The 123,675-nt window shown below is 36.2% G+C and overlaps 2 protein-coding genes and 1 long non-coding RNA gene across 3 annotated transcripts; 1 reads left to right on the top strand and 2 right to left on the bottom strand.

Annotated features, from left to right (window-relative positions):
• The first annotated feature begins 22,263 nt into the window (after positions 1 to 22,263).
• Positions 22,264 to 32,248, top strand: olfml3a (olfactomedin-like 3a). Its single transcript, XM_048177672.1, has 3 exons — positions 22,264 to 22,623; positions 23,719 to 24,001; positions 30,166 to 32,248. Exons 1-3 carry the CDS (start codon positions 22,513 to 22,515, stop codon positions 30,954 to 30,956), a joined length of 1,185 nt encoding a protein of 394 aa, XP_048033629.1. The 5' UTR covers positions 22,264 to 22,512; the 3' UTR covers positions 30,957 to 32,248.
• On the bottom strand, positions 26,442 to 28,562 carry LOC125259758. The gene is made up of 3 exons (XR_007182905.1): positions 27,911 to 28,562; positions 26,879 to 26,917; positions 26,442 to 26,785 (listed from the first exon to the last, which is right to left on the bottom strand). It is a non-coding gene; the product is annotated as an uncharacterized LOC125259758 (long non-coding RNA).
• Positions 32,249 to 33,635: 1,387 nt separating the features above from the next.
• Positions 33,636 to 110,667, bottom strand: syt6a (synaptotagmin VIa). Its single transcript, XM_048177671.1, has 9 exons — positions 110,215 to 110,667; positions 109,709 to 109,796; positions 95,546 to 96,485; positions 58,104 to 58,488; positions 51,069 to 51,627; positions 45,349 to 45,469; positions 43,824 to 43,995; positions 37,890 to 38,040; positions 33,636 to 35,989 (listed from the first exon to the last, which is right to left on the bottom strand). Exons 3-9 carry the CDS (start codon positions 95,700 to 95,702, stop codon positions 35,918 to 35,920), a joined length of 1,617 nt encoding a protein of 538 aa, XP_048033628.1. The 5' UTR covers positions 95,703 to 96,485; positions 109,709 to 109,796; positions 110,215 to 110,667; the 3' UTR covers positions 33,636 to 35,917.
• Positions 110,668 to 123,675: the final 13,008 nt, after the last annotated feature.

Here is a 123,675-nt window from a genome sequence, read left to right as displayed (position 1 = left end):
GCTAGCAGCGGCACTGCATACATTGTATACAATGTCTTGCGAATTGATAGCTGTCGTTCAGTTATGGCCATAGGCGTGCTGTGCGCGCAGTAGACCAATCACAAAAGACTGGGCCATCTGACCAATCAGAGCAGTGTAGTTCACAGAAAGGCATAATAGGGGCACTTTAAAACCCTTTTTGGGGGGTGAAAATACTGACATGTACAAATACAGACTTTTGCAAAGTACTATATATAAATATATATATATAAATTTTATATATAATAATATATATAATATAATTTAATTTAATTTAATTTAATTTAATTTAATTTTGTGCTTTTGTCATTTTTTTGTTTTCAAATAAAAATAAATGAAAACAAAAAATGACAAAAGTACAAAATTAAATTAATATATATATAAATATATATATAAATTGTATATATATAATTATATATATAAATATATAATAAAATATTTCATTTATTTTTAATTTAATTTTGTGCTTTTGTCATTTTTTTGTTTTCATTTATTTCAGTTTTATTTTTATTTAATTTAGTAATTTTAGTACATCAAATGCCTCATTCTTTATCTCTGTTAAAAAATTTCAAAATTTTAAGTAACAAATTCATTTTTTATTTTATTTTATTTTATTTTATTTTATTTTATTTTATTTTACCAGAATGTTTTTAGGTTAAACACCCGCTTTGGTGAAAATCAAGTATTTAATGTTGTTTATATGTCTATGTGTTTATTTTAAACATGATTTAAGACAAACCATGTGCAAATTCATAAGTCAACACCATTGCTGAGTATTTTCTCCTTAAAACTGCAGTGAAAAAAAATTGCTGTTTGAAATCGCTGGTGTTTCTGACGTCACAAACTACCTTGTAACCAATCACATCAACATGCCGGCGGGCTTTAGCATATCATTAACAGAGAACTAGCAGGGAGAAGCCAGGTTATCCCCGTATATATTTTTCTGTTGATATGAAAAATCTTGTAGATTTAGCAATATAGCAAGTGTATGATGCATATTACAATGTTATGATGAACTGTATGCCTGTCTTCACTAACGTTCTGAGTTGTTCAAAGCGTTTGTAAGGATACTGATTGATAGAAGGCAGCTGTCTGACTCTGACAAGGCGAGCGGGAACATGATTTGTGTAACATTAGCAACACATTTGATAACATAGTCAAGCAAAAGACTATGACTAATGACTATGACAAAAGACTAATATTAATTACCGTTATGTGTCCGATGTTGTAAAGAGCGATATAATTGTTCAGCGTTTACCTCAGTAAGTTGACCGAGTGGATCTCTGAGCTTGCGTGAGCGAGTGGAGGCGGGGCTAATTTGCATATTCATTGATCTGCGTATATTAAATGAGGCAAGGGTGTAGAGTTACATTCACGCTATTTAAGGCATTCACGCTTTTTTTTTTTTTAACAGGAAAAAAATGTTTAAATATGTCATTTTGATGATGAAAGATGAGTTTTAAGGGACAAAATGATAGACTACAGTAGGACTTTAAGGATATCAACACTGGTCTGATGTAACGATTTAGTGACTATTAGTTTTCTATGGTGAGAATTATGTATAATACAACAGCCAAACTATAGGTTCATCATTGGGGTATAATGGTCTTTTGGACGTATCACCCAAAATGCACCTCTCACTTTGTGCACACATGACTGTCTATACAGCTTCAAAAAGCACGTTTTAGTATCATGGTAATTAATAAACAGCAGATTTTCCATGATGCTTGGCCAAAAAACAAAAACAAGTAAGTGATGATGATTCAGTCTATTTTTGTGTCCAGGTCTGTAAAAGTTTTGCAACAGCTTGACTAAATTAAGCTCTTATTATGTGAAAAATTTACACATAAAAGACTCCCAACACTTGTGACAATTTTGCACCACTTTTCTTTGCACTTAGGGATAATAATTGAAACCTGAGTGCTAGTTACACAGTGTCTGCAGGTAATCTCTTTCAGCTGTTATCATTATCAGCATGGACCCGCACAGTAGCTGCGGCACATCTGAACCTTCCCTCATTGACTTCAACACGGTTACTAAACAGAAACAGACCATTTTGCAAAATTACCTTCATTTATCATTATTTGGAGGAGAAAATCATTTTTCCATTATACAAATTTCAAGGACTTCATCTGCCATTATGATATATTGATTGATTATCATTTCACAATGGGCTCAAAACAACAATGAGCTGAAGATGAATCAGATCAGTTGAGGTTTGGAAAAGTGCCTAATACGTTATGTTGCTGTTTGGGTGGTCCATATATTTACAAAGATATGGGTAAGGTGTGTAGAGAGCAGTTTGGTGTATTTTAACGGGGCTGTATTATTCAACACAGGCTCACACATCTATAAAAACCCATGCTACAAAAGTCTGTTTGTGAAAAGTGCAGCTTTTTTATTTTCATTCTTGAACAAGACTGTTTAATATGTACTTACACATATTTATGTTCTAGACGAGACTTCTAGACATGACTTTTTCAGTCAAATGTTTGAAAACAGACAGCTAAGCTCCTTCACAATTTAGTTGTAGATTTATACTGCGGTTATTGGAACATGTGCTTTTAAAAACTAACTATGCTTTGCCTGGCATAAAAACTCTTGGCTGAAGGGTTAGTGGCCATTTTCTTAGAATAACATTAATTGGAGCACTGAAACATGTGGTTAAGGACACTAATGTTGCACATTTAAAGAGAACTAATCAACTCTTTTAACTCTTTTATAAGCTGTTGGAATCGACTGAGATAAAACAGGAGAATTTAGTTTGGGAATGCAAGTGCACACTAAAACTGAATATTAACAATAGACAAGTACTGTATTTCTTCAACACTTTTATGTTTCAAGGTTTGATTTTTAATCAATCATAACATATTTTAGCTTCTTTCCTTTTGTTAAATGAGGGTCACAGTGAAGTTTCCTTTGAAACTTTCCTTTTTTACTACTTTTCAAATGTTTTTTGTATGTATTTTATTTTTTACCCAGACTGCCAATCTTAAACTATGAAAATCCAAAATGACATTAATATTACATATTTAATATTACATGTTTAAGACAATAATCATTGAAATAAAATATTACACATAAAACATTACAATATTTATTTTATTTATTTATTTATATATTATTTATTTATTTATTTATTTATATTTATATATATATAAATTATTTTCACTATATACAGTACAGTTCAAAAGTTTGGAACCACTAAGATTTTTAATGTTTTTAAAAGACATACGTCTGCTCACCAAGGCTACATTTATTTAATTAAAAATACAGTAAAAACAGTAATATTGTGAAATATTATTACAACTTAAAATAACTGTTTTCTATTTGAATATATTTCACAAAGTAATTTATTCCTGTGATTGCAAAGCTGAATTTTCAGCATCGTTACTCCAGTCTTCAGTGTCATATGATCCTTCAGAAATCATTCTAATATGCTGATCTGCTGCTCAAGAAACATTTAATGTGTACAATTGTACAAAATATTTGTGTACAATATTTTTTTTAGGATTATTTGATGAATAGAACGTTCAAAAGAACAGTGTTTATCTGAAATCTAATCTTTTGTAACATTATAAATGTCTTTACTGCCACTTTTGATTGATTTAATGCATCCTTGCTGAATAAAAGTATTCATTTCTTTAATTTCTTTTCAAAAAAATAAAAATAAAAATTCTTACTGACCCCAAACTTTTGAACGGTAGTGTATAATGCTACAGAAGCTTTGTATTTCAGAAAAATGCTGTTCTTTTGAACTTTCTATTCATCAAGGAATCCTGAAAAAAAAAAGTACACAACTGTTTTCAACATTGAAAATAATCATAAATGTTTATTGAGCAGCAAATCAGCATATTAGAATGATTTCTGAAGGATCATGTGACACTGAAGACTGGAGTAACGATGCTGAAAATTCAGCTTTGCATCACAGGAATAAATTACTTTGTCAAATATATTTAAATAGTACACAGTTATTTTAAATTGTAATAATATTTCACAATATTACTGTTTTTTACTGTATTTTTAATTAAATAAATGTAGCCTTGGTGAGCAGACGAAACTTCTTTTAAAAACATTTTCACAAATAAATATTGTAATGGTTTATGTGTAATATTTTATTTCAATGATTATGTAATAATGTGATAATTCTGTGATGAAATGTAATATTTTCATCACAGAATATTGTCAAACATAATGTATCAATTGAGATGGAAATGTTATACATGGTTAGAAAAAAAATTATTAAATTTTATAGCCATGAAATAACTGCATATTAGCCAAAAGCATTGATTGTTCTAATTGTTTAAATTGTCTAATTTAAACTTCAGTTTAAATTTGTCTAATTGTTACTTGTTCCATAGTTTAAATCTTTGTCTTTGCATCCAACATTGTATTAATGTGTAATCTGGCAGTGGTCCTTCTTCTTCTTTTTTCTTCTTCTTTTTTAAATAAATAATTTCTTTCACACAGTTTGTTCTTGCATATTGCTATTAATAATTCTCAAATGCTATAGGATGGCTATCACTGCAAAGCACTTTGTCTTTTTTGCTGTTATGTTGTTGTTTTAAATATGTTTAATGACAGCTATGCGAGCATGCTTCAACTCATACACCGTATAGTGTGGAGCGCTCAGAGCCTGCCAAGGCAGTTGCGAAACCACCTTGCACCACAAACTCTCTGACAGGAATTTCCCATTGCCCCATTATCAGCATCAGACAAGCTGAGTGATCCCAATTACCTCTTGCCCAAATGCTAAGAGCAACTCTTTTTTTTTTTTTTTTTTTTTTTTTTTTTTAGAGAGAGGAGAGTGAACGTTTATGAATGGTTCCATTGTGAATGTGAAGTTTCCTTGTTCGCTGAGCACTGTATAAACAATCACAGCATATGGCTGTAGCCTATAGGTTTTAATTAATAGATTCCTCATCCTCAACAAGAGGACAGGTAGGAAGATAACAGCACAGACTCACAGGGATTGACTCCAGAGATAAAATGAGGCACCGTTAGATGCTTAACAGGCTTCCTCTTCACAAATCTATGCCTTCATTGTTGTACTGTAAAAAGCAAAAAATGTTCCTTGATAAGATGTTAACAGCAAGTTTTTCCAAATCCATTCAGAAAATATCACAGCTAGGCATTTAAAAAATTCTAACTTTTAATATATATTAAAGTTCCGACTTTAATAATCTCTGACTATAAAACATAATTGTAATATATTTCTATTTTAATGTATTTTCATATATTTTATTCCTGTGTTGTGCTGCTAAATATCTTTGTGGAAACTGTGATTCTTTGATGAATCAAAAGAACAGCATTTATTTGAAAAAGAAATAATGTCCTTACTGTCACTTTTAGTCAATTTAATGAATTCTTGCTGAATAAGTATTTATTTCTTCAAAATAAAGTCATACATTTTTGAATGATTGTTTCAAATTAAACAGAATTTAAAGAAAAAAACGTACTTGGAAGATTAGTCTTTACTGATACCAATGTAAGAGGTATGAAATATGAAATCGTAAGCATATAGCCATCTTCCACAACACATCTGTATGTAAAATATATTTAATTAGCCTACCTTTTTTCCATAAAATTATTATGAAACAGCAAAAATTGGAAAAAGTAGCCTAATCAAAATCTACAAACCATAATGTAACTTTTTTGTTTAAAAGTACCTACATTTAAATAATGAGTTAATCATCATCCTTCTTCCAAAACGTGTTTTTTTTTTTCTCTCTCTCTCTCTTTTTTTTTTTTTTTTTTGTCTGATTCACTACCACTTGTGGTGGTAGCCAGGTAAAAAATTCTATTACCCACGGCACAAAAATGGTCTACTACATTACAGTCTATGCATGTAACAAACAACAAATAATGTGTGATTTTTAACGTATTTTTATTTATTGAAATTAATTTTAATTACATAGCATACTATTACATTTAATTACATTGTAAATTGTAATTGCATTGCAAAATTACAGCATTTAAATGGTTCTTCTTTTCCTATGTTCTCCTTGCTATGTCATATAGTGTCTCTCTCAGTGAATGGGACACAGATTTTACTAGTAAAATTTATATAATGAGTAATATATGTCAAATAATGTTCTTAGTCTTTTCTTCCTGTGGGGGAGACTACAATAAATGAATATGAAATAATTGGAAATCAAATTAAATACAATTTATTGTATAACCAAAATATCAATAATGCCCAGAAGAAGAAAAACTTAGCGTGTGACTTTTAAATATAAACAAGCCCGAAATACACAGAGACTCTTATTTTGAAATGTCTACCAAATTGCGGGCTGATTCTTCAGATTCTTACAACTGTCTAAAACATATTATATAAAGGCCATAAAGTAGACATTGTCATAATTCATCAACTTGAGTTCATTAGTAATCGCTTGGCCTAAAACGCTTTGGGAGAGGGTACATTTTCCACTAGTTAATCGATTGCGGATGGTTTCATTATCTTGGGCGGATACAAAAATATAAGAGGATAAAAATAAAAGCATAAATGTGTCTCCAAATATACTTGGGCGGCTGTTAATAAAACTGGGCGGCCCGCCCATGTAAAGTCTATGGGAAGCACTAAAAGTGTTTAAATTTAAGACCTGTTGAGATGGTTTTAGTGGAAAAATGTTTACCTCACTGGTCCGTGTCTCTCGTCATATCTGTAAATAGAGAAAAGTTTCTCTGGCTACTTTGACGCGTGTATGGTGTGGGAGTATAGCTACAGTAGCCTAGCGTCTTCAGCTAGTCAGCTTGAGATCCTTTCCATAAACTGGTTATATCACTTAAGCCTAGTAGTGAGTGTTTCACAAGCAGTAGGGTAATCTCTCTCCTTTTTTAGTTATGAAAAAGTACAATTTGCTTACTCTTAAAGGATTAGTTCACTTTCAAATAAAAATTTCCTGATAATTTACTCACCCCCATGTCATCCAAGATGTTTATTTCTTTCTTACTTCAGTCGAAAAGAAATTAAGGTTTTTGATGAAAACATTCCAGGATTATTCTCCTTATAGTGGACTTCAATGGAGCCCAAACGGTTGAAGGTCAAAATTACAGTTTACAGCGATCCCAGATGAGAAATAAAGGTCTTATCTAGAGAAACCATTGCTCATTTTCAAAAAAAAATTAAAAATTTTATAAGTTTTAACCATAAATGCTCATCTTGAACTAGCTCTCTTCTTCTTCTCTATTTGAATTCCAGCAGTGTAGACGCTGCTAAGTGTAATACTGCCCTCCACAGGTCAAAGTTTGAACTAATTGTCATATTCAATATGCTAGTGCAAGTATAACAATTAATTCAAACTTTAACCTGTGGAGGGCAGTAATACACTTAGCAGTGTCTACACTGCTGGAATTCAAATAGAGAAGAAGAAGAGAGCTAGTTCAAGATGAGCATTTATTGTTAAAACGTATAGAAGTTTTTTTGTTTTGTTTTTTTGTTTTTTTTTTAGAAAATGAGTGATGGTTTCTCTAGATAAGACTCTTATTCCTCGTCTGGGATCGTGTAGAACGCTTTGAAGCTGCACTGAAACTGTCATTTTGACCTTCAACCATTTGGAGGCCATTGAAGTCCACTATAAGGAGAATAATCCTGGAATGTTTTCATCAAAAACCTTAATTTCTTTTCGACTGAAGAAAGAAAGACATGAACATCTTGGATGACATGGGGGTGAGTAAATTATCAGGAAATTTTAATTTGAAAGTGAACTAATCCTTTAAAGCAAAACACATCTACCTCCTCTTCCACCATTACCTTACATTGGAGCTGACCATATTCATCCGCACAAGGACGCTAAGCCGAAGCACAACCAACACAATTTTCCTCCGCAAAATTCTTGCAGTTTTGTTTTTAACCGCTAGAGGGCAAAAAAGTGTACATTTAAGCAAATTAAAACATCATAACTGACGTGATAATGTAAAAATAGCAATTGTTTATAATTACTATATATAAAACACATGTGACAGATTATAAAACGTATGAAGAAAAAATACCCTTGTTCTAACGTACATAATTTTCTGCTGAACCACCATGTCCTAGTGTGGTTTTATTATTCATTTCTTTGCCCAACAGCTATTACAAATACATTTTTTATTTTTTTGTGCTTGGAGGATTGAATTCACAAAAAAAAAAAAAAAAAAAAACTTTTAAGATAGTTGTGAAACCAACTCCCCAAAGAAAACAAGCATTTATGCTTAGACTGACTCCAAACCTTATCCAGTACACTAAGATATACTGTAGCCCAAGTGACAACTAGCCCCGGTGTCCTACCATACAGCATATATACACTATATACTGTTCTATATGAGACTATAAATCCTGAAGACACAAAAATGGTTTCTTTAAGAGACCAGGACATTGCACAAGACCATCACAGTGGACGTTTGGAATGAGCCATAGTACTCGACTATTGCTCCAAATTTCCTATTTGTCAGCATTTCCAAACAAGGCCACCTGTAGAGAGCAGAGCAGACAGAGAGACTCTCTCCCTGGGCGACGCTGAGTCCCTGTATATTATGTTTTGTGCATGCTTCAGATTTTTTCATGGCAACCCGAGTTACTCTAAACAGCTCTGCGCAGCCCCAGCCCCACTGATACCAGTCGCCACCAAACACAACGGTTGCTATGGCAGCGGCTCGATCCTGTCTCGTTTCTGTCTATTGGGTGAAAGATTGGATGAGCTCAAAGTGAAATGTCTAAAACTGTCTCAGACCTTTTATTTGTGGGATATTTTAAGTAGCACATTGTACTATTTGTCTGAAAAATGCAGTTTATTATCGTCATTATTATTTGTCCGCCTGTTATAAGTCCCCACCTGGCAACTTAGTTTTCTTTTCTGTTCTTTTATCCCACTGTCTTTTTAACCCCACTTGTATTTGTGGTGTTCTGGATTATAAATGAGCCTGACAAGTCTCTCCAAGCTTATGTTACAATGTGCAGCACTGTAAAGCTTTGGAATGAGCAAAGTACACAGACAGTGAGCAACGATTGATTTTCCTATAAATTGTGAGCGGGAGCTATTGCTCAGACAAGGAGGCTCCGGTAAGACACAGAAGGCCTTGCCAGGAATGAGAACGATGCTCCTGTCTCTGTCTATTCCTCTGTCTCATTCTCCATGCAAAGAGAGGATAGAAAGGTGTGCCTACAATTATGGGCAGTATTTATTAATATATTCACGTTCATTATAAAGAATAACTTGATTTTTGTGCTTTCTATTATTTTTATTTTTAATATATATATTTTTTAATAAAACATATTTTTTATTTAGTAAGATGAATATGAATTATGAATTTTCCAAGATGGCATCAATTGTATCTCAAAACACACATACACACATTATCAGTGCTACACTAATAGTCCCTTTCAAGGAAAGTCTGTTCACTTGGCGGCCATATTTCCAATGCCTCCGGGCCGCTATTTCCAAGACCAAGTCCTATCTATTTGAATAGGGGAATCATGAAATCTTAAAAACATGCTTGGCGAACTCACAATTAAATAACATATTTCAAATCGGCAACAAAATCTGACATAAATCTGACACAAAAACTGTCCCATAAATGTTGTTTCTTATGCTCAAATACCGTTAAAAAAGCTTATTTTTCAGGCTAGACAAGCCAATGCGCATGTGTACTCCTAAGCACGAGTCTCAGGTTTCTATGGGAACCAGAGCTTCTAACGGCAGTTGCAGTGATGCAATGACTTTATCAATCAGCGATTGGCTCTTTTACTTAGAAGGCGGGACGTATTCTGCCATATTGTGCTTTGCAGTTTCTCCCATTCATAACTAATAGGAGTGAACCGTCTTTCTATATCTATAGTCTTTGCTAGTATGCAGTAGATTGAAATCTGTGCTACCTGACTATAGAGAAAATAGAGAAAAAGGTTGTTGTTTTCCCTTTTGCCAAATAGGTTGGAAAACTTCAACACCCATAATGCACTGGGCATGTTGCCATCTAATGCCACTCCCAGTCTGCTATGGTTATGCTTGACCAAAGTCAAATAGCGCCTTGCTTTAGTAGGAAATAATTCTTAGCAAACTTTTAGTCACAATGGTGTCGAATGGTATTGTTCCCGTTTGGTGGGAGTGAGTTACATTTCGTTTTCAGTGAAGGATCCAGCACTGTGGTTGCAAAGAATCTGAAATATGGAGAGTACGACGGGACGGAAAATCTAAAAAAACCTCTGTGTTAGTAGTCAACATTTCAAACAGGATGACAACGAACAGTGTTTACTGAAAGAAACCGCCATTTTCACAAAAGCCCAGCTGTCTCCATGTTACCTGGACCAAGAAATTCTTGAGAATTTCTCAGTCCAGGTAATATGGAGAATGAGTAGATATTATTCATTTACATATACTGTACCGACATTGTAACAATATAAAGCGGGTTGAAAATTGATGAAGTTACACTGCCTCTTCTTCTGAATTTTGTCCTTGGAAATACTTTTCCTTTTTTTTTCTTTTTTTTTTTACACATTTATGCATTGCTTGCACAAGTGAAAATGAGAAAGAAAAAAAAAATCTAATTATAATAGAAGTGTTAGACCAGAAACTTTTCAAGCACCTGGTAAATTCAAATATTATTTAAAAATGTACAAAACAATATGGAGTCCACCCAATCCTGTTCTGCTTTTACCAGAGAAATTGACTTTGATATTTGATTTGTCTTATTAAAAAGATAAATAAAACTTTTTGATTATGTATCATTCAACTATTATGTTGTCAAATTTTAGATTTTTTTTAAATATAGTATTACATACATATATGAATGAAGTGTAATTTTACATGAGCGAACACAAATCATGATTATATTTAAATAATCATCATACTTATACAACCGCAATTCCAGCTGGCATTTTTCTCCATTTTCATAATCTCCCCAACTCCAAAACTGCGAAGTAACGCCCTGAGGAAAGACTCGTGAAGATATATTATGAATCACATAGCCGCATCATTAGGTTAATTACCCCACAAACGCACAGCGGCTGGGCATGTTCACTTCAGAACGGCGACTGCGAGACGTGATGACACAGGCTGTCTTTGAGAGCGTCCTCATAATTGCCCTGGCCCTGACATGCATCTGTCAATGACACACTGCTCACGTTAATGCCCTTCTGTCCACAAAAACCAAGGGGGAAGGAGGTATTTTGGTGCTTTGGGGTTGGACAGGTTGCCCTTCGGAGACCGTGGGAGGCCCGAACTGGAGCCATTGGTTTAGATTGGTATCGTGTTAATGGTTCCCCAGACTCTGAGACCCACACTGGAAAACCGTAAGAGGCTGAAGAATGCAGATCTCCCTGAATCAATGTCACAATTAGAGACAATTGCACATACAGATTTGAGTCAGGCATCCAGACGCAATGTGCCTGTTGGAACGTGGCCCTTCTCATACCGTCTCCCCTGTTTCATATATGCAGTTATGCTGTTTAACACATAGGACACAGTATAAACTGTCAATGATGTTCCACTTAAAAAAACATCCAGTGATACATACTCTATCTGTATTGGCCAGGCAGTCCACAGACCTCTAGTGTCTAGTAGCAGCCGTCAGTCCTCCCCGCACAGCGCCACTGTGCTGGGCCCTTATGAGAAACATGTCAAGCATCTGTGATGAGGAGACAGGGATAAAACTAATAGCGGTAATCAGAGTAAATCTGCCCCTATTGTCTCTGCTCTGAGTGATAAGACAAGTGGAGGGGCTGTGGTACCCCACGACAGACTGATGGGAAAATGCAATGCTGAACTCGCCTGTATGATGGAGTAAACAGATTGATGAAACCAGCTTTTTGCTGAAAATGATCACATTGTCAATGTGAGACATGTCAATGTGTTTTTTTTTTGTTTGTTTTTTTAAGATCTGTAAAAGTTTTTTCTACCTGATCTAACTGTAGACTGTAAAAAAAGATAGATGACGCACCTTCAGTCTTTTCCATTCTAGAAAAGTGAAGTTGCCAATGTCCCAATATGGCGCTGACATCTTGGAACTCGAGTCTGCGCAGTAGTGAGCGTGAAGTGGAGCCGCGGTATCAAGGCCCCGCCCACACTCCTGCAGAATCGGTTAGTAGAGTTTACTGCAGAACAACTCATTATGTCGATGTGAAATAACCAGTTATGGAAATGTAGAACTTAAAGTTACAGCTTCAATCTCCTCCAGATCCCAAAAAAGTCTGTTGGTGCCTCAGTAACTTCTTCGCTCAGAGAAGCTATCAATCTCAGCTGTCAATCATGACGTCATGCTGCCGTTTTTTTAGCATCAAATAACTAACTAAAACCAAACTTATTTAAAAAAAAAAAAAATGAACATTTAAACTTACATCAGTGATAAAACTGCCTAAAATGACAAAAAACATCTTTGAAAAAAATGTATTTGGAGTGTAATTTGATTGTTCACGACCCATTCGATTACATGGAGAGGGCGGGGTTTATGATCTATTATTGCATCCAGCCACCTGGGGGCGATAGAAACATTTTGGCTTCACTTTTCAGGACTTGTGCGGCACACTTGGATCTAACACTTAGTTTAGTTTTGTTTGTGCAACCTAGTGTATTTATGTTGATTTAGTGTTGTTAAATAATAATTACGACTTAAATAAAATCAATGAATTTTGATTCTACCCCCCTAAAATTGCTTCATCTGGTAACACTTTTTTATTCTATTTAAATATATTTTAAAATGTAATTTATTCCTACGATGATAAAGCTGAATTTTCAGCATCATTACTCCAGTCTTCAGTGTCACATGATCCTTCAGAAATCATCATATGCTGATTTGGTGATCAAGAAACATTTCTCATTATTATCTTATTATTGTGCTGCTTAATATTTTTGTGGAAACCATGATAGATTTTTTTCAGGATTCTCTGATAACTTTAAATAGCAAAATAACAGCAATTATTTGAAATTGAAATCTTTTGTGTGTAGTCCTCTTTGTCATCATGATAACAGTTACTCTCAAGTAATATTTTTAAGATACTGTCTGCATTAAAAAGGCATTGATATTCACAGCCAGTGATCACCTGTAGACATTAACTCAGCTTTTCCTTTGAAATGGCTGATTATGAGTTCCAGTTACTTCAGAGTGAAGTAGGAGTAACACAGGAGTGAGATGGAGACAGCCAGAAGGAGAAAAATCTGAAATATTGCCTTGTCTGGTTCATAAAGTTCAATGTCAACAATCCAAATGGATTTCTCATTCTCCCGTTGGTGATGGTATGTGGTGTGGTTTGACACGGCTTTGTGCAGACCCCATACACACAAACTCCCCCTTCGGCTTCTCAGCCAGCCACTGCGCCATCACTCAATCCTCTCCTTGTTATAGAGCTCATAAATGTCAAAAATATCAGAGCCATTACAGCAATACGGCTATTTATGCTCGTTTTAGGAAAGTGATCTTCTGCTGGGTGATGATGGGGTGTCTGCCGGGTCATTTGGATGGAGAGTTGCTCTGCTTCCCTCTGTCGTTGCCTCTCAGACCCTGCTGCGATGAGGCCTGTTGCTGTGTCTTGCATGAAAGATAAAGGGCTGAAAATGAAGTATCTTCGGCCACATAACTCTCAAACTCATAATTTTCACAACTTTTAACTTTGGCATACCTTTGCTGCATTACTATTCCACGAGTTCTTTTCCTCAACATACTGCAGTCGATTTTCAGTCGCAGAGTCGAATGTGAGATCTCGGCCAGGTGAGAATATACTGAGGTTGTGGCTGATATAATGGTCTGGCTTAGTTCTCCATTTGTACCAGCTTTGCAGCTCATTATGTGGCCTTCCTCTCCACATGGTTGCAATAATTGGAGGGCTTTCCTCAAAATCCAGTGCAAGGGGTTGCATGATTGTGCCTGTGATAATTCTATTAACATAGCTTGAATTTTGAGGTATTAACATAAAGGATACAGGGTAAATAATGTTTTTTTTTTTTTTTTTTTTTTTTGTATGTAAAAGCTACTAAACAGCTCCTTAAAATCATATTGTTTTTTTGTTTTAAAAAAATGCTTTATCTCGACATTTACATTTATTTTTCTAACTGCATTTATGCTTTTAAAGGGGGGAAAAAAACTCTAGCTGCTAAATAATACCATTTGCGGAAAAGAGAAAATTTGTGGACATCATTTTCCCAATGTGGGACAGGTTTACAATCTCATGCTGGCAGAATATATTCCTGAAATAAACTTTCCAGGCTCTGGGAGTGAAAACAACTCCTTTTCTTTAGTGAGTGCTACTGGCCTCAGCCTGATATTCATCAGCGGGGATAACCTCTGACCTCTGGAATCATGTGATGCTGAGTGCTGGGGATCCTGCTGTAGCCAGACAGTCTGACTGTGTGGCAGCATCTCTTCCTCGCTTACATGCCCTCATCTTTCTCTTTTCCCCCTCTACCTCCTCCCCTATCCTGTGGTTAGGCTCAACAATATCACTATGTATTTGCTTTGTAAATATTTTTTCGCACCACCCTCTCTCTCTTAAAAGACTTCAGCACAAAAAAGAAAACTCATAGTCATCACGGTTGGGCAGTGCTATTTTTTTACCATATGAAACTGCTAAAAGGCATCTATTCTAGCCCTGTTATATTTAAATCCTTTAATAGATACACACCAGACTGCTGTATTTCAGATTAATCAGCATAGCTTTATTTATTTATTATTATTATTATTATTATTTACAAAATTTCAATAATCAATAAATTAATATTGGGTAACTTACATTTTGGGGACAATAATACTAGGTAGTTTGTCTATTTTTGCTCAGCCAACAAAAATAGCTCCAAACAAAGCCTCAGTAGAGCATATCTCAGAGCAAGCAGCAGTGTTTCATTCCTGAATGAATGAAATCCCGAACAAATTGGCTGTGCATAGCATTCATTCTAAATAGCAACTCAATTAAATTGAGTTTTGGGCCAATTAAATTGAGTTAGACAAACTCAATTAAAGAGTTTGTGTCAATTAAATTGAGTATATACATTGTGTATAATAATGAATGAAACGGCTTATAATAGATTTTCCAATTAAATGTTTTAATTTCTTTGAAAAGCATAAAAAATCATTTTATAAATGTATTAATTTTATTTAAACTGTACATTGGCCCAGTTGGACCAATTCAATTTAATTGGCCCAAAACTAAATTTTTGAGTTGGACCAACCCAATTTAATTGGCCCAAATTGAGTTTTAACTCAATTAAAGTTTTAGGCCAATTGAGTTGGTCCAAATCAAATGCAGTTTAAATGAAACTGATACATTTATAAAATGATTTTTTATGCTTATCAAGGAAATTAAAACATTTCATTGGAAAATCTATTAAAAGCAGTTTCATGCAATTAAATTGAGTTTTGGGCCAATTAAATTGAGTTGGTCCAACTCAGTTTACATGAGTAGTTCCAATGCAATTTGGTCCAATTAAATTGAGTTGGTCCAACTCAGTTAAATTGAGTTTTGGGCCAATTAAATTGAATGAGTAGTTCCAACTCAATTTGGGCCAATTTGATTGAGTTAGTTCAACTTAATTTGAGCCAATTTAATTGAATTGATCTAACCAATTAAATTGAGTTGTTTAATCACAAAAAGAGAACTTTAATACTTTTTAGGGGTAACGATACATGTATTCATCCCAGACATTCACAGTACGGACAATCTAGAAGGGGGCACAACAGGAAAACGCGCAGAAGAAGAAGAACAGACGATCTATGCATAGATATGTTTACGTGTAAACTCTCAACCAGTGTTTCAACCGTGGAAAAACATCAATAAAACAGCCTGAGAATAATATCTTACGTAGCATTTATCGAACCGTCTTAGGGCTAGAGTTAGTATCGAGGTACGTACCGAACCTTCATGTTTGTGTATCGTTACAACCTTTAGGGCATAGTACTATGAATGGATGAATTGGGACATAGCAAATCATTTTCCACAACCTTCTGGTGTTACAGGTTTAATTCAAGTAATTTCGTTCATTTTAGTGAAGTTAAAATGTTATATAGCCAAATTTCCTGAACGCATCCACTTATGCAATCTTTGATCATATTATGAATTAGGGAATAATTATAATGAAGCCAAAAACACATTATAAGAAACATAAATTATTAGTTTACCTTCCGTTTTTTTAATTTTTTTTTTTTTATAAATAAGCAATGAACAATTATATTTCTGAGTGATCATTTTTCTACGATGGTCCCTCTCCTGTCCTTAAAGTGTTTGTGATATGGTTCAATGCCTCAAAGAAAATTTCATTATACCTGCTTTTGCAAATACTAGTAGCCTAATCTCTAAATCCTGATGGGACTTTTAAAATTAGGATTACATCCATCAGATCCATCATTATCTCCATTCTGAAGAACATCTGCAGCTGTGATACTGTTAATTGTATTATGTAGCACACACTGATGGCTCACTGAACAAATTCTGAAGCATTCCACATATATTAGTCATATTACTGTACCAGCACTGAGAGCTGTGCTGTTTGGAGTAGAGCGTGAGACAACATGTTTGGCTTTCGAGCCCTGTTGTGGATAGGAGTGCTGGTGTAATTAGTGCTTGGTGATATAATAGTACACAGTCACACCCCCTGAGTTCCTCACAAAGCCTTTCAGAGCAGGAACAAGTGGAGCATTGGCAATATGACATTAAAGACTCAGCTTGGCCAAAGAGCACGGACGCCCCATGACGGCTGGCCATTGACCAGCGGCCCATATGAACCCACAAGTGGCTCCCAGCTGTAGCGGGGCTTAAAAAGAGGCGCTGTGCTTAACTTGCTTCAGCCCACTTGCTCGTCTGAGAACATGTGTGAGGTACGAGGGAACAGGTTTGTCTTTGATGAGAGAGTTTGTTTTTGGTTCTCAGTGAGGAGAGAGAGGTGGCATAGTCTGGCTGCTGACGTAGCCTGTGGGACAGCCGAGACCGTGTGGGGGGTACAGCTCGCCAGGCAGCTGGGAGCTCCTGTGCTGGGACGTCTGCCTGTGGATTTAGCTTTCTGTGGACATGCCTAGATACTGTGTCTTTATTTCCAAAGGCCAACCCGCTGGACAAGAGGCCTGTACTGTGTGTGCTCTCCGAAATGAATGCTGCTCTGTTAAGACTTTTCCAAGCCGTGCCAACTGTCCTCTGCCTGTCTGATGTCTGCAAAGCTGACCTAACACACATAGTTTAACGTACCAATTAGGGGCGTGATGACATTTTGAAAATGGATTTGGTAAAAGAGATTCAACTGTTTTTACTCAGTATGTTGCATAAACATCACATAATTCAATTGAGTTTATATAAATATTTCTATGCTATGACCTATAAGGAGGCAGCATCATTCACAAACATGTTCAAGAAGTCCTGTTTTTCCAATAAGGGTACGTTTTTCAAAACTATGTTTCTGTGACAAACCCACCTACAGAAAGCAGGCTGGGAATCAATAGCCTATATATTGCACGATTCAATTTGATTCTGATTCGCAAACTTATGAATTGATTCCAATTTTGTTCAGTTTCAATATTTTGTTTAGACAGCCTATTCTGAAAATTATACCATGCAGTGTTAGAGAACTGGCTTAGGAATTGGGCTACAATGGTTGCGCTGAGTGTTTTGATCCACTAAAAAAACAGCTCATAAGAGTTATTTGATTCGGGAATCGGGCTATCACTGTATGTTTTTCATTCGTCAAAAAGAACCGACTCATTAGAGACATTGTATTCGGGAGTGGAACTACACTGGTCGCGATTAGTCTCATGTAGCCAGACATTTAGACTGACGGCAGAAGGTCTGAACTATATCACAGTTTTCATTGGCCAAGGAGAGCCCAAGATGATGTTTGACTGACATGTAATGCAACCAATCACTGTTCGTGTTCGTTGTTTAGGGGCGTGAAAATGTAAATTTGATGTCCCTACAATAACAGACCGGAGTGGATCTAATAAATTATTATTTCAAGAACTTTGTGCAAGTTTACAGCAACAATAGAGCCACGACCTTCACGTACTTTTGAAAATCCAACGTTTAGTTGAGCTCATTCTCACAGTTGTAAACACGATGGCTTTCTTCTAGGGGGTTTGACGTCACGTCATTTGTCTCAAGGCGGACCGTTAAAGAACACGACACGCGCGTCTCCCGGACATCCTGTAGAATTCAACCAACCAGATGACGACTTTGAAAATCCTGAAGTGTTTCCAGTTAAGTGTGCCATATGCATCAGACGTTCAGCTAATGGTCCGTCGGTGTGACATCTGAGGTTGAGACTAGGTCGAGATGTATATTTTTGTTCATCAAAAAGAACTGGCTCATAAAAAAGTCATTTGTGTCAGGAATCAGGTTACACTGCTATAAGTTTTTGATTCACTACACAGAACCGATTCATAAGAATCAGACTACGTTGTTGTTGCGTGTTTGTTTTGGATTGCAGCCCGCAATGACTCAATAGAAAGGTGTTACTTGCCATTGTTTCCCGCTACACAGTTTTTTATTGCATCACACTGCAAAATCACATTCATTAGTGAGATAAGATATTAATTTCTTTAGAGAAAAGTGGTTCAGGAAACACGCAACTACAAAGAGACTCTTTGCCTTTTGTAGTTGCGTTTTTACTGTACCGCTTTTCTATGTCGCCGTTGTTTAATTTTCAGCCCCATACTAGATTGCTCCAAACTGAATTTCATTGTATTAAATATGCAATGACAATAATAAAGTCCCTAATTTTCAACCCCAGTACAAACAAATGTATATCTTATCTGAGTTATGAATGTAATTTCGCAGTGTGATTAATCTGAAAATTCGATTTGAAGAATCAATATCGGAACCGTTCAAATAAAGATCACGATCAATTGGAAAATTGATATTTTCAGTTATAATAAATGTATAAATATATAATGTTCCTTTGAAGAAGCATCTGCAGTGGCCACTCAGTGAATCCTGGGAGTGGAGAGGAAGGTCCAGGCTGCTTAGGGCCACTAAGTCCACAAAGTGGGCCCGAGGTTGGAGTCAGACAAAATAAGTGTCAAGTGAGCGTGCTGCTAATTATGCCTTGACTATTACCTGGACTGACAGCAAGAGAATGGGAGGAGAGGGGGTGGGTCCGGAACATTCAGTCAAGCAGAAAGTTCCCAAACGTTGAGGCTAACACAGGTCAAGTGATTTGGCGCCTCGGGTGTATTAAAGCTATTTACAAGAGGCAGAGGGATTTATGGTGCTTTTGCACAGTCTGTTCTTTTATATGACCTGGCACTAGGTGGTCATGCTTTCTGACCTACTCAATCATTATTTCGACCCAATAAAAATCTTTCTGTTCATATGTATTTAGGTTGTGTTTTAGGAGCTAGAAGTGTTCAGCGAGAGAATTGCTCCTCTGCAGGCATAAAATCTCAGTCAGGCTGTCTTTTTCATAATGGCTCTATAAATAACACAGAAGCACAAATGTTTTTGTATAGTTTTACAGTTGTTATACAGTGGGGTCCACAAGTTATTGAAACTTGTTATCTAAAATAATAAAGAAGTGTTTAAGATTCTTCTCCACTAATCAAACAGAAAATGTGTGGCATTGATCATGTGACTCCACTGAATAGATGTTGTTGAAGCTCAAGATGCTCTTTGAATCATCTCAAATAACACTGGAGAACATGAGCATTTTACACAACATTTTTTGACAAACTTGTAAAGTTTATGCAGCTTGTGTGCTGTCATTAATGCAAAGAGAGACAAACCAAATACTAAGACTTTCTGAAATTCGTCTATATTTTAGTTCAGCTCTTTAAAGAGTTAGTTCACACAAAAATGAAAATAATGTCATTTATTACTTACCCTCATGCCGTTCCACACCCGTAAAACCTTCGTTAATCTTTGGAACGCAAATTAAGTTATTTTTTTTTTATTGCTGCGTAGCCAGCAATGACATTTTCTCTTTCAAGATCCATTAATGTACTAAAAACATATTTAAGTCAGTTCATGTGAGTACAGTGGTTCAATATTAATATTATAAAGCGACGAGAATATTTTGGTGCGCCAAAAAACAAAACAAAATAACGACTTATATAGTGATGGCCGATTTCAAAACACTGCTTCAGGAAGATTCGGTACGTTATGAATCTGCGGTTCGGAGCGCCAAAGTCACGTGATTTCAGCAGTTTGGCGGTTTGACACGCGATCCGAATCATGATTCGATACACTGATTCATAATGCTCCGAAGCTTCATGAAGCAGTATTTTGAAATCGGCCATCACTAAATAAATCGTTATTTTGTTTTTTTTGGTGCACCAAAAATATTCTTGTCGCTTTATAATATCAATATTGAACCACTGTACTCACATGAACTGATTTAAATATGTTTTTAGTACATTAATGGATCTTGAGAGAGGAAATGTCATTGCTGGCTATGCAGGCCTCCATCGGATTTCAACAAAAATATCTTAATTTGTGTTCTGAAGATGAGCGAAGGTCTGTGAAACGGGTGTAAAACGGCATGAGGGTGAGTAGGACATTGTTTCATTTTTGGGTGAACTAACCCTTTAATCCGTTCTAATAGCCTACTGATAATTTATCATTAAAAATGCAAATATATGTATGTATGTCATATTTAATAGATTTTTTTTCATAACATTGATGAACCAAATTTTAAAAAACCTAATGTAAGAAAAAACATAAAAGTAATGGAATAGAATGGTAACCACTGATTGGATAGTCAGGTAATCTATGAACTAACTTTTGCAGCTTGCTTATACTTCCATCTAGTGGCCATAAGTGGAAAAGAATCTAACCGTGATGAAACAGATTGATGTTGAGAATAAATCTCAATTGTATGTTCTTTCTTTTTGCAAATCATGGTATATTGTACTGTAGATTATTTCCATAAATAATATCATTATGTATATATGTGTGTGCTTGTGTGTAATAACATAAGTCAGTATGTATATATGTTCAGCATCACAAACACTGCATAACTGCAGATCTGGTCAATGACATAACATATGTCCGATTGCTCAACAGGGTTCATGGCCCCCAGTCTGCAAGCAACTGGGAGCGTTGCCATGACAACACCAGCTGCACAAGTGAGACATAAAAATAGTATGAAAATCAGAAAGACAGGAAAAGGTTAAAGCATCATTTCAGTGATTCCATATATCTCATATTTAATTTATTAATTAATTAATTTGTGGGCTTTATGTGGAATGATAAACCATTACAGAAATATGTTCATTACAACATTGGACAAAAAACTTACTGTTGTGTTTGTGGAGTATTTCCTTCTTATTCAGGTTCTTGCACTTTATGTTAGTTTTCCTCAGTTACACATAATATTGTAATGACAAGAGTGTTGAATTCTGACATTTTGTACTTGGCTATTTGGTATTGAGCTCAGGTTGTGTGAATCCTTGATAGAGCTCATCTGTCTGTCAAAACAAAAGGTCAATTTCTTCAGTCACTTAACCTGTAGAGCTCATCGACGGGCACAGAGACGAAAGGTTAAACCTCTGAGAATGAAGAAGGTAAAAAAAAACATTTTTTATATTCACAGTACTGACCCAGTCAAAACACACATTCCTTCCTAACAGCTTTCTTCAGCTCTAAGAGCTTTTTCTTTCGAGAACTGAGGGAAATTTACTTTGTTGGACATTAAGAGAGATTTAATCAAAATATTTAAAAACTGCAACTGTGAATGATTTTCACTCTGCATAATTCTGTTTGACTTTTAAGGGATCTTCAATTACATTTCATTTCAAATGAACCGAGTGCCCTTTCAGTGGTATTTGCATTACCAGGATGATTTGATTTCCTTATGCATGTATGGTAAGTTTCTGATTAAACGAACATGATGAAGGTTTTACTTTTAGATGGAGGTTTGACAGTTAGAAATTAGATTGTTGCTTAACTCAGAACAAATTGTTTTGTCATATTTTACTACTTTAACCGTTATTTTACCAATTTGTTGAATAAAGTTGCATGTATGAGATCATAGCCAACAGACTGTAATACAGTCTTAAAAATAAAGGTTCTTTATTGGCATAAATGGTTCTATTTTTTAACTTCCATGGAACATTTACATTGCAAAAAAAGGTTCTTCAGATTATTCTGTGAAGAAAATGAAACTAAGAACTGTTCACATAAAGGTTCTTTGGAGAACCCAAAATGGTTCTTCTATTGAATCGCTACTAAAACCCCCCTTTCTTTTTAAGAGTGTGCTTTTATTTCAAAACTGCAGAAATTGGAACTAATAAATGATGTTTCTTATAGAAATTAGTACATTTTTACTGTACTTCAGTGACTTTATCTTTCAGGCACACCGCATGGTTCTCTTTTGAGGACGAAGAGAGGCCAGAGATACATGGCTCCTCCCTCAGTGTAAGTAAAAACATTCCAGCCAAGTGAGAGAGCCAGCGAATTTGAAACGCTGGAAGTCACTTCTTTTGGTCCCTTCTCCTTGTGAGCACTCTCATGCTTACTAGAGGACAAGGACGCTCCATAAGCAGCTGCAGCACATCTTTTTTGAGGGTTCTTTTGTTTTGTGGAGTACGTGAAAGCGTCCCTTATCCAAAGCCAAGATGAAAGCCTCCATATTTTTCATTCTCTTGACCATTTTGGCTCATTCCAGAGGCCAGTACCACTACCAGGGCCTGATGAACTACCTGGAAAACAGGATGATTGCTATGGAGGTAAGAGAATTTTAGTTCTTCTGGCCACATTTCATATATACTATACTGTCTGCAGTTATGCTAATTTTCAGCCATTTTATAGAGACGTCCACTTTTCTAGACATACGTCAAAACTCTGAAACAATGCTAAATCGGAGAGTTCTTTACATTTATTCAATTTGACAACACTTCAAAATGTTGGCAATATCTGTAAGCGCAGTTTGTTCAAAGTGAAAGTCCTTAACTCAGTCCTTCAGAAACATCGTCCCAACACAGCAGTGACTTCTCAAACCAATGAACCATAGCTTAGATCAACAGAAATGTCTTCATCTAAGTCTTCAGCAAGTGCTGGCTCACATCTACTTAAGATTCACTGCAGTCTTACTTTTTTTTCTTGAGTGAAGTTGTACCCAAGAGCAGAGAAACATCTCCCTGATTGACAGAATAGTTTATCTCAGCACTTTTGTTCTCAGTGAAGCTGAGCTGAAAAATTAAACACTGATTCAATAAGCAAAATAATTACTCATGATTAAGTAGACACTTCATTAGAATATAGTCAATTTACATATATCATATGCAGACAGGACTGTCTTGATTACCAGAATCAGCAGGAGCCACTGAACATGGTGTTATTCTTAACTCTCATATGGTGTTAATTTCCTGCTGTCTTGGTATTTGGGGGTCAATATGACACCAAACATTTATAGAGCGACTGTAAAAAATTTTGAAACTTTTTATAAATACAAATGATATATCATTTCTTTTGTTTACTTCTCATCTATATATTTATGCTGTGTTTTTGGAGATATGAAGTACTTTTTTTTTTCTTATTTACCATAAAATTCTGCAAATACACAAAAAGTTTGCATATGAAATATTACATTTTTATAAAAAAACAATTCAGATAACAATTGATTTTGCCTTTGACTGAGAAAAAAGAGGCTAACACTGCTCTCCAGAATTACTCAACACTTCTCAACCATTATTACCAGCAGGCCTTCAATAAAGCACCATTGGAATAAGTTTAACTTTGGAAAGAATTTGCTGCACTTTTTGATGGCTGCAGATCATTGTAAACAATTACGTGACTCATTAGTGTATTTGTCATTCTTCCAGGAACGCATTGCCTTGTGGCATGAACAGAACAACCGCTACAACTCCGACCTGAAGGAATTCAGGCAGCAGGCTGCAGACCTGTTGGAGAAGTTGGCCAAGGAGCATAATAAACTGCGTTCAGACATGGAGGGCGCAGGAGCACGGGTAGACCGTGTGGAGCGTGAGATGGACTATATTGAAACCAAGAATCCCCCTAAGCCTTGTGTGAAAGCAGCAGACAAAATGGTGGAACAGGACGTGGTTGTCAAAGAGAGGAAGAAGGAAGACTTCTTTGAGTTGTCTGGTGAGTCTGGGAAATCAGGATTTGACAGCTGAAGCCAAACTTTTGATCATGTACTTTCACTTTTAGCCTTGACATACTCTTGGCTGAGGGATACTATAGCTATATTTAGCCTACTGTTAGAAAGCAGACCAGTTTGGGGGAGTTTTCTCTGGAAAATTGTAATACTGGAAAATAAAACTGGGAGAATTAATAGCTGCAATTTAAGACAGAGAGGATGAAGCATGTGCTTTGATTTAAGACATTTGAATTTTTTGAGAACTAGCATCCCAATTACGCTCATCCATACTGGGATTGTGCTGTAGGCTGTCACTGTCTCACTTGAACAGTATTTGCTTTAATGGTAGAAAACCTGGTTTCTGCTAGTGTGGATTTATTCATTTACAGGAAACATGTGGCCTGCCTTGTTAATAGGTTGTTTGCACATGACGTCACAGCAGCAGTGCGAATGAGTCTGGAGGGCAGGGAGTGATTTTTCTATATAGGAATCCTATCAAAAACGTTGTTTATGGTTGCTCAAATCGATAAAATCGGGAACCCAGAAGATATTTATATCGTTTACATAACTTATACCGTTTTTTATAACTTATATCGTTTTTTAACTTTAAAAGTTGTCGCCTTTAATAGCGTTTTGCGTCTGATAATAATGAAATGAATATGGATACCTGCTTACCTCATTTATTTTTGACTTGGTTAAATATCCACATCCTTCATGGTATCGTTTGCAGGGAAGATAAGCTATTTTATCCCACTGAATGATAATTTGATGTTTTCACTTCAGTTTTGTAGTTTTCCGTTCACAATGTTGATCTGGTTACCATGAGAACAGTATCACGCAATGCTGCTTTATCCATCAGAAAATGTCCAATACATTTTTAAAAAGCTGACAGACGTCGATTCAACAACAAAGACAACACTTTCAAAAACACTCAGCTATGTGATTATTTTATTGAGTCATAGGGAGTGGGTTAAATCAGTGACATTATTAGATTTGATATACTGTACACTGTTAACGATTTTCTTGTATTTTTACAGTACAGTACTGGCAGCAGGGTTGCCAGCAAGTTACTGTATTTTGATTTACAGTAATTGTACTGTAAGTCAATTTACAGTACACAAGAACAGTACTGTAACTCTACAAAACAGTACTGTACTGTATTTTTACTGCATTTTCTATTTTTAATTTGCTTCTGCTGTAATTAATACAGTATTGTATTCTAATATCAATATTGATATATTACTGCAATTTTCAAAATAATAACTAATAGTTAATATTATAATTATACAATATGTAGTTATTATAGTATATAAATTTATAGGAAGTAATATTAATGATGACAGAATACCTGCAAATCAAAAGACAATCCAAACAACGTTCTTGTCAAAAATATGTTTTATTCAATCACAAACTATTAAAACCATTTTATTTAAAACCATTGCATGTTCAGTGAATCAGCAATTTACATGTATTAATGGCTGTGAAAGGGACAGTTTACCCAAAAATGAAAATTCTGTCATCATTTACTCTCACTCAAGTTGTTCTAAACCTATATGAATTTCTTCCTTCTGCTAAACACTAAAGAAGATATTTTAAAGAATGTTGGTAACCAGACAGTTGATGGTAACCAACATTCTTTAAAATATCTTCTTTAGTGTTTAGCAGAAGAAAGAAACTTATACAGGTTTGGAATAACTTGAAAGTGAGTAAATGATGACAGAATTTTCATTTTTGGGTAAACTGTCCCTTTAAAGGGTTAGTTCACCCAAAAATGAAAATTCTGTCATTAATTACTCACCCTCATGCCGTTTTACACCCGTAAGACCTTCATTCATCTTCAAAACACAAATTAAGATATTTTTGTTGAAATCCGATGGCTCAGTGAGGCCTTCATAGGGAGCAATGACATTTCCTCTCTCAAGATCCATTAATGCAGTAAAAACATATTTAAATCAGTTCATGTGAGTACAGTGGTTCAATATTAATAGTATAAAGCAATGAGAATATTTTTGGTGCACCAAAAAAACAAAATAACGACTTATAAAGTAATGGCTGATTTCAAAACACTGCTTCAGGAAGATTCGGAGCGTTATGAATCAGCGTGTCGAATCTGCTGTTCGGAGCGCCAAAGTCACGTGATTTCAGCAGTTTGACATGCGATCCGAATCATGATTCGATACGCTGATTCATTACACTCCGAAGCTTCCTGAAGCAGTGTTTTGAAATCAGCCAACACTAAATAAGTTATTTTGTTTTTTTGGCGCATCAAAAATATTCTTGTCACTTTATAATATTAATATTGAACCACTGTACTCACATGAACTGATTTAAATATGTTTTTAGTACATTAATGGATCTTGAGAGAGGAAATGTCATTGCTGGCTATGTAGGCCTCACTGAGCCATCGGATTTCATCAAAAATATCTTAATTTGTGTTCTGAAGATGAACGAAGGAACGACATGAGGGTAAGTAATAAATTACATTATTTTAATTTTTGGGTGAACTAACCATTTAAATGTGCACAAATGTAAATGAAAAAAAACATACAAGAAAAGAGAACTTGAGGATTGGGTTGGGTTGGGTAAAAGAATGACAAGCGAGTGACGAAAAAAACAAAAAAAAACAAGTGTGTGTGTGTGTGGGTGCAGGCATCATTTTGAAGTTTTGTGGGTTGATGGCCGTCACCTTCCTCTGCACCACCCTTTTGGTCCCCTTGCTGACTCCCTGTCTGGCAGTACACTTCATCTGTCTGGCATTTCCATCTTCAGGATTGATTCTGACCAGGAACCTGTTAGCAATATCATACCAGTCAATAAATATGCTTTTCATTTTTGGGTGAACTAACCCTTTAAAACATTGTATTAAAATGGCTAATACTTACAGAAAACTTATTCCCAGGCTGCAAAGACACACCGTAGAGCTGTAAGAAATCAAAATACATTTTATTCAGCTATGTGTTACTTGTTAAGAACGTATAAGCCAACACGTCACTGTATTTCATACACTCTATACAATCTTTATTAAAAAAAAAAAAAAAAAAAAAAAAAAAGCTTCTGCTTCTAAAAATTCTAACTTGCTTTTTTTGGCATAGGCTACATGGGTCTATGTTGACTAATATATCAACTCTGATATATATATATATATATATATATATATATATATATATATATATATATATGATTTTTACCTTTATTCATAAATAATGAATTATTATTTGTCATTACAATCACAAGTCTTCCGCCTAAATGAAATTAAGTAAACTGGTACCAATAGTTAATCTCTCTAAGCCCAAATCACCTATTTACATTGCAATGGAAAGTTACGTATTTTTAAGCCTTGTTTTCACATATTTTTCTGTCTAAACGAATATTCATATAGTCCAGTGTTGACCGCGACAGCTGCAGCCGTCATCCGGGAAACCGACTGGAAATATTTTTAGCAGTTTAAGCACTGTCAATGTACGTCTATTACAATACTAAAAGTTCTTGCTGACAGGCTCAGATCGGACATTATAAAAAGGATCCCTACAGAGATAGACATTTTTGTTATCATATTATCATTCAAACCTAGACTCCATTAGCAAACGCAGTAATTTTACCTCGCAGACCATCGTAAATCACACTACATTCAAACTCGACAGAAACAAAATAAAACTCGTGAAAACCATCTTAATTTGTCTTTTCAGCGTTTCAACAATCCCAAGGCCTGGTTTGGTCAAAATAAACCAGATGTAATTCACCGAGTTAGAATTGAAAATGTCGGGGCAAGCGGGAAACAGACACCTAAGTGAACTCTGTAACGGTGTTTTGGCAACGTTCGCTGGCTGAACTTCCACTGTCATTTCACAAGTTATGTAGGCTACACTATAGCGTAAAATCCTAAAACCTAAATATAAAATGTAAAATTAACTTACCAAACTTGCAGATATCGACCGAGAGAGACATCCAGATATCCATGAGTGAGCTGCAGTTGTGTTCTGACGTCAGTCGGGGGCGCTGTTTACAGCAATCCTGTATTATTGCCTGGCATATTACAGCCAAGTTACAGCTAGGTTACAGCAACACTAAAATATACTGTAAAATGTTCCCGCTCAAACAAAATTACCCAGAATGCAATACAAATTACAGTATTGTACTGTAATATAATAATGCAGTATTGTACTGTAGGTTTTTACAGTAATGTGCTGCTAAATCTACAGCGACATTTAACAGTGTACGGCGTCTTCCCGTCACCTCCTCAACCTGCTTCCCTTAGTTTGTTTTTACACGTATAAGGCAACAATTGTATTACAGCGTCCAGTTTTTTCTTTGAACGATGATGTGAACTCCTGTTGCAATTTTCGATTCAGCATAAATGACCTACAATGGCGACATTTTTCACAATCGCGACAGAAAATCAAAAATACTGCCCTAACTTCACTAGCAGAAAGGCAGCGCGATATAAACAAACCCAGACTAGAAGTGAACGCGGCGTGACGGCAGCTTCACATTCTCTATATCTATCTCCTCTATGACAGGAAAGTCTTTCAATTCAGTGGAAAAGTCACTCATCTACATAACATAAAGATCACGTCCAACATATGTTATGATTTGCTGTTTATACCTTTCTAAATCAGCACAGAAAGGACTTTTCTCCATCTCTTCCATTCTAATTTTCACTGCTTGCCCTCCACCGGTGTTTCGCGCGTCACCAGAACCACGTGATTGCAAACAACCTATTAGGAAACAAGGTTCAAAGAATCAAGCCAATCAGTTCACTAGATTAGCCATTTGGCTTTTGTGGTTTAAATGTTACGCAATTGTTGGGTTCTAGCCTATTTTGTTATCCAGAATGTTGCAGTCAAAGCAGATGAATGTATTTTTGTTTTATTTGCCTGTTTATCTGACACCTTTATAGTTCATCTGTCTTCTCTGAAGTACGGTGTTGTTAACACTGAATCCACTCTAAAGCTGAAGGCTGAAGCCAAAATTCCAGTCAATTACATTTATTTATAACTTTTCAAGCAAAAGTGATGCGTATAATTTATACATTATGTGCTTCAAAAGTTTGGGGTTGGTAAGATTTTTTTATGTTTTTGAAAGAAGTCTCTTATGCTTACTAAGGCTGCATTTATTCGATCAAAAATACAGTAATATTACAGTAACAGTAATATTGTGAAATTGTATTACAATTTAAAATAACTGTTTTAATATTTTTAAAAATGTTGTTTATTCCTATTATGGCAAAGCTGAATTTTCAGCATCATTTCTCCAGTCTTCAGAGTCACATGATTCTTCATAAATCATTCTAATATGCTGATTTGGTGTTCAAGGAACATAATTAATATGATCAATTTTGAAAACAGCTGTGCTGCTTAATATTTTTGTGAAAACCTTGATATCCATTTATTTCAGGATTTTTTGATGAATATAGAAAACATAAAAGCAAAGCATTTATTTAAAATATGTATTTTTAACAATGTCTCTGCTGTTACTTTTGATTAATTTAATGACTTGCTGAATAAAAAAAAAATCCAATTGAATTAAATCCAATTACTGACTCCAAATACACTAGTAAAAATATTATGAAAAACCTTTTGTAATAAAGAAAATAACTGGTAAGGGAATCTAAAAAATAAAAAGTGAATAAAAAAAACATATTAGCATTTCCCTGATTGAATGTTTGCTATAAGCTTTACTATATATTTTTTTTAGAACAGCCTGACTCAGTTTATTTTTAATACAGTTTTAGCCATAAAATGTGACAAATTATGACAGGAGAAACTAATAAAGCCTAACACATTTTTAATAAATTGTGTCTTTGAATTTAAATGTCTTAGAAATAGTTCCCAACAGCCTGTATATTAAAACGAAGATGTATTAACAATCATGTTTGTTAACCCCCACACAATCCTGCACATTTATATAAGCATACATGACATTTAAGGGTGGAACTTTCACAGCTGTGGAGGCTAACATTAGATTTTTTTTTTTTTACTCATTTTTCACCTTCAAGTTTTCCAGGTTTATTTCTTTCATAATGGGTTTAAACGTTTCATTTCATTTTTCATAATGCTGTCTTCCAGTGCTTGTGCAATCTAATCGGTCTGTATAAAGTGCTTTCAGAGTTTGCAATATTAATCATAGTATGCCCCACGTTGACATTAATTATGTTTGTTTTCATCGGCAGTGTGTGTGAACATTGTATCCACTCTAAAAGCAATGAAGATCCTTAAGAGGTTGGGGAGCCCGAAAGGTGTCTGGACCAAAGATGCCAGGTCAGCAAAAGTCTATGTCTTCAACGGCACATCCGACAACACGCTGTATGAATTCAACTCAGTGAAAGAGCTCTCGGCATCATCAGGCGTATCTAAAGGCAAGCAAATCACTGTTCCCTCCGCTTGGAACGGGACAGGTCATGCAGTCTATGATGGCTTTCTCTATTACATCAGTGAAAGTTCAGAGCTCCAAGTTATTAAATATGACCTCAAGAAAGGTTCGGTTGCAGACAGTGCAGTGTTTCCCATGGAGGACCGCAGCCCAGTGTACCAACTCAATCCAGAGACAATGGTGGACTTGGTGGTGGATGAGGATGGGCTATGGGCGCTGTATCCGGCCGGAGACACTATTAATCTTGCTAAGATGGACTCTAACTCTCTGGATATAGAACAGATGTGGGACACGGCGTGTCCAAGAAACAATGCTGAAGCAGCTTTTATTGTCTGTGGCACAGTCTATGTGGTTTACAACACCAAGCCGCCGAGCCGCTCGCGTGTGCAGTGTGTGTACGATGTGAATGACATGGTGAGCAGTGGCGAAGCCCCTCTGATTTATTTCCCAAGGCGCTATGGGGCTCATTCCAGCCTCAAATACAATCCTGAGGAGCGGCAACTCTATGCATGGGATGATGGGTACCAGATTCTGTATAAACTAGCGCTGAAGAAGAAGCTATGGGCGATAATGCCACCACCTGAGGAATAGTGGCACTTTTTAGCTCTTAAAGGGCTTTATGTTCCTGGCTATAAAAAGTTTGTGTTTTCTTTAGGGGATAGTTACTGAAAGTGAAAATTCTGTCATTATTTATTCACCTTCATGTTGTCAAATCTGTATGACTTTATTTGTTCCATTAAACTCAACAGGAAAAATGTTGAATTTTTTTCCATTCAATTACAATGGAAGAGGACCAATGTGTTTAATCGTCAAAAAGGACACAAAACCTTCTCTGAGTCAGAACTTTTAAATGAATTGACTTATCCAGTTCACAGAATGATTTGTTCATGACTGAACCTGTTCAGTCAGTTTAATTCACTGATTCAGTTGCAGCAGTTAATGGCTCACTGAATTGTCAATGTTAAACAAACTGGGTCTAATTCTTACATAAATCTACCATGACTTTTTTGTGAAACAAACAAACAAACAAAAAATGTAATAAAAATATGAATCTGAAAATGATTGAGTTTTAATTACCTGTAGTTTTATGCTGTAATTTGAACCCCACTCTTTATCTACAGTATATTTTAAACTTAAATTTTCACATGAAGTTATTGTATGACTTCAGAAAACTTGAAATGTATAAGTTGTATGGATCTATTATAATACAATTATGGTGGTTTAAAGGGTTAATTCACCCAAAAATTAAATTTCTGTCATTAATTACTCACCCTCATGTCGTTCCACACCTGTATGACCTTCGTTTGAACACAAATTAAGATATTTTTTTATGAAATCTGAGTTTTTTTTTTCTAATCTCCCATAGAAATCAATGAAATTACTATATTCAAGGTCCAGAGAAATAGTAAAGATATGGTTAAAATTGTCAATGTGACTACAGTGGTTGAACCTTAATGTTATGAAGCCATGAGGGAAAAAAAACAAAAATAACGACTTTATTCAGCAATTTCCTCTCTACCCTGTCAGTCTCCTAAGCTTTCTTTGCTTTCTTTGTTGCTTTCTATGGGGAAAAAAAAAAAACCTCTCGGATTTTATCAAATCGAAGGTCTTACGGGTTTGGAACGACATGAGGGTAATTAATGACAGAAATTTCAGTTTTTGGTGAACGAACCATTTAAAGCCCTGTTTACACTAGTGCGTTTTTGTTTTAAAACGGCGTTTTAAAATGAAAATGATCCTCGTCTACACTATAGCGTTTCCACAGCATTTCAGAAACGATCTCTGTGACTACATGTCACATGACTGTTCAAGCACACTGGGCATGCGCGTACAAGTGTAAACAGTTGCCTCGTGCATGTAGGCAGCTGCAGTATTAAAAAAACAGCGGAGTTTAACTGCACAATGGCTGCTAAAAATGACAACAAAGCCAGCAAATGCAGTTCAGTCTCTATGTTATTGTTTACACGGTCGTCAAGGATACGCAGAGCGAACGTAGGCAGCCACACCATCATTTTCAAAAGTCTCCGTTTTGGTCCGTTTACACTGAAACACAACCCCGGCGTTTTCAAACTTTTAAAAACAATGGCGTGGCTCCCCACGTTTGCTCTGCGTATCATTGATGACAACAAATAACATGGAGACTGAACTGCAATCGTTGCTGGCTTTGTTATCATTTTTAGCAGCCATTGTGCAGTTAAACTGCATTTTTTTAATACTTCAGCTGCCTACATGCGCAAGAGGGAACTGTTCACACTTGTACGTGCATGAATGGTCATGTGACATGCGTTTTCGTCGTGTGGTGTAAACAGAGATCGTTTCTGAAACGCTGTGGAAACGCCAGTGTAGACGAACATCACTTTCATTTTAAACCACTGTTTTAAAACGAAAACGCACTAGTGTAAACGGGGCCTCCGTTTTGAGGCTCGAAAACGCCGGCGTAAACAACAGGCGTAACCGTAGCAAAACTTATGCATTTTAGAATGAAAACACACTAGTGTAAACGGGGCATAGGCCTAATCCCAAAGTCCCTTTAAGACAAGTCATTTCACTCGGCGGCCATCTTTGAAACGCATCTCGGGCATCATGCGCATGCAGCTCTTTGAATGGGGAAACATCAAATTCTCCAAAGCTGTTTGCCAAGCTTTCGATTAAATTTCATATTTGTAATCTAACAACAAATCTAACAACAACTATCTCATAATTTTTTTTCCAAACGCTCGAATAATGACAAAAAAAAACTATTTTTTTGCTGGATCAAGCTAATGCGCATGCGCAGACGTAAATACGCGTCTCCTGTGCCTCATTTCTGAGGCGCGCGTCTGGCTGTTTGTGATTCTAACGGCCGCTGCAGTGACGCGATGACTTTACCAGTTGGCGATTGGCTCTTATTTAAAAGGCGGGACTTATTCCGCCATATTGCGCGTTTCACTTTCTCCCATTCAAAACAATACGAGTGACACGTCTTGTGTAATTCTATAGTCTTTGATAATCCCCATCCATTGTAATTGAATAGAGAACAGAATAAAGCACAGTGATGTAATAAATGAAATGAAGTCATACAGGTATGGAACGACATGAAGGTGAGTAAATAATGACAAATGTTTCGTTTTTGGGTGAACTAATCTTTTCCTTTTATCAACACACAAATATATTGCTTTTGTTGCACATTGTATTAAAAATATAAGAGACAATATGCAGTCTATAATGTAACCCACTATTTGTGTTTTGATGATGGAAGTTTACAAGAGTGAAAGAGAAGCAACTCTATCCTTGAAATGACTGAACCAACATTTTATTTTGGCATTTTTGAAATACAAGAACCTTTTCAAACATTACAAGTTATATTGCAAGTACAAATGATCAATACAAAATTAGAAAGTTATTCAGATTCACAAGGGGGCAGAAACAGGTTGTTAAAACACCAGCACACAAGAGTTAGTGATGAGGTACAGAACCAGATCTAAACCTTAGCTATTAACTTTACATTCACCTACAGAAACACATTATTATCTGAGTATTACAACATTGGTGATATTGTAAAAACAGGACCAAAAAGTTTGTCACTTTGTCACAACCATTTCTTCAACAAGTTGACTTGGAATTTTTTAAAGATTCTGTTAAAATATTAAATCTATTTTACTATATATAAATTTAAAGCTTAACAGTTACCCTATGAGATGTGTAAAACAGCCCCAAGTGACACCATGTATATTTCCAGATATTTCAACACCATCGACTGAAGCGTAAAGTCATTGCTCTGGAATCTTGAGTTTTGCCCACCATCTGACAATGAACTTTCTGCATAGTAGGTTGTCTTTATCAGGGGTCATCTTTGCGACAGATGTTATGTGCATTTCAATTGTCTGTCTTTTCTTATTTGAAACTTAGAGTCAAAATGCCCTGGACTTCATTTCCAGCATTTGCTGTATGTTTTTTTTTTTAAAAAATGACCGGAGAAACTTTGACTAACTACAGTAATCAATTTATCATGATCATCTCTGTCTGTTAAATTTAAATTCCAAGTTAAATTGTGTTATGAATGAATAACCATGTAAAACAAAAACATAGAAACCACAGGGATAAGCAAATAAAATATTGCGGGCAATGGAAGTGTGGTTAAGACATTTATGACATTAACGATTTAAAAAATAACATTATTATTTTGACTGCTCTGTTCAGCACTGTTGAGCATAAAAGTTTATAAAAATAACACTTGGGAAAGATGGCATGACTCTTTTTTTTTCTTTCTTTTTTTTAGAGAAATGGGTTAGTTGACAGTTATATTAAATTGTTTGGTTATACAGATATTTCCATGTTACAGTTCTGCTGGATAGAGACTGTACCACACTATTTTATTCACATCCATTCTCCTTTTTACACAATTACTGTAAAATAAAACAAACTAATAAATCTGAATCTGAAGATGTCAATTTTTGCTCTTTTATACAGTACAGAATATGAATATATTTTATAAGTTTGAGCATACATTGCTTACTCTAGACATTTTTCCAGACAATGTGTCAAAATATGGAAAACTTTGACAGCCCAATTTAACTCACAATAAAATTACATGTCAAAGGATGAATGAGATGTCAGCGTTAAATTAAATCAGCAGGAGTTGAATTGCTATTAAATGTAGTGCTACAGAAAATCTTCAGTATCTTTTTAAATGCTATTAAAACAAAATGAATAAAACCCACATAAATCAAGACAGATCTCTATGGATATTTCAGCACTCTTAGCTTAAATGTCCACTTTTGTACCTGGTCTTGACGATGAGTATTATTGTAATCGTAGTGTTTTTGTGTGTGAACAGAAAGTTCTTTACATGTAAACCATCTGTGTTTCGGCAAGAAATTAATGGATAGGAAAAGTTTGTTGTGCTCTGATAATTTAGACAGTCTCTTTTTACACATAACATTTATACATCTATAAACCGATAAATATTTTAATATTCTTCATAAAACATACAGCTTCACAAAGGTTTCATACAAGGATTTGACAGAGAAAATGGTTTGTTCGTAGTATAGCACGACAAATCCATTTGCATTCTCTTTTTCTCACTCACACAAAACATTGTCCTTTTCCCTCAATATTTTATATCCAATCTTTTCTGACTTTATTCTTATAGGACTTCCAATAGTTGATCCTACTTTCATCCACAAAGACCCTTGCAGCATTGTGCGGAAACTTCTGTTTGCACCACTTGCAGAACGCCGCCTCGGATTTCAAACGCTTCAGGAAAATTCATATCGGAAAGAAACATCTCCGCTGACGATACCAAGCTATTCTAGGAACACAAGTTGGCTTTGTAGAGTATTCTAGTTTGTACAACATTTCCAAGAATTGACTGAGGATCATATGGACTGGAACAGCTTGAACATGAGGAACATCGGGGCAAAGATAGCAGGGTCTGATCTTAGATCAGCGTTTGGGAACCATCTAAATCAACCCGTAGGGGAAGGTGGAAGTAGCAGGGCTCTCGTTTTCATCGGACAGATAAATGGACAACAGCGAGGATGCCGAGCCTGTAGCTTTACATATGGCTCTGATCAAGGGCTGGCAGGAGGTTTGGGGGAGGGGCAAGACCCCTGACTGTCAAAACTGGCCGTTCTAGCTTTCCACTGTAAGAAAAGACATATGAAAAACCCATTATTATAGAGCAGAAGAGATGCACTCTATAGAGAGCAAATATTGCTCACAAGAGTGAATTTTACACTGTTCTTTGCATGAAATGGATGCATCTAAAGTTATATAAAATGAACATGTTATTTTTTAGTATAATATTTTCTATATAAAAATAAATATAATGCTTTTGATTATACTGAGTAATGCAAATCCAAACACATCTAATCATGTTCCACTTAAGCAAACTGCATAAATGAGGCTACGAATGAACTAACTCGACTAATTAATCCCTGACCTGATTTTTTCTCATGCTTTTATGTAATTATTTGCATATCACGGTATAATACACTTGTAAAAAAAGAGAATTGAATCGCCCTTTTCTGATATACTAGCAGAAAAATTCTCTGACACACTAATTTATTCAATACAAACTTAATGGGAAGGAACAGTAATTTCAATAATGGTGACTTCTTAAAGGGTTAGTTCACCCAAAAATGAAAATAATGTCATTTATTACTTACCCTCATGTCGTTCCACACTCATAAGGCCTTCATTCATCATCAAAACACAAATTATGATATTTTTTATTAAATCGGATGGCTCAGTGAGGCCTGCATTGACAGCAATGACATTTCCTTTCTCAAGATCCATAAAGGTACTAAAAGCATATTTAAAACAGTTAATGCAAGTTCAGTAGTTCTACCTTAATATTATAAAGCGATGAGAATATTTTTGTGTGCCAAAAAAACCTAAATAATGACTTTTCAACAATATAGTGATGGGCTGATTTCAAAACACTGCTTCGGAGCTTTAGGATTCGAATCAGTGACTCGGAGCGCCAACTGTTTTAAATATGTTTTTAGTACCTTTATGGATCTTGAGAGAGGAAATGTCATTGCTTTGAATGCAGGCCTTACTGAGCCATCGGATTTAATCAAAAATATCTTAAATATCTTGTGTTCCGAAGATGAATGCAGGCCTTACTGAGCCATCGGATTTCAACTAAAATATCTTAATTTGTGTTCCGAAGATGAATGAAGGCCTTACGGGTGTGGAACGACATGATTAATGACATTTTCATTTTTGGGTGAACTAACCCTTTAACTCAAAACAGAACAGATAACAGAAATCAGTGCTGGAAACACAACCATACCTGTTTGAAATGACCAAAAACAATGACTCTATATAAGCCTCCAATTATTTCTCAGGCCTACTTAATTATTCAGATGAAAGAGCACGTGGCCACACCCCTAAACACAATGCACCTCAATGGACCTCAGCTGAAATATTATTTTTTTTAAATGAATTTTAATGAATTGACATAACTTTGTTCAAAATAAAGACAATATTTATTAAAACGGCATATTATTATTTTTAACAGAATGAAAAAGTGAAATGAATGAGAGCAAAATGCGATAACCTAACATTTACATAGCGCCAAATTCATGATTAACTCTTGACCACATTTCAGAAAAGGGAACAGAATTTCAGTGTGTGAAGTAAAATCAGCACTGACATATTTCACTCATGTATTATTCATGAAACAAAATTCAAGTTTGAGGATGTGACTAGAGGGATCTGAATGTTTACAAAGAGAGATTGGAGACTGGTCAGAAATGAATTCTGAAAATGCAATTTGATTTAAAAAACATAGTTCTTAGTTAACCAGGGGTGTCCAGACTCGGTCCTGGAGCGCCATTGTCTTGCAGAGTTTTGCTCTAACTAGTATGCCTAGTAAGACCTTGATTAGCTGGGTCACGTGTGTTTAATTGGGGTTGGAGCTGAACTCTGCAGGACAATGGCCCGCAGGAGCAGGATTGGACACCCCTGATATAAACACTAATAAGGTTATTATACCTACCCTTTACATTTATGTTTGCATTCCTGGTTACTTACCTCTTTTTCTGATTTCTTAGGCTCCACCAGGGGGTGCCAGTGTGCAATTGGCTTACGGGGGTATGCGAGCATCTCATTCCAGTGGTCTCTACCTAAACCTTCAGCACCAGTGCCCAAACGGCACACGCCAATTATCTCATTGTGGCCCACCCTGCAAGATAAGATTTTTATGTTACAGAATTATCTGTTTAATTTATCAAAATAATCACATTCATACTTGCAATGAATAATGTAACAAAGTAGGACCCAAAAGCATTTTGTTAAAAGACAATGATATGTGTTTTTGCCTGCCAGTGCAACTAACCTTTTTTGCACCAAGGTATGCGTGTAAAAATATGTGCATATTCAGACTCAGAGAGAGTAGCTGAAGTGCCACAGGATATAAAGAAATCAACATACATTTACCTCAGTGGTGCTGAACTTTACGTGAGTCCTTTTGTGAACCCAAGGAAGAGAACTGTGAAATCGCAGTTCCTGACATCTAATTGTGTGTGTGTTCTTGGACACTAACAGACTGACTGCTCGAGACTTGAGAATGTTGGGTAAAATGTATGCACCTGGTTCTTTGAGCAGTTACCCGCCTGTAGAGAGGTGAGTGGTGAATGCTCTGACATCTGACCTTTTCCTCTTCCTACTTGAGCACATGTACCATGTGATCATTCTGATGTCTGGTGATCCTGCTATTCTAATATATCCTGTATACAGGTTGTTTCAATATTTCAATATTTCTCTTTTTGGGTTGTATGTCTTGAGTTTGATGCACAAATATATAACCCCTATTTTGTAAAATGCAATAAAATCAAGAATCTGTGGTTTGTTAGTTCTCTTGAACCTATTTTTTTAACTGACAAAAGTACAAAGAAAATATTTCCCAATGTTTTCACTGACCAACTTAATTGTATTTTGTAAATATAAACAAATTTTGATTTTGATGGCTGCAATACAGTCCAAAAAAGTTGGAACTGAGGCATGTTTGCCGGTGTGTCACATCACCTTTCCTTTTAAGTATACTTTTTAATCATTTGGGAATAGAGGACACTAATTATTGCAGTTCTGCAAGTGGAATTTTTGTCCAATCTTGCCTGATACAAGACAGCTGCTCAACAGTTCGTGGTCAGTGTCTGATTCTCTTTTTCAATTAACAAACCACAGATTCTTGATTTTATGGCATTTTACAAAATGTCCCAACTTTTCTGGAAATGGGGTTGTATATCAACTATGTTAAAGGTGCCGTAGAATGGAAAATTGAATTTACCTTGGCATAGTTGAATAACAAGAGTTCAGTACATGGAAATGACATACAGTGAGTCTCAAACACCATTGTTTCCTCCTTCTTATGTAAATTTGATTTGTTTAAAAGACCTCTGAAGAACAGGCGAATCTCAACATAACACCGACTGTTACGTAACAGTCGGGATCATTAATATGTACGCCCCCAATATTTGCATATGCCAGCCCATGTTCAAGGCATTAGACAAGGGCAGCCAGTATTAACGTCTGGATGTGCACAGCTGAATCATCAGACTAGGTAAGCAAGCAAGAACAACAGCGAAAAATGGCAGATGGAGCGATAATAACTGACATGATCCATGATTACATGATATTTTTAGTGATATTTGTAAATTGTCTTTCTAAATGTTTCGTTAGCATGTTGCTAATGTACTGTTAAATGTGGTTAAAGTTACCATCGTTTATTACTGTATTCACGGAGACAAGAGCCGTCGTTATTTTCATTTTTAAACACTTGCAGTCTGTATAATTCATAAACACATCTTCATTCTTTATAAATCTCTCCAACAGTGTGTAATGTTAGCTTTAGCCACGGAGCATAGCATCAAACTCATTCAGAATCAAATGTAAACATCCAGATAAATACTGTACTTACGCAATTAGACATGCTGCACGACAAACACTTTGTAAAGATCCATTTTGAGGGTTATATTAGCTGTGTGAACTTTGTTTATGCTGTTTAAGGCAGTCGTGAGCTTGGGGGCGGGGAGCAGGAGAATTTAAAGGGGCAGCAGCCTGAATCGGCGCATATTTAATGATGCCCCAAAATAGGCAGTTAAAAAAATTAATAAAAAAAAAATCTATGGGGTATTTTAAGTTGAAACTTCACAGACACATTCAGGGGACACCTTAGACTTATATTACATCTTGTGAAAACACGTTCTACGGCACCTTTAAATATTAAAGGTATAGTTCAGCCAAAAATAAAATTCTCTCATCATGTGATGCATATGGCTTTCTTTCTTCAGATAAACACAAAGATTTTTAGGAAAATAATTAATCCATACTGTATAATGCAAGTTCTGCTCATTTGACGCTTGAAACCCCATCGTGAAAATCTTTATGGTAATCCATATGACCCTTGTGGGTGAGTCAATGTCTTCTGAAATTAAATGGTAGAGGTGTAAGAAAGATAATAATGTTTTAAACTAATGCTTTTTTTCCTATGCGCATTCACAAGTTCAAACTGACATACACGTAAGTGCGTTGTGAAATTTGTGCAAGAAATAAGAAGCACAGAGGACCACCACTTCTCGCTTGAGCTTCACAATGCACTTATGTCGTGTCACAATGTCCTTCTTGTGAACGCTCATATGACAGACAGGAAGCGATGGTTTTAGTTAAAAAATTAAAAATATTTGCATTTTTCTTACACACACCACAGGGGGTTGGACAATGAAACTGAAACACCTGGTCTTAGTCCATAATAGTTTACTAGCATGGTGTAGGGCTTCCTTTTGTGGACAATACTGCATCAGTTCATCTTGGGGATGACAAATACAACTCCTGCAGAGAGGGCAGAAGGATTTTGAGTCATTCCTCTTCCAGATCAGAGGCCAGGTCACTATGTGATGCTGGTGGAGGAAAATGTTTTCTGAATTGCTCCTCCAAAATTCTCCTAATGTGACTCAAATATATTTAGATCTGGTGACTCTGCAGGTCATGGGAGATGTTCAACTTCACTTTCATGTTTATTAAACCATTCTGCCACAAGTCTTGCTGTGTGTATTGGTGCATTATCATGCTGATACACGACAGCCCCTTCAGGGTACAATGTCTGAACCATTAGTTGCACATGGTCCTCTAGAATGCTTCAGTAGTCCTTGGCAGTGACGCACCCATCAAGCACAGTAGGGAATGCCATGATATTGCAGCCCAAACCATCACTGATCCACCCCCTTGCATCATTCTGATGTTCACTCTGGTGTTAAGCCTCTTTGGGGCTTCTTCACACCGTAACTCCCACAGATGTGGGAAAGACAGTGAAGGTGGAATCATCAGAGAACAATATTTCACACTGTCCACATCCCAATATTTGCACTGTTGGCAGGACTTGGCACCACTGAAACCAACATTAGCATGAGTGACCAAAGGTTCGGTTATAGCAGCCTGACCATGAATATTGACTCTCTGGAGCTCCCATCAAACAGTTGGTGTATACAGGAGAGTTGAGGTGCGCTTTTAATTCTGCAGTGAGTTGGGCAGCTGTGGTTTTATTTGGATACAATCCGGGTTAGTACCTGGACATCCCTTTCAGACAGCTTCCTCTTGCTTCAACAGTTACTCCTGTTGGATGTGGTTCATCCTACGTGATGGTATGCCGACATAACCCTAGATATCAACTCTCGATACACCACAAAGTCTTGGTCCTGGTCACAGATGAGCCAGATGTGCACCAACAATTTGGATGGCAATATTTTATGTACAGCTGTGCTCTGCAAATTCAACCTTCACACTCTGCTCTTATTGATGGAATGTAAAAGCAGTAAAGATTGGCCACCAGGTCGTGCATATAAAAGCATGAAACCTCCAACAATATATTGGTCAGTGTTTCAGTTTCATTGTCCAACCCCTGTTTCGTTTCACTTCAGAACACATTGATTCATCCAGTGGGGTCGTGTGGATTACCATCACAATTGCTGTGTGTGGTTTTTCAAGGAAAGGAGTGGAACCCATTCAATGGCATTTTATGGACTCGCAGAGATGGATTATTTTCCTGAAAAATTTTGTTTGTGTTTATCTAAAGAAAGAAAGTCATATACATTGGTAATGTCATGAGGGTGAGATTTTCCCCCATGCAATTATAACGAATGAGGGCTTTTTCATGTTTCAAAAAAGATGCAAAGTCAAGAAAAAAGTATAATAGTCCAGACTTGTGAATTATATATAGGCCTTCTGAAGCCATACAATAGCTTTTTTTGAGAGAAAGACTGAAAATTGTTATTGGCAACATGACAGTGTTACAGGTAAAGGCCAGAACACACCAAGCCGACACCGACGAACTAGTGGCGACGAAAGCAGACTGCGGGGTTGGCTCACGTCGGCAGCGTCTGTGTCCAAAGTTGCCCTGACACACCAAACCAACGCTAAACACCCGATGGCCAAGTAGCACGTCAGTTCTGCGCCTGCGTGAGATGAAATGCCTTTCCGAACCAGCAAGCGGCAGTAGCTGAACAGCCAATCAGAATGATCAGATGGGCCGACGAGCTCCAACGCCGATTCAACATTTCGAATCGGCCGAAAAAAAGCAGACAGGGACAAACTTCAGCCGACAGTGCACTGTAAAAAAAATCCCAGTAAAATTTACGGTAAAAAAAACGGCAGCTGTGGTTGCCAGAACTTTACCGTAAAAAATACAGTAGCAAGCAAAATCTGTTAAATTTACGGTAAAATAACGTATTTCATTAACTGATATAATGTTAATTTACAAACCTAATGAAGTACTAATATCTGTTTTGTACCTTTATAATACACTGACAGTCACCAAACATAGTGGTGATAAGAGTCAGAGTCACATGATGAATCAAAGTTCATCACAAGCAGCTTTTCCACAAGCTGAGAAGGACAACACTAACATATAGAAGGTGCACACAGTGTCATTCACACACACACTAAACACCATCATGGTAACATGCATGAAATTTTAAAAATGCAATAAACATTAATTTAACAACATTAGATGTAACATAAAACCCTAATGTACATAACTGATTAGAAAAAAATGAGAAAATTAAAATTACATTAAATGTATCGTTAGATTTATTACAGTTATTCACCGTATATAGTACGGAAACTTTCTGTAAACCAATTGACAGTTTTTCACCGCAGCATTTTTACAGTCTTTTACTGTTAAAATCACGGTCATTTTTTACAGTGTGTGGAACACACTGAGAAAACTACGTTGGCCGGCGAAGAAAAACTGCCCGTCGGCTTAGTGTGTTCCTGCCTTAATCTGCATTATTTTCTGTTTTTGGGTTGGTTGGACACGTTTAATTCGGTTTCCTGTGTTTCAGGTTATATTTATATGACAACAATGTACTAAATACTGAAAGGTTTTATTCACACAGATCTGCAAAAACAATTAAAAACGCTGTATTATGCATGCCAGGCCAGTAGTTGGCAAAGTCACTTTGTAAAGAAAAACTTTCCACCTATGAACTGAACACATAATATGTGCATGATGTCCCATTTTCACAAATTTGCGTTTTATGTAGTTTACACAAGGAGACAATAATGGTATCATTTTCAAAAACTTGTACTTTGAAACCTATTTTCAAAAGTTTGCGTTTTCAGGCCCCCCCCCCAAACATCATTGTCATGTATATGAACGGCCAAAATGCATAAAAAGTTATCTGTTTTTAGTTGAAAACAGTGTAGTGTAAACGGCCCCTCAGATAGTTTCTATGCTTTCTCATTGATTTGATTATTATGTGCACCTGTTATTCATTTCATTGCCTGGTTTGTTTGGGTATTTAAGCTCTGTGTTTCTTTCAGTTCACTGTCTGTTCTCTGAGTTTTTGTTAAAAAATCATTACTGCTGTGAATAGATCCAGCTTTTTTCCTTTATTTTTTACAACCACAGCTGATAGACAGTCTATTTTGACAGAATTTTCAATGAATAAAGGAGAAATAGCTGTTACATACAGGTCATAGTCCATGACTGAGATGTGCAAGCTGACTTGGTCCATGCTCTCAGGAGGGATGTCAAAGATAATAGCCTCATTATAAGTGGGATTCAGGGTGTTTTTCTTTGTTGTGGTCTTCTTCTTTTTGAGACGCCTCCCGTCACAAATGAGGGATACTTTCACATAGGGATCTGCTCAGAGAAAACACTGGTATTAGTTCAAGTCATATAACAGCTATTATTTTCACATTTGCAGTTTGACTTTGAATTCATTAAATAATTAATTAATATATTATTTTACTTTAGTTGAAACTAGTGCATACTACAATACACTTAATTAATCCTCTAACAATAGCTTGAAGTTGATAAGAGTATCAGATGAGAAGATTAGAAATGAATGCTATGTATCTTTATAGAGCCAACTTAAAATTCATTGTGAATGGAAGGCCGTTGAGATTTAAGGCTTTAATGAAATGACTTGAGCGCTGATTCTGACATCAGAGCTGCATACTGATTTCCATCCCTCTCCATCTTTGCGTGATTTGTCTGATCCATTATGCTTGTGCATTAGTAAGCCATAAACTACTTCCAGCTTGAGCAGAACAAATCAGATGAGAAGTACTTCTTCTGACACCAAATTAGCTTGGGGCATTTCTAAATAGATATTATCCACTGCATGTGAATTCAATTTTACTGCAAATGAAAAACGTTTACTCTTCAACAGATAAAAGTAAAAATGTCTTGTGTGTGACAAACTATCATTGTAAGGAAAAACCATGAAAGTGTGAGTAATTCATGTTATTGGAGCTTAAAATCGTTCCCTGCATCACATTCGTAACGCTTCTTCAGACTGTCTTGCTTAGCTTGCTCAGTGATGCTGCTGATTTACCTTTGGGAAATGTTGTTTGTATGAACAGACTCAACAGAAGCCAATTTGTAACATGAAACAATGATTAGAGCATGCCAGACGTGTGCATTAACAATATATGAGAAAACATAAACAGCTTTTCAGAAGCCATAAAACCAAATGGAGCAATTATAAAGGAGAGTGGTGCTACTTTTTACTTATGTTACCCTCTAGGCAAGGAGAAATGAGACAGAGGTAGCCTATACTGTTTGAATCATTAGGGAATACATAAATGATTTATATTTCAAATAAAAAAAATTAACATAAATGAGAAAAACCTGCCAAGAAAAGGTTTAATATTTAGAATATTTGAATGTTTTTTAATATTTAATCATTTCATAGAACTTACTATCATTTTGGGAAGAAAGCTTCATTGCTTCATTTAAAAGTTCATTTAAAAAAAAAATATTCCTGTTTTTATACAGTTGTAGAGTACCAACATGTATGATATTTATTTTTAGACCTGAATAAATTTCCTTTGACATAAACATGACAAAACGTGACATGACAAAAAGTATGTTTTCTAGATTAGGAGAGCTTATGACGTGCTTCACCCCTACTTCTAATCTCATTTGAAGATTAGATATACCAAACTGCTCAGCTTTGCAGTTATATAGCTTTGAGTAGTAAAATGCTACCTGAGTATCCTGTAATGTCCATTGCCTTTAGGTTCCTGCACTTGATGACTGTGAGTGTTAATCTGCCTGCTGTAGGTAGATAGCAGAGTGAGAACATGATCTCTCCAAGGTCCACGCTCTCCTGTCAGACACAGACACACACAAATCAATGTAGCATGATGTATTGGCACGTTTTGTTACGAAAGGTCATCTTTTCTAATCAATGGCTCCAGATAATAGAGAAAAAAACAGTAAATGTGCAATAATGTACCGGCAAAAGATACTATTAGAGAAGACACTGTTCCACAAGCATAACTCCCAGTCAAGATCTGAGTGTAGATTTCCACAACATGAAAAAAGGAAATCATGCTTTGGTAAATCATAATTATGAGATAAAATGTTGAAATTCTGAAATAAAAAGTCTTAAAGGGTTAGTTCACCCAAAAATGAAAATTATGTCATGAATGACTCACCCTCATGTTGTTCCAAACCCGTAAGACCTCCGTTCATCTTCGGAACACAGTTTAAGATATTTTAGATTTAGTCCGAGAGCTTTCTGTCCCTCCATTGAAAATGTATGTACGGTATACTGTCCATGTCCAGAAAGGTAATAAAAACATCATCAAAGTAGTCCATGTGACATCAGTGGGTTAGTTAGAATTTTTTGAAGCATTGAAAGTACATTTTGGAACGTGAATTGACAACAGACCCGGAAGAGAATACAATGCTGAATAAAGTCGTAGTTTTTGTTATTTTTGGACCAAAAGGTATTTTCGATGCTTCAAAATGTCACGGATGTCCTAATCGCCAAAAACAACCATGGCGACGTAAAAGTGCATTACCAACGCCGACAGATGAAAGGATTCAATGGGATCAATTCAATGGAATCAATTCAATGGAAAGGATTCTGGAAGAGAATACAATGCTGAATAAAGTCGTAGTTTTTGTTATTTTTGGACCAAAATGTATTTTCGATGCTTCAACAAATTCTAACTGACCCTCTGATGTCACATGGACTACTTTGATGATATTTTTCTTATCTTTCTGGACATGGACAGTCTACCGTACAAACATTTTCAATGGAGGGACAGAAAGCTCTTGAACTAAATCTAAAATATCTTAAACTGTGTTCCGAAGATGAACGAAGGTCTTACGGGTTTGGAACGACATGAGGGTGAGTCATTAATGACATCATTTTCAGTTTTGGGTGAACTAACCCTTTAATTATGAGATACTAAGCCACAGTCATGAGACTAAAAGTCAAAATTATGACATATTAAGCATAATAATGGCATAAATTGAAATTATAAATTAAAAAGTCATAACTATGACAAACATTTATAATCATGACAAAAGTCTAAATTATGAGATTCAAAATTTCTTATGACAGAATTATGAAAAGACTCTTTTTCATAATTATGACTTTTTATCTTAAGTATCTCATAGTTTCAACTTTTTATCTCATAGTTTTGACATTTTGTGTTATAATTTACCAAAGCATGCTTTTTTATGTGGCGGAAATGGGCTTTCATATAGACTTAATGCAAATTGGTTAATTGTCACTTGCGGAGTTTCATTTGCGAACAAATCTATGTTTTGTGAGAAAGTGGACAAATCGTTGTATCAGTGTTGCTAGTGTAATTATTGACTTAAATCTGCACAATGGCTGAATAGAGAAAGGTTCTGCATCAATACAATCAATACAGTCACTTTGCTATAGTTTCCCAGATGTGTTAAAAGCTAGTTAGAAGCTGCAAGAAGTTATTTATTGGTATTTGTGGTTTGGCATTTTGACTATGAAGGTTGGGTTTAATAAGCCTGTGACTCAATATCAAGGTCTAGTGGGTTACTGTTTGGACAGATATAGCCACGGTGACCAATTAGCTGTTACGATTCTCCAAGCCGCGAGCTCTCCTGGACACCACTCCAGCAAACTGTTAATTAAACGTCAACACTCCAAAACATTTCGGCCTTTCCACCAGGGCATGAGGTCCATCATTTCCCTCAGAGCTGATCCAAGCATATCAGGTTTCTTTTAGATCAAGATAAAACAAGTGTAGGGCTATCCAACACAAATATCAAAAACATTGGGACAGTGGCATTTTTAGACATTAAGACCACCCACTTTGAAAGTTAAGCGCGTGCAATGCAAGGGCGAAGTAAGCTAGAGTTAGCGTCATCATCTCAGCAGTGTTAAGACTGGTGTAAAAATTAATCACTTTAAATGAGCTCAATAAGCCTCTCTCTGACAGACATATCCCATGACTCCCCTACTTGTGGCTTAATGTCTCTCTAGCCCTCTAAGGTGATTATTTGCAGTTTGCGCTTAAGTATCATATAGGGACTTTTTAAAGTGGACTGATGGATTGGCAAAATGCAAGCTTGACTGAAAAAAAAAAACTGTAAAAATGTCTCAGAAATGTATTTGTACAGCAAGTAAACTTGAACAATATGGCACAGGTTAAAAAGTCAAATAATCAAGCTTACTAAATTATGTCTAATTTCAGTGAATGTGTTGAAGTTTATTTAAAATAATTTGACTTTTTTCTGGATCAGACCAAATTCCTTCCACCTTCATCTTTAGGAACATGTTTGCTGTCAGCTGGCATCATCTTAAAGGGACAGTACACCCCAAAATTAAAAATCTGTCATCCATTGGTAAAATCTTTCTTCCATGAAATATAAAAGCACACATTTAGCTGTATTTTAATGCTCTTTTTTCTTACAATGCAAATAAATGTTGACCTATCAAGTTTTTAACAACATACTATCCCATGTCTTCTAAATTCAATCTATAGCATTTTGTATGAAAAAGTGCAAAATTTATATTTTAACATATAGGGCCCTATAATACACCCGGCGCAATGCGACGCAAGGCGCAGCGCAAGTGTGTTTGCTAGTTTGCGTCCGGCGCCGTTCGCGTTTTCCCGTTCAGCGCCACGTCCTTAAATTAGAAAATGCATTTGCGCCAGTTAGTGCGCCCATGGGCGTGCTGGTCTAAAAAAGAGGTGTGTTCAGGCGCATTGCTGGCGCATAGCTATTTTAAGGAGCTGAAAATAGACTGCGCCATAGACCAACTCAAACCTGGTCTAAAGTCTAAAGTCAGTGGCGCAATATTTTTTTGTTAGAGTGCGTTGGTAGAAACTGCGCCTCTGGGCGCGTCCACAGTGCGCGTTGACTTTGCTTATTACACACAGGGATGCGCATCACACAAACATGCCAAATATTAAAAACAAAAGGATTACAGTGTAAAAGAATATTATTGTGTAGGTTACATAAATATAAAAATGTAACTTCGTATAACTTCTAACTAAACGTTTAACTTCGCGCACGAGCAGATCGGTTTCTTCGCTTGAAAAGCGTTCAGCTTTTCCACCAACAAATTCCGCCATGTAAATAGCAATCCGCCATGGCGTGAGTGCATCTCGCTCTTAAAGGGAATGGGAGATGACACTCTGATTGGTTTATTGAACGTTACGCCCATTACTCATTAAGAGAATAGGGACAACCCATTTCAAAAATGCGCCCCAGCGCACGGACTGTTTTTCCGTCGTTAAAATAGCAAAAGTGGATTTGGACACGCCCTGAGTGCACCTACGCCGTGCGCTTTACACTTTGCGTTTAGATCGTTAAAATAGGGCCCATAATCTCAAATATGGTGTGTCAGTACGTGTCACACCATGATTGACGTCTGTGATTTCAAACGCCATTGGTTCTTGTGTGTCTTGAAACCATTCACCAAACTTTAACAAATGCACAAATTCAAATTGCATAATTGAATAACAATGCAAATTTGAATATGCACATCTCCAAATTGAGTATATGAATAGCAACCTAATCTTTAGTATTATTTTTTTTTGTATAGCTTCTGAAGACTTTAATCATATGGATCACTTTTATAACAATTGTATGGAGCTTTTTGTCATTTTATGAGGTTGAGAGTCACTAGTCACTATTGCATTTATGGAAAAGCGCAGGGGATGGAACATCAATGCGGGTATGAAATGATTTGAGTAAATGATGATTGTATTTTAATTTCTGAGTGGACCTCCCCTTTTGATAGTTTTGAAATGAGGTGCCTTGAGTTTCAGATTTAAATCTCCAGCCAAGTGCAATAGAATGTGTGCTATTGTTCAAGGAGCAGCCGGCCTCCTGCCACGAAAGCAATAACCACAGGTTTATTGAATTGCTCCTCTGAGGATAGCTGTAAATCTAAAAAACAGAGAGAAATAAGACTCATCGAGGAGCAGTTGAAGTTCATATAGCCTGCTGTTATGGAGTGATCAACTAACCTCAGATGACCTCAGTACCTATTTTAGAGGTTATCTTCAATGTTTAATATTATGCTGTGATTGGCAGCACCTCTTATTAGTGGCCGCTATGAAAATTAGGCAATTACTTTGTCCACACATACAATCAACCAGTGTCAGTCATCTTCATGTGTCAATTACTACCTTATCTTTGTGTTAATGAGGGTAGATCCCTGAACTCTCATTAATTTGGCCGTCTTGGAGTTAGCAGGTGCACAGCACAGAACGTGTTTAATATTGTGACTGCATTTTAAAAGACTATGTAAACAAGCTAATTCACATACCTTAGTCTGCATCTAATGGCCTTGTTATTTAGAGTCAATGATTTTCTAATCTACACAAAACACAAACAGTCTGACCGGTGCAATATCAAGTGTACTTGCTGAGGTTTCAGGATCCTTCCTTTCTTCTCTTACCAACCAAAATTAAACTATAGTGTTTAGAATGTTGCAGATGACCTGGATGACTTATGATTTATCAGACCAGGCTCACGTAATGTGGTATGGTGGGGTCCAAAAGTTTGAGACTACAATAAACACAAATATTAAATTTTATCGGTACGATTTTTTATATTTTGAAAGAAGTCTGCATTTATTTGATTAAAATACAGTCAAAACAGTAATATTGTTGAATATTATAACAGTTAAAAAGAACTGTGTTCCATTTTAAAATGTAATTTATTCCTAGTGATGCAAAGCTGAATTTTCAGCATCATCACTCCAGTCTTCAGTCACATGATCCTTCAGAAATCATGCTAATATGATGATTTGGTGCTCAATAAACACTTCTAATTACTATCAAAGTTGTGCTGCTTAATATTTTTGTGGAAACCTTGATACAATTTTCAGGATTTTTTGATTAACATCATTTGGAAAATAGATTTTTTTTGTAAACATTATGTAAATACTTTTTGTATTACTTTTGACCAATTTTTTAATGCATCCTTGTGGAATAAAAAGTATTACTTTTTTACAGAAATATATATTCAACCGTTCATACAGTTAATATACAGTAATATAAACTTTTATAATATAATAATATAAAATCTAATAATCTAATTTTAATTACCATTATAATGTAAAATGAACAATGTTTTTTCTTTTTTTAATTTGGATTTAGGTTTGGTCACTAATCAAAAAAGCAAATTTGCGACTGACGTTTTACAATTCTTTTTTATTAAAATTTTTATGCTAGTATTTATATTTGCAATGAACTATTTGTATTAAAAATTAAAAAAACTAGTGGTCTCAGACTTTTGCACCCCACTGTATATTAATTAACATATCTGATCAATATGTGATCAATACATATATGAGCATCCTCATTATACACCTTTCCCATAAAAAAAAAAAAAAATCGACCTGAAATCCAGCAGAATTTCATAATTTGGCAAACACATCAAGAGAAGAGAGAGCGGAAAGGTTCTCTTACAGAGGTAGCATACTGAATGTCTCTCCAGATGGAGGTTTCCCTTGAGAGATCAGACACTTCAAACAGATTGTCCAATATGACCTCCCCAATCATATCGTGCCGTGAGAAACGGTCGAAGTCAAAAACGCTGAGATGGAGCTTCCTGACGGGAAGCTCATCATAGGGTACCGGAAACTGGAAGGACTCGTCAAACGTGGGGTTGAGTGTTTTACGGTGGACTCGTGTCTGGAACTTCTGCTTCCGATCTGGCAGCAGGTAGATCTTGACATAGGGGTCGGAGCTGCCACAAAGATCCTTGGCTGGTAGATCAAATGCCTTGAGTATCTTGACAAGTAACATCTCATTCTCATAGTCATAGCGGAGAGAAAAGCTGATCTTGCCACAGTTTTTGTCGCTTTTACTATTACCAGAGTCGTCGTTGTCTGTGGTCATCTGCTTGTAGAGTTCAGGCTTGATACGGCCAATGCTGGTTGGCTGCTCATCCACATAATAATCATCTCCCAGGTCCAGACTTCCTACCTGCATTTGACGGGGAAGGTGACGTTTGAAGGAACTGTGCCTGAAAAAATGAGATAAAGGAGAAAAAGAGTAACATGAGGGATTTGATGATGTTTGGAAAAAGCTGGATTAAAAACTGAACAACAGCCCAAGGCAAGGTTTTGCTTGTAAAACCAAGGGCTACAAAAATGTGTAAACACTTGGTTTTACTTACATTTGAATTGAAAATGTTTCTCTTCAAATTTATAATTCATATTAATTACTTTTATATATTATAGACACACACACACACACAGTAAAAACGGCCAAATTTTGACAGTAACATACTGTAATAAACAGTAATATACTGCTGAAAACAATGCATTCTTAGGAATGTTTGTTATTTTCGAGAAAGTAGCTTACTGCAATATACTGTGAATTAGCTCAAAGTCGACACTCCGATCACACCCTATAACCTCAACCTATTCCTACATTAGTTCACTAATATAGTCACTAATGATATATAATATCATTCACTTGACAGAGTGAATGAAAACAAATGAGTGAATTTAGACACTGATGAACACCTACTGGTAACAAGCAGAATCACTGAAGAAAAAAGAAACAACAAGAACAGAAATAAGATTAAATCAACTGACATTAAAAGAAGATATGTCACACAGTTCTATAGTGAAGACAAACCTCAATGCTATGTACAGGACAAAAGAAAGCAATTGTTTCATTCGTTATGTAACAGTTGTTTTCAAAAGGAGACCTGGTGTTAAAATGAATGATGATGTAGTTAATTCAACTGCATATTATTTAATATTAATAAAACCACGTATTTCCCTGTCAAGCTGATCTCTGGCAATGCTCCGTAACAAAAAGCAGTGGAACATCTTCAAAAGCAGCCAAATACTGAAGCTAAATTAAATATTACTCTTTAATGAGCAAATAGTACATGACAGATACTTAATTTTGAGTGGACAAGTTCTGTGCTGTAATTAAGGTCCCTGGAACAACCCCAAATAAATCAAGTATGCATGAGCTTGCACTTCTCTTGGTTCCAGTGATTATGAAGCAGTTGAACATTTTAAACTCATCATTGTGTGACACTGAAATGCATTATTGAAGGCATAAAATAACAAAGCAGTCTCAGATGAAAGACTTCACTGTCCTCTAAAAATATGCATCATTAGCAGTATACTTTTCAAATATAAATGATGTTTCTGAGAAGACACATTTCTCTTGTTTGTGACAGTATTCATCTGCTCTGTAATGTCTTTAGGAGATTCTCTTATGGGGTGACTGTGATTGATGATGCCTTTTGAGCCTTGGAAATAGAGGAAAGTACACAGATCTAATAATACAGGGTTGGTGGTCTGACAGCCTGATTCATAGTCTGCATTTCCTTCAGGTATATACAGTTCTGCATGTGACTAATGAAATGTGTAAATGTGTATGCAGCACTGGGTGTGTGTAAATGGTTGCAGACACAGACTGCAGGCTGAAGATGAGGAAAAGTTCCCTTAAGAACAGTAAGCATTCGCATCTAAATTTGTAACATACATAGAGGTGAGTTTAGCGTGTACAGTATGATGATGCATAATTCTGTATATTATTAAAGGAAATAAATGGAAACAATTGGTAATTTTGTTATTGCACAACACTGAAAGTCATGAAAGGGATAAGATGACCCATATTTTGGGAAAGAAGTTCCCTTTTTAAGCTTCTTCCATTAAATGTTCGCTGAATATATAGAATACATCTGATTTTTTTCAATCAATTATCTAAAATATTAAATAAATTTGAAAATGTAACGTAATACAAGTATTATAAAAATTATTAAATTATACAATTACAAAAATATTTTTATAATAAATTCTAAGAGGGACATCTTAGTTCACCCAAAAATGAAATTTCTGTTACTAATTACTCAGCCTCATGTTGTTCCAAACCTGTAAGACCTTCGTTCATCTTTGGAACACAAATTAAGATATTTTGATGAAATCCGGGACGTTTTTTTTCACTGAAAGCAACGAAATTACCACATTCAATGTCCAAAAAAGTAGTAAAGACATCGTTAAAATAGTCCATGTGACTACAGTGGTTCAACCTTAATGTTATGAAGCAACAAGAATACATTTTTGTGTGCAAAAACAAAACAAAATAACGACTTTATTCAACAAATTTGTCTCTCCTCTGCTATGTTATTTTCGAAGCAGCTTCCAGGTTCTACGTTTGAACAGCGGCTCAGTATTGGCCGACGCCTCTTCACATGAACAGCCCGACACATGCGTGATGCTGACACAGGAGCTGGCTAACAATGAGCCGGCGTTCGGACGTAAACACAGCACTGCGCTGTGACAGGGAAGAGGAAAAATGGTTGATAAAGTTATTTAGGGCCCGAGCACCGATGGTGTGAGGACCCTATTGTAATTGCTCAGCCAATTATTCTTCTTCTCCAAAATGAATCGCATTTTTGAGGGCCTAAACGTTCTCAAAAACTCATGAAACTTTGCACACACGTCAGAAGTGGTGAAAATTTACATCTGATATGGGTTTCAGAATTAGGTGTGGCAAAATGGCTCTATAGCGCCACCTACAAAATTTCAATTAAGCGCCCTTCGTGCTACGTTTCACGTACAGTTATGAAATTCGGTAGACAGATGTAACAGCCCAATACCTACAAAAAAAACCCTGGGTTTGTAAACCCAACAGGAAGTGAGATAAGTGTAGAATTTTCTCTACAAAATTTTGGCAGTTTTTGCCATTTCCACGTTGTACTTTAACGAACTCCTCCTAGAGCTTTAATCAGATCAACATCATATTTGGTCAGACTAATCTAAAGGCCTTTGAGACGTTAAATTGCGAAGATCTAAAGTTTTCGCTGAAGGGCGTGTCCGTGGCGGCCTGGAAAAGTTCGATGTTTCGCCATGAAACAGGAAGTTGTTGTAACTTGGGCATACAATATCCGATCTGCCCCAAACTTCACATGTTTTATTAGAGTAGTGACCTGAAGACATCTATATGACAATATTCAGTTACAGTCATAACGCCACCTGGGGGCAACAGGAAATTACATGTTTTACACTGTGATTAACTCCTCATAGAGATTAAACCAGAAGCACATCATATATGGCCAGTCTAATCTTAAGGCCTTTAAGATGTTAAATATCAAAGATCTTGAGTTTTCGTTGAAGGGTGTGTCAGTGGCGGACTGACAAAGTCCGATGTTTCGCCATGAAAGAGGAAGCTGTTGTAACTCAGGCATACTATGTCTGATCTGCCCCAAACTTCACATGAGTGATAAAAGTCCTGGCCTAAAGACATCTATATGACAATATTCAGTTAGCTATAGCGCCACCTGTTGGCAGCAGGAAGTGTGGCACTTTTACATGATTTTGCCATAATTCTCCTGTATTTACTCGCTCACATGCATGTCGCCCACTGTTCGCTGTTTTCCTGAGGCCAACGGGTGGCGGTGAGCCTGGGTGCGAGGGCCCTTTCATCGCTGCTTGCAGCTTTAATTTTGTTTTGTTTTTGCGCACAAAAAGTATTCTTGTCACTTCATAACATTAAGGTTGAACCATGTCACGCTGACTATTTAAACAATGTTTTTACTACTTTTCTGGACATTGAATGTGGTCATTTTGTCACTTTCAATATAGGATAAAAACCTTTTGTGTTCTGAAGAACGAAGGTCTTACGGGTTTGGAACGACATGAGGGTGAGTAATTAATGACAGAAATTTATTTTTTTGGTGAACTAACCCTTTAACCCAAGGGTCATAAAAATATGTGTACTTTTTTCTATCCACAAAGACCCTATTAACAACTAGACATAAAAACCCTTGATATTGAACATTTATTAACATTCAATTCATAAATCTCAATTATCCAATGACATCAATTTTGATTATTTAACCTCATCTGTTTAAACGTTTGGGGTAAGTAAGATTTTTAGATGCTTTTATTCAGCAACAAATCATTAATTTGATCAAAAGTAAATTGTTACAAAAAATATATTTCAAATAAATGCTGTTCGTTTGAACTGTCTATTCTTTAAAGAATCCAGAAAAAAATGCATCATGGTTTCCACAAAAACATGGTTTCAACATTGATAATAATAAGAAATGTCTAGTCTAGGTAGTGGAAATTGCTACCCGGTCATATTGTGAGTACAACTCCAGTAACTGATTTATTGAAGCGAGGGACTGAAACAAGGCTGTTGCTTCTGACCCAAAAGATAATCGGACTGCTCCCAAAGACAAAGCATCTCGCTGCATTCGTCTAAAGCAGGGGTAGGCAAGTTCGGTCCTAGAGAGCCGCTGTCCTGCTGAGTTTAGCTCCAACCTTAATCAAACACATCTGAACAAGCTAATCAAGCTCTTCAGGATTACTAAGGCTAGGCAGCTGAAGGTTTTTTTCAGGGTTGGAGCTAAACTCTGCAGGACAGTGGCTCTCTAGGACCGAACTTGCCTACCCCTGGTCTAAAGATAAAACATCTTGCTGCATTCGTCTAAAGATAAAACATCTTGCTGCATTCGTCTAAAGATAAAACATCTTGCTGCATTCTTCTATAGACTAAACATCTTGCTGCATTCTTAAAGATAAAACTCTTGCTGCATAGACTAAACATCTTGCTGCATTCGTCTCTTGCTGCATTCGTCTAAGATAAAACATCTTGCTGCATTCGTCTAAAGATAAAACATCTTGCTGCATTCGTCTAAAGATAAAACATCTTGCTGCATTCGTCTAAAGATAAAACATCTTGCTGCATTCGTCTAAAGATAAAACATCTTGCTGCATTCTTCTATAGACTAAACATCTTGCTGCATTCGTCTAAAGATAAAACATCTTGCTGCATTCGTCTAAAGATAAAACATCTTGCTGCATTCTTCTATAGACTAAACATCTTGCTGCATTCGTCTAAAGATAAAACATCTTGCTGCATTCGTCTAAAGATAAAACATCTTGCTGCATTCGTCTAAAGATAAAACATCTTGCTGCATTCTTAAAGATAAAACTCTTGCTGCATAGACTAAACATCTTGCTGCATTCGTCTAAAGATAAAACATCTTGCTGCATTCGTCTAAAGATAAAACATCTTGCTGCATTCTTCTATAGACTAAACATCTTGCTGCATTCGTCTAAAGATAAAACATCTTGCTGCATTCTTCTAAAGATAAAACATCTTGCTGCATTCTTCTAAAGATAAAACTTGCTGCATTCGTCTAAAGATAAAACATCTTGCTGCATTCGTCTAAAGATAAAACATCTTGCTGCATTCGTCTCTTGCTGCATTCGTCTAAGATAAAACATCTTGCTGCATTCGTCTAAAGATAAAACATCTTGCTGCATTCTTCTAAACTAAACATCTTGCTGCATTCGTCTAAAGATAAAACATCTTGCTGCATTCGTCTAAAGATAAAACATCTTGCTGCATTCGTCTAAAGATAAAACATCTTGCTGCATTCTTCTATAGACTAAACATCTTGCTGCATTCGTCTAAAGATAAAACATCTTGCTGCATTCGTCTAAAGATAAAACATCTTGCTGCATTCTTCTATAGACTAAACATCTTGCTGCATTCGTCTAAAGATAAAACATCTTGCTGCATTCGTCTAAAGATAAAACATCTTGCTGCATTCTTCTATAGACTAAACATCTTGCTGCATTCGTCTAAAGATAAAACATCTTGCTGCATTCTTCTAAAGATAAAACATCTTGCTGCATTCGTCTAAAGATAAAACATCTTGCTGCATTCGTCTAAAGATAAAACATCTTGCTGCATTCTTCTAAAGATAAAACATCTTGCTGCATTCGTCTAAAGATAAAACATCTGCTGCATTCGTCTCTTGCTGCAAAGATAAAACATCTTGCTGCATTCTTCTAAAGATAAAACATCTTGCTGCATTCGTCTAAAGATAAAACATCTTCTATTCTTCTAAAGATAAAACATCTTGCTGCATTCGTCTAAAGATAAAACATCTTGCTGCATTCTTCTATAGACTAAACATCTTGCTGCATCTTCCTCATTCATAATATTTTTATAGTTTTCTATTTTTATGGGAATAAAAAGCTTTTGTAATTCGATATACCTCTTGAGTGTCAATGTGTGGATGCCCAGCCCTCAGTGGGAAGTGACTGATAAAACATCTTGCTGCAGTTAAATTTGGCATTCGTCTAAAGTTAAATTGAGTCCTGGGTTTCAGTGATAAATCCAGGTGGCGTAGTCGGCTACTTTTATTAGCCACAGTATTATTGGCTTATATCTGCCACTAAAAAAAACCAAGAACCTTATTTTTGAGCACCAAATCAGCCTATTAGAATGATTTCTGAAGGATCGTGTGACACTGAAAACTGGAGTAACGGCTGCTGAAAATTCAGCTTTTTAAAAAAATTGTAATAACATTTCACAAGATTACTGCTTTTACTGTATTTTTGATCAGATAAATGAAGTCTTCTTTGAGAAACACTAAAAATATCTTACCGCCCTCAAACTTTTGAACAGTAGTGTTAGTGTGTGTTCATAGATGCTTTTTGGCTCCGTTACCTGGTGGATGACGCAGGCTCTGTGGTCTGTCTTTGCATGCGCTGTGTACGCCGCAAAAAGTGCTCCCTCATGGAGAGCTGTACCTCGGCCGGGATGTCGGGAGACGTGTGGCTTATTTTAACGGCTGCCTCCAGGAAGCCCATCGATGCCATGGAATACTTTTCCTTTTCAGTCGCCATGGCGACCTCGGACGGCTGAGGACTGGGCAGGAGAGATGGTAAATGAAGCGAGGGGCAGTCGTCAGGGGCGAGGGCCGCAGAACTTGCCGAGAGGGCTTTCTTCCTCCAAGGAACCCAGCACAGCTTCCAGGAGACGAACGAGGTGAGCAACAGCAGCGCCAAGCCACACGCAATTATCACACCAATGGGGAGGCCAACAGTGATGTCTACAGCCGGGCGGAAGTGATGGGCCGCACAATATGGACAAACAGATGGTCGAAACAGTGAGACAGACAGAAAGAAAAGTACATTAGTTACAAGAAGGTTCAAATTAGCAATGACTTGTATTTATATGACTTATCTAAAGATCCATGGGTTTATTTACGTAAGCCTGTGTGAATCAAACACTGTCTGAGGCCCTGAATTTGAACACACAGTGCAGAAATGATGAAATGTAATTAAAGTTATCGCAGATACAGGCCTATAATCTATTTCCAAGGGAACAATGCTAGCGGAAGATGCCGCAGCAATATCAAGCGCTCTCACTGCGAAGCTTTCCACCCATCAATGGCTCTTACCCATGTAGGCGGAAAGCAAGCTCAAACTCATTTCTTCACGATTACAGAGAATTTGCTTGCAATAGAACAAATGGGCTGGAGAAGCTCCAATACTGCTGACAAGCACTATGTAAACATTATTGTAAAAGAAAAGGCAGATCTGTCATTTTGTGTGGGAGCTTTTTATAGGTTCTATAGGTTTTAAAACAATAATATTGAGGCGGCTGAATTCATTTTTATTTTAATTTTAAATTTGAAATGTGTTTTTACAGTGAGAAACGCTGATTGTGCTTTTTCCCCTCCCAACAGTTGTATGAACGCTCTCTGCCCACTACTTCGACTGGTTTGATTTATTTGAAATAATGCATGCTGAGATCTCCCTGGGCTTCCTGAGGAACGTACAATGTGTCCTTGCTCAAATGGAATATAAATCTCTACTGACAGTTCAAAGGGCTTGAGGCCACATCTAATTTAGAGTCTTTTAGAACTTTTGTTCTTCATTCAGTTCCTCATTCCTTTCCAAGTCGTTTGTCATTATATGACTACTGTAAGCACACAATACAAAGTAAAGAAGACTCAAGGTCAGAACAGGAGAAATTAATCAAAACTTTAGGAACAAAAGTCTTCAAATTCAAATAATGTTTTTTTTTTTAAAAACATGGACTTAAGAACAGTGTGGATTTACTTTTAAGCTATAACATATTTAGATATAAGTTTAGCATGTGCAGGATGATGATGCATCAGCCAGTGTGTTATTATAGGAAATAGAAACGTTTGCTAATTTAGTTGTTATAGCACATTATAGTTGTTGTATTATATTGTTATAGCATATTATAATATTACCTTACTGGGGTAAGTTGTCCTGCTACCTGGGGTAAGAAGTCCTCCTGAATAAACTTTTACATAATTTATAAATGACTTCTGAAATAATTCCTAATAGTATTTATATATTTTTTAAAGTGTCATTAAGTAAATTACTAAATCAACTATTTTATTGAAATTTTTATTTTGATTGAGATTTGATTTTATTATGTTGAGATTCGCCTGAGGTCTTTTAAACAAATGAGATTTATATAAGAAGGAGGAAGCAATGGAGTTTGAAACTCAACGTATGTCTTTTCCATGTACTGAACTCTTGTTATTCAACTATGCCAAGGTAAATTCAATTTTTGATTCTAGGGCACCTTTAATGAAAGCAAAGATGTCTGAAATGTACACCTAATTCATGGAAATACTAGATAATAACCCCATTAATTACAATAATTATTACATTTAAAAATAAAAACAAGGTCTGTATTTCTTAATATGTAAATATCCTTACAACAATATTTAAGTTTAAGTGAGAAAAGAATTTTTTTCCCCCTTAATCATAAATATAATCTTCTTTTAAGAATGTTTAGATATTTACTGGAAAATAAGTCAATTTTTTTTTTTTTTTTATTTTTTTTTTGCAGTGCACATGCTGGTGTAGCTTCTCTAAAGTTTCTAATAGTTTTCTATGTTGCAAGCTGTATTTTTGCTGAAGTTTTCCATTTCATGTGAATAAGCTGTCAAGGGGTTTTCTGTAAATTCTGTAAACTGCTTTCTCTAAAATGTCCATTTGAAGGGATCAGGGTTTATCCTGAGTGGATATGAAATTTCTAGGTCCAGGGATTTATGTGTTCAGAAGATTTTCACATTCAAACACTGCTATATAGCTTCTGTTTTGTCAACTGAAATGATCCAGACTCCGACATGGCTCCCACTGGTTTGCCTTTGTTGTCTTTTAATTTCCAAGTCTGGCTTGCCTGCACAGCTGGACAGGGCTGATAATGTTAAGTTGATGTGGCAGTTTCGTGGTGGGGTTAAACAATACATTTAGTCATGTGAAAAAAATTAATAATAAAATGTATATGAATGCCAATTTGATCCTTTTCGCGTCTGAAATAAACTAAATAATGTGGCTATTACCCAGTGTGACCGTTTATGGCATGCATACTGGACATTAATGATGATTTGGCTGTTAATCAGCATGAAGACAGAAGTACAGAAGACATGCGGCAGTAAAGCAACGTGAGCACTGGGGTTGTCTTCCACCCATTGAGATATGGATAATGAATCCCAACAGTGTGACACCGTGACTCCCCATGGACCATGGTTGCCAACCAGCATGATATTTCACATAGCTCTGGTTATAATACTCAGCTAATGAGCCATGCATATAACGGTTCATAAATGCAATCAGTCAGTCAACATATATTTTTATCAGAGCTGTCCAAGACAGAGGGAGGCCATAAAGTTTCAGGTGGTTAGTGTGATCATTTGGGGAAAAAAATCTCACCTTTTTCCTGGATTAACATCAAAAGCTTAAACTAGGGTCAATGACATGTAACATATTTTTCTTGTATCTTCACTACATACTATATATATATAAATACACACACACACACACACACACACACACACACACACACACACACACACACACACACATTTATTTTTCCAAATAACATTATTTATTTATATTGATATTTATTAATTATTTATATATACGTTTTGGGGACTTGAACTATCTTGAAATATCTTTACTTGAACTATCCTCTCCTTGTCATAAAAAGGTCAAATTATCTGTTAATTATTATCACCACATATTCCATTTTTGACTATATATCAAATAGTGTTATTTTAGTATCATTCATATACTATAATAATTGTATTAATATTTTGAATTTTTTTTTATATTTTAATTTTAAAATTTTTGTATTTTTTTGTGTTTTTGTCTTTTTAAGTCTTTAAAAAAAATGTCTATATAGTTTTTATAATTTTTTTTTGTTTTTTTCATCAAGTTAAACTAGATGAAAATGAGAAATACTAGCTAAAATATAAGTTTAAGTTTTTTTATAAATAATTTTGTTTGTTTTATTTCAGTTAATGTTTATTTTATTTCTTTGTTTATTATATATATATATATATATATATATATATATATATATATATATATATATATATATATATATATATATATATATTTTTTTTTTTTTTTTTTTTTTTCCCCTCATCTAAACTAATTTTAATTCCGGAATTAAAAACATGCTCATCATAGAAGGTGTATTCAGGTCATTGTAATTTAAATTGCATTTAAACATACATTTTTAATGTACATTAAAAATAACAGATAGGGCAAAAAGTGCTATTGACCCACTAGGTGTATTTTTAAATCTTTGAAGCTATATTATGAAATCTTTGATAATATAATTTTGTCAGGTCTGTGGATCAGACTGCAAATGCACAATAATTAGATAGGCAGTCATGTTTTTCTTCACACTCTATGCAACTAGTATCCTGAAAAAAACAACCTCGACCTCTGATGCATAATGAATCCCCAGCATTTATGTTTGTGGAACCTGTATCCCATCTCGCAAGCTTCTCTTGGCACTCTGCAAAATTTTCCAGCCCAGTGCTGCAGAAGCAGAGAGGAGAACATGTTGTCCTATGAGATAACACATGAAAGGAGGGGGCTGTTAATTTCCCCCCTCCTCCTCAGGCACAGGGGTTCACTGGGGTTGGGCCTTGTCTGGAGCACATGAGTAATATCATGAGGACCACAAATTCAATTAAGATTGTTTTGAAACTGAGTCAGGGCACAAACTGGGGCCCGAGGGTTTTCCCTTCAAATGTCTTCGAATGCAACCTGGTTTCCATAGAAACCCAGCTATAAGATGCGACATGTGCCCTGTCAGCTCTCATCATCTAATCCCGAGCAAAAACAAAAAGCTTTGTTGTGTGCTCAAAGGACAGCATGAAATGAGGAATTAACGTTTGAGGACATAAAACGTGAGGCGACAAACAACAACATCAGAGGGGTCATCTGAACCTTGATATGAAGCCAATTAAAGAACCTCTAACATGCTGCTTTTGTTAATTACAGGGTAAAATTGCAACAAAATGGAACACGGTACTAACACATCCTAATTTAACCACACACAAAGAGCAATCAGGAAGACAGTGTGTTAACCCAACTCAGCGGACCTCAATTACACAGTCTCTCTTCCACCCACACATCTCTGACAGCTGATATTTTCAGGACAATGGGAACAACACTGATAGGAACTGGCATCACAATCAGTGGCCACCATTAGGGAGAGCTCAGAGGCATTGTCATATCGTGCCTTTGAACTAGATCTCTGTTCCCATGTGAACGCATTTAGATTTAATATTGATGGTGGAATTGGTGGAAAAATACATTGCGAAGTGTAAATCTGTCTCCTATAGGGTCTATCTCTTGAGGATGTATGTAAATATAGCCACAGAAGGTATAGCCTCCGAGTCCACCGAGTCCAAGATCAATTACATCGGCCTGAACAAATCAATGTGACAGCTCAGTAAAGAGTGCTTTGTGATTTCTAGTACCATTACAGTATATACACATTACATGTTATACATTTTTTTAAAGGAATTAATCATTTAATTCAGCAAGGATACATTAATTTGATCATTAGTGAAGCAATCAAATATATTCATCCTGAAAAAAATGTCAGGTCTTCTGCAAAAATATAAAGTAGAATAATAATGTGTGTATATAATATAGTTGTAAGAAAAAGTATATGAACCACTTGCAGAATCTGTGAAAAATTTTAACAAAATAAGAGAGATCATACAAAATGCATGTTATTTTTTGTTTAGTACTGTCCTGAGTAAGATATTTTACATAAAAGATGTTTACATATAGTCCACAAGAAAAGAAAAAAAAAGCTGAATTTATTCAAATGGCCCCATTCAAAAGTATGTGAACTATTGGTTCTTAATACTGTGTTTGGTAACCTGGATGATCCATGACTGTTTTTTTGTTTTGTGATGGTTGTTCATGAGTCTCTTGTTTGTTCTGAGCAGTTAAACTGAGCTCTGTTCTTCAGAAAAATCCTCCAGGTCCTGTGTTTTTAAGCATCTTTTGCATATTTGAACCCTTTCCAGCAGTGACTGTATGATTTTCAGATTCATCTTTTCACACTGAGGACGACTGAGGGACTCAAACACAACTATTAAAAAAGGTTCAAACATTCACTGATGCTCCAGAAGGAAATACGATGCATTAAGAGTTGGGGGGTGAAAACTTTTGAACAGGATGAAGATTTCCATATTTTTCTTATTTTATTGAAATATCATTACTTTTCATTTAGTACTGCCCTCCAGAAGCAACAGAAGATACTTGCATGTTTCCCGGAAGAAAAAATAAGTACAATTTACCTTGATATTCAAATTCAAAAGTTTTCACCCCCCAACTCTTAATGCATCGTGTTTCCCTCTGGAGCATCAGTAAATGTTTAAACCTTTTTTAATAGTTGTGTTTGAGTCCCTCAATTGTCCGCAGTGTGAAAAAATGGATCTGAAAATCATACAGTCACTGCTGGAAAGGGTTCAAATATGCAAAAGATGCTGGAAAACTGAAGAATCTGCAGGACCTGGAGGATTTTTCTGAAGAACAGAGCTCAGTTTAACTGCTCAGGACAAACAAGAGACTCATGAACAACCATCACAAAACATAAAAACAGTCGTGGATCATCCAGGTAACCACACACAGTATTAAGAACCAATAGTTCACATACTTTTGAATGGGGCCATTTGAATAAATTCAGCTTTTTTTTTCCTTGTGGACTATATGTAAACATCTTTTATGTAAAATATCTTACTCGGGACAGTACTAAACAAAAAATAACATGCATTTTGTATGATCTCTCTTATTTTGTTAAAATTTTTCACATTTTCACAGATTCTGCAAGTGGTTCACATACTTTTTCTTACAATTGTATGTATGCATGCATATATAAAATGATTAGAAATCTAATAAAGCATATAAATGTACTGAAGGAGACAAGTGTTAGCCAGGAGTTAAGCGAAGAGGACAAGTGTAAAAATCAAGGTGCAGCCTTGGGGTCATTCCTCAGTTGGCTGCTTGTATAAATCACAGCACATGAAGCTGCATGACATCCCAGGCTTTAGAGGGGGAGCTTTTCTCCTTGATTCTGAGGAAAATATCGGCTCTGCAAGTAAATCTCCATGCCACATCCGGGCCATTTTTAGATTGCTCTATTTCATAGCTCCTTCTTTCCACTGCAATCTCAAATCCCCTAATTCCCTGGATATCAGAATGGCGGAACGCTATACAGCAAACAAAGCCATGGTTCTCAAACTGAAGGACTGCTGGGAGCAATGAAGAATTCATACGCTAAGACTTTGGGAGGTAAACAGCCTCTCGTAGAGCTTCAGGCACATATTCATAAATTCATTGTAACACCATCTGGACCATGTTTCTAGCAATGACACATAGTTGTTATTCTTAATTCCCAGAGCTTTACAGACTCCAAGAAGATTTGGAGAAGAGATTTTTTTCCATGCAAGTGAAATTGATCTGAGGAATATCCTGCTCATATGGAACTTTAAGCTAAACCCAAAGGTATAAGAAGAGAACTGTGAGCCTAACATCAAAACATTCGACAGCTCAGAACCCCACAGACACAGTTTCTTTAAGGAAAATAACCCAAAGACAAAGAAACTGCCACATATTCACAGAATCATATTCCAATCCACTAGACAGACAGGCGATGATTTCAGAATTTTGCCCTGAATAAAACATTTGGTTAAACGTCAAGAAAACTAGTGTGGGATAATGGGATTACATTTTTTATCCCCTTCAAGCACTGTATATTATGGAGAAATGGAGAAAAGAAAATAAATGAAAGGAAAAACATGTAGGTATTTAGTCACTATATGCATAAGAGTATTTTGTTATAGGTAGAGTCAATTTGTATTTATTTTTTCATCTTGTATTTAAGCCAACACCTAGTGCCATGGACTCAGCATCACAAAATTTGTCTACAAATCACTGCAATAAAAAAACATTATTCCATAAAGAATAAGAAATGTCCATTTTGATTTCATGGTGAAATCTCTAAATAAAACAGCTCTCCGTCTACTGGAGTGTAGGTGAACGTGATTGCCAGAGTACAACATGTTCCTGGATCAATATCTTTGTTGATCCTGGAACAACATTCCAGTCAACCAATCAGATTTGAGGGACAAGTTTAGGTTTACAACCAGGGTTAGGTGCTTCGACATCAGTTTTATTCACCTATCATTTCCCTCTGATTTTAGGGATAAGTTATGGATAGGGTTAGGTTTAGGGGTAGGGATAAGGTTAGGACAATTTTTTTGGACAGGAATGTCCAAGGATAAAATATATATATATTTTGCCAAATGCTAAATTAAAGGTTCCTCTCTTTTTCACAAGCTACTCTGCTCCGATTGGTCAGACGGCCCAGTCTGTTGTGATTGGTTTACCACTTATGGCGCATGTTGGAAATGAAATAGTCATTACCATATCTGAATTTCAGCTCCGAAGGCTTCCTCAGTACTTGATACACAGTGATCAATTGCAGCGTCTTTCCAAATGTTAACAACACAAACCAAACTCTTCCAGGCCTCAGCTATAACTACACACTGTAAAAAAAAAAATTGTAGTTTTTACAAAATAATTTTGGCAGCTGTGGTTGGCAGAATAATTTTGTAAAAAATACAGAAAAACTGTAAACACATTTACAGAACAAACTGTAAATTTTGCAGTATAAAACTGTAATTTACAAACAAGAAAATTTGATTGTAAACCAGTAAATTCAACAGTGCACACTACTACTAAAATCTGTTTTGTACCTTTAACATATACTGACAACCACCATAATAATGCAGGTGGTAAGAGAGAAAATACTTTCAAATGTGGAGTGTCACACAGGGAATTGTGGGAATATCAGTTTACAGTTTTTGACTGAAATTATACATTGATTTGTTCTATTTTACTTCTAAAAATTGTAAAATTTACGGCATTTTACTGTGAAAATTACATAAAATGTCTGTATAATGTAAGAGCTTTTACAGTTTTTCCCTGTACATAGTACGGGAACTTACTGTTAACCTATTTACAATTTTTTTCCGTAGCGTTTTTACAATATTTTACCATTAAAATCACATTCATGTTTTACAGTGCAGTGTTTGAGGGTGGGTCAAAGCAGACATTGTTCACAGGCAGCCAAAGAAGACCATAGGCTGGAATTATGCAAATTTGTTAGCTACATACTTATGTAAGTACTAAAGCTGTTTGATGGTGACTGTTTGGAAATTGGGAAATATTTGGATAAATATTCTATAAAAAATATTAAATGAAAAGTCATGGGTACAATGGAAAACTGAAGTGAAGCATAATGTTAACCGCTGTCATAGCCAGTCCCATGACAACGCTAATCTGCTCGCCTCCTACCTGAAAGTCTCACAGGATAGTTCACATGGCTTAGCAACAGACTGCACGCACACACACACACACACGCTATTAAATTCCTGAACTCACATCCTTTATTTGACACAGCGTGATTGTCTGAAGTGTTTATCGATCTGAGTCTACCACACAGACCTCTCTGCAAAAGGTGTTACAAATCACATACAGCTGCTGTGCACCCTCACATCCACATTCCCCTATAAGCAAAAACATGCCAGCACTGATCATTTCAAGAGTAGACAGGTGTTTATGTGAGAAGGCAAAAGATAAACCAGTGGCTATTCTGTATCTTAACAAAAGGAGTATTGTGTTGAGTATTCAATATGGTGCTTGATTAGAAATCCGATAAATTCATACAGTACAAATTGCTGATCTACTGTATGCAATCTTTACCAGTAAAATATGTCTTTATGTCAAAAATCACAGTATATAACCAAAGCTACAAATGGTCAAATGCAAAATTTTGTCATAATTTGTGTTTGCAGTCAGTGAACATTAGTGTTTGCCATTTTTTTTAAAATCATTTGAGATTATTGTCAAATGCTGCCAGGTTTGCCCTGTCTCCGTGCCCGTCTGTATTCACTAGTTGGTCTCCATGGTTACTGATTATGTTACGCACCTGTTTCTTGTTCTGTTGATTAGTTACCCTGTGTATTTAAGCCCTTCGCTTTAATTTACTATTAAAGACTGTTTATGTTTGTTAAACTCCATCGTTATATGATTCATTACAACCCATTGCTGACAATATTATGATTTCTAATTAGATCTTTGATTTTTAATTAAAAAATGTTCTTTCAGCCAGTTGCATTGTTCAGGCATCCAAGTAAGGAAATTGATGGGGGTTTAGCAATAACGCATAAATGTATTGCACTAAAAGGATGCACAAAAATGACAGTATCAGGACTTTTACATTGTTACAAAATATTTCCATTTCAAATAAATGCTGTTCTTTTGAACATTCTATTTATCTTCAAAAAAGTATCACATTTTCAACTACAATATTAAGCAGAACAACTGTTTTCAACATTGATAATCATAAGAAATGTTTCTTAAGTACCAAATTAGCATATTAGAATGATTTCTGAAGGATCATGTGACACTGAAGACTGGAGTAATGATGCTGAAAATTCAGCTTTGTTCACATAAATAAATTATATATTAAAACATAAAGATTTAAAATTTCACTATATTACTATTTCGTTGTATTGATCAAATAAATGTAGCCTTGGTGAAGAGATTCTTTCAAAAACAAAAAAATATATAGCTGCGAGCAGCGATGCCGGGCCAAAGCTCGGTGGCACCGCCACCCCGGTGGCTTCAGGGCAACTGTGCACAGCGGGCAATGGGCATTTAAAACAGTTAAACATAAAAGGACTATGTCAATTTCACACCACATTTACTGCAGCGGCTGATGCTCCTATGATCACAAACCACAACAGCCACATCCATGAGATTGTTTAAATTGAGATGACTTTCATGTCATAGAATGTTATGTCAATTTCAAATGAGTGCAGAATATCATGATAATCTGCCATGTCTGTTTTTTCTCAGACAACCCCTATAAAAATTCTAGAGCAAATTACATACTGTAATTTGTGCAAATTCCACAGTGCTCTGAGAAATCTAATCCAGCCTTAATGCGAATGTCTGTGATTGCTGATGTTGTATTCACCTTATTCCAACACCCCATGACGCTTTGCGGGGAATATGGGAGTAATTTCCATTAAGCTGTAAACAGTCAGTGATAGACTCTATGAACGCAGTAATGCGATTTATTTTTAAACTGAGTACAATGAGATGACATTATTCTACTCACCCTTCAACCAACGAACATTAAAAGGACATTTAAAAGTGTATATGATTCAAAAATGCCCAAATAGTCGGAAAAAAAATATTTTCTTAAGGAAAACAATACGGGCCTTCAGCCTTTGGCCCTAAAAATGTCGCAGACCCTAAAGTTTTGAATAGTAGCGTACTTTACAAGCTATCTTAAGGAAAAAAATAGATACCACCAAGTTCCAGAGATGCTCTTTGCGTCTCCTATGTGTGCTTCTGTCTCACTACCAAGCAGATACTAAACATATGCTATACTGTATCACAATAAATTCTAATATAAACACTTGCACATCATTTCCTCACTTTGGAAAAAACATTGTGACATACTCTGGCTTTTTATTCGAATAGCTAATAAGACAGCAGTATTTATTCAGGTCTCTGCATACATCTACATTTAAAACAACCATTTCGGAAGAGAAAATTAATTATGATGACTAATTTAAACCCTGGCTGATATGATAAAATATAATTATCTTTATTTTTAGGTCTTCTATTATAATACACCCAGCTGTGTTTTATATCCGCAGAAAACACTAATAAGAGACAAGCAGAGGGACAAGCAGAGGGAAAAATGAATGAAATTTAAATTTAAAAGGAATTTTATTTAATTTTTATATTTTATATTTGAATATATATATTACACATTACATTACACATATAATTATACTATTAAACAGATTTGGTTCTGAATGAATGGACTATACTTTTATTATACGTTCAGAGCGCTTTTGTCATTTTTTGACAGTAAAAATCCTTAAAGAGCAGCTCTCCTCTAAAAAGAGCAGCAGACTTCCTCTGAAAAAAAAAAGAAAAAACATAACTTCCAAATGCCACTAAAGTTGCATTTTGGTGGTGCAGTTTAAAAATTGCTAGAGTGACTTTTACTAATGAGTGTTGCAATACTGGTAGCAGACATTTTCTTTGCCTGTGCATTTCTGGCAAACAACATAGGAGATACCATATAGGCACAACAAACAATTACTTTCTTTTTTTCTTTTACAAAACAGTACAGTCATATGTCTGTGACCTGTGACAATTGTCTGAGCTCAGGTCTGAGTTTGTTATGCTTTATTTTTAGCCCAGCGGATTCAGGTGTGTCAATTAACCATGTGGGCTGGCAATAAAAGAGCCCGCTGTCTGTCCCTGCTGCCCACTGCCGCATTTACAATCTCCTTAATAACTGACCCCATCACACATATCTTCCTTTTACACATACCCTGGACTTTAATTGGTTCTATCAGGAGTGATATATACCTAATTTATCTTTCATAGAGAGCAAAACACATCCCAGAAATCATGGAGGCAGATGCCATCAGATGGACACCGGGAGCGTTATACGAGTGCCGTGAGATTTATGTGATACGGAAAATGTGATAAAGTTTCATAGGATTTGGCCCACGCATCTCCTGCCAGTTTATGGCTGCTTTCATGTGAACACGTATCACAATAAATTCACCAGGTTTCATTTCTTAGCTGTAAAATTAGATTAGGCTCATTTAATGTTTCACTTCTTTTTACAACAGCTAGCATTAAAATGGTAAGCCCTGTCTGTCCACGCAAATTAAAACCTATTATGTTTGATATGCTCCAGACACGTCATTGCTAAAATGAGTCATGCCTCTGCCAGCCTGATCTTGGGAAACTTGTTGTTTTATAAAACTGTGGAACATGGGCGCTTTCGTTTAAGGTACACTAAGGTATACTTTATTTAACAGTGTCCATGTTACACATCTTACATGTACCTTCTATAGTAATAACATTAAACGATGCATAATTACAAGCAACTAACCCTAAACTAAACTGTAATCATAACCCTAATTACCCTGATTAAGTTGTTCCATGGTTGACAAAGATATTGATCCAGGAACATGTTGTGAAATCATGGTGTGATCAATCACTTGGTGAAACCATGTTCACCATACATATAGACACAAGTTTTATGTATAATATAAAAAAGTAGAGAAAACTAAAGTGTCAGTAGAAGGTAATATCAGAGCCTTTCACATCCCTTCCTGTCAAAACTGTCTATGTGAATTACTCACTTCCAATAAACCTCAGGGCTTCTCCGGATCAGGGCTAATTTGAAGGTCAGACAGATGGTTGTTGTAAATATGAACCTTTGTAAATAACATTCATGCTTTTTGTAAATCGCTGACTAATCAGTTGTCTTGGTGGCTTGGGGTCTTGGTTCCCTCTGGCCTTTGGCCTGTGACATGAAATAAACATCATGTCAGCATTAGAGAGAGCAATGCATCACTTCACTGATCCGTGACTTGACAGTGGCGTGACAGCGGGAGTCACGGGGCTGTTGGGCGAAACATCACACTGCATTAGGACTGACAAAAGTGAGTGGGGAGTCTATTTTGCACATATTCAATGTAGAAGTAGAATATGGAAAAATCATGTTCAGCTATTGGGTCCAAGTGTAACGGAATATGCAGTTCACCCAAAATTTCTGTTGTTATTATTATTCTGTTATTTTCTTTTTTTTGGACACTGTAGATGTTTTTAATATAACGACAGTTTGGTTTGACATGGCGTTGGGTTACAAGACACTCGAGAATCAATGACAATTTATGTTATTGATATGCCATCATATGTTGTATGCAGAGGGATGTAACTAACTAAAATTAGCGATACTGCAAACTTTTTCAATAGCTACTTTAACCAACAAATAGTGGTGTAATGTAAACAAATATCACTGTTTGTAATGTCTGAGCTGAGGGAATAAACAAACACACTCACCTAAACAGTCCTCTCTCATAAGTTTGTAGCTTAGGAAAGTCTGATTCATTCTAGTGAATCGCTTCATCTTTAACCGCCCTTTCATTCACATGTAGCATTGAAAATACCACTTCATTTGAGTGAATCAGTACGTTCATTTAAATGACCATATTCACAAAAATGATTCGTCAATTCACCAGTGTATTATGCTTTTGACCAGTGTTGTTATTGTTAACTAAAATTCTTAAAAAAAAATGTTTTTTGTTACTTGAATATAAATAGTACATAAACCTAAATAAAAACAAAACAAAACAATGAAAATTAGTAATGTTGCCTTGGCAACTAACTGAAATAAAATATGTTGAAGTTGAAGTACTAAAATTACTAAAAATAAAACTGAAATAAAAATAAATTAAAGCTAAATAGAAATATAAAAAACTAATAAAAATTACAGACAACATAAAATAAAATTAAAACAAACTAAAATTAAAATGAAAACTGAAAATATGAAAATTAAAAATAAAATTCAGAATATTAATAAATACTATAATAATATATAAATAAGACTAAAATAACACCTTTTGACTTGATTATGTATATTAGTGTGTTTTTGTTTGTATTTGTATTTATTATAATCTTACCTGTTCATGTTTGATAGTCACCCTAAAGACTACAGATAGAAAGACGGTTCACTCCTATTATTTATAAATGGGAGAAACTGCAAAGCACAATATGGCAGAATACTTCCCGCCTTCAAAGTAAAAGAGCCAATCGCTGATTGATAAAGTCATTGCATCACTGCAGCTGCTGTTAGGAAAACTGGTTCCCATAGAAACTCGAGACTCGTGCATAGGACTGCACATGCGCATTAAGCCGGGCACACATTTAGCGACTATCTAAAACATTCTAAGACTGTGCTCAACATACAGCGATTGTTTCCTGCGACTGAAGCCGATTTAAATACTTATACATGGAATTTAAACACCGACTGTAATTGCAGACCGAACGCAACTGGCTCTGACTGGACGCGTTTGAACGCGATCAGTCATAAGTATCAATTTACATAATCGGCCTTACAATCGTTAAGTGTGTGCGCGGCTTTAGCTATTTGAGCATAAGAAACAACATTTATAGGACAGTTCATGTCAGATTTTGTTGCTGATTTGATATAGGTTATTTAATTATGAGTTCACCAAACAGTTTTTGAGATTTCAGGATTCCCCCATTCAAATAGATAGGACTTGGTCTTGGATGCCCAAAATAGTTGTCCGGAGGTATTGCAAATTTGGTGAACTACCCCTTTAAACACAAGCACTATTTTCACCACGCTCTGTACAAGATTCTACATTTACCTCAACCCATTAAAGATTATTTGCTGATAGTGATCAACTGTGAAGAAACATGTTTCTACTGGCCATAGGATGTTTTCACATGGGAGATAGTTTTGCAGAACTTGTTCAAACTGGAGCGATTGGGTGTCCTTATAGCCTTGCTCGAGGGAGAATTTCCCATTAAAACAACATGAGGAATTAATACTGCATGGGCAAATTATTGACAGAACACACTACAATCTAGTACACTAAGGGATACACAGAGCTGTCTTTCTCTGTGTCTGTGTGTGTGACTATCATAAAAATGAGATCCATTCTCAGCCCACAGCTGCCCTCCTAATCTCACAGAAGTACTGTTACGGATAAGTATCTGCATCTCTTGTCACGTTTTACTAGCCTGAATGATGCTATTTTCAATAATTTTCCACTCAAAAGTGAAGCCTTGGTCTCATCCAGACTGATCCAGAGTGAACGCAGTGACACCCCTAGGGAAAAGCGCTACAGTGTTTTACAGTCATAAGACAGACTGCTCCTTTAACAGTCCTCCTGGGATCACACACATTCTCAGCACATCTCACACCTCGACGCTCACATTTGCCACCTGCCAGTATGACTTTACAAGTTACAAATTCCAAAGTGTCTCACTTGGTTCACACATCCAGCTGTTATAAGGGGATTCTTTACAGTTTTGTCTGCCAGTGACATTTGTAAAGCCCTAAAGCGTCCTGCAGAGCCACAACCATGACCCGTTAGAGCAAGCTTACAAGCAATGGCATGAAAAACAAAGATTTTTCAAAAAGAAAACTGCACATTAAATCTAATGAAGAATTTCGCAACATTGTTTACATGGTCAGTGAATTTCTTCAGCATACAAACAAATAAAAATATCAACTTAGCATCTAAATGAAAAATACCGATCAGCGCAGTATGCTAATTTAGTTCAAGGAGGTCTATAACACCTGGAGTAGGATATCTATTAGCATTCATATTTGCCTCAATGGTATTTGAATGTATTTCTGGATACAATTGTCTTTGAGCCATAAATGTCATGTGACTAATCATTCTGCAGCAGGAAAAATGATGTCATTACACTGCTGATGGCACAACAACAATCCCAAACTCTTTTTTAGTAAACACCCTGAGCTGTGATGTGAAAGGCGGCAGACAGGGAAAAATACAGTCCATTTCACTCTTTAAAGGGATCGTTCACCCTCATGTCATTTCAAATCTGTATGACTTTCTTGATATAAAAGATGATATTTTGAACTGTTTGAACTGAACAAACTGTTTTGTTCATACAATGACAACAATGAACCCCATTTCATATATATATATTCACATATATCTTGCTCTGTCATGAAACTAGAAGGCACAGGCTGATAGGTCCTTTACATGCAATCTGCAAGCAATAACATCATTACTGCATGGCACAACTGATTGGCCTCTGCTGATCCTGCAGCCAATTAGATTACTTTTTCCGACATTTTTTCGACAAGCAATTTATTGTTTGCTGTAATCTAGTCTTGCAGAGAGCTATCAGAGTTCCTCTGAAACCCTCCACCTCCCCCAGCTCCACCTGCCTAGATCTGGTCTTTTTGTGCAGCAGCATGTCTTACTTGCTCACAGCAGCATGTATGCACATCAATTAGCAGTAGCAAGTCCATACTTTCTCTGCAGCAGCAGCAATCAGTGTAAAGGCCCAATATACTTCAATCAAAATCGAAGAATGAATTAATATGGCATAATTTTGAACAAAATTAAGCCAAAACGAAGTTGGTTTGGACTTCGTTTTGAGAGTTCGAAACAACTTGCCAAAGCAAACTTTCCGGAAATGTTCACTAAGGCTGGTAAATACCTTTGTACTACCATTGGTCCATGGTGATTACACAAGATGTGCATGAGGGTCCTCCTTCTTTCACAAGGAAATCTTTTCTGTTTCATTTTTCTTGTTCAGTCTGTCAAGGTCAGATGTCCAGGAGTGAAAACATGAACACACTGGAGAGCTGTTTTAGTAGAAAATTAAGTTCTGATGAAACGAGACACTGACAGTGTTTTTTCATGTTTAATATGGTAAAGCTGCTTGATTTTAAGCAATCTATTGTATAAAGTGCTATATAAATAAACGTGACGTGCCTTACTAATGCCGAATTGCAGAGATGTCTGGATGTTTTTCTTATGCTTTATTAAAAAATGCTTGTTGTTTTCTCAGTTTTGTTGTGTTTATTTTGGAAAGTGCACAGCACATATTTACATATTCATCTAAAAGTGCTCTCAGCAGAGTGGGTGGGTGCTAGTCACACATTTTACCCCTAAGTGAAGAACGAAAAAGAACTTTGCTGTGAGAATCGGGGCCTTAACAGATCTAGTCTGCCAAGACCAAATATTTTAACATTGCCATATTCGATAACATGCTAAAACTATTCAGAGGGATGTCATAATTGAAATATATACAAAAATATTAAAAACAAAACAATAAATAATTTTAAAATAATTAAATAATTAAAAAAAATTCGTATGTGTTCCACAGAATTAAAAAAAAGTTGGGTGATGTGAGTAAATGATAACAGAAATTTCATTTTTGGGTGAACTATCCCTTTAAGAACACTTCAAAATAAATCGGGCACTGACAAAACATCTACTATTCTATAATGAAATATTAGCGATATATATGTTTCTTATAAAAAAAAGCTATTTGTCTGCAGAGTGTGTAATTACAACATCTACCAGTAGGAGCTAATGCGGACACTAACATACTTTCTCCGGTGTAAAAAAAGATTAATTTTTTTGTTGGGCATGTCTTTTGTACAAAAAAAAAAATCCTTCAGACTTGTGAATAAGCCTTAAGAGAAAAACTGAAAGTGAAGACAGCGATAGAAAGCGAGAAAGACAGTAAAAGCAATGCAGAAACAAGAAAAAACTGTACTCAGGCAAATCAACCCCCATCATGTCAGCTAAGTGTGCACAAGAGACCACTAAGCATCTGTGCCCACTGCGGATATAAGATGTACTTCAACTGACAGCATGAAACAAGTGGGTAAGTGTCACCGCGAACATTCACAGCATTGCAGAACACTGAATAGAGCCATGAGCCGAGTGCTGCAGATTTGTTCTTTTCCACCATCAGCACCTAAAACACTTTCTCCTTCATGGATAATGCAACACTATTGATTTATGATAGTGCTGTATATTTGGGAGGTGATAGAGCCAAAGTTTGCTCACTCTGACTGCACTGCTGCACTGCCAGAGCAAGACTCACTCTCTCTGTGGGTGTGCCGGTGCCTGCGCTGTGCTTCACAGATGGACTGACATATTTACGAGGGGTTTCCAGCAGGGTGAGACACTGAGACTGGCCCCCAGTTGATCGGGCTGAGTTTTACCAAAGCTGACATCTACCCCATGCACTGTTCTTGAACTCAATGTGACGCTAAGTTCAGGTAAGAAATGGGGGGGGGGGTGGGGGTTTACAAACCCTGCAGCTATGATTGCTCACTTAATACACACATGTACGCGCAAGCAAACAAACACACAAAGTGCTACTGGATCACAGTCGCTGTTATGCGCCGCTGAGCACAATTCACCTGCCAGATCAGTATGTACTCTGCTGGCAGATGGAAGGAACTCATAACTGAAAGAAAACACTACAACAACAACAAAAACGCACACAGAGGACATGGTGTGGGTAAAAACCCCTTTGATTAAATATTTAAAAAGGCTTTTGAAAGGCCAAGAGATAAAAAAAAAAGTGCCACTCAGTCATCATCTGCTTTCAAAGTGTTTCACGTTCAATCGGAGAGATAAAATAAAAGCGATAAAGAGCGCACAGTTGCTGTCGCTGGAACAACTGCATCCCTGCTTTGATGTGATGGACGCAGCGTGCACGTGCACACATACACATAGTAAATGCGCACATTGATACACCTGCTGGAAAATCATGTTCTTTAGCTAGTCTAAGCAGGTTGACCAGATGCTCCAGCTTGACCACCTTGAGTTGTTTATTGTTTTTTTTTTCTGATTTCATAGCTTAAAAACCAGCTACAATGTTCCAAAAAGCATTGATTTAACTAGCATAATCTAGATTTTCCAGCAGGAACTACTTCAGACAGTTGTAGAATCAAAGTAGCACGTGTATAGGAAGCCTCTTTGTTTTCCTCTATCACAGCATGCTCATGCAACCTGTTTCTCCCTTGATGCACAAATCCTTTCACAGTCTTTCCAAACAAATGCAAACTACTCTAAAAAGGTGCAACACTTGTGTACTCACCAATACTTGTCTGTTTCTTCTTACACTTCCTCTCTCTCTGTCCTCCTTGATCCCTTTGATGCTTACACTCGGCAGCGCCCAAGCAGAATGAGCCTCCACCGCGCTTAAAAACCCCGTTTCTATGGCAGTGAGAGCAAGCCAGTCAGCAAGATACGGCGAAAGGCTGGGGGCAGATCCCTCACTGAGCTCTACGCACACTTACAAACACTCCACACTCCCATAATCCCAGTGGTGTTGCGCGGCACGGCGCAATACACAACACGCAGGGCACAGACCTCTCTGTCACGGGGGCAGTTATACATCAGAGATGTAAAACACCAGAGAAACAGCTGTGATCTAACTAGAATAACAAAGCAGCGGTGCTGCATAAGTTTGTTGCATGCATATTAATGAGGCAACCTCATGAATATCAAACATATTTATTGAATGCAGAGATCGAATGAGTTTAGGACGTGTCAATGGATGAAAAGGGACCATTATGCAGTTTGGTTCCGACAAAGTGATTAAAGAGACCTGTGACAGCTGGAAAGATGGATGGATGGAGAGCATGTGTAAGACACGCTAACAGCCTTTTAATATCCAATGGGTGTATTTCACCCCAGCCTCAGACTGCGGCGTCAATGATGGGTTTTGAACCATACTGCAGCACTATCTTCACCCGAGCTGGAGAGATAGCGGTTCCCCCCTGCCTCGCTCGGTCTAGATTACCATCACATCACCCTATCAGCTGCATTCAGCTGAGCACACTGAATGCAGAGAGCAGTCAAACCCTGGGACCACTTTCCTCCTGCTGCTATCTTCTGCACCAGGGATGCACCTCGTGCATCTCAAACTGGAACCATTACAGCAGCCCTAATGAGCGAGAGCTATTTTGAATCAAAGAATGTATGCAACACTACACAAGAGCCCCTGAGTGATTTCGGCAGCACTGTGGTGTCAAATTTGCTTTTTCTTTTTTCAATTCCCAAATTGATTTCCCTTAATTTATGGCTCAATTTATTGAGGAAAAAAGTGTCGTCTTAGCCTAAAATATTGGTATTGTGAAATCAGGGAATGTCCTCAGTTTTGTCTAAAGGGATAGTTCAGCCAAGCATAAAAATACCTGTCACTGCTTTCTCACCCTCGTGTCATTCAAAACCCACTTGTTGTGGGTTATGCTCAGTTTTGGTTTCATTTTCATTGTAATTCAGTTCCTGTTTTGCCTGCCTTAGTTATCTAGTTAGTTGTTCTGTTTCCCGCCACTAGTTTGTTACCATGGTTATTCATTAATTAGATCACCTGTTTATATTCTGCTCATTATCTTGTGTATATAAGCTCTTCAGTTCCTTCAGTTCATCATCTGGTGTTGCCTGTGTGTAGACACTCATTGTGGTTTACCTGTGTGGATTATCTTTGTTTAAATAAACTGAACTATTATTTTGACCTTCTTTATCTTCAGATCCATAACATGACAACTTGATTTACTTATGTGGAATATAAAAAGACCATTTTAATGTCTAATGGGCCACTTTTATGGTGCATTTATTCCCTGGTGGCTGTGGCCTCTTTCAGCAGGATAATGCGTCCTGCCACAAAGCAAAAATGGTTCAGGAATTGTTTGAGGAGCACAGCAATAAGTTTGAGGTGTTGACTTGGTCTCCAAATTCCCAAGATCTCAATCTAATCGAGCATCCGTGGGATGTGCTGAACAAACAAGTCCGATCCATGGAGGCCCCACCTCTCAAATTACAGGACTTAAAGGATCTGCTGCTAACATCTTGGTGCCAGATACCACAGCACACCTTGAGGGGTCTAGTGGAGTCCATGCCTCAGGACAGGGCTTTTTTGGCAGCAAAAGGGGGGACCAACACAATTTTAGGAAGGTGGTCATAATGTTATGCCTGATCAGTGTGTATGTGTATATATATATATATATATATATATATATATATATATATATATATATATATATATATATATATATATATATATATATATATATACAGGTGCTGGTCATATAATTAGAATATCGTGAAAAAGTTCATTTTTTTTATTGTAAATTATTTTTAAAAATGAAACTTTCATATATTCTAGATTCCCTACATGTAAAGTAAACCATTTCAAACGTTTTTTTTTTTTTTTTTTAAATTTGATGATTAGAGCGTACAGCTCATGAAAGTCCAAAATCCAGTATCTCAAAATATTAGAATATTTCCTAAGATCAATCAAAAAATGGATTTTCAAAACAGAAAAGTTCAAGTTCTTTAAATTATGTTCATTTGTACACTCAACACTTGGTCGGCAGCACATATTACAGCAAATGACTTGCTCCTAGCACAAATTACAGCATCAGTGAAGTGTGGCATGGAAGTGATCAGCCTGTGGCACTGCTGAGGCACTATTGAGACTTCAGATCATCTGTATATTGTCAACTTTGCATTTAATATGCTTTGATACATCACTCTGTAAACGGCCACCCCATTCAGTAATGACCATCTGTGACTTACTCTCTTTGTGGAGGGTGTCAATGATTGTCTCCTGGACCATTGCCAAGTCAGCAGTCTTCCCCATTAGTGTGGTTTCAAAGAACAAGAGATACCCAGAATTTATACTGTAGGGATGGTCATTTAATGAAACTCACATGTAAATATTCTAATATTTTGAGATTTTGGACTTTCATTAGCTGTACGCTCTAATCAACAAATCAAAAAAAAAATAAAAAAACTTTTGAAATGTTTTACTTTACATATAGGGAATCTAGTATAAATTAAAATTTCATTTTTGAAAATAATTTACAATAAAAAAATGAACTTTTTCACGATATTCTAATTATATGACCAGCACCTGTATATAAATATATGGGTCAATGACGTGACACACATTTTTTTGTGTCCATATGGTTTAATTAAATTTAAAAGGGTTAAAATTTCAAAATAAATTAGCAAATTACTTGCATACATTCTCCTTTTTGAGGACCAAGTCTGTTTTAATTAATTTTGAGAGAATAGTTGGAGGATGACTGCAAAAATGTCAATGTGGTGTAACTGTAAAAACTTTGTACCAAATAGTTGATCTTGTTTAAAAAAGGTGAAATAAATAAAAAAAAAAAAACACTTGAAAATGGTTCCAAATAGTAGGTCAGTTTATATTACATCTTTAATCAGCATCATAAACTAGGAATATTTGACTAAATTGGCCTCTATAACAGAAAGGCTTGTAATAGGAGTCAAATGGTGTAACCGGTTACACCATTTGACGTTTCAATTTAAAATCAAATTTGACAGGCATTATCATGGACACCTATGTAAGCACATGGCCTTAGGAATAAAAAGTTAATACTCATGTCACATGGTCTTCTTGCACAATTTGGACAAAATGGCTCCTTAAAAGGTGGTTACACCACCTTGACACTTCAGAAACTTGATTTGACTCACATGATTTGACTCACATGATTAATTAATTAATTATAATATCCAGAACAATGGTGTACCATTTACTTTTATTTTCTGAGAATTTCTCCTTTTTTAAACAAGATGAATTATTTGGTTCAGTTTTTACAGTTACACCATCCCCCAAATATTCTCTCAAAACGAATTGAAATCAGACATTTTCGACTTTCGACTCAAAAAAGAGAATGTATACAAGTAATTTGCAAATGTAATTTGAAATTTTAACCCTTTTAAATTTAACTAAACCGTATGGACACAAAAAAATAGTGTCACGTCATTGACCCATATACAAAGTATTGGGACAGTATAGACAAAATTGCTCTGTTAACATTTTGTGTTGAAACTGTCAATAATAAAATGTGACATTCTGTACTTCTGCCTCATATTAATCTTTTAATCATATTTATAGATGTCTTGACACCACAGCTAACAGAGCAATTTTGTCTTTACTGTCCCAATACTTATGGAGGGCACTGTATATATATCACACAAATATCACAACATTTAATATCACAAACATTTAATATAAAAAGTATTGGTGATTGTTACATTACATATAACCTGTGATGCTGCATTACTAACCCTTCTTACCTTCCCTTTATACTTCTATCTTTTAATTCAAATACAGTATAAAAAAACGTATAAAATCACTATAAAATACGGGAAAGAGTCACAAAAGTGCACATCTCATAGACAGCATTTTAAAAAAGCACTATGCAACATTTAATCTTCCGTTGTGAAACTATATGCATATGCAAGAGCTGACACTGCAGGCAATTTCATTGACAAGTCAAGCTTTTTGCACAAGAGGGCCTCATTTATTTATACATGTCAGATGCCTGAAAGTTGCTCATTGTATTTTCAAGACAAATGAGATGGTTTTCTGAGCTTCAATAAAGAACACATCAGAATTTTTCATTTTTTCGATAAAGTTCCTGCATGAGAGGTTTTGCTTTTTAAAAGGCCCTCTAGGGTAAATATGATGCCTGCATTCACAATGGGAGAAGGTGCACTCTGAACGCTCACAAGCCATCAGGGTCAGGCATCACTGGACATGCCATTCATCTTTTTAATGAGCCATATATCTACACCTCAGGTCATCTTTGGCAGCAAGCATGACACAGATCTGACAGCACCTGGAAGCCTGCTGGGGGATTCTGGGCGAGAGGTTCAAAGCAAAAGAGGCTCAGGATTGAAGTGTCATTCTTTAGAAACTCAGCATGTGGAAAAGTAAAATCAAAATCCTATTGGTTATTCTCAGATGTTTTGGGAGTGCTTTAAAACCCGTTGAAATCCGCCAATCCCTTAACAAAGGGCACTCGCACTTAAAAAGAGGAGAGAAGGTTAAGGATGGACTTGTGAAAATGATCTGAAAAGGACACTGTGGGAAAAAAAGTGGGGAAAAGGTGATTCATATAGGACAACCCACAGTATATGATCTGTTTAAAGCTATTATGTCCCTGTTAATTTGCATCATTTTGTTTCAGACATGTTTTTCTGCAAGCATTCTTGAGCCAATGAGTTTCATTTGCAGTTCAATTAATTTCACAGCAAATAAACAACCAAATTAAAGTTCTAATGTGAAAGCACATTTCACAGAGCTACATTTCCATGTTTTCCCTAGCCAGGCACTTTGCTTGTTGTAAAGAAAGAAAGAAAAAAAAAGAGCACATACTAGAGAGGAATGGAGAGATTGAAATGCAACTGACTGAAGAATGACACATGTGGACAATACATAATCCACTGAATCTTAGCTATTGAATAAAATCCACAAATCCTGCTGATTCCAAATGGCACTGAGACTGAAGTAATGCTTGAGTGTTTGACAGTAATCTTACTTTTCTTTTCAAAGTTTCTCTATATTTGGCGACTTAAGACATCACAGTCATATTATTGACTCAGTGTTTTTGCCAGTGCAGCAGGTTCCTGTTTAGAAGTGTTTTGCAGTGTTTTTGTTTTCTTGAATTCTTGAGAGAGTACAGTAGTCAGCAGAAATCTTCCACATTGTACAGCTAATCTACACTAGCTTCTCTGGATTGATCTCCTATCATTCAATGACTTTGGAGTTGTTGGCCTCAGGCAGTCTCAATCCTATTTTCCTATCACTAATTACAACAGCTTCTCAGGACAAAAACTGGGACATGCCGATCAAAATGGCTTTTTTGAAATCGCTAAAGATTTTGCAAAGGAGAAATAATATTTATTTGCCAATATTGGTATAACGTCAGCACAACATGTAGAAATATTATATATATATATATATATATATATATATATATATATATATATATATATATATATATATATATATATGTATGCAATATGTGTGCAATATGAAAATCTCACAATTGCAACTTCATTTCTGATAATTTGGCCTTTATATATCTTTTATAAATTGGTTAGTTCCTGTCCTTGATTCTGATTGGTCAATATCTGTGTTTTATTCACGATAAAACACGGCTATGACCGCTTCACCCAACGGTTAATTGTAATACATGTAACTAATTTTTAACTAGAAAAGCTTTGTCAAGACAAATACTGAATGCAAATACTGAAAGTTTTTACAAAAACCATTTAAAAGTTCATAGGCATTAAGAACAGAGAAGAATGATAAAACAATAAATCAGAACAATGGAATTAATAGACGGAATGATAGAAATAGAAATAATTTCCTGTGACTGACAGCACTAGTCAAAGCATTTGTCAGTTGTGTCTTGCTCCGTGTTCACAACAATTCAGTCTTTTCAATGTAAAAGTCTTCGCTACTGACTGACACACTCATAAAGACGTCATCTAATGGCGACATCGCTTTGCGCCGTGCCTAACAACGCCCATCAGCCATGATTTATTCACGATCCAGCACCAGCCTCTCATACATTATTGCTTACATATATAAGTCGCAGTTACTATAAATTATTTGATTGTTGATATTTGATTGTTGGTTGTTTATATAAGATATTTACATTTACGAAAAATAAGGTTACAATTGTGAAGCTGAAATTGTAGATGAAGTTGCAATTAATATAATGTCAATTGTGCAATTACTAAATAATAAGGTTACAGTTATGAGATATGAAGTCGCAATTATGACAGAGTAACAGCTGTGAGATATCAAGACACAATTACGACAAATAAAGTCACAATTATGAGATATAAAGACGCAGTTTACAATTGTGTAACAATTTCTCACATTTATGAGCAAGTCACAATTACGACAAATAAAGTCACAGATGTGAGATTTAATGATGGAATAATTGTGAGGCAGTTACAATTTTGAGATATCAAGTCACAATTACCAAATTAAAATCACATTTGTGAGACAGAAATACTCAGTTGTATGTTTTTAAGTCACAACTGATAGATATGAAATTGCAATTATGCAATTTTGAAAAATAAATAAAAGTCCCAACTGATTGTATTAGCAGATATTTTACTCTGAGGCAGAAATGGGCTTCCATAAATAAACATATACTGCTTCTGGCCATTGATGAAAAAAAGCAATATTCTCAAGTTTTTCTCAGGAGAAAGACAGGCCAGAGATCTCATCTAGTTTTAAAGACACTTCATTTTAGACATTCATGTCGTACAGTCGGAGCAAAATGTTCCCTTCACTCGCGCCACCAATGACTCCTCACGGCTGTTTAACATGCAGTGTGGGTCTCGTATTCCGACCCTTACTCGCCCCCTTCCCGCACCTGTTTTAATGGTTAGTGCATTCATTTCACATTTTTTGCACCATGTACATCGCACATTTTCTAATTACATTACCTCTACCTCGCCCCGCAACTCAAGGATGCAAATTTTACAATGTGGGTCTGCGGTTTGGTGAGGAGTGCACTCCAAACTCAATTCAATCCACAATGTCATTATGGGAGTGCTTGTGTGGAGAGATAACAGTTTTCTTTTGGTCCGCTGTTCATTGTTCGGCAACACAATATAACTGTTTTGATGTTTAATGAACTGAAATGGCTCAGTGCGTAAACAGATGAGTGGAGTAGGCTTCAGACATTGTGCTGTTGCTGAACGAGAGGCTTGTTTTTCACACCCGGTTAACAGCATTAAAGCAGAGGAAGGCCGATGAAGAACGTCACTGACATTGCATGAAAACATACACTCAATATTTTGTTCGTAATTACATGCCTCACTGGATTACTTTGTGGTGAAAGACAGTCATCAGAGAGAAAATTAACTATTATGTGGATTCTAGATTTGCATGTTGGAATTTCATGAAGTGACCTAAAGGTCACAAGCATTCATGCATGATTAAAGGCAGTCATGGGTGTCTTATAAAGGCCAGTGAGCATGAAATTATAATATATGGTACAAAAAGGTGAAGATTATGCTTTTAGTTTATTATGTAAATAATAAAGTCATAAGCATAAAAAATTAACAGTTTCAGATATATCATTTACAGTAAAGTCAACAAACTCCCTTGTAAATGCAGCCTTAAAATACAAATCAATTAGGTCCGTCTTGCCAACTTGCGTGCATTTGATCTTTTCATAAATTTTCAATTACTGTCTGGCTGCCTCAGTTAGTAAAAGATAGTTTATGTACCCACAGGCAGTTTTTCTGATTCGAGATTTAAAGATGCCATGTAATTGCTTGACGAGTACAGTTTTCTGCCCTATTGAAACACTAAGGCTGCATCCGAAAACTGGAAAACGCTGCCTTCGGAGGACCGATTTCAAGGAAGGCATCAAGGCACATCCGAATCCAGTGTTAGCTTCACTTCCTGTTTCTTGAGATACCTTCATCCAACCGATTTTTGAAGGCAGCATAGATGTATCCTTCACTGCCTTTGATATCCCACAATCCTGTGCTTTACCTTCAGCTGAGCTAGAAAAATAAAGATGGCATCCGAAAGTTGCGCTTGCTGGTCAGTTTGTGTGTAAATGTACATTTTTGACCGACATTTTCCACTTTTGATGTCATTTCTAGCGAGAAATTACTTCTGTAGTAATTAAATATTTGTTTAGTTCTCACCAAAGCTTGCGCTATTTTGATCATTAGATCATTAAACTGTTACGCCGCCTCATGCTGTGTTCACACCAAATGCGAATAGAGCGTCTGGCGCGAATGATTTCAATGTTAAGTCAATGTAAAGACGTGTTTACGCGCGTCTGGAGGTCTCGCGGCGCGAATGAGGCGTTTAGCGCGGCGCGGAAGACGCGAATTCGCCTCATTCGCGCGTCTAGTTCGCCGCGTTAACCAATCAGGAGCCTGCTTGCTGCTGTGGCGGCAGGCCCGCCCGGAGTCACTCATTCAAAATGGAGGAACGACTGATATTATCAGTGAGCAGTCACCCAGAGATTTATGACACAAGTTCATACTTCTATAGAGACAGGAATAAAAAGGACCTCGCTTGGTAGAGTGTCGGTGAGGAGATTGGGCAACCTGGTAAGTTGTAAATACACATTTCACTTTTGAGTCACGTACACGTTTATCGACCCGCGAATACAAAGCGGTATACTATAGCTCTCTCGATGAACGCACGATCAACATCAGCCATCTTGCAAACAGACAACTGCCTAGCACTTGCCCCTCCCACAAGAAGCGGATTTCGCCTCGGACGCGCGTCAATTTCGCTTCAAACGCTTGTTTTTTACGCGCGTCTATTTCGCTCTAGACGCGCGAATGCATTCAAAATGTTCAAGTGGCAAACTAGACGCGGTAGACGCGAATTTGACGCTCTATTCGCGTTTGGTGTGAACGCAGCATCAGAAGTCTATCCAAAATCAGTTTTGTGAGGTGCCTTAATGCACAAATGCTGTCTTACAAGTCATTGCCTGATAGGGCAGCAAGGCAACAAGTGGTTTTCGGATGCAGCCTGAGTCTGGGTGAGACATATTGAAAGACTTTTCTTTAAAAAAAAAACGTAAATAAATAAATAACCAGTAGACTTTAGTTACATCACAGCCATAAATCACTTGCTAGTCAGTTAAAGGTGGTACTGGGGGGCGGGACATTCTCATTCTAGAGAGTATTTGATTGGACAAAAATCGGTGTAGTTCAGCATGAGTCATTAACACTAGGTGTGTTTACATGGCGCATTGTAATCGGTTTAAAAGTCCAATCCGAATGAAAATGCTCCATATAAACACCTTAATTGGAATAAAAATGCCCAAACCGAATGAAATTGGGTGGGATAAACCTTTCTATAAACCGAACAAAATAAAAATTCTGCCATGTAAACACGTTAAACCGATTACTTTGCATCTACGCCATCATGTCAAGAGGCCAGGGGTCGTCAGAATGCACAATTGTGGCGGCAAAATTAAACTGGAGTAAAACTAAAACAAAACATTTATTAAATACACTGAATGAACTCAGTTTATCATTACTACGGACCTTCATCCACACGCTTCTGCTTTTCGGAGGAGGGAGGGGTAGTATTGAGATGTTACAAGATGCACAGCCACCAAAAAGGTCAGCTTTTGGCGCTCGTCTTTTCCTCATACCTTCCAGCAGTAATATGCTAATGCTACAAATTCACGCTGTTGCTTGATTAATAGCAACACTTTACATAAAAATAGTGCGGATAAGAAATAATGGAACTCCTTGTTGACAGGAATAAAAGGCGGCAAACAGGACATAAGCTAATGTGCGCATGTAACAAAGTCATTCCGATTGAAAGCGCTGACACATGTAAACACCATATCGGATTAGATAACGTCTCAGGTAAACATTCCACTGAATCTTTCAATCGGAATGATTTTAATCGGAATGACAAAAAAGTGTACATATAAACGTGGCTATTGTTGTTCTCATTTTCCTAGGAGGAATTTTAAAGTGCCCCTATTATGCAACTTTAAAGGTTTCTAATTTTGTTTTGGAGGTCTTCTACATGCATTCAAGGTCAAAAAACACTTTAATTTTCTCATAATATACATTGTACATCACCGCATTTCTCAGAGAGTCTGAAAACGATTTGTTCAAAAATTAAATCTCTCTAATCCCCTCCTGTCTGCAAGCAAAATTGGTCAGACAGCCCAGTTTGTTGTGATTGGTCAACTGCTTACAGCTCATGTCTGAAACGAAACGCCTATACCATATCTGAAGTTCATGTCCTGAGGTTTCCTTAGCGCTTGATGCATATCGATACGAACAATGGCGTTGGTTTTTCCATATAAATTCCAGCACGAGCCCTCATTCTTTTGAAGTGCATGTAAAACGGATTTGCAGCGCTGAAAACAGCATCTTCTCAACATGTCGACAACACAAACTAAACTCTTCCAGACCTCAGCTACAACTATAGTGTTTGAGGGTGGGTAAAAGTAGATGTTCTCAGGCAGCCAATGAAGACCATAGGCTGGCATTATGTAAATTTGTTACATCGTTATGTAGGTATGTAACTGGAAATGAGACTGGAATTGCAACGACAATGTATGAAAGGTAATATTCGAAAAATCATAATAGGGGCACTTTAATGTGTATATCAGTTAGTGTTATTAGCTAACAGACATGGATTAAAAGCCATTTCATGAGGTCAGACAAAAACAAACCAAAGATAGAAAGCAAAAAATAAAATAAAATAAAATCCTTATATTCTTGTGCAAGATAATTCCTATAGGATATTTTTCGTTTTGTCCCTGATGTACTGTGATATTACAGTTCTGCTTGTTCACATTATGCCCATAATGTCGGCACCCACTGTGATGGGCAAATCTGCAGGGGTTCCGGATAACACTTTACAAAAAAACACAGCTTCTTCAACAGAGCCTTTATGCAGGAAACAGGGAAGATAATGTCTGTAAAACTTTGTCATTGTGGGAGCAGATGCTCTTGCTGCACCGTAACACCCAGGCTGTCTGTTAACACAGCACGACACAGAACGAGAGGAAGAGTTTGCTGCCAAACATGCTTCCTCATTTGCATTACACTGACAAGGAACATATTACATGCCATATAATGTATCGTATTTGCATTGATTGATGGGCTTACAAGACAATGAATAATGACTACACAAAACTGAAATCATGTCTAATGAATTAGTGTCAAAGATACTAAAATCTTTCACCATGTTGTTTAAAGATCCCATGAAATTAAAATGTGAGTTTTGTGGTTTTTAGTTAATGTGCATTAGCTTTGAGGTCAACTAGTAGCTAGTGTACTTTTAAACACTGAAAAAATCCCTTCAAGAGATATTTAATATAAGGAGATATTCCCATTTACCGAAGTCTTTCTCTTCCCAGAAAACTGATCTAATACAGTATATTGATGACTTATGATGATAAGGATAACCTGAGATGGATCTTAATACCATGTGCAAAAAGGGCCATAGAGTGTAAATATGACTTGATTTGTTTTCTTCAAAAATGTATATTCTTTGAAGCCATAAAAGCAGTGGAATTTGCCAGCAATTTGGTCTGTAAAGCGTGAAGTGTTCTCATCCAATTAGCAATAAGGGTGCTGCAACCTCTCCCCTCCCTTCATTAATCTGCCAAGCAATTACCCTGAGGCTTTGGTCATGCAGTCGGTGTAGGTTGACTGTACTATGCAGCTATACTGTTTATGATCACTGCTCTGAGACTTGGTTGAAGATCCAAATTCAGTCTTTATTAAAGGATAAGTTCACTTTCAAATGAAAGTTTACTCACCCTCAAGCCATCCTAGGTGTATATGACTCTCTTGTTTATGACGAACACAATCGTAGATATTAATAAATATCCTAATGCATCCAAGCTTTACAATGGCAGTATGCGTCACCAAACGAGTATGAGCTGAAGAAAGTGTCTCCATCCACATCCATCCATCATCTCCAGAGGGTTAATAAAGGCCTTGATGTATTTGTGTAAAAAAATATCCATATTTAACAAGCTTTAAACGCCTTTTGTATTCTTCAAAAAGCTTACACTGTACATACTACACCTTCCCTATTCAACGTTTTTTCTGTAATTTGAATACGGAAGGTGGTCTGGCGGAAGCTACATATTTTACTTCATAACTTGTTAAATATGGATTTTTTTAAATTTTTTTTTTACACAAACTCATCGCTTCGCTTCAGAAGGCCTTTATTAACCCCCCGGAGCCGTATAGAGTATGCTTATGATGGGTGGATATGGATGGAGACACTTTCTTCAGCTCATACTCGTTTGGTAACGCATACTGCCATTATAAAGCTCGGATGCGTCAGGATATTTATTAACATATCTACAATTGTGTTCGTCAGAAAGAAGAAAGTCATATACACCTAGGATGGCTTGAGGGTGAGTAAAGCTTGGGGTAATTTTCATTTGAAAGTGAACTAATCCTTTAAAGGTCCCGTTTTTCGTGGTTTTTTGAAGCTTTGATTGTGTTTATAGTGTGCAATATAACATGTGTTCATGTTTCGCGTGTAAAAAACACAGTATTTTTCACATAATTTACTTATCTGTATACCGCTGTTTCCACTGTCATAAAAACGGGCTGATGACTTCCTTGTTCTATGAAGTCCCTCCTTCAGAAATACGTAACGAGTTCTGATTGTGCCAGCGGTTCCTGTGTTGTGATTCGACAGCTCTGAGCGCACCGTGCCTGGAAAAGTCACGCCTCTTACCATAACGTGGAGATGCACGCGCTCAGTGTTATTGTAAACATGTCTTTAATTTTACCCTATCAATTTGAGCTGGAATCAGACCCGGTGATTGGACTGCGGGATGAAAACACTCTACAAACGCAACTCTTGTGTATTCCTGTGGGCGGAGGTTAGTCAAAAAACTGTTTTAGTGACGTCATTAAAGAAGGAAGTAGAGGGATGTAGTCCAAACTGGCCGTTCGATGTAGGCGACTTCTGTTAAATAAAATATCTCGCTTGGCATTGAACTTTGAGCTTTAAAATTTTACAGATTTTATTTATACTCTAACAACAACATTACACACTAACTAAAGTTTGAAACATGGGATCACGAAGAATGGGACCTTTAAGGGTAATCCAAAGAGTAGTCAAAAGCAGGCAAAGGTCCAAACATACTAAGATCAAGACAATCCAAACAGGGTAAGATACAAACAACCAGGCAGAAGACAAGAACACAGGAGCCCAGACAGTGTCTAGCAAGATTACACAAAGAATATGATATAAATATGACACAAAAACTCATGCAGGGCCCAGAGGCATTTTTGCATTGATATCTTGAATTTTAGGGGCATTCTAACTGCAGTAAAATGCTTCAATAATTTTAATTAGGGTAAAAAAAAAGACTTGTACTCGTACTCGTAAAAATACCCCCGATACCAAAGATCGATAGCCTACCTCACGTGACGTAACTGACAGAATTGTCCGTGCACAGAGACACCGACGGCAGCAGCAGAAACAATGTCCGCTTCAGGGGTGTGGAAATACTTCAAAATTAATGATGACAACCCACACAAGGCGGAATCACGCTGAATGACACAGACCAGAAGCGCTCCCTCTCGCGCGCGCTCTCTCTCTTTCTTGCGCGCGATGCCAGTTCTCTCAGACAGTGCGCGATCGGTTCTCCTCGCGCCTGAATGGTCAAATGCACACAATGTTGTCAAAATGTCCATGGTATGGAGTATCTCACGTAAATACAGTCGGTTATGCCTTAAGTGGACGTAAACATTTGGGTAAAAACAAGATATGTGTCAGTATCCATGGATTCGGTCTTAAAGGGACCGTAGCCTAATTAAATATTTTCGTCATTAATGTTAATAAAACAACAAAAGATGTTAAATAAATGTAGGCTATATATGGTATATAAACCTACTGTATCTGTAAAACAAGTTTATTTAATTTGTTTCTCTATAGTATTTGTTATATTGTTTGTAATTTGTTTGTAAATGTCTTTTTATATAACAACTATTATATATATACATATTGGTAATTATGCCCTTTGAAGGTTATTGGACACTGTGAAATATTTGTTCTTTAAGTTTGTGACAAGCACATAAAAATTTATTACATTTTTTTCATTAAAGTAATAATAAAGAAGCTGTCCTACATTCACTCACTGTGTTGTACTTGAAAAACTGCAACATCACCAAAAAAAAAAGGAAAAAAAAGAGAGAAATGAATAAATATATAGGCATCAGTATCAGAAAAAAAATATCGGTACTCGTACTCGGTCCTTAAAAAATGGTATCGGTGCATCCCTAATTTTACTGCGTTATTTTTTTTCTCCCATAACGACAGCCCTAATTATAATATAGAGTTGGGAATCGAAAATCTGGTATCAGATGCTTAAAGTCAGGAATCGGAAACTTGTAATAAAATTAAAATTTTGTTTTTGCTTGTTGATTCCTGAGTGCACATTTTAATGTGGTTTCAAACCATTTTCAAGCGCAAGAAGATGCGAAAGAGAACTCAATTCAGCAGTTTTTTTTTGTTTTGTTTTTTTGCACACACATCCAAAGCTCGAGCACAGAGAACCGCTTCAGTGCGCAATTGAGTTCTCATACAGCTCTTCTTGCACTTGAACACACAAATACACACAAAATTGCCAAAATATCCTCTTAAACATAGTTGGTTTTGTCTCAACTGAACATAAACAGCTGAGAAAGAAAACGTGTCACGGTATCCACCTTATTTTTCAACTCGGAAAATGTAAGTTACTCAATATTAACCATAGCTATTGAATACAAGCATTGCATTCATGAAAACAGCCAGCTGTATGGATATCAGCACAGGCGTGATATTTTTTAATTATATATAGGAGCACCAATTTGGCAGATAGATAATACAGTATTTCCTAGTCCACTCGCATTATCCGACAATGTGGTCGAAGAGGAGCTTGAGACTATTGAAGATGCTTAACTAAGAACTTTATACTGTTAGGGCGAAGTGTATTAATGATTTGTATGGACATGGTTTCCTTGGACATTTGTACCCATCAGCTGCAGCATGTACTTATATTGGACAGATTGGTTTTCACACCTCTCTCTTTTCAGACCCTAGTCCCCTCAAGCTTAGGCCCCAACAACACACGCTCATCCACTACAGCAACAATTACCCCGGTTTCAGAAAGACACATAATAATCATGTAAATTAGCCAGTGCTGTTGGACTTGTCTTAGCATCTATTTGCCTCCGTTAACACCAGTGCAGCAAAAGTCTATTATTTTCCCAAGCCAAAATGGCTGCCGGCCAATTTACGGGGAAAAGAGTGTGTTTTCCACAGAAGACGTGATGAGACACATATGAATTATGGAAAGCATGTACACATGTAGAGCAAAACTCTAAAGTACAACAAATTACTGCTTTTTTTTGCACCTGCAATGCAAAGCTTTCTCCATCCTTTCAAAGAATGCAGCACAGAGTACAATAAATAATCATCTGCTACTAATGTCCTCTGTAGGGAGTCTGGCTTAATAAAGCCATAATGGGATTGTGAAAATGAGATACAGTCTAATTAGAGCTGATGTTGAAATCTGACACCTCACCGGTGATCTGGCATCCATCATTTCAATAGGTTTTCTTGTGGACAAGGACAACTGTGAGAGTGTCAGTCTGTCTTTAGTTATAAAACAGCAGTCTAGGTTCATAGAGGTGAGTGTTGGTATTTCTCCACTGTGTGTGCTTCATCTTTAGACATCTGTTGACTGTTAAAGCGATTGTGCAGGGCTTTCCATCCATCATCCACAGCCACACTCTGTCCGACTATCCCTGAACAGCATCTGTGCTTCAGATGAAACACCAAAACAGTACAAAATAGTCTACTTTAGTGCGCCCGCCAAAGAACGAGCTTGGATTTGAAGCACAGAATTCTTTTTGTCAGAAGAGTTTGCCAAAGATTAGCAATCACAGACGGACATGTTGAATGCCTCAGTATAAGACAAGGCATCTGACATTTTAAGACGCCGAAAATTGGTTTGTTTACAGAACGTAATGATTTGGCAGACAGCAAAAACACCGGAAGAAACGCTACAAAATGATAAACAAATATAGTACAAAAACAACATTTTGCCATCGAGACACGCAAGATTATCACCTTCTCACATAATTATCTCACAATGTGAGATTTTCCATGCAAATTGCTCCTGAGGAACATTTCCTCCCACTTTCCAAACACAGCAAGCTGCTTGACATTTCCTCTGAGGGAAGCCCGACACTCAGCTTTAAATCTGCCCAACAATAACAGAAGAGCCCCTATTCAGCTTTTATCTGGCACTAGTGATTCACAGCGATGGTCCAATAACATGCCGTGGCATTTAGTGTCCCCACGGCTCAGCCATGGATGCCAATGGTGGGCTGGAGGGCCTTCGATTTGCCTAGTGAGGTTAATACAAAGTGACAAGATTTTTGTCTATATTCACATGACACATTTCTTCCAAGCAGGGGTCTGTCAACACATTGACGTGACAGAATGACAAAAACAAAACCAGCCAAAAATACCCCTAGTCTGGCTGCAAGCAATCTGATTGAACAGAACAAAACAATAAGAGACCTTCAAAAAAAAAAAAAAATTGAAGTAAATGTACATTATAAATAAATATACAATATACTGTACATAACATTAGAAGCAGCCTTTTTATATTAGAAATACAATTTTAATTGTAATTTTTTTAAATTGTTTTCTAATAAATGTATAATGGTTGCTTTTAATGCAATGCTTTTTAAAAAAATATTAACAATGAAATTAATAATAAAACATAAATATATTAATAAAATATATATTTTTTTAATTTATTTTTTAATTAAAAAAATGTAAAATATACACATATTAAAAGCAGACATTTTACAGTAGCTTTGAAAATACATTAATAATAGAATATTATTAATATAATATATATAATATTATATAATTATGTGACCCAGGACCATAAAACCAGTCAAAAGGGTCAATTTTTTTTAAAAATGAGATTTATAAATGAATAAATAAGCTTTTCATTGATGTATGGTTTGTTAGGATAGGACAATATTTAGCCGAGATACAACTATTTGAAAATCTGGAATCTGAGGGTGCAAAAAAATCTAAATATTGAGAAAATCGCCTCAAGATGTCCAAATGAAGTCCTTAGAAATACATATCCACTCACAAAAATACATTTTTTATATATTTACAGTAGGAAATTTGCAAAATATCTTCATGGAACATGATATTTACTTAATATCCTAATGATTTTTGGCAAAAAAGAAAAATCGATCATTTTGACCCATACAATGTATTGTTGGCTAATGCAACAAATATAACCGTGCTGCTTGTGGTCCAGGGTCACATATATAAAATTGTTTTCTAAGTAAAATGGTTACTTTAATGCAATGCATTTTAAAATGTTCTTGCCCTTTCATCTTCACCAATTTCCCTGATTAATTGCAGTGTTTCCAAAGTTATTTATTTTTAAATTAATTAAAATGCATTATAAAAAGGACAATTTAATTACATTCTAACAGACCTATGGGACCTCAACTAAAGAAAACATGTCAAAACTATGCCTGCTACCAAAAAAATGGCTTCAGATAAGGCTTCCACTCATGATGAAATGTTTAGTCTACATCTGATAGCAACATAGTTCTGATAAAAGCATGAGTACAATGTTTCTGTCACAGTGCATAAGCACAAAATCGATGGCAAATCCAAATGATTTTTATCTCTCAGGGACACTGAACAGTTATTGCCAAAGTAATTTTCTTAACAGTAAAGTCTGATAGGAATCTTTGGCTAGCAGTGCTGGCACTTCTGGACTTAAATAATTATTCCCACCACAACCCACACAACGCAGTCCAACCGTGAGTGATGCTATACTGAGAGCAGGTAATTTTAACTTAATGGCTCCACAGTTGTTTCTGAGCCAAAATAAAAGCATGATTCTGATTTAAACGAGATACTCATTCAGAAATAAGCATCTACAGCAACATAATCCACTCTACAAATAGAAAAAAAAAACTGTAAAAGGAAAAGAATCATCATTACCCGAATGTTTGTGGTTGTACTCTTGATTGGAGATGAGAAAGAGGAACTCCTCACAGGTGTCGTGGTCCAGCCGCGGGCTGTCCTGCATACAGAGGTCAACTATGAGAGAAACTGCCTTCTGACAGATCATGTCATGCCCCTTTCCGGCAGCAGTCATGCTCCCTGACGCATCCTCGGCGTTACTGCCTCCTCCAGCTGGATCTGAACACACCCCCTCCAAACGCAAGTTTCTCCTGCTGCTGATTCTTATTGTTCCTCAAGTGCAAGAATGTGGGTGTGTGTGTGTGAGACAGTTTTTGTTTGTGCATTTATGTGGGTGTATCATGCAAACGTGTGTGTGTGTGCCGTGCTTAATGATTCACTACTACCCCCAGGTATTCAAGAGACGACATTATTGCATCACATTTAATCTCAAGATCCACAAATGAAATGCAACAAATGAGTCCAGTGGTGCAGGAGAGAGGCTGTGATTATACAGCGCTGAGCATCTGCCTCCTTCAGCCCCTTTTTGCTCTCCGCGCCCCCACCCCACACCAATCCCTGTGCCCTGTAATGAAAAGCCTCTCATTATGACCATTGGGCTTGTTTTTCTCAGGTCGATGTGTCCCTCAGTGCCGCCTCCTCTTCTGAGTCTGTCCTCAGAGATCAGAGCCCTGTGCGCATATGTGTGAACAGAGGGAATAGTGTGCGTTTGTGTATTTACCATTTGTGAGTCTTTAATGATGCTTCTGTTGAGCAACTATGAGGAAGATTCATTACTCCAATTTCTGTTTTATGATGACTGTAACTATATGTGGCTGTTTAGTTAACTGTGTGTACATATTCGCTGCCTATGTGATATATGGGGATTTTAATATGTTCAGAGCACTCAGTCAACAGCCGTATTATCTCCATGCAACTGAACTGCCAAGAGGAATCAATGTTATGGGCGATTTTGTATCTGTAAGAAAAAACGGAGATGAAAAGATATAAAAAGATATAAATATACACACACATGCATAAAATATGAAACATGCATACATATATATCATTATTTTATAGACTACAAAACAAATTGTGAAATATATAATGCAATAATAAAGAAAAATACAGTATTCTTGGTTTAACTGCAGCACTACACTGTTTTTATTTAATAATGTAAAGCTGCAATTAGTTATTTTTAGTGGGTTGACATTTTTTACAAAGTGACTACAGCAGTCATGAGTTCACCGCATTTTTTTTTTTTTTGAACACTCTGAAATTAATTACTGATGACAATCGAGTTGAAACCCATAAAACCAAGTTAAAAGATTTTGACAGCCTGTGGTTAAATGAACTAAAATAAAGATATTATATTATGAGATTAACAAAATCTATAGAAGAATTATGTAAATAAAGTATTATGTATTCATAAGATATTCTTATGATGTACAATACTTTTTACAGTGTATATCTGGTTATGAACAAAGCTTGTCTGTACAAATTAATATCAGTACTTGTTTCTCTAATTTAAAAATACCTCAATCTAAATAAATAACGTCAGACACAAATGGCCAGGTAAATTAAACTGCAAGGAATATTAGTATAATATGATATTATTTCTCCTAATTTAGTGGTACACAAAGAATATGCACTGTGAAATATATTTTGATAAGAATATTCAATTCCATTCAATTCAATTCACATTTATTTGTATAGCGCTTTTCACGATACATATCATTTCAAAGCAGCTTTACAGAGAATGCATGTCAACATCACAATTTAAGAATGCAGTTAGCAAATAATGTAATAATTTAGGCAATTAATTTACAATCACTGTTAGCAGTTTAACTGAAGGTAGAAGCAATGAGCTCCTGGAAAATTAACAATAATTAGAATATAGAAATTGGGCAATGTGCATGTTGATCCAGATGATTGTGTCTTCTGAAGTCCTTGCAGGAGTTGGTGCCGTCTCTTCATAGGTGTTGGTCATCTGAGGTCTTCTTAAGAGGCTGGATCCAAACTGAAGCAAACATACACTGCACAGCTGAATCTAAATTCAACAAATTATATGTAAACATACCCATGCAGGGCATTAAAACTTCCTTGCTAGCATCGGGTTGGACCCTCTTTGCCTTCAGAACTGCCTTAATTCTTTGTGGCATGCATTCAACAAGGTGCTGAAAACATTCTTCAGAGATTTGGTCCATATTTACATGAAAGCATCACGCAGTTGCTGCAGATTGAGATCTGGTGAGATCTGGATTGAGATCTGGTGACTGTAGAGGCCATTTGTGTATAGAGAACTCATTGTCAAGTTCAAGAAACCAGTTTGAGATGATTTGAGCTTTGTGACATGGCACGTTATCCTGCTGGAAGTATAGCCATCAGAAGATGGGTGCACTGTGATCATCATACTTGGATCAGCAACAATACTCAAGTAGGCTGTGATGCATATTATATTAAATAATGCTTAATTGGGAATGAGGGGCCCAAAATGTGCCAAAAAATATCCCCCACACCAGTACACCACCACCAGCAGCCTGAACCGTTGATACAAGGCAGGATGGATCCATGTTTTCATGTTGTTTACACCAAATTCTGACCATCTGAATGTCGCAGCAGAAATTGAGACTCATACCAGGCAACGCTTTTCCAATCTTCTATTGTTTAGTGAGTCTGTTCGAATTATAGCATCAATTTCCTGTTCTTAGCTGACAGGAGTGGCACACGGTTTGCTATTCTGCTGCTGTAGCCCATCTGCTTCAAGGTTCGATGCTTTGTGCATTCAGAGATGCTCTTCTGCAGACCTTGGTTGTAATGAATGAATGTTATTTGAGTTACTGTTGCCTTTCTAACAGCTCGAACCAGTCTGGCCATTCTCCTCTGACCTCTGGCCTCACCTCTGGCATCAATCATTCACTCATTGGAAATTTTCTCTTTTTCGGTCAATTCTCTGTAAACTTTAGAGATGGTTGTGTGTGAAAATCCCAGTAGATCAGCAGTTTCTGAAATACTCAGACCAGCCGTCTGGTATAAACAACCACATCCCATTTAAAAAAACTTCAAATCACATATTTTCCCCATTCTGTTGCTCAGTTTGAACTTCAGAAACTTAGGCTGCCTTCATGTGATAATTCAATTTGATAATTCCCACTTCTGATGTCGTGACCACAAGCTCATTGCTTTGAACTTTCGAAATGGGAGGGCATTCATGTGCAATTTTTTACTTAGGAAACTTGTATTTACGATAACTCTGAGAGCATGTGAAGACAGCATAATATACTAACATTTTGTAATTGGATCAAAATCACCATTGCATGTTTTCCACTGAACACACAGGGTTAAGCAGGTGCTCACATAAACTGTTTTTTTTTTTTTTTTTTTACATTTCTGCATCATTAGATTGTTATTTCTTCTGGCTGCACTGATTTGATTGTGAAAAGCGAGAGATGACAGGCGTTAGAGACTCTGCCACAGAGGAATGGCTGAGGTGACACTTCGGTTATTCATGCTCTTTCATTTTCGCTAATTTCCTCCAGCAACTCAAATCACTCCATTGACGTAATATCAGCCTCTTGCCTAAATTCTAAACAGAAGTGAACTACACAATCTCATTAGTTTAGGCCTATTTTTAGGCCTATTTCAGCTTATTAATCAAAGGCTAATTAGAAACTTAGTATAGGTCTGATTACAATGAACATTGGATTGTTGATGAAATCTTTGTGTTGTGATATTTTAGAGGGTTAGTTCACCCAAAAATGAAAATTCTGTCATCATTTACTCACCCTCATGTCATTCCTTAAGACTTTTGTTCATCTTTGAAACACAAAAATTAAAGGTGCCCTAGAATTAAAAATTTAATTTATCTTGGCATACTTAAATAACAAGAGTTCAGTACATGGAAATGACATACAGTGAGTCTCAAACTCCATTGTTTCCTCCTTCTTATATAAAATTCATTTGTTTAAAAGACCTCCGAAGAACAGGCGAATCTCAACATAACACCGACTGTTACGCAACAGTTGGGGTGTACGCCCCCAATATTTGCATATGCCAGCCCGTGTTCAAGCATTAAACAAGGGCAAAATGTCTGGATGTGCACAGCTGAATCATGACTAGGTAAGCAAGCAAGAACAATAGTGAGAAATGGCAGATGGAGCAATAATAACTGACATGATCCATGATAACATGATATTTTTAGTGATATTTGTAAACTGTCTTTCTAAATGTTTCGTTAGCATGTTGCTAATGTACTGTTAAATGTGGTTAAAGTTACCATCGTTTCTTATTGTATTCACGGAGACAAGAGCCGTCGTTATTTTCATTATTAAACACTTGCAGTCTGCATAATTCATAAACACAACTTCATTCTTTATAAATCTCTCCAACAGTGTAGCATTAGCCGTTAGCCACGGATCACAGCCTCAAATTCATTCAGAATCAAATGTAAACATCCAAATAAATACAATACTCACAAAATCCGACGCATGCATGCAGTATGCATGACGAACACTTTGTAAAGATCCATTTTGAGGTTATATTGGGTTATATTAGCTGTGTGAACTTTGTTTATGCACTGTTAAAGGCAAGCGCGAGCTCCGTGGGCGGGGAGCGTGAGCATTTAAAGGGGCCGCAACATGAATCGGCGCATTTCTAATTATGCCCCAAAATAGGCAGATAAAAAAATGAATTAAAAAAAATCTATGGGGTATTTTGAGCTGAAACTTCACAGACACATTCAGGGGACACCTTAGACTTATATTACATCTTGTAAAAAAACATTCGATGGCACCTTTAATATATTTTAATGAAATCGGAGAAATTTCTGTCCCTCCATATACGTGAATAAAAGCCTAAATTAAATCTGTTAATGATATAAAGCAATCAAATCTCTTCAGAAAATTTGGACTTAATTTGTGTTCCAAAGATGAACAAAAGACTTACGGGTGTGGAACAACATGAGGGTGAGTAATTAATGACAGAATTTTCATTTTTGTGTGAACTAACCCTTTAAGGTCTATTCCTGCTAAATACTACTGATGATTTTCCATGGACAATGGAAATATTTATACTACTTGGAAAAATGACCCATTTTAACTATTAAATCAAAAACTGCCCCCAAATTCTGTCATATTATTGTCCTATTTTTTTGACCCAGAAAATACCCCAAATAGATTTTTAGTTGAGATAACTAAAGTTAATTCCAAGAGTTTGGAGTTCGTCCATGTGGAAATCAGCAGTGATGAGTCTCTGAAGTGACACGGCCGTACCTGCAGGTGCTAAACTTCTCTGTCAGGCTGTCACATGGCATAAGAGGCTGTTTATTCAAATCATGCTAATCGAGAACTGTGTAATGGCACAGATGGAAGCAATGTATGTATTTATAAACATAGAGAATGTACTTTGTTCAAATGGAGGAATATAATGTCTAGTAGTCAATTTGTTGCCCTATGAATCCAATTAAAAAATGGAAAATAAGACACACATCTATAACCCTGACCGTCAGCAAATATAACCCAACGCCACAGGAAGTGCAACCAATCTTAAACAAAGCTTACAAGGAACCACACAGTAACCTATTGGAATTACATTTTCTCTATCAGCCTCATAAACCTCAGAGGAAGCAAAGGACACGAGGGCAGCGGTATCACTCGATCATCTTTTATCAAAGCATCTGTATAATTTCAATACTGTTCTACAAGGACATTTATTGGGGGTTACATTTGATCACATAAAACATGAGCCTTCATCTCGACTACATTTTGAACCCTGTAATCAAACATCTCTGCCAGCATGCTAATTAATCTCCCTTAATAGGCACCTCTTGGAGGATAGAACATATTTCCAATAGAGTGTGTCATTTCCAGCTGTGTCTGAAATGAAGCTTTATTTGAATTAAACATTACACTTAAGTGAATGGTTTAATGTGGAAGTGATTTAAGAAGGGACAATATTAAGAACACAAGTTCAAGTCAAGAGCATGTTAGCACAAAAATTGTTTCACACTACTGTTGCTACGCACTAGTTGGTTTCAACATTTACTAATACATTATTAAAATGAAAAGTTGCATTTGTTAACATTAGTTAATGCACTGTGAACTAACATGAACAAACAATGAACTGCTGTATTTGTATTAACTAACGTCAACAAAGATTAATAAACACAGTAACAAATATATTGTTCATGGTTAGTTCATGTTAGTTAATACATTAACTAATGTTAACAAATGAATCTTATTGTAAAGTGTTACCGGATACTGGTTAATTAATTAGACAACAGGTGAACAGAATGATTAATCAGACACACAGGGAAACTAGGTCAACTAAGAATGACAAAACTGAACATAACTTCATATGCAAACTCAAATTTGGGTGCAATAAATCCATTACCAAGTATTGTGAAACTAAATCAAAGTCACATTTACATATTTTTAAAATCAGAGCTGCATGTGAGCAACGGATACAACAGGTTATTTCCTTTCCTTGCACAGTGCATTAATATCAGTCTGAAATGAAACAGGTTGAACACAATCAACCTTTTGATAAGAGCAAAATGAAAGAGAGCAAAATAAATCCATGGCTAACTTTGATTCAATCCGACAGGAGATCACAGAGACGGGAATGCAAATGATGTGCTGCTCTTTAAGAGAGCGCAGACACTGAATATTACCCTCAAAGACTGCAGCTGATATTAAGGACACAGACTGGTCACCTGTTGGGTCCATTTTCGAGCATCCAATCGCTTTGAAGTCGAGTTTGTTAAAAGCTTTCTATCACTTTACAATAAAACTGCAATGAATACAATTGGTCTGAAAACAGACTAAAAGTAAAACATAATTTTTTTGTTTATGTTTTGAAAGTGGTCCAATGAGTGATGAGAACACATCGCTGTAATTATCTCAATTTCTTTGATTTCTGCATTGTTTGTATCGTTGTCTGCAGGCTAATATCAAATACTCGGCTGCTTTTGCTCTTTGTTTCAGCGCAATTGCCCTGATTTGTTCACATAACAATGCAAAAATCAACTCTGAGTCTCCCTCTCCCTCCATATTTACTTTGTTATTAATGTCCTGTCGCATCGTTGCTCCACCTGAGGCGATGAGAGATACAATGAGAGAGCATGTCAAAACTCTTTCACCTGTCTGACTCAAACACAGCATGGCATCTCCTGCAAGCCAAACTGAGGATATGTAATTAATTCAAGGCTGTGTCAGTGTCATCTCATATGTGGTAGTTTATACTTTATGCTGCCACTGTTTGTTTAGGTGACTCATACCATTGACTTCAGGACTGGCAAGGAATTTATAAAATAACATCCCACTTTTATTTGTCAAAGACAGCTGGACTCCTAATTTAGTCTTAAAGACCCCCTGTGGTGAAAATTAAGTTTGTTTATATGTCTGTGTTGTGTTTTTGATATGCTTTAAGACAAACCATGTGCAGATTCATAAGTCAACACCATTGCTGAGTATTTTCTCCTTAAAACTGCAGTGAAAAAAAGACAGTCTCAAACCCGCGGCTTGAAAGCGCTGGTGTTTCTGACGTCACAAACTACCTTGTAACCAATCATGTCAACATGCCGGTGGGCTTTAGCATATCATTAACAGTAGTGGACTAGCACTGAGAAGCCAGGTTATCCCGGTATATTTTTCTGTTGATATGAAAAATCCTGTAGATTTAGCAATATGGCGGGTGTATGATGTATATTACGATGTTATGATGAACTGTATGCCTTTCTCCACTGACGTTCTCAGTTGTTCAAAGCGTTTGTAAGGATACTGATTGATAGAAGGCAGCTGTCTGACCCTGACATGGTGAACAGGAACATGGTTTGTGTAACATTAGCAACACATTATTAGCTGTTTGATAACATACACTGTAAAAAAAATCCCGTTGTTTCTACGGAAAAATACCGGCAGCTGTGGTTACCAGAATAATACTGTAAAAATGACATCAAACCGTAAACATACTTACGGAGTTACATGTGAATTTTACATTTTAAATCTGTTAAATTTACGTTAAAATAACGTATTTCATTAACTGATATAATGTTAATTTACCAACCTAATGAAGTACTAATATCTGTTTTGTACCTTTATAATACACTGACAGTCACCAAACACAGTGGTGATAAGAGTCACATGATGAATCAAAGTTCATCACAAACAGCTTTTCCACAAGCTGAGGAGGACAACACTAACATATAGAAGGAGCACACAGTGTCATTCACACACACACTAAACACCATCATGGTAACATGCATGAAATTTTAAAAATGCAATAAACATTAATTTAACAACATTAGATGTAACATAAAACCCTAATGTACATAACTGATTAGAAAAAAATGAGAAAAACTAAGAAGAAACAGAGTTATTTCAACGAAAATATATCATATGTGAAGTATCACGCAGGGAATTGTGGGAATGTCAATATACGGTTTTTCACTGTAAATTTTACAATGAATTGTTATTTTTCACTTCCAAAAACTGTGAATTTAACGGTATTTTACCGTAAAATTACATTAAATGTACCATTAGATCTATTACAGTTATTCACCGTATATAGTATGGAAACTTTCTGTAAACCAATCAACAGTTTTTCACCGCAGCATTTTTACAGTCTTTTACTGTTAAAATCACGGTCATTTTTTACAGTGTAGTCTAGCAAAAGGCTAATCATATTAATTACCGTTATGTGTCCATTATTGTAAAGAGCGATAACATTGTGCTGCGTTTACCTCAGTAAGTTGACCGAGTGGATCTCTGAGCTGACGTGAGCTAATTTGCATATTCATTGGTCTGCATATACTAAATAAGGAAAGGGTGTTAAATAAATGTTAAATATCTGTTGGTAACCTTCTATTAACAGACATTTTGTAAATATGACATAAACCCACTAACGTTATATTAAAAGTGGCCATTAAGACTTGGCGAAAACTGTGAATATTTCCATATAAGCTCTTTTCTGACTTTTTCCGCCTTCCAAGAAATCACAAAATACTCTTGGACAAAATAATTGATACTGACTTAAACAATTTTATCTTTATTTACCATAATCCGTCTTTGACTCGCTTCCATCTGAAGGCGCTGAGAAAATGGTGTCGTTTGGTTGTTAATGTTAAATTATACAACCCAAAATTGGGTTAAATCAACCCAGTGTCCTTACTCAGCAGTCTCAACCCTGCGTTTGGGTTGGAAAAATAACCCAGCATTTTTTAAAGTGTGTAGAGTTACATTCAAGCTATTTTAAGGCATGAAGAAATTTTTTTCACAGGAAAAAAATATTTAAATATGTCATTTTGGTGATCAAAGATGAGTTTTAAGGGATAAAACTATTGACTACAGGGGGACTTTAATATTTAGATTATGTATATAAGTAACTTTAAATATATAAAATAAATAAATGTATTAAAGGTGCTAAAGAGGATGTTTTGTTTTATACATTTTTGCAATATTACTTGAAACTGTCTTTACTAACTGATAAAAAACTATTTATTAGGTGCACTGAAAGTAATAATATTAATATACATTATCTGTGCACGAGGTAGGGCCTTAAAAACATCAGCCAATCCTTTATGCGATCATCGCGTAAACGATTGGCCCTCTGGCTTGTCAATCACTGCCGTGACGTTCCTTGTGAGAGACGAGCGCAGCTGCACGCTCCAGTAACTTTCCACACTCCACAGGCGCTGCATGCAATGTTTTTGTCAGGAGACAGGAGAAACAACTGCAGATTATGAGTTACCTGCGGTGAGTCCGACATAATGAATCCACAAACACGACACAGCGAATGCCGGTGGTAAACACTCGTGTTCCAATACTCGTGCACGAGTTTTGGGAGGCGTTCTCTTGAAATGGGGGGCTGTTCTTACGCATGCGCTCATTTCAAAAACTAGGTAACAGTCTTTGGATTCTCAGTCGATGAAAAAATCCTCTCTATCACCTTTAACTTATTGAATACATAAATATATTTACTAAATAAATAAACTAACTAAATATATAAATATTATTGTAGAAATAATATTAACTTAATCTAAATAGTAATTGTTGCAATGATAGAAGATTTTAAGTTATATCAACTTGACATTTAAATTAAATTTCTTAGTGGAGAAATGTCTTTACTGAACTTAATGTCAAGCCTTTTTTAAAGTTTCTCAAACAAACATCTGCCTTTTTCAGTGTAAAATTACATATTCTAAACTTGTTAACGTGGCTTATGTCCATACAATGCCAATACAAGTTCTAAAACTTTAAAACTAAAACTTTTCTCCCAAGTCTCCTGCCTAATTTGACCCATGACTGTAATTGCACCAATTCACCCTGGTAACTAAAAGCCTAAGACGAACAGGGAAATTACGGGGTGCTGCGCAGTCAGTCAGCGAGAATCGTCTGAGTCTGCACCACAGTAGACAAGAGAGAGCAAAGTTCTTAGCGAGAGTGACAGACTTTACATAGTGACCTAGGAGCAGCTGGCCCTTTCTCAAATACCACACGTAATGATTGAAAGTAAGTCTGTGCAGCTGCTCTCAGATCAGTGTACTAAATAAAGGTTTTTCTGAGCTCTGTTTTGCAGCTTTCTCTCCAGCTGTGCTGTGTCTAATAGCAGTCGCTCAATGCTTGAAATCAGCCAGGTGGAATGATGTGATGTTTGGCTGTGATGCAGTGTTGGGAGATTTATTTCTGTGTGGATAAATACAACTTTCACCCCCGTCTCCTGGCCCACCAGAGTGACTTGATTTCATTTCAAATTGGTCATGGTGATGTCACCATGAAATCAAAATGGACAATTCTTTCTTTTTTTATGGAATATTGCAGGATTTATAATATGATTCATCCGAGCACATGTTTTTTTTTTTTTTTTTTTTTACAATTCATGTGCCCTCGTAATTTTTAATCAAAATAACATTGAATTTGATTACATTAGATAATTAAGTTTGCATGATGCACTTTTACAAACATTATACAACAAAAACAACTTGGGAGGAAATCTTCTAAATTAATGCAATGCAGGCACAGAAAAGTTCTAGATGTTGCCATTTACCACAACTGCACATACAAAACACTCAGATGACATCTGGCAAAAGGTCACAGAACTAACTGCCGTCACATACAGAAATAGACTGAGAAGCCGAGAGATAACCCCCAGATACAGTTTCCCAGTAGCCAGAGCAAAGAAAGAGCAGAAACAGTGAGAAATGTCAGAGGAAAGAGGTCATGCAGAAAAAATGAACCTACCTGTGCCAATTAAATTCACTAACAGTTTTCAAAAATAAGTCACATTCATATTTAAACCTTTGTACAAATCATATTACGCAAATATTTATGGGTGTTTCTTCAACTCTGGGCACTCTTGTGTCCCTGGGCAGAGTAAAAAATGTATAAACCATTTCAGTAGTTATAACATGAATGAATACATTTAAATTACTGTCCCACAATTGCACTGTCATTTCCATCACAACACTTTTGTCTATATGTTAGTGTACTTGTTTACTAAGGGGACAACAATGTCACTGAAAAGCATGCTTAAAGGGAGAGTTTACTCAGAAATGAAAATTTTGTCATCACTTACTCACCCTCAAGTTGTTCCAAATAAATTTCTTTCTTATGTTGAACACAGAAGAAGATATTTTAAAGAATGTTGGTGATCAAACAGTTGACATAGCCATTTACTTCCATATTAGGAAAAAAAAAAATACTATGGATGTCAATGGCTACCATCAGCTGTCTGGTTACCAACATTCTTCAACAGAAGAAAGAAACTCACACAGGTTTGGAACAACTTGAAGTGAGTAAGCGATGAGGTGAACTATCTTTTTAAATTCCCCCTAGTCTATAATTTTATCCCTTAAAACTCATCTTTGATCACCAAAATTACATATTTAAAGGTGCCCTAGAACGTCTTTTTAAAAGATGTAATATAAGTCTAAGGTGTCCCCTGAATGTGTCTGTGAAGTTTCAGCTCAAAATACCCCATAGATTTTTTTTTATTCATTTTTTTAACTGCCTATTTTGGGGCATCATTAACTAAGCACCGAAATATAGGTTGCGGCCTCTTTAATTCTCATGCTCCCCCACCCCCGGAGCTCGCGCTTGCCTTGAACAGCATGAACACAGTTCACAGAGCTAATATAACCCTCAAAATGGATCTTTACAAAGTGTTCGTCATGCAGCATGTCTAATCGCGTAAGTATTGTATTTATTTGGATGTTTACATTTGATTCTGAATGAGTTTGATAGTGCTCCGTGGTTAACGGCTAATGCTACACTGTTGGAGAGATTTATAAAGAATGAAGTTGTGTTTATGAATTATACAGACTGCAAGTGTTTAATAATGAAAATAGCAACGGCTCTCTTGTTTCCGTGAATACAGTAAGAAACGATGGTAACTTTAACCACATTTAACAGTACATTAGCAACATGCTAACGAAACATTTAGAAAGACAATTTACAAATATCACTAAAAATATCATGATATCATGGATCATGTCAGTTATTATTGCTCCATCTGCCATTTTTCGCTATTGTCCTTGCTTGCTTACCTAGTCTGTTGATTCAGCTCTGCACAGATCCAGACGTTCTGCCCTTGTCTAATGGCTTGAACATAAGCTGGCATATGCAAATATTGGGGTGTACACCCCGACTGTTACGTAACGGTCGGTGTTATGTTGAGATTCGCCTGTTCTTCGGAGGTCTTTTAAACAAATGAGATTTACATAAGGAGGAAACAATGGAGTTTGAAACTCAGTGTATGTCTTTTCCATGTACTGAACTCTTGTTATTCAACTATGCCAAGGTAAATTCAATATTTAATTCTAGGGCACCTTTAAACACTTTTTTTCTGTACGGTAACAATATGATTAGCCTTTTGCTTGACTACGTTAACAGCTAATAATTTGTTGCTAATGTTACACAAACCATGCTCCCGTTCACCATCTCAGTCAAACAGCTATCTAAAAATCAGTATCTTAGAAATGTACGTCAGTGGAGAAAGTTCCTCATTACATCGTAATATACATCATACACCTCCTATATTGCTAAATCTACCCAATTTTTCATATCAACAGAAAAATATACCGGGATAACCTGGCTTCTCTTGAGACTCTCTTGCTTCACAGCATAATGATATGCTAAAGCCCGCCGGCACATTGATGTGATTGGTTACAAGGTAGTTTGTGACGTCAGAATATCTGTCTTTAGATCACTGCAGTTTTAAAGAGAAAATACTTGGCAATGGTGTTGACTTATGAATTTGCACATGGTTTGTCTTAAAGCATATTAAAGGTGCTCTAAGCGATCCTGGGCGGAGTAACTTCCTGTTGACATTCGAAGTGTTGTCAAACAAAACAGAGGCTAGCTAGACCCGGAGCTCTCTATGGCTCTGGCTAGACCCTCCCTCCTCCTCCTCCTCCCCCTCCCCTCCCCGCTTCCTGAAACAGTCATGAACGCGCATTTAAAATCATTCTTGTCGGTTATTGGCTGGAGCATGTTTATTATCTTAAGTGGTCCTGTTTTTTTTGCCGTTTTCGGAGCTTGTGGCGACTACAGAGACCGCGTTTTTTTACAGTGTGTTCAGGGAACAGGCAGCTAGCGGATAGTGAGGAGATGTTTGCTGTATGTGACATAAAATGTTTTGGCCTAAAAACACGTGACATCGCTAAGAGCACCTTTAAATACACCACAGACATATAAACAACATTAAAAACTTGATTTACACCACAGGGGGACTTTAAGATGAAAAACCGGATGTGTAAAAAAGAATAAAAAAGATAAATAATGTTTTTTTTAATTGTGCATAATTTCCAGTCAAGCTCTACTTTTGTCAAATTATTTAAAAAAATATATGATTTAACCATATAATGATTAAAATATGATTTAATTGTGTGTATTTGGGATACATAATATACTAGCTATGAAATTAGCATTAGCAAACCTTTGAAGTCGGCCATTTTATTTAAAGAGTCTTTGAAACCCACCAAACAAATTACATAATTTGAGGTGCAGTGGAAATGACATTGGTGGAAATATTTATGTCAGGAAATAAAAAAAGACTCTTGATACCTGTTAAAAACACATAATTCTCTCGAATGTCATTGTATCACATTAAGGTTTGTCCATACAGAAATAATAGGAAACCTGCTATATATAACAGATAATTGGCGTTTCAGCAGCTCGCCACAGTTAAGAGCAGTGTGATTTTTACCTTCAGTACATCTGGAGACTTGATAACGTGCACCTTTGACCTGAGCCAGGCTGTTCCTTTCTTCTTTCCCCTGTTATGTTCTAGAGAACTGCAGGCAGAGGGTGATTTGAGGGTAAGCGGCAAAATAATAAAGACCGAAAGCAGAGTCAGAGTTCAAATGGAGTGTGAAGTTTTGTGGGTGAGCGAGAGAAACCTCATCATGAAAGTGAATTACATGGGAAACTATGAAGAGATTGCTATAGGAGTTGAGTTGTAATTGAATGTCTTCACTTGAGCTGCGCTGACAGGAAAGATGGTGTAGCGTTACCACTACCATATAATCATATAAAACATTACACTATAATTGAGAAACCATATCATTAAGACTGTAATCAAAACATTTTAAAAAACAGATCCATTTAGCAATTCCTTGAAAAGCATACTTGCTCAGAAATGCATATTGATTCATAAAGGCACAGCAGTCGAATTTAAAAGTTTGAAAGAGAATAAAAAGAAATTTCAGCCACCTTAAGCAATTGTTCCAAAGTCAGAAGCCTCTTCAAAGTCCATGTGAAGTCCCAGTGCTGGTACTTTATTCTGGGTAATGATCAGTTGACTTCATTCTCTGCCCACTGAGGCTCCATTTTAATGACACAGCTGCTTAGCTGCCTTGTGATGGGGCAGCTAATTGAAGGGTCCTCCAGAGGATGAGCCAAAGCTGTTCTTTAAACTCTGAGGGACATGTGGTTCTCAAAGTCTCCTGGGGTGTAATGTCTTGTTATTTTGCAATGGCAGAGCCAGATTAATCGCAGTCAAGCATTGTTGGCTCGTCTTAAGAGTTGTTCGGATATGTTCTGATAAGGTTCACCCTGCTGTCTCAGCCACATTTTTGTTTCATACATTTTTAGGCTTTGGTTTGAGAGGGTTTGGATTGAGTTGTACTGAATTTCAAAACCTGACAAGAGAGTTTCATCCTTGGGTGCACACAGATACGCTGAAAAAATACCAAAAAGTGATGGGAAATAAGAGGTTGACCAGACTGGTCTCTGTAGCCAAGAGCAAAATAAAGACAGCTGTTTATGCTTCACTTTAAACAAAATATATTCTATAGTTAGGATCTTAATTTACATCGTTACATTTTTTTTTACTTCATATAAATGCTGCTTATTTGAACTTTCTATTTATCAACGAATCCTTTAAAAAATGTAGCAGTTTCCATGAAAATATTAAGTACAACATTTATAATATGTTTCTTAACCAGCAAAAAAAGAAGGATTTCTGAAGGATCATGTGACACTGAAGACAAAAGAAGCTGAAAATGCAGCTTTGATCACAGGAATAAATTACATTTTAAATATATCTTAAAATAGAAAACAGTTATTTTAAATTGTAATAAAATTTCAAAATATTATTGTTTTTGATAAAATAAATGTAGCAAGCAAAAATACCTTACCAACCCTAAACTTTTGAACGATGGACATTTAAACAAAAAAGGTATAGTATAGCAGTAATAGTTCAACCTCAGTAGTTTCATTATATTTCTTATATCACTTTCGGTTCTCTTATAGCTTTATAAGGTCACAGTTCGTGGTAAATTAAAAGTCTGAGGAAGGCTGGGAGACAGAAGCACCACACTAGATAATAGGCTCTTTCACACAAACATCCATTTTCCATATATTTAATGGCATTTTCTTCTGTTTAGAGGTCATGTGTGAATGACCTGTTGTTGAAATGCCAGCAAAGTTCTATAATGATGCTATGTGTGAAAAAAGCCATAGGATAAACAGTTTTAGCAGGTTAGGATGTTCTGTCATAAGACGTCTGTTGTCAAAGAGTTAAAGGATTAGTTCACTTTAAAATGAAAATTACTCCAAGATTTACTCACCCTCAAGCCATCCTAGGTGTATATGACTTTCTTCTTTCTGATGAACACAATCAGAGTTATATAAATAAATATCCAGATGCATCCAAGCTTTATAATGGCAGTGAATGGGACCAATGTGTATGAAGCTCAAGAAAGTGCATTGTTGAATACGGAAGGCGGTCTGGAAGAATCAAGATATTTTACTTGTTAACTTGTTAAATATGGATATTTTTCTTACACAAATGCATTGCTTCACTTCAGAAGGCCTTTATTAACCCTGGAGCCGTGTGGAGTTTGGATGGATGCACTTTCTTGAGCTTTTGTTGGTCCTGTGCACTGCCATTATAAAGCTTGGACTCATCAGGATATGTATTAATATAACTCAGATTGTGTTCATCAGAAAGAAGAAAGTTATATGGCATGAGTGTGAGTAAAGCTTGGGGTAATTTTCATTTTAAAGTGAACTAATCCTTTAATGTCAATGACAAAGTTCTGAAAGAGCAATTCTATCATGCTGTTTAGATGAAAGCCTGTGATGCACCGTGGTCTAAAAATATTACTGTCTGTGTTGTGGGAAGAAATAAAAGCGCTTCACTCAACCCAAGTGGATGAAGAAATTCATTCTATGCATTAATATCTACTAGCATGGAAAGAAACCGTTTTGAAAATGACACCACAGTTCTCTGGATTTTGGAGCAATATATTGTTCTTTTTAACCGAACATAGACAAATGTTAATATAATATTTTTTTCATGTTTTGCCATCTGTGGCTTCAATGGACCAACAATAACAATATAAAAGTCTTGACTTGTTGATCAATTTAAAGGTGCCCTCGAACGTTTTTTTACAAGATGTAATATAAGTCTAAGGTGTCCCCTGAATGTGTCTGTGAAGTTTCAGCTCAAAATACCCCATAGATTTTTTTTTTAATTAATTTTTTTTTAACTGCCTATTTTGGGGCATCATTAAATATGAGCCGATTTATCCTGCTGCCTCTTTAATTCTCGTGCTCTCCGCCCACGGAGCTCGCGCTTGCCTTGAACAGTGCCTAAACAAAGTTTACACAGCTAATATAACCCTCAAATGGATCTTTACAAAGTTGTTCGTCATGCATGCGGCATGTATGCGTCGGATTATGTGAGTATTGTATACTGTTATATTGTTTACATTTGATTCTGAATGAATTTGAGGCTGTGCTCCGTGGCTAACGGCTAATGCTACACTGTTGGAGAGATTTATAAAGAATGAAGTTGTGTTTATGCAATTATACAGACTGCAAGTGTTTAATAAATGAAAATAGCGACGGCTCTTGTCTCCGTGAATACAGTAAGAAACAATGGTAACTTTAACCACATTTAACAGTACATTAGCAACATGCTAACGAAACATTTAGAAAGACAGTTTTACAAATATCACTAAAAATATCATGATATCATGGATCATGTCAGTTATTATCGCTCCATCTGCCATTTTTCGCTATTGTTCTTGCTTGCTTACCTAGTACTCCAGATGTTAATGCCTGCCCTTGTCTAATGCTTTTATAATGTTGGGAACATGGGCTGGCATATGCAAATATTGGGGCGTACACCCCGACTGTTACGTAACAGTCGGTGTTATGTTGAGATTCGCCTGTTTTCCGGAGGTCTTTTAAACAAATGAGATTTATATAAGAAGGAGGAAACAACGGAGTCTGAGACTCACTGTTATGTCATTTCCATGTACTGAACTCTTGTTATTCAACTATGCCAAGATAAATTCAATTTTTCATTCGAGGGCACCTTTAATACGTCCTTGCTGAATAAAACAAAAATATTCAATTTCTTCCAAAAATTTAAAAAAACGTACTGACCCCAAACTTTTGAACAGTATATTGCGCTTCAAAGAAACACCTACTGTAAAATGCACTTTCCACAGGTATGCAAAGTAAAAATTTTTAATTTGGAGATGATTAATAGGTATAAATTCAAGTATTCCTCTAGTATTTAATTTCCTTTATAATCCTACTGCCCTTTCAGTTGGATTTGCATCTACTGCATAGAAAACTTCTGAAATCAAATAATGTAATCCAGTGGAAAGTTAACTCACCTAAAGTTTTCACATTTCAGTTTACTTTTGAACCTTGTACAGATGTAGTGCTGTGAGTCACTTACTATAGTAATGAGTACAGTGCTGTGCTGGCCTTTGCTTTGATTGCCGACAGGATGATTGATTGCGTCCTGAAAAGAGTAAATGGATGGATGAATGTCTGTCAAGTTCTGGGCACTCTGTGGAGGCCATTGTTCCCTCTACTGTGTAAATAAAAGAACAGATTCTGATAAATGGAACCAAAGAACAAGAGTAAACAGCCTTTTCCTAATGCAACCTAATGCATTTGTGACAAAATGAAGATGTGTGCAATAAATACATTTCTTCTGGAAGGGAAGTGCTAGTGGTCATAATGTGGCTGAAACACAAGATAAATTATTTCCATCCCATTTCACAAATGATGGGACACGTCCAGGGGAATTCAGCTTGAAAAACTAAAGACAGAACTTAAGAGTCAGAAGAGCCTTGCAAATGATGTTTATTTCTTATTCTGCCATAACTAGAGAGAGAGAGCTGAAGGAAGCCCATACATCAGCTGATTTAGATTTATCGAATCGAGTACATATGTCCCAGAGGACAGGGGTTTCAGGCATCTATGTGTAATGAATGTAAATGTGGACTTGATTAGTTCACTGAACAGAACAAAGAACACCTTCAAGATATAGACTACCATGAGTTCACAAACTATAAGTTAACATGTCAAGTGCCTAGGGTTTCAGCTATCATTGGCACTTAAAGGGACATTTTTCGCCAAAAATTAAATTTTATAATTATTAACTCGTCGTCATTATTTTATTTCTTTCTGTGGAACACAAAAAGATTTTTTTTAAGAATATTTCAACTGTTTTTATTCATAATGTATAATAAAAGACAACATTGGACATCTTTGACTTGTGTGGACAAAAGAAAACACAGAGAAAACACATCTTAAAGGTGCCCTCGAATGAAAAATTGAATTTATCTTGGCATAGTTGAATAACAAGAGTTCAGTACATGGAAATGACATACAGTGAGTCTCAAACTCCATTGTTTCCTCCTTCTATATAAATCTCTGTAACACAGTTCGTAAATATGGGAAGAAGGAGGCGGGAACCGGCGAACATTCAACGTAACTTTAATTCAAAATAAACAAAGAACAAAACGAAAGTAATGCCGGCAGACCCTCGCGGACGTCTGCCGGCCACACAAACATAATAAAACGTAAAATAAAGTCCAGGCCTGGTCCTCTCTCGTCCTTCACTGTAGTCGCTCCTCCTTTTATGCTCCCGGAGCTCCTCCGTGAGGGACTCAAGGCCGGTGCGCCTCCCAGGTGAAGCTCATTAACACTCGCGCCACCGGCCTCGCGCCGTTCCCTCACGGCTCTCGCCCGCCCTGGTCGCCACAATCTCATTTGTTAAAAAGACCTCCGAAGAACAGGTTAATCTCAACATAACACCGACTGTTACGTAACAGTCGGGGTGTACGCCCCCAATATTTGCATATGCCAGCCTATGTTCCCAACATTATGAAAGGAATTACACAAGGACAGGCAGTAACGTCTGAAGCAGCACAGCCGAATCATCAGACTAGGTAAGCAAGCAAGAACAATAGCGAAAAATGGCAGATGGAGCAATAATAACTGACATGATCCATGATATCATGATATTTTTAGTGATATTTGTAAACTGTCTTTCTAAATGTTTCGTTAGCATGTTGCTAATGTACTGTTAAATGTGGTTAAAGTTACCATCGTTTCTTACTGTATTCACAGAGACAAGAGCCGTCGCTATTTTCATTTTTAAATACTTGCAGTCTGTATAATGCATAAACACAACTTCATTCTTTATAAATCTCTCCAACAGCGTAGCATTAGCCGTTAGCCACGGAGCACAGCCTCAAATTCATTCAGAATCAAATGTAAACAATATAACAGTATACAATACTCACATAATCCGACGCATGCATGCCGCATGCATGATGAACACTTTGTAAAGATCCATTTGAGGGTAATATTAGCTGTGTAAACTTTGTTTAGGCACTGTTTAAGGCAAGCGCGAGCTCCGTGGGCGGGGAGCGTCAGCATTTAAAGGGGCCGCACAGCATAAATCGGCTCATATTTAATGATGCCCCAAAATAGGCAGTTAAAAAAATTAATTTAAAAAAATGTATGGGGTATTTTGAGCTGAAACTTCATAGACACATTCAGGGGACACCTTAGACTTATATTACATCTTGTAAAAAAACCTTTAAATATTTTCTTAAAATATTTTCTTATGTTTTCCACAGAAGAAAGTCATAAAGTCATACAGGTTTATGCCATGAGGTTGAGTAAATGACAAAATTTTCAACTGTTCCTCTAACCCCTTTATCTGTCTCAGAAATGATTATAATCACCAAGAAAATAATTGAATTCAGGTGATGAATAGTTTCCACAGTGAGAATCCATTGTGGTATTTTAAGACTTGCAGGGGTTGAAAACAAACAACAACCAAATGAGCTAAAGAGGCAATGCCAAATGGCCGAATGATAAAACACTAATTACAGGTTGGTATTACAAGAGATTTATTCATCTAGACAATATGTAGAACCCATTTTTATGCAGAATTCTGTCAAATGACTCAAACGATAGTTTGCGCTTCATTACTTTCCTCCTGCTGCACTGATGGAAGCTGGTTCTCTAATTGACCTGAAACATTCTCTGAACCCACAATGTTGCCTGCAGATCCTTGAAATCAGTTGAATAAATGTGATATAGTTGTTTGTGGAACATACTTCTGTCAGGTGTTTGATAAATTGTTACATAAAGAATAACGCTTGATCAACAACACCTCTTTTTGAGCTGTAATAGACTACAATTGTAAATATAAAAATTACATGCAATTAAAGTAGTTATACAATCAAAACCTTTCATTTTATTTATTTATATTTGTATTATGCTGTGAGACATTCCCTCATTATGAAAGAAAATTGATACCTGTCAAGTATCAAGTATTTCAACCTAGAATTTAGGAGAAAAACAGAACTGACTGTGCAAAAACTGGGGGAGAAGGGGGAAAGGAACAGATTTAAAAAGAACCAACATAATGCAAATGAGCAGAGATAATTTTTTTGCCAGCTGTGTCATGATTATTTTTAAAGGGGACCTATAGTGCCCTTTTACAAAATGTAATATAAGTCTCTAGTGTCTCCAGAATGTGTCTGTGAAGTTTCAGCTCAACACACCCCATAAATCATTTATTATAGCTAGTCAAATTTGTCCCTATTTGGGTGTGAGCGAAAACACACAGTTTAAGGTGCAAAATAAAAAAATACCCAAAAACCACTAGGCCAGTGTTATATATTTTGTTATATATTTTGTCTTACAACATCCCAAATGTTTGCAACTATTTGTAAATCGTGAGAAAACTATTGTTATATAACTCAACAAATATCAAATTTTCTTGATTTTTTATTATTTTATTTTTTTTGCGAGTACCATGCTTTACCATGCCTCAGAGAAAAATACTATTTTGTCAAGAAGCTAACATAGCATAATCAGATGCAGGTTTATTTTTAGTAACAGTAATACAGCATTTTCTCCATCATGCAATACGTTTTAAAATTAATTGCATGCCATTTATCAACACAAGCCATCCAACATTTAATATGATATTCTTAAATCGATGTAGCTTAGTGCAGTGTGCAACAAGTGTCTCACAGCAGCCGCCGAGCGAACACACAGATTAACGTTATAACATTTTCAACACAGTCAAATGTATCTCGTTAATGATCGCATCCATGAACATGATTTCTTTGAACATGAATTCTTTTCCACTGGCCGTTGAGGTGAAGACCACATGGCCTCTAGCCTGTAGCAGACAGAAAATATTACATATTGCACCTTTACATGCAAATGAGCTGCTGCACCCGGTGCCCTTTCCAAAAGAGGGCGGAGCTTTAACAGCTCGCGCTTCAGTTGCTCAACAACAACAAAGCTGGAGAATCTCACGCAGCCAAAAGGTCGATTGTCAGTAACGGTGTTCAGCCTTACATTGATCAAACCAGAGTCTGACACTGATGGAGAGACTCAGGAAGAAGTTACAACTTTTAGAATGCAACTGGAGGTTTCTGAATGGTAAATGGATAAACTTATGTAGTTGCTGGGGAGTTAATACAACTCATCGACTGCATGTGCCGTCATGTTAATCTTTTGTGCAAATCCAGAGTTTAATTGACCCTCGTTTGTGATGGAGTCCGGCGTAAGATGACGGCATGACAACAACACTCTGCTACAACACTTCCTCTTCTCTAAAGCAGCCCAACATAGCCTTACTCCCTTTGTTGATGTTCTCGGGGGTAGGGTATAAAATTTCTCACTTTGCATTGAACTTTAAAGGTGGCATCGAACGTTTTTTTATAAGATGTAATATAAGTCTAAGGTGTCCCCTGAATGTATCTGTGAATTTTCAACTCAAAATACCCCATAGATTTTTTTTAAATTAATTTTTTAACTGCCTATTTTGGAGCATAATTAGAAATGCGCCGATTCAGGCTGCGGCCCCTTTAATTGCTCGCGCTCTCCGCCCCCTCCCGAGTTCTCGACTCTATCATTGCATAAACAAAGTTCACACAGCTAATATAACCCTCAAAATGGATCTTTACAAAGTGTTCGTCATGCATGCTGCATGTGTACATCAAATTATATGAGTATTGTATTTATTTGGATGTTTACATTTGATTCTGAATGAGTTTGATTGTGCTCCATGGCTAACGGCTAATGCTACACTGTTGGAGAGATTTATAAATGAAGTTGTGTTTATGAATTATACAGACTGCAAGTGTTTAATAATGAAAATAACGACGGCTCTTGTCTCCGTGAATACAGTAAGAAACGATGGTAACTTTAACCACATTTAACAGTACAGTAGCAACATGCTAATGAAACATTTTACAAAGAAAGAAAGACAGTTTACAAATATCACTAAAAATATCATGTTATCATGGATCATGTCAGTTATTATTGCTCCATCTGCCATTTTTCACTATTGTTCTTGCTTGCTTACCTAGTCTGATGATTCAGCTGTGCACATCCAGACGTTAATACTGGCTGCCCTTGTGTAATGCCTTGAACATGGGCTGGCATATGCAAATGTTGGGGGCGTACATATTAATGATCCCGACTGTTGCGTAACAGTCGGTGTTATGTTGAGATTCGCCTGTTCTTCGGAGGTCTTTTAAACAAATGAGATTTATATAAGAAGGAGGAAACAATGGAGTTTGAGACTCACTGTATGTCATTTCCATGTACTGAACTCTTGTTATTCAACTATGCCAAGGTAAATTCAATTTTTAATTCTAGGGCACCTTTAACTTTACAGATGTTGTTTATGCTCAAACAGCAACATTACACACTAACTAAAGTTAAAAAAGTGAAATCATAATCAACCACCATTAAAATAGAAAACAGTTCTTGAAATTGTAATAATACTTATTTTTAACTGTTAAAAATGTTGTGTTATTTTCAGCCTTGAACTGGGTTGTTGAGACAAACATTTTTCTGAATGAATGAGCACGAAGGAAAGACAAAAATTACTACAATTATTTCTGCTCTAGTCTATCTGTGATAAGACAGCAAAGATAATAGTGTGTCAGAGACTAGACAGGACAAATTTATGATCCTTTGTCAAAGTGAAGGAGAGAAAGAAAGATTTCTGACCTGATATTGTGGGCACACACCATTTCAAATCAGAGTTAAAACAATGCCGAAACACCAGCCTAAACAAGCACATTGACATTCAGCTTCAAGGTGAAGGGCAGCTATGAATTGAATTTTTGCTGTCAACCAAAGATGAAAGCAGTTGGACCTTCTTTTTACTGACACACAGAGTTTAAGTTGAAGGATAGCAGCTAGCTCCATGTCCTCAAGCCAGCACATCCACAAGGAAATGATCAGTCCAGCTTCAAGTGGGTCACCAGTCTCCAAATTAAAATAGCCGACGGTATTTTTGCTATTTGAAGTAGAATAAACCTTAGGCCTGAATAGCTAATAATGTGTGAACAAGAGGATAAAACACTGATAAATGGAGGCATAATTGCAAATGTGGAAAACGTTAGCATACTCTGGGAACAAATTAGCCAGTTGTCTGAATAATGAGAAGTTTAGCCACTAATGGTTTGTACCAGGAAAATAAATGAGCTTCAACAACTGTACTGTTGTTTGATTTTTCCATGATCTCAGCATGATAATTACTGAGGTGTTTATTGCAGAATTTGGAGCTATAACTTTCCTTCATGATTAACACTGAACATAAACATTTGGACCATACTCTGTGTGTATGTGTGTGTGTGTGTATATATATATATATATATATATATATATATATATATATTTTCAGGGACATAATAAGAAAGGATGAGAAATGTCACAACACTTCTTTTTCTGCTCTGACAGCTAAGACAGTCCTCAGAAAGTCCTCTTGAATTCTAAGCAACACCCTTGAGCATCACCTAATGATAAACGTTTCCCTGAAGATTTATGAGTTCAGGTTAGAATGCATTAACCCCTTCAACAGTATCTTCAGTGTGATTTACCATCAGGCATGGATAGGCAGATGCATACATTCTGATCATAGTGCACATCCTGACATTAGCATGTGAAAATTAGCTTTCAGCATGAGATGACAACCATAGGCCACTAGCACAGCTATACTAACAAATATGCAATTAATAATGTACAGACATCATTGCATTATCACAAAATAAACCACGACAATCAGGGAAAAAGTAAATTCCATTAAAATACATCAAACTGCAACAATTTTAATCTTCAAAATATAAATATATAATAATAGCCTATTACCTGTATATTATCGTAGTGTCTGCTAAGAAAAAAGTCTGTTATAATGTACAAAACAATTAGCCTAGCAGCAAGATGAACAGTATATTAAAACTAAAAGCCCTCTGAAAACAAAGACGCAAGTTAAGTTTGTATGAGAGCGAGTCTGTGGGACATGAACAGCGGAGAATATTAGGAAATATCAGACTGCTGAATTCCATGATTATCCAAGGACCCGTGTAATAACAGATGTTAGTTTCTACTTACTGAACCTGATTGTTATTTTTGGCAAGTGTGTATTTACACACAACATTCTGAATGCAGTGCTACGATTGTATCTGTGTGCTGAGGACTGTGCGAAATCATCCCTTCTCTCTGCTCTCCCTGTCTGCTGAAGTGTTTATTGGCATTTCCATCCACACTCTGATTTAACAGTTGTATCAATAATTTATGCTCTGACCGCCTGACAGTGGTGTTTTTTCCCACTGCTCTGCTCAGCAGAATGATAATAGAGCAAAATAGTCCACGGATTTTGTGTTGATCATCAGTAACATTATGCTTCAGTGCCTACATCTAGCATTACATCTACATCATCCAACTATAAAAATGACTAATACCAAACCTTATGGTGTGGACATTTTAATTCATTTTTATGAATAAGGAGCAAACCTGGTATAGATTATCTCTGAGGCAAAGCTGTAAATCCAGGCTAAACATTGCCAAGAAGTGTGGAAATGAGAATATAATAGACGCTGGATTTATGCGGGGACACAAGCAGTTATGCATAGCATGCAGTGACTGGATTTTTGATGTGCCGTAAATTAATATTGCTTGATTTGACATAATAAAAACAACTATATAAATATATATAATACTATTTAATATAAATATTAGTGTCACTTGCAATTTTGTCAATAATGAATTTATCAGTAACATTTCTTAACTAAAGAACACATGCAATATGTGAAATAGCTCCATCTAGTGATTAATATGTTCCAGTACAGTCACTCCAGATGGATAGACACTAACCCACAAAAGCTCTGAGAAACTATCATGAGGTCTGAGCAGGGTGAATTTCAGTCCATTCTTCCTTAGCTATAGCATTACTGCAAGACTGGCTTAAAAGCTAAATATCTTCTCAAAGTTATGTGGCAGTTTCTTCACCACATCAATTGCGAGCGTGTTAAAATGCAATCAATGTCATGGCTAATCAATGAAAGCAGCAGCATGAGGCCTGAGCCAAATCGGTTTCTCTCAGAAGGGAGTGTCAGCATTTTCTGGGCCAATGAAAGCAGATGATTTTCCTTACAGTTCAGGTCCATGTTAGACCACTTGTTTTTAAAATAATAATTTTAATGTAATAAGTAATCTGAAAGTTCATTCTAATGAATACAATAGTAAACAGTGTTGGGGAAAGTTACTTTTAAAAGTAATGTATTACAATATTGCGCTACTCACTAAAAAGGTAAATAATTGTGTTACTTTTAATGTAAAAGTAATGTGTTGCATTACTTTTTCCCATCTGGACTTGGTTGTTTGTTTTTTAATAACAAAAAAACAAAAGTGCCATTTTTGGAAAATGTCAAGGCCCTTTTCACACCAAAAGTGAAATCAGCCAGGAGAAGAAAGTACAAAACTCTTACTTCAGCAATCAAAAAAAAAAAAAAAAAAAAAAAAAAGGAAATAAAGAAACACAAATGTGATGTTTAACTTGTTTAAGTCATTTTTGCTTATTAGTATGGTTGAACTGGATTATTGAAGGTCATCAGCAAATACATTGTTTAATAAAGTGAGATTAAATACATAATGTTTGCATTATTTAACATTTTAATTATTGCAGGTTTGCTTAATAGTTTGCATTTCACTGTTTTTATTCATTTTGAGGAATAGGTCTACTGAAACTTGTTTTTGTGTAAGTGAGATCAGTAAATGCAAACTCATATTTAGTCTAGAGCTACAATAACCATCATGTTCACAGAGCGCACACAACACTTCTGCACTACTCATGTGAAAACAAAGAAATGTATACAGGTTTGGAACAACTTGAGGTTGAGTAAATGATGACAAAATGTTCATTTTTTGGTGAACAATCCCTTTAAAATAATGAATAGGACGTTCATGCTGAATACTGACTAATTTGATTAAATGTACAGTAATTTGCATTTCTGGCATGAAACTGCTTCAGGATTAGACTTGCTCAGTGCATCTCGTTTAATTCAATTTGTCACATATCATATTTCATTTCATATTTCAAATCTGTACGTACACACACTAAGTCCAGATTTAGAATCCAACATGATTGAAGAAACTTCATCTTAGCTTTTCTTAATCAGAATGTTAAAAATCCTATCTGAAATGCTCTTAAAAACACAAGCTTTCTATTTTTCCATGTAACCATTCATTCACTCAAACAATCATCTCTGATTATGCATGCAAAGATGAAGTCTTGGCAGTAAGATTATCTTACAGCACCAGGGGGGCCAGGATCTTACATCAAAATCACGAAAGCATAAAATAACCCTTTTGCTTTGAAGTCAAGAAAAAACAAACAAACAGTGAAAAAAATTGTTCAATCTGATTAAGTATAGTTTTGTGTGTAAATTCATAGCTATGGAAGGCCAAAACTAGCTCTCACTCTTTATATTGCAGCAAATATTGTGGGGATATTTATAAAATTTAGAAGTCTAAAAACATTATCGCCCAGTTTAAAAAAAACAAAACATAGTGGGGCACGTTGTCACACATGACAGGAACCCACATATTGACAGATATTTTCAACAATAAAAACACTTATACCGTCTTCCACAAAATATATGCAAAAGATATCAACAACACTAATTAATTTAAAATCTATCTTTGTAATACAGGAGGCTGAATTCTTGTAAATTAAAAATACTCTAGTAATTTATAGTAAATACTTAGTGTTTTTGAACCATAGTAAATTGTAGTATATTTTATTTATTTACAACACTTTGTTAATGAATGCTACATTAACTATAGTGAAAAACTGTAATAAATACTGTAGTATACATTAGTTTTCACTACAGTAAACAGTAGTGTATTGTAGTATAATATCCTATAGTTGTAGAAAACTAAGTACAGTATTGGCTAAAGTCATTTTTTATATTACTAGTTGTTATATTACCACCACAGCAACTGTAGAATTACCATAACACATTAATTCAAGTAGCTACTTTACTATAGTATATTATATTTACTATAAATTACTATAGCCTGGTATTTTTT

The sequence above is a fragment of the Megalobrama amblycephala genome, linkage group LG24, assembly GCF_018812025.1.
Source record: "Megalobrama amblycephala isolate DHTTF-2021 linkage group LG24, ASM1881202v1, whole genome shotgun sequence".
In the NCBI taxonomy this organism is placed as follows: domain Eukaryota; kingdom Metazoa; phylum Chordata; class Actinopteri; order Cypriniformes; family Xenocyprididae; genus Megalobrama; species Megalobrama amblycephala.
Note: the sequence above shows the minus strand (reverse complement) of the source record. Positions and strands in the feature narration are given on the sequence as shown.

What these genes read in the sequence shown, in the direction of transcription:
- olfml3a (XM_048177672.1), top strand. Translation starts at nt 22,513, where the DNA reads ATGAAAGCCTCCATATTTTTCATTCTCTTGACCATTTTGGCTCATTCC. An exon ending in ACAGGATGATTGCTATGGAG is followed by an intron (nt 22,624 to 23,718) that starts GTAAGAGAATTT and finishes TCATTCTTCCAG; the next exon opens with GAACGCATTGCCTTGTGGCA. An exon ending in AGACTTCTTTGAGTTGTCTG is followed by an intron (nt 24,002 to 30,165) that starts GTGAGTCTGGGA and finishes TTTCATCGGCAG; the next exon opens with TGTGTGTGAACATTGTATCC.
- syt6a (XM_048177671.1), bottom strand. Translation starts at nt 95,702, where the DNA reads ATGACTGCTGCCGGAAAGGGGCATGACATGATCTGTCAGAAGGCAGTT. An exon ending in GTACAACCACAAACATTCGG is followed by an intron (nt 58,489 to 95,545) that starts GTAATGATGATT and finishes GCCCGGCTGTAG; the next exon opens with ACATCACTGTTGGCCTCCCC. An exon ending in CTAAGAAATCAGAAAAAGAG is followed by an intron (nt 35,990 to 37,889) that starts GTAAGTAACCAG and finishes CTTTTCTTACAG; the next exon opens with TGGAAAGCTAGAACGGCCAG.